Raw genomic sequence first — 144,179 nt, 5'->3', positions numbered from 1 at the left:
TGGGGCCTGCACTTTCTCTCCTCCAAGAGTATTTTAAGGGAGTGGAGCCTTTTGCAGATTGGCAGTGCAGAGCCACAGTCTCGCCCACCAGTTCCCCTCCCTCCACCCAGCACTTAGGCACAGACGGCTTCACTAAAATTACACAACAAATGGACAATTTCATGCTGCCATTTCCAGTCTGTTTCTTAAAAAACAGTACAGTTTAATAGCATCAGGATGAAATTGGAGGACCCATGTTGACTCTGGCTTTCATAAGAAGAATTCACACCATATAGATGGGTGACCAAAAGAAATGGAAGAGCTTATGATGGCAAGGCTAAAAACATTGGGCTTGAACCCAATGTTGTCCTGTTTTGACAAGGTGAAGGAGGATAGAAAATGGTAACAATTAAGGTGAGGTTGATTACGTGAGACGATACTTATGGTGAAAGTTGTTTCATCTACAACATTTCACACAGCTGAGTGTGCTCTTCTTGGTTTACACAACAGTGGAAGAAATCCAAAGGAATCCATCCATCCCTTCCTTCATGCAATTTCGTTACCACTCTGACTGTGAAAAACAACAGAAGCCGTTAGTTGTAATTATTGTGACTATATGAACCAAGCAGGCTCATATAGGTCTTGAGCAAATGAACAACAGAGACAAAGTTTCACATGCACAGTACTGTATCTTTTGTTAATCTAATTACAGGAAGTGATTAAGTTCATTGAAGTTGTATAGAGAAATGAAATGAAATCGATGCTCTGTTAACCTGTAGCTTTGACTGATCACCTAATAAAATGAAAAGTTGCTCTAAGAAAATTTTTAACTAATTCCAGATCAAAACTTCCCCTTTAAAACTGTATCTCTGATGGACCCTATATTCCATTCTTGTAGTTTTTTAACTGGGACAATTATTTGCTCAATCATGAAACATCTTTGTAAGAAGTTATTTAATACAGTATTCAGTCTTAAAATCATAATAAAGAAATCTGTCAGTGAGGTGACCCACTTCCGCCCAAGCTACTGCTGAAGCTCTTCAAACAAAATGAGTTGGACTAGAATCAAGTAAATTACTTTACTTCCCTGGATACTCTTACGACTGATTACAATGAAGACTGGTGAAATGCTACTTCGAAAAAACTGTAACCTTTTTTTTCAGTCTCTCATCAACTGCTTATTCTGTATCAGTTACAGTTTCAGAGAAAGCCGTCGTCCTTCAATTAATTCACTTAATCGCATTGGTCAAAACTGTGGCCACAGCTACCTCTATCAAGGCACCTGTCTCTCAGGTCTCATCAGCAGATGAAGCAAATTTCCTGTTTCATGTTTGTTTGCTCTGAAACAGTGAATGGTGGGAAACTGTTAAAAGGGTCTAAAATAGTAAAGGTGTAGTTTTGGGTGATGTGTTTTTATGATGTATTCTTCCGACGAATAACATTCATGTTCTCATACACCAGGGAAATTTTTCTGTATTTTAGATATAATGGGCTGAACACTAGTGCAAATTGCACAATTTGACCCAAAATTAGGGAGCAATTGCTCATTAAAATAATGTTTCTCTTACACAACAAAACCTGACTGATAAAAGTCTTTTATAACATCAGATGTTGAGAAAGCCATTATCTTCTCTGTTTTTGTGACCTTTAACAAAACTGAGCGCAACAAACCACTAATGAATAAAGAGTATGGAATCATTGTAGTAACTGTAGTACTCTCCAGAGATTAAACCATACCTGATAGTAGAAATTTTCTTTTGTGGCAAACTGCAAGTGTAATGCACACTTGATTTGACAAGGAAATGTTACATTCTTTGGTAGATTAGGTGTCCCAAAATATTAAAAGTAAATTGTGCAGCTGCTTTTTTCAATAAAACCAAACATCACATAGCTGTCAGGGTGGATGGCCATAAATAAAGGAATCAGGTGACATGTGTTAACCCCCAGATGCAACCAAATGCCCAGTCTTACCCAGTACCACCAGTGACACCCTATGCATGTCCACTCCAGGTGATTTCATCACTTTACATTGGTAGGTAGCACTATGAGCAGGTGACAGTGGAGAGATTGAGAGTGAAGCGTCACCCATTGAGGGGTCACGAGCAGCAAATCTGAGCCCTTTTGCCAGAGCGTTGTTACCATGGAGGTATTCAGTCCCGCTGGTATAGGACATTAGCTGATGGAAAATAAAGAAAAATAAGTAACAAAGAAGTCGGAATCACACTTTTAATTGCTTTTAGTAAATTAAACTGACATTAACATTGAATCAAATGACTAAATGTAATGGTAAAGGGGTGCCTCACAGTCACAAGTCCACCAAGAAATACCACCAACCCTGCAGCTCTATTGTTGTCTTTTAGCTCATTGTTTTGGTTCTACTGCACATTTACTGTGTAGTTCAGTCTGAACACTCTCTAGCTGTTTTCAGCGAACTAGCTCTGATAAATCCCCCTGTACGCTCGTTACTGAGCTCTCCTGCCCTCTAGTGGACAAAAAATGATTAGGGCACCTTTACATTTGCAGTGGATAAACATTTTAATTAATTTACAGGAAAAATCTGGAAAGGACAGTAGTGTTTGACTGCAGAACAATGTATTTAATTTGCAAAAGAATGAATAATCTGCACTGGTCACTTGTCTACAACAGCCCCTGGTCAACTCTTGTATTGACTGTGATCAAATGTCGGCTGCCTAAGGGCAGAGATGAGGAAAAAAACATCCTTTCATGTCTCAATCAATGTCTCAAAATAATCCACACTCCAGTCTCCTGGACTAAATTCTGATTTAGAGTAGTAGAGGCACAAGCCCAAGGCACAAGAGTTTGAAAAAGAGGTGTGAAATCTGAATAGATGAGATGTTTTAAAGATGCTGTTGTCATGAGACTAAGATTGTATTGTGGTTTGTAGCTGTTGTGTTGACGTAATTAAGTTCCGGATCCTTACTGGCTCAAATATGCTCTTCCATTTTCTCTCTTCCATAATTTCAAAATAACTTCCTAATATTTTCATATTTTTCCGGAAAGAACTTTGTAATTTGGTAGCAATCAATTAGTACATTTCTAATCAATCAATTCCAATTAATTGTTTACGGAGTCTTTTTAGTCAGTGCACAGCAGGTAAGGTGAAAATACAAAAACATAATGATACAATCTTCAGCATATATGAAGACTAAAGTTCCCAAGATTAAATGGATAGGGAATCAATACTTCTAGCTTGCACTGTATTTTTAGAACCTTTCTATTTTCTGTACATTTTGACCCATATTTAAATACATGTTCTTGGAAATTGACTGAAAATTATTCAGAAATCGTGGACCCAGAACATGATGCATCACCTTTCCATCGAGTCAGTGAATTCTGCTTTATAATCCCCATATATCAGACCCTAAATATACAGTTAGAGTATGTATTGCACCATCAACATTCAGCTTCTCACCATCTGATCTTTCCGCGTGGTGTCTGGACTGACCACAGACCATTCAATGTCAAGTTCTCCAGTGTCAAAGGGGCTCAGTGTGTAGCTGCAGCTCAAAGTCACGCTCTCCCCCTCAGCCTTCTGGATGGTCTGTGGGCCCATGGATGTCACCTGCATCCCTTGCATACATCTCAATTCTTCAGAAATTCAGACAAGTCTTAAAATTAATCACGGAAAATAATTAGCTGTTTCTAAATCCCTTCTTTAAATCCTCAGGGAGTAAGTGTTATTTTTTCACATTCACGGAGCCACAGTTCAGGGTTTCCATGCAGACAGTTTTGTGGATACATTTAATATTGATTCAGATTCTTTCCTCAAAGGATGTCTGACTAAGAAAGCAACAAAACACAAACATAGTAGCTGCAGTCAAATGCCACTCAGGAATATGAAAGGGTCTTAAAGGAATGACATTAAGAATTTTTAGGACTAATTTCATACAGTAGTTATAATTAAAAAGAGCTCAATAAGCAGCACGCCAGAAAAAATCAGGTCAAGTTTTTACAGTCCAGACGTAAAGTTTTTGGACAGTTGCACATTTTTTTGTCGCTGAGCATCAGCACATTCAATTTGAAATAAAAATGGATACAATGGATACTACATTAAAGTGCCAAGTTCCAGCTTTAATTTGATTTGGTTTACCTGAACACTGATAGAAATGTGTAGGGGATATAGCTCTTTTAACACGTAGGGTCCAAATTTCAAGGGTTCAAAAGCAATTGGACACATTGCTACTGTGTTTCTTGGGCAGCTCTGTGTGGTTTCAATGTTATTTCGTGCACTGATTGAGAGCTGAGCGTTGCCTTTTCCAGTAGACTGAGGTGGAGTTGTCTGTCAATAGGAGGAGTGAAGAGGTGACCATGCAAGTGAAGAAGACAATAATGTGGATAAAAAAGCAAAAATCTGTCAGAGAGATATCAAAGGTAGTTAGTTTGCCAAAATCAACAGCTGGGTAAATTCTAAAAAAGCTGGTGTGTACAGGAAAACTTGAAAATGGCAAACAAGTGGACAGACCGAGGAGCACAAGGAAAATCATTTGCATGGCGAAGAAAAACCCCTTCATGACTGCACAGCAAGTCCATAATGCTCTCCAGGGTGTAAGCGGACATGTTTCCTTGTCGATGATATAAAAAGAAGACTTCATGCCCACAACCTCAGATGATTAACCACAAGATGCAAACCCTTGGTAAAGCTCAAAACCAGAAAGACCAGGCTGCAGTTAAAAAAAACACACAAAAGGAAATCAGTAGAATACTAGAACAATGCACAGCTCATGAGCAAAAGCCAACACCTCATCTGTCAAACATGGTGGTGGTTCTGTTATGGCTTGGGCATGTAAGGCTGCCAATGGAACTGGGTCACTGGCATTTACTGGTGATTTCACTGCTGACAGAAACAACAGGATGAATTCAGAGGTACATAGGAGCATTCTGTGGTCACATTCAGCCAAATGCATCGAAACTCATTGGACGACATATTATCTTTCAGCAGGACAACACTGCAACAAAACAAAACGGAGCTTTTCCTGGTGAAAAGGTGGGATATCCTCAACTGGCCGACTCAGTCACCTGACCTAAGTCTTGACTGAGCAGCAGTCCAATTTGTGAAGACCAGACCAAGGTCAGGGAGACCCCACAACAAGCAAGACCTGAAGGAGGCTACAGTGAAGCTCTGGGAGAGCATCACTGGGAAGATATAAAGTATCTGCTGATGTTTGTGGGTCACAGACTTCAGGCAGTGATTGACTGCAAAGGATTTTCCACAAAATATGAGTATGATGATTTTGTTTGACTTCATGTGTATCTGTTCAAACTTTGAGCAATATGTGTTGACTATATCTCCCACACAGTTCTTTCTATACTGATATAAACCTGCTCAAATGAAAGCTGAGACTTGGCACTTTAATGTCATATCCATATTATTTTTATTTCAAATTGAATGCGCAGAAGCGAAAAGCCTGGTCTGGACTTTATATAACTCTTGACAAAACAAATTCTACACAGCTTTTTAATAGTTCCGCCACAAGGTGTTCCAGAGAATATTGTACAATAAAAGACAATTTGTGTAATATAACTGTGCAGTGCTTTTATTCAGGTTTGTATTAATGTACTTGAAAAGAAACTGTATATTCTAAATAATGTTCTTTGCTTATAGTACATAAAAATATACTTTTACCAACCTACATGCGCATTTGTATCAAGAGCCACACCTTCAAGACAAAAAAACAAACGCTCAAATCCCTGGAACATTAGGGACTCAACAGTCATCTGGAGGCTTAATCTGTGAGCACCTTGGTGACACATGGGAAATTTCACAGCACCGAGGCCTAAATCTCAGCAGTGTTCAGCAGAGACAAGACATGCAGCTAACAGGGATAATTTCTCAAAAGAAGCTTCATTCAATGCCATGTCATGAAATACAGTGTAGTAGTTAACATAGGGAACAGACGCTGTATCTGTGTTATCTATTATTTATGTGCTTACGTGTTTGTATTCTTACCTGTGCTCAAGAGAGTAGCAGTGCATAACAAGAAGCCAGAGATCCAGGGCAGACAGCCGGGGGAGGAAGCTGACCTCCAGTGACTGCAGCTTTGTCTGAACATAGTGGCCCTGTTTGAGATAAAATCATTGAGAGCCAGTGGTCAAAAACACAGATTATAGCAGAAAGACAGTACAGCATCTATTCACGTATAACATATGCTGGCATATGAAACTGGTCTTTTCAACTGGTAATAAAGGTATGCATATCAACAAATTTTAAGAGAATCAAAAAAAAAAAGCATGAATGCAAACCAAAAAGTTCCATATTTAAGCTGTGGAGGAAGGATATATTGATATTACCTGAATGCACATACTACATCCAAACGCCTGGCAATGGAATACAAAGTGCTGCTTGGTGCTCCTGCTTTACAGTGAGCCCCTCCCTTACATACTCCTCCTCCTTATCACAGAGCCTTTGGGATGGATGGCCGCTCCACCTGTATTACCTGTTTACCAGGAGGTCTCCTTGGTATTGCTTTACCAAATATTTGCACTCTGTTTTTTTGGGGGGTTTTTTTGACCGCAAACACCACATCTAAATGAAACAAAACGAAAACAAAACCGATGAAGATGTGTTTGAGGTAATCAGTGCCCTTCCAGCTGAACAAAAATGCAAAGCAATCTCTTGGTAGGCAAGTGAAACTGGAGGAGCTGATGATGATGAGCTTTGGAAACTTAAGGTGCTAATTAGAATGAAACTGAACTATACTAAAAGCAGAAAACACAATACTGCTTTGTCTATTGTCAATAATATTTACTTGCTTATTTGTTTATTTAGTTGTTTTTCTGTCTGGCTGTTCACATACATGTCCATTAGTCATTAACTTCATTTTTCATCTATTTGAATATTTTTTGACTTTATTGGTATCACTTTGATCCCAAAAAGGCTTCGTCATAAAAACCAACTCGCAAAGGCATACACCTCTACAGTACATGCCTTCTTATTGCATACACAATACACCACACACCACTTTAGCACCTCTCATTTCTCAGATGCCGGTGGTTTCATGATAATAAGGCAGACAAAGAGAGCACATGAGGTCTCAAGTGACAAGAAACTGATTATTCAGCCAAAAAACACAAGCCAGCGAGGTTTGTATACATTACCAGGATGTATGATAAAAACTACAAAGCTTATCTCTGTGCCAAGTCTGCAGGGAAGCAGCCTTTATAAATAAGAAACAGTGGGGTATCCTTCAACAGACACATGAAGAAATCAGATTAGTGATAAAGTCAAAAAAATCAAACACCTCTAAATCTTAATGTGAATTTTCTCTTGTAGTCGCTACATTCATATTAAAAGCTTTGGTCAGTGTTTTTGAAAAACATTTTTTTTATTTATATCCACCAGTTGATAAAGTAGGGATGCGAAAGACAGACTCGGATAAGTCTAACAACCAGCTAAACTCCTCTCGGACCTTGAACACTCACTCTTTTCAAAATTTGAGCAGCCTATGTATGGTATTCTGAGAAACTGCCTTAATGAAGCTACTATGGAAAGCAAAATTTCTTAGTTATGTGTTCTTGCAAGAAGAAAATATATGTAATTGGCTTAAAAGCATGAGATTGATTCTCCTCGCTTTTTCCAAATTTGTTGATTGTTGTTGAATGTTAACAAGAAAAAAAAAACCATTTGAATACCTATACATACACTTTTATACCTCCAATCAGTCTCTTTGTGGTATTCTATAATGAGTTCTAATAAAGACAAATTCACAATACTGTTGTTCATTCCCAGAGTGCTGCTTAGGCTATACTGGCGTTTAACATGAATGATCACAGAGGAAGTTAGAGGCGATCAAAGGTTATCTGTTTAACGGCACCACAGCCCTCGACCCAAAAAACTCCACTTACCAAAAACTGACACCAAAACAAAGCTAATGGGAACATGAATACTTAGAATCATGAGGTGGACAGAAACATGACTCAGCACGAATAAGACTGGAATAAGAATAATGTTGTTGTTTGCGGGATATTTTAAAGACTTGAAACCGAATCCTAAACAAAACAGCCATCAGAACCCATTTATACTCACTGCTGAAACTGATGAAACTGCATAAAAGTTACAATTGGCAGATTAATTTGCATGCTGTTTGTGATTACAGCGAGTACTGTATCAGAAGCTATTTACTAGCTACTGAGCTAGCGAGCTTAGCACCTGCAGACAGGTTTTCTTTTTGTCTTGTCTAAGTAGGTGGATACCATACACGCCTACAAGCCAAGTTTGGTTTCTCTGGGATTAATGTTTCTTGAGCTAGAAAACAGCTTTTGTGGAGAAAAACAAAGACACAAGAAAACAGGCAACCTAAGCCAATACAACAATGAGCTTCAGTGCTTGGACTAATACACAAATCCTAGAAAATTAAACATATGTCTTACTTTTTTCACCAACCCTTGTTGGCTTTTGATGCAACTGTGTTACACTATCTCATTTTTTTTTTAAAGAAATTCATCAGTTATTTGGGTACTGACTAGAAGCATCCTTGTCATTTTGTGAGCAACTGGGAGAAAATGAAGCAACCAAATGAAACTCAAGGTGGCAGCTCTTGTTTCATAGCATACACTGATGAATCTCTGACCTCACTGACATTACATTAGGTTCGACACATTATGTTCTGCTTTGGTTCCTATACAGATACTTTATTGAAGCTGAACTACTGACCACACTCTGGACAATTTGCAGTGCCAGTCATATCTCTTACCCCCATTGTGCTGAGAGTTTACTCTTTTCTTTTTTCAAGGTATTATTCATTTCTTTTAACTTTCTTGTAAAAGTTTCAAAAACAAAAGATCTTAGAAATGCAGCAGCAGAAGTGAGGCAAAAAACAAAAAAAGGCACAGCAAATAAAAATATGCAAAAAATAAAAACAGGGCAAAAAGAAAGAAAATCAATTTAAATAAACAAATAAAAGGTGATTAAATAAGAGTAGATGGAGCCCCAATAACAGAGTTGCATTATGACCCAGCAGTAACATTCACTTTTCTGTTTTGTTTTCCATTTTGATGGTTTTTTTGGCCTAAGAAATAATTTCTAATGAAAGGTACCATTTATTTTCAAATTTTTTAGTCCATAGTTTCTGTTTTTCTGTTTGTTTTTTTCATTTCATACACTCTTTTTAATCTGCTTGTCCATTTTCCTGTGGAAGGTGCACCCTTGTTGAGCCAATGTCCAGTAATACATTTCCTTGCCATCAGAATATTTAATACATGAAAGTCGACAATCTTCATGGAGGACTGCAGTCTTACTGCATACTGGCAATAGCTTGATTTACTATTAATTACTCCATTCTGTGTATCAATATTATATTTTTAAATGGATGATTTTTTTAAGTACTGTATGCCCCAGTTGGAGTTTTTCAATAAAAAATGTCTTAATTGTACATACTGAAAAAAAATCTGATGTTTCAAAAACAACACTGTGTAAACAGATTTGGAGTTAGAGATGGGTTATCAGGCACATCTTTCTTTAAGGGCGGTCTCGGAGCTGAAGTTGTTAAATAGACAGTGTGGTCTAATATGGCCTTCAGTTCAGTTTGACTCAAGTTCAAAGTCATGCACACATAAAAGAATAACTCAGTTACTGTATTCATAATAAATTAAAATTGAATTAAAATTAATATTTTGAACATTTACAATCTTTTTTTAAACACTGTGTTACGGATGCACAAAACTTTACTTCTGACAATGCCTCTACTGTTCAAAAATGAAAAATCTCTCCTGGCTTTTATTGCTGGAATTTACACAACTGATTCTCTGCCAAGTAGGTCACAAGCTCAGTTGTTCACAGTTCCAAAGTGCACTTTTATGAAAGCAGCCCAGAATTTGCAAGATAACCTAATTGACACGAGAAAGAACAGGGAGTACGAGTTGGATTTCTGTCTCTGACTCCACAGTTTACCAGCACATTTAAGTTGGCACAAAAAAACCTAGTCAATTGATCTTGACTATGACTGCGGAAATGTGGGACGTTGTAATTGTTGGCGCCGGACTATCTGGACTGAGTGCAGCTCATTTGCTAAGAAAAAGGGATGCCGAGTTGAGAATACTGATACTGGAAGGAAAAGGTTTGTAGAATTGTATCATGATCGAAAGCAACTGGTAACCTGAAATGAGTCAACTTCTGCTGGATTCTCTTAGTTTAGCAGTGGCTAAAAAGAGTCTGACTAAATCATGTCTGGTTTTTTTTTACCCTGCAGATCGGGTGGGAGGTCGCACATTGTCCACTGAAATACCAGCAGCCAACGGTGTTGAGCGTTGGGACTTTGGAGGGCAGTGGGTAGGAAGGTAATGTTGATCAGAAACTACAGGAATAACACAGGCAGGTATTCCCGACTATTCAAGCATGTAAAATTTTAAGAAGTCACTCAAATTGGGATCACAAAGATATTAGAAAAGAAAAAGAAGAACACTTTTCTCTTTACTGTACGTACGATTTTCAAGGAAATCATTGGGGCTTGTTAATGTCAAAACAGGCAGAAAATTGAGACCTCAGTTAAACAAGTGAGCTCCATCCATGTGGCCTGCTGGCAGAATGTGAGCTACGACTGGCTCCAGCCACGGATTACGCGGCTATATCACTTACCGACACACTATCTTGGAGACATAGGCTGAAGATTTTTGAGTTTTATGAATATATCACACAAACAGTTAAGGTGCCCATAAACTGCCCATTTAACAGAAAATCCTTGAGTAAGATTACTTAAAGAACAGCTGAAATGATCTCTAATGATTAAGATAGATTCAAGGCGATTATGACTGATACAGGGTTTAAATAATTTATTGTGTAAAGAACAGAGTGGGGAGGTGTATTGTTCTGTGTTGTGCTTGTAGGCTTTTGTTGCCAGAAGGCACTGATTGCATTGTGTATAATGCAGTATCACTCATTATATTACAAACTAGTAGTGTAAAAACTGCTTTTCCTAGCAGAAAGATTAGTTTTTGCAATGGTAACGTGGGGATCCGTATAAATAAACAAATAAACACTAAAGGGTATGTCAGCTAAGTATAGAATAAAACATGCCGTTTTTGTGTCTTTCCAAAACTTCACAAATTATCCAGCTTTGGGCTATCCTTTGAGGTTCCTTTCTTTATCACTCTTTGTAAAGTGTCTATTTTCAACAGTTTATGGACCATTGGCGTATCTCTGTGGTAGTCAAACATTTTTTAAAGAAACCCATCTTAGATCGCGGCTACCAGCCTATCTCAAAACTGCCCCGTCTCTCATAAGTTTTTGGAGGAATTATTGTACAGTAATTCAATTCAAGTCATGTTTGTGAAAGCTTATTGATGTGAAAATTCCGGCAGGATTTAGAATCCTTTACAGCAAAAAAATTTCACATATTCAACTATTATGCAGCAAAACAGCTCAAATGGAGAGCTTGTTAAGTGTATTGTTCAAGAGCACTTTGATGACAGTTTGATTAATACAGGACACACCCAGGTATTTCATGTTTACATTTTTCCAGTTGTTCAAGGACTCAATCAATCAATGTTGTATTCTCAGTCCCACTTTATCAGTATCCATCAGCTGTAAGTTTAATTACTCTACAGTAAATCCTGAAACACTGTAAACAATAGCATCATAAAGCTTGAAAAAACTGCCTCCTTTCTCTTTTAGCACTCAAAGACACATCTTGGAGCTTATAAAGGAGCTGGGCTTAGAAGTCTTTCCACAATTCAATATTGGCAAGAAGGTGTACCACATTGGTGGGCCAGATGCCAGAGTTCGCACCTACAGAACCAGTATCCCTACTCTATCCCTAGTAGTGCTAATTGACTTCATCCAGTTCCTGTGGAAGGTGAGGCAACAGACTAACACAGCAGTATCCTGTATTTAGGAATATGGTGAGTCAGGGCGATGCTTAGATACTTCTGATAAGCATTAGCTAAATACCCGCAACTCTCAGTGGACAAATATAATACTTAAAAAGCTGAGGAGTGGTTTAATTTATTTCTGGTTGACTGTTGTATGTGTACCAAGAGTAAGATAATACACAGCACAAACTAACCAAGCACTTTATTAGGAACACCATGCCAGTACTGGTTAGGGCCTCCCTTTGCTCTCAAAGCAGCCTCAGTTCTTCGTGGCATGGATTCCACAAGATGTGGGAAACTTTCCTTTATGTTTCTGGTCCATGTTGACATGACTGCGTCACATCATTTCTGCAGATTTGTCAGCTGCTCATTCATGCTGCAAATCTCCCGTTCTACCACACCCCAAAGGCGTTCTACTGGCTTCAGGTCTGGTGACTGTGGAGGCCACTGAAGTTCACTGACCTCACTGTCATGTTCATGAAACAAGTTTTAGATGACTTTGGTTTTGTGACATGGTGCATCATCATGCTGGAAGAAGCCATTAGAAGATAATAAATTGTGGCCTTTGAGGGTTGCACATGGTCAACAACAATACCCAGATAGGCTGTGGCATTCAAACAATTACTGATTGATATTAAGGGATCCAACAGGGAATTTGAGTCTTTGAATTCATGCTGTTAACACCAAATTCTGACCCTACCATCTGTGAGAATCAGCAGAAATCCAGATTCAGCAGACCAGGCTACATTTTTCCATTCTTCATCTGTCTTGTTTTGGTGAGCCTGTGCCCACTGCAGCCTCAGATATCTGTTCTTGGCTGACAGGAGTGGAACCCGACTTGACTTGTGCTGTTGTAGCTCATCCACCTCAAGGTTGGACGTGTTCTTCACTCTGAATTTCTTTCCTGCTCACCAAAGTTGTAAAAAGTTGTTAGCTGAGTTACCGTAGCCTTTCAGTCAGCTCCAACCAGTCTGGCTGTTCTCCTCTGACTGGATAATTGGATGAATAAGCAGGTGCACAGGTGTTCCTAATAAAGTCCTCGGTAAGCATATACAGTATAATTGGAGATATACGTTATTTTTTTAGAGACCAGACCGTATATTTTTAAAGTCAGCTTTATTGTTGAATATCCTTCCCATGCTAAGAACCAACAAGTCCCAAATGGATGCGGTAATGGTATTTTACATTTAAAATACAGTGTGCTTTTGGATTGATCGGACAAGAGTATATTTATCACAGAACAAAGTACCAAAACATTTCCTGTCCAGGAAAAATGGTTAGAGTAACAGTGGGAAGTAGAAAATAGGGAGGAAAATGCACCAACTTAATCATATTTGCCCTTCTCCAATTACTCTTTAGTTGTGATTTCTATCAATGGGATACTTTAGGTTCACAGTGGTAAATCATGTGTGGATGTATTGTGGTGATTGTGCTTTCCTCTCAGATTGACAGATTGTGTGCTACAGTATGTGTCCAGGATCCTTCAAAGACTCCAAACGCTGTGGAATTGGACAGTATGACCCTCCACTCGTACATTGAGCAACATAGTTGGACTGCTGGTCAGGGTTCAAAGTAGCTTTAAATATCATCTCCTCTATCTTGAATATTGTGTTCACTCTACTTGATTTTTTCATTTTATACCTTCTACTTTCTTTTAATTTTCCTAATGAAAAATGATTGCAGTAAAAAAAGTCTTTTCCATTGCAAATGAGATGGTTTTATTAAATTTGTTACTGTGCAAATTGAAAGGTAACCCAAAGTGCAGTTGTGGCTGATGGGAATATCATTAGTTTTGCAGTATTTGGTCATAAGTATCGGATACATTGAAAATATGACCTAAAGATGGCACTAGACAAAAATTCAGGTGATCAACTAGGTCATTAAGATTTATCCTATTGGAATCTTGAGTGTCGGTACCATATACCATCAACTTTCTGTTTAGATATTTTAGAATTATTTTCATCTGAAATTTTATCTTGTTTTGTTCCGCCTTAAAAGCTCTATAAAAATTTTAGAATATATTTTCATCTGAAATTTTATCTTGTTTTGTTCCGCCTTAAAAGCTCTATAAAAATTTTAGAATATATTTTCATCTGAAATTTTATCTTGTTTTGTTCCGCCTTAAAAGCTCTATAAAAATTTTAGAATATATTTTCATCTGAAATTTTATCTTGTTTTGTTCCGCCTTAAAAGCTCTATAAAAATTTTAGAATATATTTTCATCTGAAATTTTATCTTGTTTTGTTCCGCCTTAAAAGCTCTATAAAAATTTTAGAATATATTTTCATCTGAAATTTTATCTTGTTTTGTTCCGCCTTAAAAGCTCTATAAAAATTTTAGAATATATTTTCATCTGAAATTTTATCTTGTTTTGTTCCGCCTTAAAAGCTCTATAAAAATTTTAGAATATATTTTCATCTGAAATTTTATCTTGTTTTGTTCCGCCTTAAAAGCTCTATAAAAATTTTAGAATATATTTTCATCTGAAATTTTATCTTGTTTTGTTCCGCCTTAAAAGCTCTATAAAAATTTTAGAATATATTTTCATCTGAAATTTTATCTTGTTTTGTTCCGCCTTAAAAGCTCTATAAAAATTTTAGAATATATTTTCATCTGAAATTTTATCTTGTTTTGTTCCGCCTTAAAAGCTCTATAAAAATTTTAGAATATATTTTCATCTGAAATTTTATCTTGTTTTGTTCCGCCTTAAAAGCTCTATAAAAATTTTAGAATATATTTTCATCTGAAATTTTATCTTGTTTTGTTCCGCCTTAAAAGCTCTATAAAAATTTTAGAATATATTTTCATCTGAAATTTTATCTTGTTTTGTTCCGCCTTAAAAGCTCTATAAAAATTTTAGAATATATTTTCATCTGAAATTTTATCTTGTTTTGTTCCGCCTTAAAAGCTCTATAAAAATTTTAGAATATATTTTCATCTGAAATTTTATCTTGTTTTGTTCCGCCTTAAAAGCTCTATAAAAATTTTAGAATATATTTTCATCTGAAATTTTATCTTTGTTTTGTTCCGCTTCTTTAAAAGCCTCTATAAAAATTTTAGAATATATTTTCATCTGCGAAATTTTATCTTGTTTTTGTTCATGTAAAAGCTCTATAAAATTTTAGAATATATATCTGAAATTTTAAAATTTTATCTTGTTTTGTTCCGCCTTAAAAGCTCTATAAAAATTTTAGAATATATTTTCATCTGAAATTTTACATTCAATCAGTACTCCTTTAGTTGTGTGGTATTTCTCATTAATACTTTATACTTGTGCTTACATTCAGCTTTTATGTTGTACTTTTTCATGAGGCTTTTTTTTTAACATACTGGTCCCACGTGAATAATTAGTATTTTCTACCTTTTGGAAGGAAATAGTTTTCTCTGAAAATTGTTGGCAGCCAGTTTAGTGGCTCATGCAGAGGAGTTGCTGATGAGTTTGTAAATGTCATTTCTAACTGTTTGCGCACCACGGACAAAATGCTTTGTTGTACTGGGGTGTCAGCAGAAGTGTCAGAGGGAGATACATAAAAATCTTGGCAAATATGACCACTATCTGCATGGCTGGATAGACACCACCAGGGGCTTGTTGTTTTGTAATTTGGGTGAGGTGACCCTATAACTTGAAGCACTCTGGCCATGCAGGAATTGAGGGCATCTACGGGTTTTAAGCCCACCTTAAATTGTAATATCTGTCTCTCCACAGGGAGGCACCCAACAGCTTTCAGAGTGTCTGGCAGAACGCGTGGGGTGGAAGAATGTCCGGCTGGGTTCTGCTGTGACGGCCATATGGCAGGTAGAGTACAGTGACAGCTCTCTCAGGGATTCATGAGGCACGACACAGAGTTAACAGCTTCCTCACTGGGGAAACAGGCTGTCCCATGTGAAGACACTGTCTGTTCTGCTTGACTTTCTTCCCCAGCTGAGAGTCCAAGAAGGCTCTGTGCACCCTTAAGTGTAGAGCTTTCCTCGGTGTTCCTCATCAATATACTGCTTTATTCTACTGTTTATAGATTTAGTTGTGTTTATTTATTTATTTATTTATTGATTTATTGCTTTAGAATAATGAGTACTGGATAGTAAAATATTAACTGTGATTCTTGTTATAGACTATAGAATATTGAACTGAATACCGAATACCGTCAGTAAGGAGCCTATGTCTGCATTTCCTTCAAAGTAGAGCCAAAACGATTTGTCAATTGAGCAATTAGTTCATCAACAGAAAAATAACTGACAAAAATTTTGATAACCTCTTTGCCTTTCATGTCATTTGTTAAGGATAAAAGCCAAGAAAGAACTGGTTGCAGCTTCTTAAATGTGACGATTTGGCTTTTCTCGTTTATATCATGGTAAACTGAATATCTTTGGGTTTTACACTTTTGGTGGGAAAAAATGAACAATTATAATGTCTCTTATACTGCTCTCAATATGTTTTGACACTTGTGAAACAATTAGCCAATTAATCCATGAGTCAGTTGACAGAAAATGAAATATCAACTATATTTTTAATCATTTAATCATTTAAGTCATTTACCAAATAACATCAACAAAAAAAAAAAGGTCTACCCTTCATATGTGAATATCTGCTGGTACTTAGTTTTCTGTGAGAGTAAAGTTAATATCTTTGGACTGTTGTTTGGACAGAACAACAGGGAAATGTCTTTTCTATAGCAGCTTGTCATGTGCAGGGTCACAGAAGGCTATAGCCTATCCCAGCATGCAATGAGTGAGAGGCAGGTCACACCGTTGACATTTTGCCAGTCTGTTACAGAGATAAAACTTACATATTGACAGACAAACACATTCACACTCAGTCACAACAATTTAGAGTTATTACTTCACGTATGCTGAACCAGAGCAACCAGAGGACACCCCCACAGGAACGGAGTGAGCACGCAAACTTCACACAGACAGGCCCTATTCACCCAGGTCGGTTTCACACCCAGGCCCTTCTTGCATTGAGGCAAAAGTGGCATGCACCTACAAACCAAAAAATATGAAATCATTATTTTATGAAAGTACATGAAAATAATAAATTGCCTTCCTACCTTGAGGAATGCCTGTCCAAACTCGAGCAACTTGGACACCTTTAATTTTCAGCCTTGACCTTGAAAAAAAGAGTAGTTCTGCTCTAAAGAGCTGATTGGTGTCACAGTGGTGCTGGGAGCAATGAACTCCTCAGAACAGAGGGGCTTTACTGTGTTAATGCTTTGTGAATCAATATATATATATATATATTTCTTAATAATCCTAAAGTTACTGAGGAGCCAGTCTAGAGAACTGAAAATATATTAATTTCTAATTTTCAGCCTCCAAAAATATCTAGCTGTTTTACAGTCTTAGAAGACAAGAGCTATGTTGCACAGTGGCTGACTTTTAATTATCACCAGAGGCTTAAGTTTAGTGAAAATACATGTTAGAGAAAGGGACCTGCCACATAAGAGCTCTGCAATTATAAGAGCCAGACTGTCTGCAGTGAGTCAAAATGAATGACGTACAGTAGAACACTGAGCCATCACAATATCATTTGACCACCTTTTAAAGTTTATTTCACCATACCATTTTCATAAATGACTAAATTATCTCCTTCTCATACCAGCTCTTTAGAATCGACATTCATAAAATACAAAACATGATCTAATAGAGAGAAATCTGTTTAATTTATAAAACTGTGTATCATTTTTTAAATATCTCCTTAGAGGCTCTTTTTCCTTTACTGTTGAATACATGCTAAATAAACACAGAAGCATATCTGGGTATTTACAGTATGGTATTTGATGACACATGTCATAAACTGAGTATCAGAGGATCAAAGTTTATGTGTAAACATGACAACACATGTCTGCATAGCCCTAATATTATTACAAAGGGCAAAATGTGGCTCCAGAAATGCCAAAATAATGTCAAATATGCACAGCTGGATACGTAGGGAAGATTGGGTCAGCAACTGGAAAGTAGCAATGACTCCAGTAAAGTAAAGTTTAATACAGTCTGCGCATACTGTGTTTGAAGTAAATTGTGTCCAAAATCAGTCAGCGAAATTATACTCACAAATAGCTCCACCATACCACACAAGATACATGTTACTAACAAATCTGTGCAACTTGCTCATTAAATAGAGCTGTATTTGTGTTTACATGCCTCAACAGGATGCTGAGTGGGCCAGGGTGATGACCGCCACTGCCACGTTCTTGTGCAGAGCTGTGATTGTCACCTCTCCCCCTCATTTGGCAGGTCAGTGTGCATCTCCCACCTCTGTCGACTCGTTAAATGGAATTCTCACTGATGCAGAAGGCAAATATCCTCTTCTCTCACCACATCTGTCAAACGTTGCAAACTGTGCATGCTTGCAGATAAATTTGTGATTTTCCTAAATCTTTCTGGCTGTGGGGCGTGGCAGTCACTTTGGCTGAAGTTATTTCTGTCTGAGGTTGGGCCCTGGGCTGAGGAATTGCCTGGATTGGATTTTGAACCAGAGCAGGAGTTAAGGCCAAAACTTTAACTGGGGGCTAATGTCACATTCGTTACGGTAGGTGGTGGGAAGCTAGAAGTGTCAAACTCGTCATTACTGACCTCTCTGCAATTGAGCTACCAAGGAGGGAAAAATATGGACCCCTGCAGAAAAAAGTGTGTTTTTGGCTGTTCACAAGAGCCAGAAAGTTTTAATTGAACCAAGTGGCATAACATTTACTAGCATGCCATTTGAGAATCATAGTGTGAAGTCTGAGTTTGAGAAAACATTACCAACCCCTGAACAGAATCTACTTTTTATTTATCTGCTTTGTATTTTGTTTATATTGTTTTTCCCGGTCAGAAAATAGAAATCCTACATTTCAACTCATAATCAACTGCAGGGTAAAATAGTGTTGACTCTGAGTTGGGTCTGGATTTGATTATTGCCTTTCGTCCAGTGCTTTTCATGTGTAGGACACATACTAAGACTGGAGTTGGTGCTGGTTGATGTTGAAGCTGGAGTCGAGGCCACTTCTGCCAGGTTTGGAAGAGGCCAGAGCTGAATCTGAAGCTGGAGCTTACTCTGGGTCTGTTCCCATTTGTACTAAGCTGGCAACAGATCCGTCACTCAAAGCCTCATACTCAGAGCCATGGACCATGGCCAGGATCCTTAATGAGACAGGTTTGAGAGCGGTATTGAATTATGCAGCATGGATTGCTCTGGCTCCGATGCCACAGTGCCACGATTTGGCCTTAAATCAGTGTAGGGAGGTTGACAGGGACTTTCAAAAGCCAAAGTCAGGCCAGTGATTGAGACGTCACCTCTCCCAAAAGGAGTCAGGAATAAATTAAAGAGAGGATAGTTGCTTGAAGTAATCGGTGTGACATTTTTCATTTTAATTTTCTGAAAGTGGGTAAACCTGAGCAGCTTTCCAGTTAGTGGGAGAGCAAAGGGCAGAGATTAACACAGACAGTGGGAATGATGATAATGACTCCAGATGATTTCAAGCCTCTATTGGACAGTAGAAGTGTAAAGCGTTGTTCACAGTATCCATTGCCTCTCATGTTTGGCTCCTCTTTTCGAGATGTTTGTTTCTGTCATCCCTAATTAACTCTGAGTTCACTTGCTTTTGAATCAGTGAATGAGTAGATGGATGAATGAACAAGAAAATGAATACTTTCTGGGTCCACAAGGTGCTGGGCATCAAAAGACACCCGCCACTGAATTCACACACACCAACACAAATGCTGGATATGAGCTATGTGTTCCCTAATATATTATGTTTGGCCTGTTCTTGGCTCCTGGATTTATCTCCCCATTCAGCCATCCATCTTTTATAATGAGTTCCGTCAGGTTTTTTTTTTTTGTTAGTTTTTTGTTAGCACTTCTCTCACTCATCTCAATGATTTATGAACTATTTGTTTTTCAATACACATGAGATTGCTATGAAGAGGAAGGGCCTGGAAATGCTAATTCTGGCCATGTGTTGACTTTTGAAAACATGGTCGAAGTATGCATGTTTTAGTTGGTATGTAAGTAGGTTCCCATATATATTAATTCTGAGAAAAAAAAAAAAAACCAATTAGTCTCTCACAGGATGCAGTTCAAGTATAATGCAATTAGGCATTCAGTCTAATACTCAGCAACAGTTACAGAGACAGCTCTGCAGTTGCTAAATTAACATTTTGTTTCAATGTGTTTCCCTGTCTCTGTTTATTAATTAGGAAGTCCCTGGTTGAGCATGCTGACGGGCTGTGTGTGGGCATACAGTATGTGTCCGTGTGGGCATGCGTACGAACATGTATTATTGAGTGGGTGACACTAAAATTCTTGATGTCACTTGGAAAAGTTGTACCTGAATAAAGGTGTTTTTCATCTGATCACAACTGAACCTGACAAGCAGCCAAGCAGCTCTCTATCTGATGTTGCCATCTATCTTCTCACGGAGGAGGAGCTGCTGTAATGACAGCAGGCATGGGCAGTGGTGAGGAAACTACTACATCTGCCACTTGCAGTTAAGTCCAGAGCCTTGTGCACACTAGTAGAAAACAGGTAAACAGTGCATTAGCATTTATTTGCCAGCTGATATTGTGTGAGCCAGGAGTCCAGGCCAGTATCTGCTGTGCTGTGAATGAAACTAATGGAACCTAATTGAGGGATTAAACATGAAGTGGGAGCTGAAGTGATTGTGAAGATAACTAACGCAATGTGATTTTTATCTCACCGAGTTTAAACTCTGTGGAGATGAATTTAGCTGTGTGCATTTTGCATCTCTGCTGATGGGCAAAATAGCAAGTGTTGATGAGCAGGCAAATATAATAAATGTGGTTTTGCAAAGCTTTGTTCACCAACGGAAAATGTTCAAATCCCAAAAGGACAGACAATGGTCAATACTCTTTTCTAAAGCTCCTGTCATTTCTGTGTAGAGCCAGTCGATAATGAGATTTTAAGGCCAAAAAATGCTTTGGTATTATAGAGGTTTTTATAAGAAAATTCAAAATGACGTATTCAGCACAAGACCATCAAGAAGAGCTTTTTTTTTTTTTTTTTTTTAACCAAGCATCCTTTAAATCTGGTTATTAAAGAACTGTGATGAAAATACATCCTGAGTGGGACACTTTAGTTGAAAAATAAAGTGCTATATAGTGGGCAAACTTTGTAATGGTGTTACTGTTTCTAAAATGACCTCAAACATATTTCTTTGCTTTACTTTCTAGTCGACAAACAGATTGATATGCTGCACCTGTGACATGCTAAAATCAACCAATAAATCATGCTCTCTTTCTCTGTAACAGCTCTACTTATTTAAAGTAAGTTTAAAGAACTCTATATTATTAAATATCTCTGTCTAAATTAGCATCAATTAAAAAGAAAATTTGAAAACATTAAAACCTATCAAAACTGAATAGTAGTTAACATGCCTCATCAGGACTCTTTATTCCCAAGTATTTTTGGCTTTCTTGCCTTTATCAGGGAAAAAACATCTGTAAATGTTTGTGGAGTAAAGCATTGGGGAAGTGTTGTGCAATGTGTTTTCACTTTGATGGACTTACTGGAATTCACACTGGTCTAAGCAAACAACCAAAAACTGTCAGAATTTTAAATACTGATTAGTGCCAAAGAAAAAAAAAAAAAAAAACCAAACAAACATAAAAACTCGCATCTCATCACTTAGTAAGAAGCAAAATTAGAAAATAATTTATCGTGACATTTAAACCAGATTGAATATAAAATCTGGTTTTAGATATTAAACCAGAGTCAAATGAATTTCTAAACTACTGAGGGGCAATTTTAGCTAAAAAGGTCATTCTCCATGAGTCCGTTTTTGTCAAGACCAGAAGCAGAAATTATTAAGTAGATGTTGGAAACTACAGGGAGTGTAGGGAGAGAAGGGGGAAGCTGTCTGGTGCTACTACTGAGCCTTCAATTTCAATAAGTGTCAAGGGGTTTAGTCCGTAATTCAATAGAAGATCTGTGATGTTAACATGCACACAGATACAGGATTCTATGTATAAATCTTTAACATTTGATTAAGTGATTGCTGAATAGTGCTGCCTATCTCTGATGGTCTTACAGTTTTATGACAGTGAGAGTTGCTATTTTTTAAAATCCATCTGTTGCTTTTTGCCGTATTTATTATTATTTATTTTACATCAAAATGTCGACACACGGTGGTCATGGAACATTACAGTAAATCTAGCATGAAGGCTTTTTTTTTCTTTTCACATGGACATTATCCACAGACCAAGCAAAAGGTTGTGCATGTGATCACTTTTTCTTCCCCACAATAGGTTCTTACTTCACATTCTTTGCACTGCTCTGTTGGCTTGTAAGGATGAAAGAGATAATCCAGTTTCATCGAATACACTGGCACAGCTATGAAAAAAACTTTAGTTATAGCTAGCCTTAGCTATTTTCATACTTTTTAAAGTTTCTTTGCACTCTTCTGTATAAATTGCCATCTGGAAACTGCATTTCTGAATCATCGTCCCTTTGATGTTATGTCTTGATTTGAGTGGCTTTTCATGTTTCACTTTCCTCATCTTTCTGACAGTCAAAGACACTGAAAGTGCCTATGTGCTATGTTAAAAGTTCAGAGTGAGAAAGTAATGGAAATTTGAAGCCCCTCGCTGAGGGCTACCACAGATATGACTCACAGGTTAGTGACAGAGAAAATTGAGAAAGCAAGGTCAACGTTCTTCAGTAGTGCATTCAGAAAAATGAAGTGGATCAACTGTCACAGTACTTTAAAAGGAGAGAGTTAGATTAAGACAGACAGAAAGATGATGAAAAGACCGAAAGGAAACCACTCCGGGGGAAGCAGTGTCTTAGAAGTCATAATGTGTTAAGGGTCAGTTACCAGCAGTTGTGCAGACTGCTCTGGAGCCATAAAAGACTCTTGCACATGCATCTGTTTTCCAATGATGGCCGAGTGATACAAAAAGCAGTCTCATGAGCTGTCAAATTTGGTGTATTCTCCCATGTCTGGTCCAAGGAAAAGTGTTTTTTTTTTTTTTTTTTTTTTTGGCCTCTGCCTTTTATCCTCTGTTGTCAAACTACAAGGCAGGGGCTGTTTGACTCAAATGGTTCAGGATACTGATTAGCATCACAGAGATTGTTCTTATAATTCTAAATAAAATTGGCTACTTCTTCAATGTAACCGGGTCAAAATTTATCTAGTTCTGCATATTACAAGGGTTTAGATGGGGCCATATAAATTATACGTATATATTCATAAATAATTGAAGAGTTACACTTACAGATGGAAATATAAGTGTGCTGTGGTTTTTGTAACAGATGTATTGCTAGAAAATAATAACTTGGATCCAGCTGTTGTTCACTGTTAATTTGTGTATCAAAAATCAATTAGCGAGTGAGAGCAGCTTTATCGCCGGTGTTGTAATAAAGTGTAATGGATTTTTGCTAATTTAAATAAATATTAATAGTGATTAAAACACTAAGTATTCCTAAGTTTATATTACATGTCAATTTCTGATTATTAATGAGTGCACTTTTATCATTATACCACTTACCAAAGTCATTTTGGCATTGTGCTTTAACGAGACTAGGTCTACAGCCATGCTAGCAGCTCTGTCAGGCTGTCCTTCATCTGAGTGGAGCTTTGAGCTGAATGCTAACATCTCTGTGCTAACATGCTGACATTAAGCAGGTATACACTGTGTCCCAATACTCTGTCCCATACTACATACCAATTCTGTACAGTAGTATAGTACACTTGGTTACCAGTTAGCATACAAAAATATCAACATACTTGACCATTATATTAACAGGAAATAATACAGTAGGTGTGACTGCAGCTTAAACCTCACAGAGACATGAAAATGCTTCCAAGATTTTTTCCCAAGGTTTTTAACAGACACTCAAAAATTGACTGTATGTAGTATACACATTGAATGCTTTGACTATATTTTGTCCCTTTTCTAGTATGAACACGCTAATAAAACCTGCTTCCTGCTTCCGAATCCATATGTATAGATGAGTGGTAGAATAGATTTGGGACACAGCGATAATGTTTACCACATTCAGAATCTTAGTTTAACATGCTAACATTTGCTGATTAGCACAAAACATGTGCCATTCAGCTGAGACTGATGGGAATGTCATTAGTTTAGTAGGTATTTGTTAAAATGCCTTTGGTATAAACTAAAGCATTGAAAAAAATGAAATTTTTGAGCTGATGGCAGCACTAGAGGAAAAGTCAGAGGAACACGTCAATAGAATTTATCCTGAGGGGGACATGGATGTCTGCACCAAATTTCATTGCACACCATTCAGTACAGTATTTGAGACATTTCACAAAAACAAAACAAAACAAAAAAAAAAACAAAAAACTTCCCACTCACCTCATCATACCCTAAGTAAATAAAATAATAAAAAACTCTAATTTTGGAGAAATTTGCTAATTTCTTTAAATACCAGCATCAGACAAAGTAATGTGTGACTCTTTTTTGTGTCCTACTTCTTATGCTTGTGTGTGTAGTTTGAAGGTATACCAAACCAAAAGCAAATGAAATGAAATGCAGTGAAGTTTAAGATATTTTGTCCTTTTTCAAGAGGCTCCTTCAGTTCTATTGACAGAGAGGAAATCCTCATTATTTGTGCTGTGGGGGATAAGGTTTGTAATTTAGGCCACCTTTTCAGAAGGGGCCAAAAGTGAACGCTTTCAAAAGTACAATTCTGGAAATTGCTGGATGCCAGAAAGAATCTATAACAATAATATTATTTTGCTATTGCTTCAAAATGGCTGATGTCTGTTCGTGAGTAGTACTCTATTCCTATCCATCAGTGTGCCTTTTGAGCACACTTTCTGAGCACACAGTAGCAGATTTGTGTACTTCATCTTATGTTATTAAGGTACATAAACTACCATCGCATTGAGCCTGTTTATTTTCGTCATCTTGATTTAACTGTGATGATAAGTCGTGATGAAGTTCCCCAATAGTGTCACAGCACATTTGCGCACGCAAGAGACGATGACAGTGTTGTCACAGTAGAGCACTTTAGGGTTCAAACGAATAAGATGCCAGAATACGTCTCACTTAGGCATCAACAATTTAATATCTGACTGACAAATAATGACGTAGAAGGAATTTCCTGCTATCACATTAGCTGGCTTTGGTGTCAAAACAAGTGGCATTATAGATATGATAGTACTGGACAGGTCTTATGTCGTTTGTACAGTGCTGTCATTTGAACGTCTAAGTGACCATGTCAAATTAGTTTGGCGCCACTTATCATGTCGCTGTTTTTCAATTTTCCTGCACCAGGTTCATCAATTTTGTATCGCATCAAGGGCATTATTTTGAGCTTGTTGACAGGCTCTTGACAGTTTCTAAATGATGTTTCACATCTTGAGCTGGTTCATTCGTTAAAAGCCTGGCTTTTGGCCAGATGTCGCTTCAGTTGCCAGAGCAAGCACAGAAACAGTCTGGCTTCTCTGCATGCGTGACATACAGTACACTACCTCTAGACTGATGAAGTTACTTGACTGCTCTCACATAAGTGAGATGGAGCTTTTACAGATGTAAGAGCCGCGATTAGTACCCTGGAGCACAGCAAAAGCCAGAGAAGTATTAGGTCATGGGGATTTCTTTGCAAGGCCATTAATGATATTCAGTGATTCAAGATAATACCATCCTGATCAATAGCGGGATCAGCTCAAGTGCGCTCTCCGTCTTCACTTATTTGTATTTCCCTCTTTTTACTTTGTCTTCAATAAAGCATAGATTTGTCCTACATTACATATACCTGTGAATTACACCAGGTGAGACCAGGGAAGGGGGATTACTGGATCCAAAAAGTCAGTTATTGGGATTCATAGTGTACTGTTGTTTTCTCACCAGCAAAAATCCACTACGAGCCAGCCCTGCCCAGCCAGAGAGAATTCCTTACCCAGAACATGCCTGTGGGCCACATGATAAAATTCATTATTACCTACCAGACGGTGAGTAACAGAAAGATAAAACACAATTGAACAGATGGTTACATGAATAATGTTATGATGATACAAATGCACAAACATTAATTTCATACAATCACTCTGTCTTCTAAACCATTGCTCCAGCTTTTACATGTTTTTCTTCTCCTATGGGTCTATGCCTGCTCAAAACAATGTTAGAAATGTTGCATCAATATAGAAAAACATTGATTCAGTTTATGAAGTAGGTTGGCAGTGGCAGATTATTAAATTGGTCATACTTGCAAGGGTGTTATGTAAAGCTATCCTTACAAAATACAGCATTTGTAAGGATTTGAGTTCCCTAACTCAATATAACAAAAACTAATTTTCGGCAAAATTTGATTACAAATTATTCATGCTTGTCAAATTTTACATTTTCAAAGTCTTAATACAGGAGCCCATTTTACAAAAACAATTTTTACAATACTGTGTAAACGCAGATCACAAATGGTGGCAGCGTCAGGTTTCACATTTGATTGTTGCTTGCAAATAATGGATAAATTTGTGAGTCGGATGAGACTCGTGCATCCTCGTGCATGAGTTGCAACTATGGCGTTTGTTTTGTTTAGTGAAATTTGTTATAATTAGTAAGAGCAGAAATTATTTAATGTTGCAAATGGCAGCTTTCATATCCCAAATTTTATGAAAGGGGCCCTGAATTTGAATAATCAGCATACAAGACTGTATATAAAATTAGAAAAACTAGTCGTAGTTTTCAACCATTCCCAACAAAAAATACTTCTGAAATAATATTTTCAGTGAGCAGTGTTTTCTTTCCTGTAAAATGCAACAATAGTTCCCAGTAGTCTCATCAGCAGAGGTAAGGGGAAATTTTTATCAAATTTATATTTGTTTACCTATTTTATGACAGAAAGGCTGTAGCAGGCAGCCACTGACTCATTCGGCACAAGTTTTTTATAGATCTCAACACTTCGTACTAAAGAGCTTCTAGCACATGAAATTTGACTTGTTTAATCTTCTTCATTTTGCACTTTGCAGCCAGACAATTAATTAACAAAATGCTTGTGCACCTTGTTAGTAGATTAAATTTGTCTACTGTAATGAACACGAAATCATCAGTGCTCATGGAAACGTTTATTTGATCTGTGCCTTGGTGTGTGGCCAAGATGCATGTGGATTCTGATGAACATATGAAAATATAAGTCGCTGATCTAGAATATGCTTTATTTTTCATTTTTTTATTTTTTATTTGATACTCGTTATTGATACTTCTCATGCGTTAGCAGTCTTATGTGGCGACTGATTGGAGAGCTTAGTTTTCTTACTACAGTTGTAAATATAACATGTTTTTCTGCCAAGTGTAAAACAGGAGGCCGTTCTCACGTGACTGAAACATGCAGTTCTTTCACACGAGAACAGAAAGGTTAAACTTAAGAAAGTGACGGTTAGCTGTGTGGATACATTTCCGTGACATATGGCAGGCAATGACGGAAGGAAATTCAGTAAATACACATATAACAGACTGAACGGCGAACACAGATTTGAGGGTCAGAAACACCATATTACAACTGAAGAGTGCACAGATAACTGTTTAGGTAAAATGAAATGAAGACTGACAGCAAAGAGCTGAAATATTGATCCAAACAGGTGGAAGCAGAGTACCACAGTGGCCTAATGGTTGGAGTGCATACCACATAACTGCAGCAACCACGATTTGGTTCCCAGCCTGGGGGACTATTCAGACTTTTTTCAATAGCTTTATCATTTTTAACAGACATTACTAACTAACTAACTTCGTTTAAGATGGACATCCTCCCATTCCATGCACAACCTCCTTTATCCAAAAAAGCTGCAATTAGGCCTCATGGGCTATTATGGCCCAATTTTTGTCAATGGCCATCTCATTATCATCATAGACACATCAGACCAACTCTACATTAATCTTGAGGTCCTTCCATCGTAGATGCAGCCTCCAGTTTTTGAAGAAATTCATTGCCTAATATTAGAATGGCACTCAGGGACTCAAAGATAACAGACCTCCACCAAGGACAATGTCAAACAACATACACCAGACTTCAGAGAAAAAAATTCAAATTCATAGTAAATGAGTCTGATCTGCCCCAGAAATTAATGGGTTCTTCCCTCCACCAAGTTCAGTGCTAATTGGTTCAGTACTATTTGCATAACACAGCTGACAAACCAACAAACAAACCAAAAAATAGACATAAGTGAAACATAACCTCCTTGGCAAAGGTAACTATCTAATACAGATACAAATACAGGTATTTTTGTGACATAAACAGATACAGAAATAAATAGTAGCTTTCCTTTCCCTAACTTTAACCCTCTGTCATTTCTTTTAAGGGTTTGAATTCTGAGAATAAGATTTATGCACAATATAGAGCCTTCAAAAATTTCCACAATGGAATGGAAAAAATAGTGCCTGTGGTTGCTCAGTCCAACAGTACACTGCGTTGCATTTTGAAAACGTCAAAAAGTATACATGCACGACATTACAGCCATCAGTGATGACACAAAATGATGATGATTGATCAGTGTCCGACAGTGACTTAGGCTCAGTCCAAATATCTGGACTTCCCCAAACTTGCACACTCACAGACTTTACAAGCATACCCTCGTAAATTCTGGAGCGCCAGTCTAAATCCTTAATTTATCAAGTCTGCAAGGGGTCTTGACAGTGGACCTCCAGAGAATCTGCAGACCTCACCATTTTTCAATATTGCTCATCAAATCATCAATAGGTTAGACACTAGTTAGATAAAAGGCATAAATAAATATTGGAAGATACCTGAATCTGTGTTTTATCTTGATGTACACGTTTGATTGTCTTCATTGGGCTTGATAATGAACACAATTTGCCAATGTGAAGAAAAAGCATAGGTGAAACTAATTTTGTTAAGGATGGCTCTGTTCCATCAAACGTTCCAGTGCGCCATGCTCAGTGAGCCAACATGCACAATACTAGCATCCTGGAACTATTGTGGCTCAACATAATGGAATGCAGTCATTTCTAATGTTATCAATGAAGGCTGTGCTTTCCCTGTGATGAAAATCCAAAATGTCTTTTTTTTAACTAAAAAGAGGTAAAAATAATTAGGGCTATCTGTTTGAATAACAACCAGAGCAATTTCCATCTGAATGAATCTGAATCCTTCCCCATGTATACTTTTGAAACCTTGGCCCCTACCATCAATTGAAATGTATATTGGGTAAAGAAGTGCATTGGCAATGGTAAATAGCAACTTGTAAAAACGTTACTGAGCAGAACAAAGTTCACTGATCTGCAGGCCTCTTACCTTTGTTAAGGTCCCTTGAGATGCACTTTCAGGACCAGGGAAAAGCTGTTCATGCTTGAAAACCCACAAATGTCATTGAGAGAAAGCTGTTCTGCATGAAAGAGTGGGCCAAATGCCTCCACAGTGTGGTGAGAGACCGATCAGTTTCTACAGGAACATCTGGTTATAGTTATTGCCGTTTATTGGGCCTAAGTGTTTTTGGGGTTTTTTTTGCACATTGTGACTGGAAGGTGTTTTCTTCAGTAACTAACACTGATTTATTCTGACATGCTAATTTCAATAATAAACTGAAGTTATTTAAAAGGCCTGTCTATTCCTTGAGGCTCTCTTACCCCAAGACAATCTTTAGCTAGAAATATGGAAACACTAAAGTCCAAGGTTACTTTTGTTTTGTTTTTTGAGAATCTTTTTTTTTTGTTTTTGTTTTTTTTTTCACGCCATTTTCTTGTAAAACTTTGAGACTAACACCCCAGTAAAGCCCTAGTTACAGTCGCAATTACAAACTGTTTTTCTTTGAACTTGCTGGTCCTCCTGTAATTTAAATCCAATCCTGAATTATACTCTTGTATTTTTAAGTGGATGTCTAAGTTATTTTCCACATGAAGAGCTGCTTATCTACTGTTCTTTTTTTTTTCAGCTCAGTGAGAAATGGAGAAAATGGAATAAAGCAAAAATGTTTTTGCCAGTCTGATAAATGGAAACATGCTGACATCAACATATGGCCCTATTTGGGAGCCAATATGATGACAGAAAAAATTAAATTCATTAGGAGAGCAAAAGTTCATCAAATATGCTATTGTAATATCAGATAGAGGTAGGTACTGGTATTGTCTGATATTACTGTTTTTAGCCCATATTTTTTTACATTTTGGTAAATTGGCACCATTAAAACTACACTGAATTAGCTATAAGCAGTTCCTGTTTGCAATGTACCCATGGATGTACAGACAACTCTCACTTGCTCACTTAAAACTTACATGGAAAACTTAAAAGTAAGAAAATTCTCAGGCAATCTCTGAAACATCTTTTTTTGTATGATTTCTAAGTGGATTTATGTACATGTATTTGCAATGGACATCTGAGATAACGTTATCCTCACAAAGTGACACCGAGCGATACCTATATATGTTTCATGTTTGTATCTTAAGATTTGACTGCGTTATGACTGAGTTTTACACTACACAAAATCTGCCTCACATATCTCCCTCCACCCCTCCCTTCACCTGTCCTGCATCCCTTGGGGAGGCTTTTGGGTTTCTATTTTGTCTTTGTCCATTGGAATGTCCATGTCTATTACAGACCATATCCTCTAATTTCCCAATGGTTAAAATGGTGTCTGGAACGATGAGTTTAATTACCAAGGAGCATAGTAAATATTTAATTTCCCACTTCCCCCTATAATGTTAATCCCTTATGAATGGGGTTAAAGACGCATTTAAAGCTAAGCACCCAATAAATGAAAGGACAGCTGAAATAGCTATCCCAGACAAGTCAGAATCTGAATGTCGACAAGGTCACATCGCTGTCCCTCTTTTAACTGCTCTCCCTTGTTTATTAATGAGGTTGGTGATCTAGTGTGGGTGGATGAAAAATCCACACACGACATACAAACAGCTCCTTTAAGAAGGACCTCAAGAGCCACCAGCAATCCTAACTGAAGGGAGGATAAAAAGATGACACTGCCATCTTACTTCATTTCGGAAACATTGCAGAGGAGCGTGGTTAAAAACCAACCTCTTGCTAAAACCCTTAACCAGAGGAAATCACTGAGACACTCTGATAGCAGATGGCAGCAGACATCTGTCTAAGAAATAAAATAAAAAAAACAGAGAGAGAGAACACTGAGCTGACTGAGCAGTTCGCTGGAACACTCTTGTCGTATCATTTGTGCAAGGCCAACGATTTTACACTTTAAACATAAATAGTTGAATCTGTATTTCTACTTTGGATTATCTGCTCCCTGGCCCTGTGATAGACTGGCGACCTGTACAGGGTGTACCCCGCCTCTCACCCAGTGTCAGTTGGGAAAGGCTCCAGCCCCCCGTGACCCTCAAAGGATAAGCAGTATAGCTAATGGACGGATGGATGGATGGATTATATGCTCCACAGTGGGGGGCAATCCTAGAAGCACCAGCTTGTCCCTCTCAAGATCCAAGCCCTCGGAGGCAGCCTCAGGCTGGGAGTCACTATGTCTTCACTTACCTGTGACAATGCTCCCCAGTGTTGGGTAATTTGCCAGGGCAACGCTTACAGTGACTGAATCATCTCCGCATTATATGGAGATTATGGGAAGTCTGGATCTAAAAGAAATAACATCAGCAAATTCTGAAGCTTGAGGCGGCCTGTTTGTGTAGACAAATCCCAAGAGTGCACTGATGTTGGGTGAAGGGTCAGGCCACAAATGGCAGCAGGTAACTTGCCTCTAGGTAAAAAAGATCCATGTCGGCCTACCTGAACATGCTCCAACAATGTCGCAATTATGACCAGGGAGGTAGCTGAGGCAGCTGAGATAAAGGTAGGATCTTCACTGTTGGCGTTACTTTTCAGAACTTCAAACCTGTCCAGCATGCTTTGCAACTTTATTGCCGGGAGCCGCCTCTTCCCCACAGAGTGTCTCGTGAGGTATAGGATTGGATGAAGCAATGCCGCATACTTCGCACTTGTTAATCACTCAAATGAGCCTCCCCTGACAGTGCTCTTTGGCAAAACAGCTTAGCTGTCCTTGGGAGACAGATGATGGGCCTGGCCTTGGAGGAGTCAAGAGTCCTACATCTCATGTAATTTAGAATGTTTTTGCCAATTCAAATTATTTTTTTAAGCGTAGAGTAAAATTATAATGCAAGAATAATGTGTCTTCATTATTCTTAAAGCAATACTCAGGAGAGTGAAAGCACAGTTAAATATAAATAAAGTTTTTTACCCTGTTTGGTTAGTGCAAGTTTAGTTTTCTTCCATTTTCAGCAAATTTTTTTCAAGCTAATAACCAGGCAAGATAATACAAGACAACTGAAATACTGAATTAATTTCTTCAGTGATCATTTATTAAATCAAGTCAGCATTTATTCAGGGTAAATAAAAAATGAGCAAAGCAAGAAATGAAAGCCACATGCATAAATAAATATGTAATAATTAGGGTTCCAGACTTACAGTTACCCTGATCTCAGTGTCATGAAGATACAGATTAAATCTGCATCAATAGAATAATGAACACATATTAATATACATATATGTCCAGATGTAGGCGAACATATATATATGCAAAACGTAACTGCATCAAAATATGCACATAGACACAAAATAGTTAGCAGAAGTGATCCAAAAATTGCTGATGTAGTTTTCCCACTGTTTTAACATCTCTTTAAGTCACAAAATGAATATATGCATGAATAAAAAAATGTCAAAGTGAAGTGTCATTTGGTGCACACTCAAAACAGTCTGTTCCGTCCAAAAGCCTTGGTTGCAGGTACATTGGAGTGACTTATTATTATATGAGACTGCAAGGTTGCCAACAGGCAACACATAGTATGTGCAAGTGAGCCAAAGGATTATTAATTTTTATGAGACATCTGTGTTACATTTTTCATTCCATCTAAGGAAGCACCATAGAATGGTCTTGATATTAGATGAAATGTATTCAAATCAACTATGTTGTAAAATATTTTAAAAATATATACTCTTCATATGAACATGCAATGTTTGTCTACATCATTGTATCTAAGTTTGGCCCCTTTAATAAAGATCTCATACAAGATTGTACTATACTATACCTGTTTATATTCTGTTTTAACAAACAACCTCCATACACTAACATTGTTCTACAGTGATGCTTTTCTCTTCAGATGGGAAGCCAACTTACACTATTGCCTTTAAAACTTGCATGCAGTCACTGCATAGCAATAATCACAGCAAATCAACTACACGGCATTCAGTTTGCATATTACTCATCCATAAACTGTACACACTCTTCAATGTAAGAAATAGGATAGTTGCATATGCTGACATTGTGGCCTTACAAAGAAAATAATGGCCCAGGTGTTTTGACACACATAAAATGCTGCCTGTGTTTGCTCCGCTTTATGGGTAAGTTTTTCGGAAACTTAGTAAGTAAGACTTCACAGTAAATATGATTTTTTTTGTATTATACATTGTGACAGAGTTACTCATGAATTGAATCTAATATCAAGTTACTCAAAATATTGTTGATCCTTGTAGAATCAATTCTGTCGACCTGTTTTAAAGGTAGTTTTGTGCATGCTTGAGGATAGTGGCAGAGTAAGACACTTCAAGAAAGTGACTTGCCTTTGCCTTAAATTGACTTTTGACAATCTTGCAGCATATGGGTTTAGCGCTAGGGGTTTCTTATACAGTATATTATCCAGACAGCTATACAAAGTTCATACAAATGAAATAAGCAATTGAGTGGAAGAGGTTGTGCTGTCACAAATGTACATGTATGTTACATGTATGCCAGTAAGGTTCTATTTAGCTTGCAAGTGCAGTTCGTTCTCTTCTGGCAGAAGCACAGACTAAAAGAAAATTCACTAGGTATTACAGTAAATATGCCACTGCTACCAACGCTATCCTCAAAAATGTCAAAGGTTGTCAGTGCTGTTTGCTTAATATGTGTATTTGATAATTAGCAGGATATCTCAAAGATGTATTAAGGGATTTTAGTGACAGATTTGCCCATTTATGATAAAAAAAACAAGCATTATTTAATATCACCATTTATAAAGTACAACATTCTATCTCTTAACACCTGAACCATGAGGTACACTTATATGAGGTGCAAATTTTTTACATTGGCTTACTTTGCTTTAGCCCACGTCTGTTTCTTCTTTAATAGAGATTCTTATTTTTGACTAAAGTATTTTTCACAAATTAAATACAATCCTCACCAAGTTCTATACATTTTTGGATTAATTCAATCATTAATTCTACATGTGATAGCACAACTGCACAAGTGATTACTAGTTTGGTTTCGTGTTGAACTGCTGTAATCGATGAAATACGATGAAGCTCTGAATTGCCTCTGTTTCTCTGCAGGCTTTTTGGAAGGAGAAGGGCTTCTCTGGAGAAATAGTGACAGGATCCTCCACTGACTGTCCATTCTGTGTCACCTTTGACGCCACCAGCCCCAGTGGTAATGCTGCTTTGGTTGGCTTCATTGCCGGCCAGCTGGCTTCTCAGTGGAGCTCCAAGGAGGTAATGGGTTATCAATGTGGCGACAATTAGTATTTTTTTTTAAATATTTATTTATAATTGAAACGCGTCAGTTCTCAACGTATAAATTAGCTGGTGAGATGTCACGGTTTGCAGTAAGTAAAATATGGAGTCTTGGAGACAATGTGTTTAAATTTATATTTTTGTATATATGATAAGCATTACAAATGGCTTCATCTGTTTCTCAAGCATGTTTAGGATTAAGCCTGGTCAGTGTTACATGTGGAGACTAGAGCAACATAACCTGCATTGTCAAAATGATTGCATGATGTGCATGACAGATTGTGCACCACCTGAGCTCTGAGACAGCACAGCGTATAGGCTAAGAACAGTGGGTTACTTTGGTAAATATTGGACATAATGGGGTTAAGGCTCCTTCAATTTTTTGCAGTACTATTTGCACCAGGCATTGAGTTACCTTTTGCTTATCTCTAATTTGAAATGTCAGTCAGTTGGTGTGAAACAAAAGCAAGCTTCATAATTGCACATGGTGGAAGGTGGGGGAGGAAAGACCACTTATCATTAACTGGAGAATTGTTTAATTGAAATTGATGGAGCCACTTGATTGTTAATGTTTATCCACTTGGTAAACAATTAATCCCATACGCAGTGGTTTTAAAAATACCTGACTGGATTATTCTAGATTATAGAATCAACACAATATCAAGTGTAAAGTCAAGACCCTTCTAAAATGCAAGGGTGGTCTTTATATTTTCACCGTACTATTGAATTATTTTCTGCAACACTTTTGGTAGATGCTGCCTTAATCTCCCTTTGTGCCTAGCTTGCTGCTTGATAAGGTTACATGTCATATTTTGTCAGTAACTGAATATTGCTATTGACAGCTGTAATCCTCTTGCCCTCCCATACACACTTTGCATACACTCCGCCTACATACTCCCCTCTTTTTTTCCTCATTTTCCTTCTTTTTTGACATTTTCATTTAGTCCCAGTGCTTTTCCTTTACCCAAAAAAATTAATAAAACCACTTTATCGCTGGTGTTGTTTTGGCATTTCAGTCATTATCCTGGCTTGTTACAAAGCTTGAGACTAGCTAACTCCCTGCTGTGTCAGGCTAGACAGGGTGCTGAATAATTAACCTCCACTTGCTACTCCACTGTTAAACGGAGGAAAATGGCGTTGGTGTATGTGAGGCAAATGGACAACAAGGCTACAATTACACACTCTTTTTGCTGTTTGATTTAGTCATTAATATTATCTAATGATGTGCTTTTTTTTTTTAATTCTTCATTGAAAGTAATTTTTTGTGCAAATTATTGCACAAGGGTGTGCTGCGAGCAAAGGTAAAGTGACATGCAGATGAGGATCTGTCATCATGCTTTATGGTGATCTGTCTTTTTGGTCCCCAGGCCTCAGCTGCTCTGTGTATAACTCACTGTGTGGGCTCATACAACCAGGGGCATGTGCTGACTATGCTTGGGTTATTCAAATGGCCTGCTGCTTCCTGTGACTGGCTTGGACTGGTTTCTAGACTATGCATTGATATTTCAGCAGCATGCTGTTATACTGTATTTCTGAGTGATAAGCGAGCGTAATTTAAATACCATGTTGGGACGGGTACTTGCTTCTGTTCGCAGGCTGGGGAGAGAAGAAAAGCTGTGCTTTCCAGTCTGGTCAAATACCTGGGTCCCGAGGCTGCATCTTTCATCCACTATGAAGAGAAAGTAAGAACTTGAGTAGCCGATGTTTGATGTAATTAAACAATGACATTTTGGTTTGAACCAGAATTCTTTAGTGCCAAAATTATTATTTTCATTTTTACCCTGGATTCCAGAGAGGGAAGCTCTCTGGAATCTAGGGAAGAGTAGTTCAGTGCATACTGAGCAAACCAGTTGATAAAAAGTGGTTACTAATTTGCTTTAGCCTGATAACACTTACAGTCTTATCAGTCCACCATTACAACAGGGGGCCTACCATGGGTAAAGATAATCACATTTTTATTACCCTTAATTTTGTGTTCCAGCAATTCATTGCAATTGTTAATCCAAATTCATAAAATGTGGACCAGAGATTCCTACTACATCTGTGGTAAGCATCTCTGGTCCACATAATCCATACTCAAAATGATCCACTATGGACACATAGAGTTTTTAAATGGCTCTGGGACAATTGAAAAGACAATTTCTTTTCATGGATGATAGGGGAGGCCATCTGTAGAGATAAAAAAAAGGGGACTGGTCTTTGTTCCTCACTGTCCCCCTTATTGGCAGCTGCAACATTGGACCTAAATGCTTGCTAATAGCAGCTCTCCACAAATAGAAGCTAATTTTTTGAAACAATTTCTTATCAAAACATACTAACCAATGAAATACATTAAAATAAATCCATTGGATTAGGGAGTAGTAACAGCAAACCTGCTGAAGATGAACGGAGCCATGTGCTTCCAAAGGGCAAGCAACCACCATTATGGACAGACATGAGCCACTGCCAAACTACTGGGAAAGAACATTTTGCAGTAGATATCCTACTTTCCTAAATCATACTGTGCCACATACCTACAAAATAGCAACTTAGGTCCATTACATGATGTACAGCAGGCACAGCACCAGGATTTCAATTTTGGATGGGGCACTGTAATTTTGGCTGGGCTTTTTAATTACAGAAGTTAATACTGTTTCCCTTCCTTTGATGGTTTCCAGCTGGTAGTCTTGCTAAAAGAGGAATGACTGATATCAGGCTGTGGAAGGCGACTTGCGCGTCTGCTCGATAATGACACTTTTTGAATCTTTTTCTAAAAAATTTTCATTGCGGAGATGGCTTATTATTCACGCATATAGTGTATTTATTACAAGCAGCACACGCGGACACAATGCTCAATTCATGCGAAAATTAGCCATAGTATCCTATCTATCATGTATATTTTTCAATGTATATAGTCCACATACATACATCCATTCATTTAGAACACTGATATTTTAATTGTATTTTTTAATAGAGTTCAAATTTAATTCTATTTAATTCTGTTTAAGGAAATACCATCTTGTTGGATGATCTGGCTGGATTATTATTTATTTAAGTTGATTGCAGGGAGAGAGTGAGTGAGCTAGACTGACTTTTAGCAAGAGAGAGAGTGGCACACTGTGCTGTCAATTCATAAGCAAGTCAGGCAGGAATTTTCAGGCCTACCTCCTGTCTTGCCTACATTGTTTTCTAGGTTCTTCTAGTCGCAACAGGCCAACGTAAAGTGGCCGGTTGTGATTGGTCCAAACTTCACACATGATAGTAGCCTAATAAATGTTGTCTTTTACTTTTTCAGAGAGGGAAACATTTTTCAAGTCTTAATTGTGTAGTCAAATGTTAATTTTGATAATTAAAAATAAAAATTAAGAAGATATCAGCTATGTTCTGCTAGTGATTTAGGATGGGCCGGTTGTACAAGTGGGGGGGCCCAGGCCCGTTAGAGCCCACCCGCAACGCTGCTACTGATGTACAGCACAACCTGGTAGCCTGTGAAACAGCAAATTTGTCATGCAGATGTATGATTTTAGTCCCTGGGCAGCTTTTGCTATTCACTGTTGAAAGGCAAGATGGAAAGAAAAATTGCGCTGAGGGAACTTGAGGCAATAATGTTAAGGGAGACATCAGGATTTTACTTTGTTGACTAAGAGACTCAAGGGGAACATAATTTTATAGAATACAATAACAACAACTCAGAGCTTAGTGAAGAGAAAAAAAGATGATAAACTGATGGAACAGTGTTGAGACATATTTGACCTGATTTTATAGCAGCCCACTGGGTATCAGAGTTGCTTGATATTTTATACTAATTATACTTATACTTTGTTATTTATTTAAATTAAAAATATACAGATGCGCCAATACACACGTAATTTTCATTTCTGTTGTGTATCCTACTGTACTTCCTTCCACATGATAGGCTGAAGGTCTTCATTCCACCAATCTGTGTCTCTACTATAGAAGAAAAGTATTGAGTGGTGGATACTTATTTAACATTAAGTAACTACATTTTTTACAACATAATTAAGTCATGTGATAGAATTCTACAATACTATAGAATATATAGTATTCTATAGTATAGTATAGCATATATATGGCTATACTTTGTGATAGTTTTATATTCTACTGACTCCAGGTAATGGTATATCTTAGATAGCAACTAACCATGAGCATTATCATGTATTCATACGTGATGTCATGTTTACAAATGTCTAATTCTACAATTAAAGTCAATTTCTGATGAACATGCACTTGTGGTTTGTTAGTTGATGGGGGGAGCGCAGAGCGAGAGATATGAGGCAAAGAAACTATTTGGGATGAAAGGGACAGCTGCAACAAAACACAGGATGTTTGTTAGTTTGCAGTTTGGCCCGTTGATTTGGATGGCGTGTCAGCACGGTCAGCAGTTGCAGGTGTGGCTGTGACACACAGCTCATGGAGGTAATCAAAGTACTTTACAACCTACCAACCAATTGCAGCAATTTGCGTTAAAATTCATGCTCCTTCTTGAGTCATAAACATATTTTCTGATTCAGTTTGACTTACATTTCTGGAGGATATCGTTATCTCCAATGTCCATCATGAATAAACATCCAGAAATCCGCTTAGAAAATCACATAAATGAGACGCTCTTATAGCTCTAGAACTTGGCTGAAAATCATTACAATTTTTAAGTTTTCTTCAGTATCAAAGTAATCCATTGATAGTTGTCTGTACATCCATGGGTAAATTACAAAGAGGAATTGGTAATAGCTAATTCAGCATACTAGACCGGATGTGTTGAGGGGATGCAATTGTCTCAAATTTGTCTGACGGGAGAATCAATGTGTCAGACTTTAAAACCCTCCGGTCCACGGTATATTTTGTGTGTTGAGTCGCCTAAAACTAGACAAGATTAGAGTTGGGAAGTGCCATCAAGTGTCATTTTGGTGAAACAAAACCATGCTTTTGTAGTTTGCCATGAAATAATACAAGGATACTGTCATGTAGCTTTTGTGTTTTACAGGATTGGGCTAAGGAAGACTACAGCGGGGGCTGCCCTGTTAATGTCATGGCACCGGGTCTGCTAACATATTACCACCCTAGCCTGAGGCAGCCCTGTGGCAGGTATCAAACCACTGATGACAAATACACCTACGGCATCACACCTCTCCTTCTCCCTATACTCAAAAGACTCATCTTCCTTTGTGTTCTCACCGAAACAGATTGTTATGCAGAGGAATGTAGTGGAGTAAACCAGATTTATATCAAAGATTTATATCTTTGATATTAATGTTTTAAAGAGCTAAATGTAGAGTTTATAGTATAGTAAATTGTACCATTGTACAGTAGATGACAGTATTAGAGATATTGACTATGGCTGCTGGATGTCTTTGCTATTTTTATACCACAAAGACAACGTCTGCAGTTCACCCTGCGAGCCAGGTATTACTCACTAGCGCCAAATGCCTACAGATCATTGACATGAGTCATGGGAGTGATTACGCTTTCACTGATACATAATTATTCCATTTCTAACGAAATGGCAAGCAGTCATCAGGATTGGTTTTCGCTTAGGAAGACGTCCCATAATCCATTTCTAATGGTCTGTTTGGAGATGCACAAAGCTAAACGAATGAGAGCGAAATGTGGGGAGGGGGGATCCAGGTAATTCATTTCCATAATGACATTAGGTCCATGGGGAGCAGAGGAAGCTCATTACATAACATGACTCAAACAGCAGCAAGGGGCGGTAGCCCTTATCCACATTCCACATACCCCATATAGGAAATGGATCCTCAAGGACATGCTGTGACCTTGACACTAATCCAGCCCATGTAATGAAGCCAAGCCCATGTTTGCTTGACAAAAATGCAGCAGGTGCTTCAAACATACTGTACTTAACAGCACGGCGAATTCTAGTAGTGTCTGGTGGATTATGGGATTTCATTTGAGTATGAATCTCAGTGCTGACCACAGTATGGTTTTTATAATTAGAGTAATTATCCTAGGTGGATGCCATGCCTGAGTGGGCAGTATGTGAGATTTTTACTCAATTCTAGATTGGTGAGAGAGAGTAAAGAAGACAGTGAGTAAGAAGAAAGAAAAGCTGCCAAGAACTATGAATAAATTGACCCCAGTGGGTTCGTGCTTTACTAAGTTAACAGCTCCAACTGCATGTGGAATGAAACCTCCAGTGACAAGACTTGCTTAGAAGAATGTTGAAACTTTTCAAGAAAAAAAAAGTTTCTTTGAGCTGTTCCTCACATTGTTTGGATTATTACTGCCAACTGAGAAGGATTAGATAATTCAACCTATGACACACAGAATAAATGAAACAGAATAAATTTAAATCTTTTAAAACTATGTCATAGTTTTAAATGCACTGGAATTAATATTTTGTATAATAATATATCACAGGTTTATACTTTACCATTTTACATATGAGAATGGTAATTATGTGCCATAACTCTAGTTATAGCACCTTACTCTAATAGACTTAGGTGCTATAAGTTAACTGTCTGCACAATGAAGTTTCCACCCATTCAGCCATTTCAGGATTAGGCTATCAGTCCTTTTCTGTTCTCTCTTTTTAAGGGCAGCAGCAACACCACTCCTCACCCTGAAACACCAGAATGACTCTTCAGGGAGTCCCACATGTGTTCAGAGAAGTAGAGTTACAGTTTTTACACTGGCTTCTTCCTCTTACAGCAGAAGCCAGTGCCAGTCCTAATATGTACACAAACCTGACAGTAGACGAACATCTCAGCAAGAGATGATCCTCACTAACACCTGTCTTCCCTGATAAGCATAAGGTCACAGCACAATGCTCCTTGCACTAAAAACGTGAGCCCCAAAAGGGCTCCAAAACAATTGCAGGTCGTCATAGTGCTTCAACAATGCTTGAGCTGTACACGCCTATGATCAACGCTGATATGTCTTCATACAGTTTATGATTTTATATGTATCCTTAAAAACAATCAATACAAAATTTGTTTTTACATTAGATTTGTTCTTTCTGTTCAAGCCTCTTTGTCAGCTTGGTCAGGACAGTGTTTAAACTTTTAAAAGTTCAATGGTGTAAAAGCTTAAAGTTCATTAAAGTTGAACACAAGGCCTTTGCCCCAGAGCCCTCAGAACTACACCTAGATACATCCAACCGGTCATATCTGATGAGCAGGCACTACCCACAGAATTGCTGCACAAACCTCCTCCACTGAAAAAGACTCAGTGCTGCAATACTGCTTGTAGAATTTATATGAATGAGCCTTGGGGTGATCTCATCCTGGCCACATGTACAGTGGCTGCATTTACATGCAAAAAGATTTTCATTCTGATTGAAATCATTCTGATTGAAGATTTCGGGTCAACTGTTTCACGGGATGTGATTTAATATGGTCTGGTGTTTACTTGTTCTGACACATTTAATCGGAACAGCTCTCTGACATGTGCAAAAGTCCCCTTTATTTCTCAACACATATCTTATCTCTTTGGCACGTGTTTGATCAGCTCCCTGAAGATGGATATCAATTGTCTGTTCATCAGAGTAGATGCCGTTTAAGCAACAGCCTGATAACAATGCATGCTTACTCTTCCTGGAGGCAATGAAGGGGGAGAGGGCGAGCAGAAGAAGGCCTTTTAGCTGATGGTACTTTTTCGATGCGTAACCTTACTGCCTCTGCCTCCTCCTAAGACCAGAAATAAGCTGCCATTTTCTGGAAGTGGAGAAATGTACGTCTCCACACATTTATGTCCAGAAAGAGGGCATGTGCAGAAAGAATGCCGCCAGGAAATAATCAGGTTAAATCGTTTACATGGTACAAATTTTCTTTTGATCGGTTTATGTAAAGGTTTAAACTATCCCCTTGAAACCGATTGAAATTTCAGTTTGGGGCTGTTTATTCTGATTGAGGTGTTTATATGGAGCATTTTTATTCTGTTTGGGCCCTAAAACCAATCATAATTGGAGTATTGGCTCCATGTGAAGGTACCTGGTGTGATTGCGAAATGCTCTCACAAAGTAAAAAGCAAAGCATCTGTTTATACAAGGTCAATCCAATAAAACAAATTTGCCTCCTCCCTTTTCTCAACCAAAGGCATCACAAAGACAAAGTGATGGAAACGAAAGCAAGAAGCGAATGGTAAGATTCCTCTTGCTTCTAGTGCCAAAGGGCAAGTAGATAAAAGAAAATGTCTCTTTTCTCTTCTATTATAACTCACTCTTGCTATATCCCACAACACAGGGGAAAAGGACCCTTACTTCACCCAGTATGTACCAAAACAACACTATCCTGCCAGCGGGTAGGTGGAGATGCAGTGTTTTTGACTATGAAAAACACCAACTTGAAATGTAGAAGCGATCCCACTAGTGCACACAACACAGAAAGGTGAACGGATTTCTCTGTTATAAGGAAAACATAAAGTTATAAATTGCAGGCTGTCCTACAACTCATACCCCGGGGAATTCTACAGCCATCCAAATACACAAAGATTATGATGTGAGGAAGTGTCAGAGGAATTCATTCAGTCACACTGGATATCTACATATACGTTTACTTACACCATGAATTGCCAACACTACCCGCCACACAGACACGTCAAGGGACTTTGTCAGCACAGTTCAGAGAAATATACTTAGAAAAGGCAAGATGATTGTGTCATATATCGATTAGGTCATCATATATACACACCACAAATATATATATATATTATTTTTTAGCACCGAGTGTCAGATACACTTCACTACTGTACAGACTATACAAGATGTATCAAATGCATCCGAGTGTCTTTCTAGCTCTAACTGCAATTCAATCTGTCAGTTTCCTATTTCCGTATATACACGTAAGGAATTTCATTATATTTTATAACAAGTAATGCCAATTTGTTCCAGAGAATGCTCGGATCGGATGCTCAGGAAAGGTCAGTGACAGAATAGAAAGGAAGCTTTATTCTTCCTACAGTCTGTTGTGGTTAATGTGACAATCTGGACCAGTTTCTTTCTAAATCCATGTTGTTCATCTGCTGCTATATTAGTTGAGTCAGCCCACTGGGAAATGTGATTAAATTGAACACAGCAGAAGAGTTTGTATACAGCAGAGGTCAAAATGATGTCCCACTAGTTCAGAGGGATTCTTTTATCTTTATTCCCAGTTCTAGAGATTGGATTAATCTCACACTTCTGCATTTCTGGAATCACCCATGTTGCAAGTTTTAAATGGTAGTCCACCATACTCACATTCTTTAAAAATACAGCATTGCATTAATTTTAACAGAGTAATGGATGTTGTCAGTTGATCAGTTTCAGTTAACTCTTATATTATGAACACCTATTTAAACAAGATGCCAATCATGTTCAATCAAGGCCACAAGGTGGTCTTCTTAATCTGACAAGCTCCTCTCATCATAATGCCGCTGCTCATTATACTGTTTAACACCACCTGTTATGCATGCTGCTGTAATGTGTGTGTTGACTGATTTCTCCCTCCACCACTCCTGCCTGTTTTATTTTTTATTATCATACTTGGTGAATGCATTCCTTTCCTTTTTCATCATCATTTGTATATCCTATATCTGAGGGTTTATCGCACTATAAACCCATTACAGAGCTTTCTCATACAAAATTGTATAACAATTCGCTGCAGTAAATGCTCCTGTAACCTATGATGTTATACTCTTCAGAGTCATAATATATAGATTTGGGATTATGTCAAGCAACTGTAGAAAACATACTAGCATAATTTTTCAAGTACCTTAAAACACCAGTGAATTAACACAGATGTAGACTAGTTATTCTGACACAAATTATTTTTCATGAGCTTCCAAATACTGAAGATCCAAATACTGAGGGTCATGGTTCAAAAACATAAAGTTTATAAGCGTAACTTGTTGATATGATATGAATGAAAGCTCAATTGGGAGAATGCCACCCCTGACAGTGACGTGACATGTTATTCTAGAAAGAAGACGTCTCACTCTGTTGGATTTTTTGGAACTAAAGAACCACTCCATTAATTTGTTGTTATACAGTTGTGTTACAGAGTGGAGGTTCCCCTTCAAAAACTATCTTTGACAAGCACTGACAGTAGTATCTTCAAGGATACCGGCCAAATTAAAGGTGCTTCGAAAGAAAGAAAGAGCCTTGATATATGCAAATATGATGGGCTAGTGAATACATGAGCAGTAACGTTTTATACTGTAAATGTATATGGTCTCATGAACGGTAAATTAGTGGAACATCCTTTGTTTTAGCTGTACAGAGATGTAAAAGTAAGAATCAACTGGGTCAGTGATGTTTATTGATGATGTGACTTCTGATAGAAGTAGCAGGATGAATTCTGAAGTGTAGAGGTCTATACTGTCTGCTCAGATTCAGCCATATACTGCAAAACCTATATTATGGTGATTCAAAGTAAAGATGGATGATGACCCAAAACATACCGCGAAAGCAACCCAATTGCTTCTCAAGGCAAAAAAAATTATATATTCTTCAATGGCCAAGTAAGTCACCTGACCTCAACCCAACTGATCATGCTTTTCACTTACTGAAGACAAAATTGAGGGCAGAAAGAAAAGACCCACAAACAAGCAGCAACTGAAGGCAGCTGCAGTAAAGGCCTGGCAAAGCATCTCAAGGGAGGAAACTCAGCATTTGGTGATGTCCGTGGGTTCCAGACTTCAGGCAGTCATTGACTGCAAAAGATTTTCAACCAATTAATAAAAATAATACTTTTATTTATAATTATTTTGGTTTATACAATTACTTTTGAATCCGTGAGAATGAGGGACTATTGATAAAAATTGGTGTAATTCCTAAACAGTTAATGCAATATTTTTGTTAATCACACTGAATTAAAACTGAGAGAGAACACCTCAATCACATCTTAATGGCTTTGTTTCAAATCTATTGTGGTGGTGTGCAGAGGCAAAATACAAAAATTGTGTCACTGTCAGAATACTTATGCACCTAACTCTATATGTAATACATATTGTGTAATCACATATAACATGGCTTGTATGTGTAATTTTAGGTTGCGGGGGCTCACAGGTGAGCCAACACGCACACCTCCCAGACCTCAAAAACATGTTGTGTGGACCTAAGTGTCAAGTCAGCTGGCTGGTTGATACAGCTCCTTTTGGGACGTGGGTTCATAACAAAAAAAACACATAAATGTTATGTTCAAAATCTGAAAAAGAATAAAGTTGCATATTCACCTACGTACAGCCTGGGCTAGCATGTTCCCTTCTTAAGTCATGCAGAATAATTAGCAATCAAGGAGCGCAGATCATTCACCTTTTTTTTTGTTTTGTTTTTTTTGCCGGTGGCAGAAAATAATTGCACTACAATTACTAAATAAAAGACTTAACGAAATTGCTACTTTCTGTAGAGCCCTTTAATCTCTTGGAAGAGGGCATCTCTATTATCTGGAGAGGCTCTGAGTGACTCCTTCAACTCACCTCACAGGAAACAGAAGAGCATAGAATAACCCAAGTGGCCATCCACTCCATTAGAACATGCCATCACATTTGATAATTCTCTCAGTGGCTGCAGGGCTGCCAGCTGTGGAGCAGAAGCTATGAATCTCTCATACAGTATGGTACTTTTGTTCTCACCTCTGCTGCTCTGTCCTCAACAGGTGGATTAGACCATGGCAGGCTACAATTGTAAGGGTGAATCGTTCATGTTGGGCTTTGTCTAAGCCCCACCTGTCCAATCAATGGGGCCACAGAAGCAAGAGAACCAGCCACTCCACCTGTATCCAAGAACAGTGGCCTTTACTTTGTATTGAACTGACAGTACAGAAAGATCATTGAGTTTAATCCTGTCTCCACCACCTTATACATACACCGATAAGCCACAACATTAAAACCAGTTACCAGTTTTAATGTTGTGGCTGATCAGTGCAGTGCTGTAGCCCTTTCCAAGAGATGGAAAGGGCTGGATATTATCTTGTGTTTATCCATTCGGCTCACATTTGGTTCCTTCCAGCTAACTAGAAAGGTTATAGTATGCTCCACAAAAAGCTCTGTACCACTCTTCTCACTGAGAAAAATAGATAACCTGCTGCTAAGGTGACTCCATTGGAAAGTAGATAGTGGTATGTTTTCACAATGCCACTTGTGAAAAGGGACGGTAATACGTCATCTTTAGTTCTACACAGCCATTGTCCTCAACCTCATGGGAGAGTAGCAAATGGCAGTTGCAGCATCCACATTCTACCTCCCAAGCATTGACCCCAATGTTCTTCCAATTTTGTCGTAGGACTAGACTGATGACTAGACATGTCTGTTATACAATCATACCCACAATTCTACCATTTTGCCAATGACAATGCCCTGCTGTGTGCATACTACAACTGAAGTATAACTGTGACAGCAGTATGTTCAACTGAAAGGCATATGATGTGGACTGATATTGACAATAAACCTGGTCACCATGGGTAGTAATTTATATGGTTTATAACACATCCTTGACTGTGTTGCAATTACATGGAGCAAAGGAAAGGTGAATGAGGAGTAGCATCGTGGAAACCCATACTCACTAGAATTAGGCTCAACCTAATTTGCTGAGCATGTACAAATTAAAGGGCACAGAGACATGGAGTGTCTAAACCAACAAGGACTTGTTAAATGGCAAAACTGTGTCATTTTTTCAGACAGAAAATCTTGTCAGTCAATAGCATCACATGTACTCTGTAAAACTGATACAAATGAATGTTGGCTTAATGCTGAAAGGAATGTAATTACTCCAATGGAGAATAAAATAAATGCATTTTCAAAGAGCGACATAAAGCTTAGTGTTCAGTACAAAGCTCACTGATTATCTTGATTTACAGGATCCATTGGGCAGGCACTGAGACAGGCACCCAGTGGTGTGGGTACATGAGTGGTGCAGTGCAAGCTGGTCAGCGAGCAGCTCTAGAAGTACTCGCTGAACTCTGCCCCATGACCCTGACCCAGGAGGAGCAGGAGGCAGTGTGGCACAGTCAAACTGTCGAGGCTGCTGCGCAGCAAACAGCAACATCCAAACTCCTGTACCTGTCTGCAAGTAAGGTTGTGGTTATTGCAACACTGACAATAAGTGCTGCTGTCTTCTTGTCTCGGCATCAAAATGCTTTGCTTAAGGTGAAAATGTACCTGACAAATGTATTTTCAACAACCAAGTGTAATATATTCTTACGGTAATAGCAACCTGTAAAATAGGTGCATATCATCTGACTGGTTTTGATTTAGACAGAGAGAACAGGTACAGTTTTTGCTGGTGCTGTGGAAAGATGGCTCTTTCTACTGTTAATTGATTTAAATTTTTGTGTTTTTAGTGTTTATTTCACAACAAATTCAATTCAATTAATTTGTATTGTACTGTATTGCATAGTATTATAATATTGGCACATTGTTGTATTACCTAATATATTGAAATAAATATACATTGATGTAAAATGTGCAGATTAAATACAATGTGCTTTTTAATCACTGAGTTGAGGTGTGTTCACTGCCATGTTGTTTCCTTTATACAATTCTTGGCAAAATGAGAATAAAACATCTGGAAGAAAGTGAGTTAATGACTCCGGGACCTTTACTTGCATTTTTTTGCTTGTTGCAAATAATAAGAAAAAGCAAGACAATTTTTTGTAACAATACCTAGAGAAATTCAATTGGAGATATTTGAACTCTAAGCAGCATCTTATCCAATTTGCCTTTTTAACATTTAAAATTGATACCATGAATTTAGGTTATGCTTGTAAGCTTAGGGCTTCAGAGTGATCATGTTGTGTTTAATCCGGTTTGCTAAGAGAAAATGGAGCTTTCATACTGTATGCCTTGCATTGTTTCCCAGGGAGCTATAAAACCTGCTTGAGAGGCTTGGCGCAGAGCCACACATGTGTTTGTGTACCCACAAAACCATCGACAGACATTCGAATGAGCGTAAGATGGATGAAGCAGTCACACAATGATAACGTCCCAGAGAAAGTGATTTAATCGTTATCACTTGATTGTGCAGTTGATTGAAAGGATTTTTGTCTATCCCCATGTCTCTCCTAGAGAGTATCTCAAATGCCCACTGATCATTGGATGGTAGTCTCTGACTCCATTGGCGCCATGGCTTGCTATTTGTCTTTGTTATCACTAGCTTGCAGTGAATCAACTGCCTGTTCTCCCTGGTTTCATTTAAGCCAGCCCAGGCTGAATCAAGGCCAACAACCCGTCTCTTAACATGTGAATTTTTCTGCACCATTTGGTCACTGATTTCGTCATTTTGGTTGCCAGTCAAAAGAGAAATAGTTCTCATGTGACTATGAGTTTCTGAACTAATTTCGTGCAATATACTGTATTGAAGACATACTGTATTCTTCCCTTTTTTCTGAGTTGACCCCATTGAGAATAAAGCAGATGGGTGTGCTATTTCAGGGACTCCACAGAGCTGAGGTTTCGTCTTATGGTATATGTCATCACCAGCTTAAGGCATGCTTGTGGTAATGTACCATCTGGGGGACTGGCAGCTTGCCTCGTCACTGTTGCTGTGTTGTTATCTTTTAATGCAATTCAGTTGTTGGATTGTATGGTGAATGCATGATCATTGTGAAAGGATGAGCATTTACTTCATTCTGCTGAACTGTTGCGTGAATTAATCATAATACTAAATGAAAAAACTATCCTCACAAATGGCTCAGCTTTTGAAGTCCAGCATTTCTCCTGTACCCTTACTCCTGTGCAAGGGTACAGGAGAAATGTGAGAAATTTAAAGCACTGGTCATCTTTGTTAAAATGGCCAGGTCAGACTTCATCACCATGACCCTGATTAAATTATCAATTGTTATAGTCAGAAAATATTTTTATAACCTCTACAATTTTTGTAATTTCACTGTAAAAAGAAGCATGTTGATATAGTTTTTCATATAGGGCTGGATATTGACACCAATATCCCAATTTGACTCTATTTCAATTCACAGAATCCAGAATCGATTGATTTTGATTCAGTTCAATTCTTGATTCAGTTACATCAGATAAACATCAATGTTGCATAAGGTGCTTCTCATAATTTTTCCTGGGAACATCAATTTCTTTTACATTCGGAAAGTGAGCAACACTGTTGTTTCCTTGAATATAAAATTGTGTAAAGTGCACATTATAATTGTAACACCTTTCCCAGTTATAAAGCTGTGGATGAAGCGAATGCAAAACAAATAAAACATGACACACACATAAATATTTTCAGGCCTAAATGTGCAAAACAGTTGGATAATAAAAACCTGCATCACTTACAAGATCATCATCATTATGCATATTTTAAAAAAGAAATGCTGTCCCATACCAGTACACCTGTACTGTCAGTCGCAGATGCTCCATTTCAGTACAGACATCCACTTTAATGATCACTTTGAGCACAGACAGGAGAGAAACTGAAACTCTGCTCACTAATTCATCTGCACTGTTTGTGATGACAAAATGTCAGCCTGATATCTGCAGAAGGCTGGCTAGCTAGTGTTAGCTCCCCAGGAGGGACTGACTGAATAAAGTAGAATCAACACACTCATACTCAACTTCCACGGCCTCACCAGAGATAATATCTCCTTGGCAAACACAAAGAAAGGGTTCAGATCAGTGTGCAGAGCCTTTTTTCAGTCTGTCCCTCTTGTAGATACAATCTCTAGATTTGTTATAAGATAGCCAGAGTCAGCTAACCGTCCTGAGTTACAGCAGTCCTGTAAACTGCGGAAGGTCATTTTAGATGGTAACTATGTATGTAACAGATTACGGAACTGTTGTGACTGAAGACAGGAGACACAGCCAGCTATCATCTCTGTCACTTTTTAACTTTTAATAACCTTTTTGTAAACTTTGTTATAGCTCGGTTTCATCAAAGTAGACATGACTAGTCTTCCAATTTAAACAACCATATTTATTGCTTCTGCCTGCTCTTGGATACAACCCACAGCAGTGTACAAGCAGGCGTATCGGAACTTTGTCATCATTGTAACAATAATAAGTAACAGCTAAGGTTGTCGAACAGTCACGGTTTGGTTAGTTTTAGACACAAAACCAACTTGGTTAGGTTTAGAAACAAACCTTGCTCAGGAAAAGATCTAAACCCAAAGTGGTCTGGGTTTAAATAAGTACTTCCCTAACGTTAGAGGACCTTTGTCGTCATGGTAACAATGATAATCACGTATTTAAGGTTGTGGAACGGTCATGGATGAAAGTTTCACGCAGGAAAAACGATTTATGAACGATGTCCTGTTTGAAGTCCTATTTTTTGTTGACCCATCCATCCACCCAAACCTCTTCATAATGCAGACTTTTTGCTCTTTATACTACATAACCTGACTTCCTCCTTTGTTCCTGTCATAATTACTCCAGCTGCTGGAGGTCGCCTAACAATAAAACGCAATTGAAGGGTGTAATGAGCTGCTTGCACAGATGACTGATGGGGTCGTTTTTTAAAGGGGGGGCTCCATGCAGCCCTGACTGAACCACTTACAACATTTTGCGCAGATGTACATGTTTACTGAGAAAAGGCATAATGGCAAAGACCGACCATTGGATTTTAAGATTAGACATTGGATAATTCACATAAAAATTGTGAATAATTGAAAAATGAATTTTTTTTTAACAAGCCCTAGTCTTAAATACACACTACACATCCTCCAATACACAGCCATATCCTATTGTTGGGGAACATTGTGTTTTAAACATATCAAACCAAAATATAGTAACTAAATTAAAAACAGAAAAGACTGTTCTGAATCTTTCACCATCATGCTTTACCCTGCACAGTGGACCATGTGTTTTTGTTTGTTATAGCGCAATTTTTGCCTTCTTTTTAACCTATCTAAAAAAAGAAATTCAGTAAAGGCTCTACGTAATGTTGTTGTAATTACTGTAGCATCCATCAACATCTGTTGTAGTAATCGCCGTAGTGTTTTTTCCATTTAAAAATTCATACATTGCATTGCAGTGTAATCAGTATTTGTAATCTTAAATTATTCTCTCTGATCTAAGACCAGAGCCTTCTTATTTACGCAGATGTACTTACTATGTATAATACTTTATGTTATCCTGACTTATATCCAGACACATAGGTGCTTGTGATGACAAAAATGCCATTATAATTCATTTCAGCAACCATGGAATAAATACTGCCTTTGCAAAGCTTATAATGTTCAATTATTTTAAATTATGTCAGCAAGGGGTTGATTCAACTCTGGTAATTATGTTTAGACTGAATTTTGTACTATTGTTATGCAAATATCCCATCAAGTGCCTTTCAGTTTTTGTTGGCAAGGGCTTGCTTATGGCCTCTGCTCCTCTTTGCCACAGCAGCTTTCCTGTATTTAACATACATTGGGATTTTTGAGGCTGTTTTAAAAACTTGATGAGTAGTTTGTGCAGCTGCCTTTGCAGCTGTGATTTAGTTACTTCAAAGTTAAAGGCCAGTTTTCTTTGGAATTATGTAAATTCTGAATGATTCTGCAAACAGTGTGGAAGTCAGGGGGATGAGAGGCATTTAACACATCTCACATTTGCACTGGTATTTAGGTCCCATCTCAGAGCAACAGTTAATGCTGGCTTTTTTTTTTTTTTTTAACAATTTACCAAACCCTTCCTTAATCTTAAACAGGCATTTAAGATGTCTGCCCTCATTCCTTAACAATACTCTAATTGCAATGCACAATTATTGTCCATACATCGTTTGGGATTTAACAATCAAAAAGTCATTTTATGTAATCTGGGGATTTGCAAAGCTGTCCAATATCAACATTAAAATTGGAAATGTTGACTTTCTGTCATAAATTATTTTATTTTAAGTCAGCTGTACAATTATTTTTTTAGCTCATAATTTTAATGATTGCATTTTGAACAGAATATTGGACAACTCTTAGGGGAACAACAAGACAACATAGCCAGGACTGTAGACAGTGCTCACCTCTGTAGATTTAAATGCATGAACCAATCATAGAACGAGGTGATCCCAGAGAAAGTGATTTAGTCGTTATCACTTGATTGCACCGTTGAAAGGATTTTTGTCAGTCCCCATTTCTTTCCTGGAGAGTATTCCCAGCACCCACTGATTGTTGAACAGTAGTCTGGTGCCATGGCTTACGATTTGTCTTTGTTATCACTAGTTATCACTGGATCAGCTGCCTGTTCCCCTTGATTTCATTTAAGCCAGTCCAAGTTTATTAATCATGGCCAGCAATCCAACATCTCTATATACAGTGCGGCTTCACTGCCAGAACAAAACTGACGGGCAGATCTCAACTGAGTACACAACGAAACTGAGCAGCAACACACCACAGAAATAAAAAGCACACAGTGCCTGTGTATTCACAACACACCACTACCTTTTACAACCACAATTCAGCACCAAGGATGGTGACAATGATTACTGAAAACAGGAAAGCAGACAAATGCGTTTCTGAGCTATGTACACACTAATCTACAGCAGAAACAAAGGCCCAACAATGTGTAGTGTTGTTGAAAATAACCTTCACTCGCCATTACAATAGCCGAAGGCCGTGAACTCTGTAGGGATAACATCTTTCAGTCATTAGTGGTGTTTGTGGTAAGTTCTCTAACTGGTCCTTCTATGCGAGAAACATGGCTTGATGATGTTCGGTGAGAAGGGTAAACAACTATTTTTTTTAATTTTTTTTTTCACATGGCAGTCGAGGAAAGCAGTGCATACTTGGATGCAGTGAAAAATGTACCTGCCCCCAGGGTGCTACGATACCTGCTGGGAGAACAATATGTGTTAGCATCTGTCCTGATAGTAAATTCCAGCAGTCTCAGTCCTTAAAACCATAATCTTACATATGAGCTGATTATGTTTGAATGCTGTTCGGTTTGCTTATCCCAAGACCGTCACTGCACCAGTGACAGCAATCCAGGTAGAGGCAGCCGGTGGGAGCATTAACAAGCTGCATCTGTATACTGCTATAGCCCCCGAGGTGTTAGCTAGCTTCACTGGAACTGATGTTATCGCTAAAATTGCCTGGTTTTCTTCACTTACTGCACTAGTCTGGGTCCCAAATGTTCCCTCAAGTGCTGCAGCATCTGCTTATACAGCTGGTGTAGACTTTGAGTCACGAAAACTACATTTTCCAATCTCCATTTTCAGTGCTAGCCTGCTAGCATGCTCAATTAAGCCACATTACCTGCTTTGTGCCACATTATCTCCTGTGCAGACAAAATCCCACAACCTGACGTTCAGTTCTGAAGTTGCAACCTCATCAACCTGGACAAACGGGAGATTTTAGCATACTCATTGATTCATTACGCATCTAAAATGTGTATTAATTACTATAAATTGGGAGAGGACATGTAGTAAAAGACAGAGATCACTGATTTTATCACTGAGGCTGACAACTCGCAAAATGTTTTTTTATGGATCTGATGTTCATAATGCAGTTTATGTAGTTTGTTTCTTTGTTTGGTCGTTTTTTTTTTTTTTGTCGACAAATACATAGACCTATTGAGGCTTGGTAATCTTTTTCATGAGAAATGATTTAAGGCAACAACAAAATCTAGAGGAGTTCAACAGGAGCCGACATTTGCTGCTTGAATCTCTGGTGTATCATTCCTTTTGATTGTAGTGCAGCAGGAGGAAAACTCTCAAAAAGCATTAGGGAATATTCCAAACACAATCAAACTGAATTGGTCAGGAGGGGCAAAAACAAGTGGAAGCTCATAAAATAGACTAATGGACAAACACACACAAAATAAAACCCTGCAGCCTCAAATATAACCTTGAAATCTCAACAAAAATGAACGCTATACACTCTGAGAGGGTTGTTTTTTGTTTTTTTAGACCACATTTTAGACCACATTTTAAGGGTATGCGTTATCCTGTTCCTCCTGCATGATATGCCAAGAGCATGTTGATGAGGACTGATTAAAAAGGCCAATAAACTGGGACAAGATTATTGAGGAAGGACAAGAGCAGATTGTCATATTGTGGATTTTTATATGGATCATCATTCTCTTTGAGAAGGCATCTTATTACCAGATGCCCATAGAAGACCACATGGGTAATGACAAATCACACAACACAATTAGTGTACGTATCACAGATTTGGAAATGTGAACTGTAAAATATTGGGATTGAGCTTCATCTTGTCTTGACTACATTATAGTCCTTTCAACACCTAAATATTTAGGTCTTGAAATGTCATGCACCAAGTAAAAGAAAAAAGGCATTATAGACACTTTGATTTCATGTTCATCCTCAAAGGTTTTATAGCCCTATATCCTGTACAGCTGTAGGATATTTTTGCATATCTTTATTAACCTGAATACATGACTGGAGAAACATCACAAACGCAGATGCTTCCATACAGGTCTACTGCATGACACATAGTATAAGCAATTAACACATTATCACACTCATGCTGACCAAGTCTAGTTGAGCTCGAACAAAGTGGATGGCTTTGAAAGACCAAGGTGTCACTGATTGGTTTGAGAAGTATGAAAATGAATGCAATTGTCACCCATCTATGTATATACATATACTGTAATGTGTATATTATATAGGAGGTGTTGGAAGCATATTGAGGGGATGATCTCAAGCTGCTCTGTGAATGTGTGAACAGGATGTGAGGCAAGAACACTCCCAATTCTTCACTCATGCATGTATTCTTAGTCATATCTCATATTTATGGCTTGTGAGAACAGTGACCTCTTAACTTTGCGTCTCTCGCAGCGTGTGCTGGGTTAGGCGCTGGCCCCCTGCAGCCTTGAACAGAAGTACCCTATGTAGAGGATGGAAGGATATTCATTTCTTTTTATTTAATGGCATGAACCGCAGGAATACTAAGAGATGATATAAACTTTTGAACAGAAAAATGATGATACTTCAGAAGTAAGCAATAACCAAACCAGTCAATTATTATATATTCATTTACAACACAACCTAATTAGCATTGATGATTTTTGCTGCTTTGAACCCACTGCTGAGGAGTAGGTGACTACTATAGCTACTTTAATAATCATTATGGCTTGAGTGGTTGGAATTTTAAAAACACAAGCACAAGGAAGAGAGAGAATAACACATATGGTTACAACATTTATTGCTTTTAGTGCTTTTTCAATCAGTGTAATTTAAAAGTAATTTTGCCAGATTTTCTTGTTCAATCTATAAGTAAAACAGATGATAGTATTTTGGCTGGAAAACACAGTTAATTCCCACAGAAAAAAGCCATTTTGAAGGTTAAACGGGACCTATAATTTGTCTTAGCCCTAATTTCCAACACTTCTTTATAGTTTTGAGCTTTTAAGTTCATTCTCAACCTTGGTAACAATATGTGTGAAAAAATGATCCTAATTTTAAGGTCCACTTATCTTTTGTCTGAGCTTTCAACAACATGTCACACTGTCTTCATCGTCGATGAGTGGGGGTCAGGGGTCATCTTTTGGCCCTAAGAATGGAACTTTACAAGATAACAAGTGGTCATATACTGAATGGGGGTGAAATAGAGATTTAACCCCTCTAGGAGGGATGTTCTTTGTTGCTGGATGTGAATGGACTCCTTGATTTTTCTCCAACTGTCCACTGATTCCTGGTCGATGACTTTGGCCTCCTTTCAGTTGATGCTGTGACCTGGTCTGGCTGAAGCTGTCTTCTTCCTAAGTTCATTCATTATTAAAGCTCCTTAACAGCTGAATTGAAGTACAGTAAAAACATTTTTGTTATACGCATTAGAATTCTTATCTTAACATAGGATTTAGGAACACCTCTACATTGTTTCTGCTCAAGTAGGGTATTATATCTTATGGGCTACCCCAGTTGTTCAATCACATGATTCAATCTTCGGTCTATTTTATCCTTAATATACCTGCCTTAGGAGACAAAGCGCACTGATTTCATTATGCTTGGTAACTTATCATTGCTATGTGGAAAATACCCAGCTCTCTGTCTCCTTAAACCTTTTGGACCTTAGCAGATAATCAATTGTATGAAATTCTCTAGTTAACATTACACAGTGCTGCTCGGGGAGATGGCATAACCTCAACATGCGCTTCATTCCTCTGACTGGTTCCCAGTCGCCTCTGTGTTGACTGTAGAGTTTCTGCTGCTTGTTTTGAAGCATTAAAGTAGACTGGATGGCCTAGCCCTTTTAGGTCAGCTAATGGAAAGATCTTAGTGAGGCAACAGAGAGCTCAAGCTTTTGAGGTTGCAAGACTGTGGATAAGCCCTCAGTGAAATCTGCAAAACTCATTTCATGCTTAAGCATTCTTACGCCTGTTGGCATGGCTGGGAATGTATTAATGTTTGTGTTGTGCAAGTATGATGAGTTGTTTTGCAATTCTGGAGTATCAAATGTATTTAGCTTATTATTTTTACAGAGTTTTGATTGCCTATGGTTGTTTTCAACTTTGATTTATTGATAAAATTGACTTTATTTCGACCTAGCCACCAACGGTATACTTTTGTTTTCATCTATGGGGCATAAATAATACAGTATGTGGTGTGTTTATGAAAAGTTTCCATGTGTTTTTCATGCATATTTAAATAATTCTAGTCTCATCTCAAACATCCTAGTCTCCCTCAAGAAATTCAGCTCCTAAGTTAATTGAGTCCACATTTAAATCACTTTGTAAAGGAGAAATGCAGACAATCTAATCAATTATTATTATGGAGAGCAGCAAGAATGTCACAGGACAAATAACAGCCCTCCCACACACTGTCACACAAAACTGTCCAGAGGCACCGCTTATCAAAACGTACTTCCGATGTACACGCTAAACTCAACCACACTTGCCAAAGGTAAGTCAGCAACAAACATTCCAGACATCTGCTAATATCAGAAAGATGGTGGACACTAGGACAGTTCAGTTCATTAAGTCAGTACAGGCTCAAAAAAAGATCTAAACTCATTGGTAGCCATTATAATATCTGTCAAGGTAACATCATGAGGTGATATTAAAGTATCTGTCTGCCTGTATCTGCCTTCTTAATGAATACATTTAATATTTCAGCTATGAATTAGAGGATTCAGGGACTAAGAAAGAAAACTGTCAGCCAAGTTTTAAATTCATTCCATAATATTTTTGAACTGTACCTTGAAGTGATTAGTCTTTGAATAATCCACTAAGTCTGTAATAAAGAAAACCCATACCCAAACAAGTATAGTTTTTGACAAAGCTATGTGATTAAAGACTTGTGAAAGTTTACATCTTTCCATATAGTCAAAGGGCTAGGCTTTAACTGAACTCCTTTTTGTCTGACAACACTGCAATCACAGAAGACTCCTTGTAGGTGAGTCTTCTGTGGGTGGTTGGTCATATCAGCCGTTGGCCTAACAAAAGACAGAAGCTGAGCCAAAAAATTCAAGATAAAATGGCGTGATTCATCTTTGTTCATTCTGAATTTATATCGGGATATTTTGGTTCTTTGAATGCAAATGCAGGATTGATTAGATGAACCTGGATTTATTTATCCATGATTACTGCGTGCACTCACCTTGACCTAAAGGACATACAGCATAAGTAGAGAGAAAAAACCATGACCATTAATCTCACAGAACTGTAAAAATGTCTGAAGAAAGAGTCCAATTCTTCACTGCAGCAGAGCAGCAGCTCTTAATGGAGGGTTATGAGTAGTTCAAAAGCTTAACTACAACCACAGGCAGTATGTCAAAAGCACTGAAAAGGAGAGAAGGCTTGCAAAAAATTGTCAATAAAGTAAACGAGCAAGTAATCTGTAAATTTAATTATTTAATGTTTTTCAATGCCTATGCCATCATTATTTTGGCTTTTAAAGAGCAATTATATGGTTTGCCTTCTGAGCCAGTGGCCAAAACAGGACATGGGATCAAGTTAAAATAAAAGATAAAAATATACTACAGAATGGTACATATTGGCCTGCCTCTGCTTTTTTTTCTCCTACTTGCATACTGATAATTATTTTGTGACAGTGTATTTGTAAAATAACAAACGGGAAAAAGGCAGAGCTAGAAAAAAACAAACATAAAAAACAAGGCTGAGGTCTAGCAGCGCCTGACTTTACACCTGCAGAGGAGCTGACAATCAAAAAAACAACCGACCAGTGTTGGAGGGCATAGCAGGTGGAACATCCTCACAGCCAGTGTCAGGATACAGCAACAGTTACATCAGTAAATAGAGTACATTTCACGTTGTGCAATATTACAGCCATATTCTCACAGACCTAATTTTATTTTCAATTTTTTCTGAAGTTATAGGACATATGGTGAAGCTGCTGCCAGTACCTCAGAGAGTAATTGGGGAGCCATCTGTAAGTTTTTAAGTTAATTAGAATATAAGGAATTGTTTTTCTGTTGAATATTCATCTGTATCTACAGATGGTTGAGCATGTAGATTCTATTTTCCTTTGCTCTGGTCAGGGTGAAGTACGTCCTTGTCGGTCTTACATGTTGGAAAGATGAGTTTGCCCGGGGCATTGCTACAAACGTGATTGTGGCAGGAATCCACTCCCTTAGACAGTCCTTCAGCTGCTGGCCCATCCAGTCAGAAACGGGAGAGAGAGGTGAGTTGATTGTAAAACTTGCTTGTCTGTAATGTACTCAATAATTTGCTGTTCTGTAGGATCTTGAAGACGTACACTTCCTGTACAAGAAACACCTACGGATTGAGGTAAAAAAATTGGGAGCAAGAAATGCAGTATTGAGCTGTAATGATAATTAAACTGGCAAAAGAAATTGAGTTGCCTGATAGAAAGCTTGTTGGTAGCAACACTGCTAAATTTTAATTTCACCTAATTGAAACTTCACTACATGTTTTTTTTATTTCTCTTATTTGCAGGGCCAACTCCAGCAAAATGCCAAATATGAAAATAAACTTAATATGTGGTCAATGTTTTCTATTCATTCAACAAATAATACTTTACATTCATGTATATAAATCAGTTTCTTATGACTTGGATGAATGGAATACAGTTGGGTTTGATACAGATCTTTTTGATATAATTTCTTTCCAGATTCCTGGTATTTTAACTTTGGAAGTGCTCTTTAACAACATTGTAGACGGAGGTATTGCTTTATGTTATCATAAATCAAAAAGTAAACAGTTGTTGGGCTCTGGAAGCGGATGCAGATATGTACTTTGAGAGGGGTAGGACATGCATTCTCAGAATCAAACATTTCCTTAGTTTCCATTACACTGTTTGCTCATCCTCATTGAAAAAAAAAAAAAGAGGCGGAATCAGGAAAAAGCTTCAGACCAGCAGTTGGTGATGATGGTATCAGAGATGATCTCAACGAGAACCCTACAGTCCCCTAGTAAGGAGCAGACGGCTGAGGCACATGATCTGTAGAACACCGCTTCCAGTGTGGGTTGCGAGCGACGTGATTTGACTGCTTTGAAAGAACTGGTGCTTACATAAAAAGTCACCATTCGTTCAGTGATGGAGTTTGGTATTTTAGTTTCTAACCCCCTTCTCCTAAGCAGTCGCTGACTAATTGCTTCAAAAGCCATAATCAAAGTGAAGGCCACCTGGTGAGCTGCACTTCAAGTTGGAGATTATATGAGGTTGAGGTTATGAAACTTAACATTGGAGTGTCAAATCCAATTAAGATGCCATACATAAAGGAAAAATTCATTTGTGAGTGTGTCACCAAGGCAAAGTTATTAGTGGCATGTTTGTTTGAAGCGAAGACCAGGAGAAAGAGGAGGAAAGTCAGAAAAAATCTTCTAAGGGATAAAACACCATACATCAAGGCTCAGAAGGGCTGCTGATTATGTTTGCCATTTCTTTTTGCTCCAACATGCTGTCTGGTTTTCCTTTCTCCTGAAAGTTGTTCCTCTGTATACTGTCTCAGTTTTGTTACAGGTTTGAAATTTTCCTCTGCTGCATTTACTGTGAGCTTCATTGTAATGTGCCACCAAATCGGAGCATCTCTCACCATGAAGTTCTAAAATTCTTTCTTATCAAATCTTTATCTGAATTTGAGCTTTTCTCAAGTCTCTATATTGTAATCCATTGTCTTGCTCGGCCTGTATGTGCATGTCTTTGCTTCAAAGGTTTTCACATGCTTTAAACTGTCCCTTTATCATCCACTTTGAGATGGTAGCTAGACATGATGTCTTAAAGTTATGATGTTTTCAATGTCAGGGGAGCGGCTTGATAAATCTTACATCAGTGGATTTTGCTTATAGTTTAACATCATCTTCCCGGGGCCATTGTGTGGAAGTGTCATAGAGTGCCAACTCTTTGGAGTTGGGTCAACAGGGAGCCCGAGCTGCGTGAATTATGCATGGTGTTTGCTCTCCGGCATGCAGCCCTGTCTGTGCTGCCACTGGACAGAGACACAGATGGAGTTATAGAGATCATAGAGAACAGCCGCGGATAAGACATATATACACCAAGGAGAGAGAGGGATACAGAGAAATACAGCAGATAATACAGAGCACAGAGATGTACAATATGGATGAAAAGAAAAAAAGAACACAAGATATTGAAAGGATCAGTTCACTCAAATTACAAAAAAATATTTCTTATGCACCACTACTAGGGCTACAACTTATTTTCATTATTTATTAATCTGTTAATTTCTTCTTCAATGCATTTAATGTAATTTAAAAAATGGACCCTCAAAATTACCCAGAGCTTATGTTGATATCAGAACATATATTGTTTTTTCTAACCAACAGTCTAAAACCCAAGGCTGGAACCCGCAAATGTTTGGAATTTTTGCTTGATAAGCGAATTAAGTGATTAAGCGATTATGAAAATGCTTGATTTATGTTGATTGGGGCATCTTCGTTGCCAAATGTTGGTCAAGATAATCATAAGTCCTTGGTTGTTTCAGCTGGGGAACTTTGCTGCAGAGCTACTATGATTAGTTAGTTAATCGATTGCTTGGTCCGAATTGCTCTTTAATTTAAATGATAATGTAAATTAAATTTCTTTGTGTTTTGGACTCTTAGTCAGACAAAACAACTTGAAAATGTCACCTAGGACTCTGAGAAATTGGAAGGGACAAATGATTAATTGAGAGAATAATAGTCAGATTAATGGATAATGAAAATAATCATTAGTTGCAGCCCTACTGGTGAATGAAACTGCCAATCGAGTGTAAAATTGAAACTATCTGCAGGGACCTATAACACTAGGGATAAAAGGAAAATTCTGTTTCTGTAGCTTGGGTGAACTGACCCTTTGGAGAGATGGGGAGGAAGGTGGGAACAGGGTGAGACAGAAATGCAGACAACTGACCGAAAACGTCATAAATAATGGGAAGAAACTGAAAGTGAATGTGATGTGGGAACCTGATAGAGAGGAAGGCAAGATTAGTGGGGGAGAGATGTATTAGCAGGGGGAGATAGGTATAAAGGTGTGAAAATACCACAGGGAGCGCCATCTGGACCTCTGAGCTGACAGCTCGACGTGTTCAAAGTGCAGCGAACATGGAGCAAATTTACAAGGGAGGGACCCCTCTCGAGATATGCAACACATTACACAAGAAGCGTAATTAAGAGGCTGGTGGGGCCCGCAGTGAGCGTCACTGTGAACAGAACTGTCGAACAGAGATCAATGTTCTGCTCTCTAAATTAATGAGGTTAATGTTGATGTGACAGCCTCGTCACCGCAGATCTGCAGGGAATAGATTTCCACGAGTATGAATGGAGACATGAATAAAAAGCTTCTTAAATTACAGTCTACAGCACAAACACAATAAGAAAATGTTTCATACGCACACAGAGCTTGAACTCAAAAAATGATTAATGAATATTTTAATTTGACCAATTCATATTGCTCACCAATAAAGTCATTATTTTCATTATAAAACATACTGTTGAAAGTGAACAAATAGTACAGCTGCTTACTAAATATCAACAAATTCGAGGGGGGGAAAGCAGAAATTTACAATAGAAAATTACCATTTTCCGGCATAGAAAGATTATGTTTGCAGGTTGAAACAAACAATTCACAACTAAATGTGTCTCAAATATAATTAAGAACTTATAATAAATGAAACACAAGCACACGTTGAACCGTGCACAGCAACATGTGCAGTCTCTTTGAGGGGAGAGACGGGCTGAGTTTTTTAAGGAAAGTGAAGCATGTATTAAACATAAGTCATAAAATGTAAAGCAGTGCTCAAAATTATCTTTCAGACAGGAGCTTCCCAATGAAGACTGTCGTTGCAAGATTTGTTCACAAAGACGTACACACTACACACATGGAAAAAGCCGATTCGGTCACAGAGCATTGCTGGACGTGAGAGGAGTTGAGGCTTCTTTTGATTTTTCGTGGATTTATATTATGACAACAAATCCTGCATCTGTTACACCCAATGGTTGGGAGAACCAAGAGCCAAAAAATGCTCCATTTGGCTCTTTGGTATTTGGTGTTGAAAATGGCAGAAACACATATTCATAAAGTACAACATTAACAACATTACAACTGCAGAAAAGTATATTTTACCTTTTTTCTTTTTCCCCTCTTTTGCTTCTGATTACCCTTTCTGTCCTCCAAATCAAGGTTTTAATTGCAATTAGAAACAACCTAGAAAAAACTTTTTTTTAAAAAAGTAAACAAACAAAAAAACCTCACCAAAAGTCATTGGCTGGGGGATAGTTTGCTTTCCTCTGGTAACTTTTCACACACTTCAAACAATCTTCCAGCTGCTGACTTGATTTCCACCTGATGGAGCAGATTTCTCTTTACTGACAAATGCAGAGAAAATTAGTGATTCGTTTCATAATGTTTCTGCTCCAGTTAGGCACATTTACATCATCCTAACCTTTCATCAGTCTTTCTTAAAAAAAAAAAAAATGATATGATAAGATACGATGCTTCATATGGAATCAAAATATGCAAACCCACTTTAAGTTATACACAGCTGTGTTAGCAGAGCGGTCAGAGCTACTTGTTCAGTGCATTTTCATTAATGATTCATTGCTCAGTTTACACTCTTTAAAGCCTCTTGAATTTGTACAGTTGTTTACCTTTGTTTTTAAAACAATGCCACGTTGTCCTCACGGAGACAATAAGCTATTATGGGCTAAACAGTGAGCTCCCATGTTGCTTATAACCATCCATTAGCGCTCATGAGTCTTCTTCTGAAGCTCTGCTGTTCACCATAGGACTGCATTTCCACAACCATGGATGTCAGTATTTGTGTAGTGAAAGCTTGATGAAATGCAACAAAGCTGATGACCAGTGACCAGAGGCCAAAAAAAGACATTATAAAACCTTAAGAAAAAGAAAAAGACAGTATTATCTCCTCTTTGCCTTGGTCCAGGGCTGTCCTTGTTAGCATGGAGAAGCATTTTAAATGTATTTTTGAATGTGAATAATAGGAGTAGGATCCTGTTAGGTTCTCTTCATCTGTATCTCTCCTGTATCCCTGTTTCGTTGTGGTTTGCTGCATCATCCAAAGCAGTTACTTTTGGGGGTTAATGAATGGTAGGCATATCTCCCAGCCAGGCACCAGGTAGGGGGCGTGGACACGTATATTCATTCTGCAAGGAAGGAAAAACAAAGACAATAAAGTTAAAACCATTTAACAGCTGGTCTGTGATAGTTACAGAGGTGGTGGTGACAATTTTGAGTTAATTACAGTGCCCAGTGATTTGATAACAGTACAGTGGGGCTGTGACAGAGCCAACAAAGCAAATTAGGGTAAGCAATTAAGCAGATGATGAAATCTCTTGCTTAGATAGCTTAGAAGGCTGAGGTGGACTGACTTCCCCAATGTCTCACACAGATTAAATGAAAGCCCCAGACACAGAAAGTGTTCATTATGAAAATGGTAATTAAAGCTGACATAATGAAATAAAAATGTTTGATTGAACTTGCCTACCTTCAAATTTTGTCACTTTATGTCATGTATTGTTTGCTCCAATTGAAATTTCAATAACTCTCTAGTCAAGCATTGATCTGCCTCTCAGCAATTTCTGGAATTATATGGAATTGTTATGGAATGTTGTATTTTACAACAGGAATATATTTCCTCCATACCATATTTACAGATATTTAATGTAAAAAGCCTTTTCTTCATTCAAACAATAGGCATGTTGACAAACTGTGGGTAGGAAGAGTGGCCACTAAGGCCCAAATACTGTAAAAGGATGCAGAAGCAAATAATCATGGGACCAACCTTTGCATTTTCAGACTATGTAGCCATATCTAAATATAAAGCAATAAACAAAACATAATATTATGTTATTTAGTACATTTTCAGTAATGAAGAATCAGAGTGCCAGAACATGTGCTTACTTATTGCCTTTATTCCCAATGCAATGTACAGTTACACTTCTGTACACAGTAGAAAGTACATTTAGGTGGTGTCACATAGCATATTTGGATCGATAGAAAAAGAAAATTAGAAATCATGACAAGTGAATAATTCATGACCTTTAAATGTCTGCGACATTCTACTCTCATGTAAGAACCAAAAGCTTTGGATTGATTTCCACACTCAAAGAGGCAGAGGCACAGTCATCCCACTTATCCAAGTTTGCCTCTAACCATTTGTGCTCTAAAACCCTCTATGACTTAACCTTTAAGAGAGCCTATTTGCGACTTGGCTACAGGTAAATCCACATTGCCTTAATAACACAAATGCTGTGAGTTTTGCCAGGCTAAGCAATTTTTAAAGCTTTCAGAATTTGCTCGAAATTATCCCGGCTCAACTTTTTGCTGCTCAAGCAGAGATTGTTGTCAGTGTGAAGCAGATCTCTGTAACATAGGGCTCAGACGAGTATGCCCTGAGCAGAACTATGATTTGAACGTTATCAAACCGGCTGACAAATCTTCACTCAACCCTTTTATCTACCTCTCAGGTGGTTGTGAGTGAAGTGAAGACAGCTGCACAAATTGTTATACCTTAAACAATTTTTAGCAGAACACAAAAACAGAAACAACTCAGGAAAAGCTCAGGCTGTGCTGTGAACACAAGCACATTAACATAAGCTCTGATGCAAGCAACAGAGAGACACAAAAGCTGAGGTATACAACCCTCTGCAGAGGTAGACACACACACTTAAACACAAACACATCATCCTATCAGGGGGTGGAAAAAAGCCAGGATAAATGTTGGAATTAGTAGATCATCTACCCACTTCATTTTTGTCATTGCACATTATTATATGACTATACTGTATATATTGTTTATATTTCTTTATATAGTCTTAGCATTTGGTCTCACTCTCTGACATGTTTTTTTTTTTTTCTTTTTCTTGGTTGATCAGCCTAATATGTTTGTTTTAACACTGTGCCTTGTTGAACCTGAATCAATCCAGTGTGCAGTCGAATGGAGTGACATGGCAGCAATTTGAAAGTATCAGTATATTGCAGTATCGTCTCTTCCGTCTAAATTCAAGAGATGTTCTTCATATACAGTATCTCGCTGAGTGACTGCAGGAGTGCAATGTTTGATAATGTAAGATAATGGTCACACGGCCAACTGTTGTGTGGCTCATTATGCTTCATTTTATGGTAAAAGCCCAAATTTTTCAGACCAAGAGCAAACTGGTAATCGATCATTTCATTGCATTGTGTTTTTTCTGTAGTTTTGTGGCTGTCATAATGAATAATGAAGTTATTTTAGCACAGTTCAAATGTTTGATTCACAGATATCTGAGCTGTTGTTTGCAAAAACTCATTATGCTCCTTCGACATGATTTTCCTCAAGTGCTTGGCTGGAAGAGGAGTATTATAATTCACTCTGTTGCTCACGCCTCTTCACTTGCATTGTGAGCAACCATTAGTTGTCTGATGGCTTTCAGCCATAAGTTGGAAACAGCGTTTTATACATCACTTTGCATGAAAGGACTGGATAGTTAAGGATGTTTTCCTCAACACACTACACCAATCCTCATCACTTCTGCTGCCGGCAGTCAAGACCGACCGCTGATTCTCTTCTGCCCTATCTCAGAACTGGAATTTTCCAGTTATAGAAAGGTAATAAAAAATCTCTGCTGCTGTTTCCCCAGTATTGTTTTATGGGACAAATGGACAACACTAGTGGCCTTTCGCGACAAGAGCAACATTGCAACATGTATCTGAAGGAACAGTTGTCACTTCCATGAAAAGAGCAGAAAAGATGTTCCTTTCTAATAGCAAGGCCAAGTTAGCTTCCTCGGCTTTAGCCATAGTGAGATTTATGACGAGCTGACAATGGCCCAGGATAAACTTGGCGAACATTCTGGTCAGGTGTCCTACCTCCCCACCAATACAAGGATGGCAATGTGTGGTAGAAGTGTAGCTGTTGGTTATTAACACTGTTCGAGATCAAAGAGAACCTCTGTCACTGCCTCCGAGCACAGCAGAGTCCAGGTGTATGAATTGCCAGGGCTAATGTGATGTCCAGTGACAAGCCAGTAGCCGGCAAGATACATCTCTAAAATATGAGTCTGATTTAGAATTTTGGAGAGCAAAAAATGTTGTTTACCTGAAGGATAAACACCCACTGTCCTTCGTGGCTCTCATCATCCCATACTAATCTACCCTCGGGAGTGTTGTGGTTGAACGCGCACTATAGCAACAAAGGCATTTCTATGCCTTCCTTCCCAACACATAAGCTTTTATTTATTGGAAAAAGAAGATTCGAGAAGCTGGCAGGGATGTACGTGATACTCAGAGATGACTTGGCTGATGTAGCGTCCACCCTGGTTAGTCCCCTACCACGCTGTCACAGGGGCAGCCCTTCAAGGAGTGAAACCCTGAGAGGATCTGGCCTGTGGGTCTAGGATGGTCCCCTGTAGTGCTGTACATTGCTTTGGAACCACAAACCACATGGACCTTGAAAGTCCATGATACTTTATGAAGGCTACAAGGATTTGATCAAATTACATGGTAGGCCCTCATACATCCCATACACAGCTGTATGATGATAATATTCGTCAGCATGCCCACTAGTCTAACCCTTTATAGATAATATTATATAAGAGAAAAAAATCCAATCTAAATGGGGTTTATGTGATTTTTTGAGGGATCTATCCAGAGGGAATTACAGGTGGAATTCTGGATGCAGTACCGCAGGTGAATATGAATCTTTTCTACTGCAGATGAGTCAAGAAAAATACCATTCTGGCAGCGTCTGTGCCACCACTGCATCAGTACTCCTGCATGAAAACTGAACAAAGGCGAAATAAAGGCCCCACCCTTATTCTCAGAATTAGGTTTACAATGTGTAACCATTAATTCTGATAAAGGGTATCAGATAGCACGGCAGGCAAACGTTGTAACATGTCACCATCCAAATGTAGCACAAATTTTAACCAAATTTTCGGACAGAAAAGGCATGTGAATGTGCATTTGCCTCCACTGCTCTTATGCAAATATTAGAAGATGAGAAGATCAAGATAAACAGCTGGTGGCACTAAATCTACAGAAGAAGAAGAGAGTATGGTAATGTAATTAAAAGAGAGTTATTCAAGCCTCAAACAGTAGAAAAATGTGATGGAAATATATCAATTCTATTTGATTTATGCATGAACTTGAGAATGTTACACTCTTTTCATTGCTCTACACAAACCTGATGTTTTTATTTGCCGGCATTTTTTATCTCTATTGGAGAGTTGATGTATAAGTCACATGCTTCCTGTATGTCATGATTTATCTGCCAGGTCTGTTTCCATTGCACTAAGCAAAGTACTTTTTTTGGCAATATTTAAATTAATTAATTATTTTTTAATTTACACATAAAAATGAGTGGACGGAAACACACTTAATTACTAGTAGTAGTTTTGCTCAGTATCTGTGAAAACTGAAAACAGTTAACCTTATACATATGACAGACCCACACAACTGAGTCCATACTTACCCGGCTTTGATATTGTTGCATACACAACCAAACAACGCTAATAATCATAATTGAAAGGCACACAATTATAAATGCTGGTCCCCTGCTAAGTAGGCATGCCGAAGGGAAAACCACTTCTAAGACTAAGTTCTGGTCTTTTCAAGAACACAGGTTACATGTCCAGAGCTGCCCCTAGTTTCATCCACCCCCTCCAATGCCTTTATGTGTTTTTAATTAGGATACTAATTAGCAGGATACAAACATGATGTAATTAGTTTGCTCTCAGTCAGGACAGCTGGAAGTAGCACAGACATATGGCAGCCACTCTCAAAGGGATCACAAGCCTCTTACTCCACTCAGGGCTCCAATTACCCTGTTCTATCTCCCCACCCCGTTCGTGTGAAGTTGCATGTTCCCTTATTTCCCTGAAGACCAGGAAAAGAGGCAGACAATAGAAACTAGACTGAATATGTCAAGTCAATTCTTTGTGGAAAGTTAAGTTAATGAGACAAGTGAAATACTGTCTGCACTGCAACTTTGGTCTTGAAATTCTTATCATAACAAGGTCTGTGTATGAACACAGCTGCTCTTTTGTGTTCATGTATGTGCATATGTAGAGTCTGTAGTTACATGTCCATGTTAGAGTCAAACACTTCATCAAACAAGATCGTGACAGACACGGATCAGCTTTAATCTCCACATAGGATACAGACAAAGGACAGATTAAAGCACCTCAAGTGGGCTTATTTCTGCTTAAAGAAAAACAACAATTATACAAGGAAAGCCTTCCTGGGGAGCTGATGCCTGTATAATCTCTTGATCTCTGCAACACTGATACTTACACTTTCTCTTAAGCTCTCCTTCTCTCTCGCACTCAAACACACACTCGGTCCTGTGATCATCACGACCAAGTGATATTGCTTAGTTAAAAATTGCAGTATTGATTTATTTTTGTTTGATGTTTCAGCGGCTGGCAAAAGAATGTAGAAGTACAAAAGCCAGTGTCAACAAAGAAGTCGAGAAACCTGCAGAAGTTGGTTTGAAGTAATTGGGATTCTCTCTTTGATAACAAGACAGTGGAAATAAAAGGTAAAATACTGGAGTTCCAACTAATGGTCTGATAAAAAGTCATTTATTTAAGGCTTGTAATTTTGTTTTCAGGAAGGTCACAGCAGTAAATGACACCACAGTTAATAACACAACATATTAATGATGCAATGCATGTATCATGAGAAAATTCAATTATTTTAATTGCCTTTTTTTGTGTATGTTTGTTCATCATTTTAATGTGACTTGCGGCTCTCAGTGATTATTTCCACAAACATAGCTGGGAGGATATGTCAGGTCTAATATAAATTAAAAGGTAGAGATCAATATACAGTATAGTCCACATAATATTATTCTTGTTTGGTCATATTATTTCCATTATTTCCATTGTGTCTTGTCATCCCCATCTCTTTTCAAATACATAAATATATATGCCCAGATTAATGTTAGTGCTAAGAGCATGGATGTATGAATATATAAAGCAAATGCAACACTTTGCCTCCAGCCATGCTTTATGACTTAGAGAGAAAATGCAAAGTTTAAAATGACAACGAAATTTGTAGGATAAATAAATAAATACACGAAAATATAAAGGAAAACAGACGGTAAGTGAACTGTACTGATACAATACCACGAATACATCATTACAATCTGCATGTAATCACTGGATGTACAGCAAACAGAGGCTGAACACTGGTCACTAGAAAGAGTGGATTTTTCTTTCACATCCGGATTGATTTGCATGTAAAAAGGTGAGCACTTCATTGTAATGACCTTATCACATAATTCAAACTGTAAGAACAACTGCAGCAGTACCAGCCAGCCATGATTGAGACGTAGCAAATGTTACTTTACAAATGAATACATTTTTGTTTACCTCAAATTACTCGTTATTTTTAATTGCTAGTATGAAGACGTCAGTGTGTTGGGTAACTATATCTGAGAGAAAAGAACTATGTATAAGTGCCTTTGCCCTCTACACTATCCTTGTCTCTAAAAACACAAACTGTATTTCATTAGAAGCGAGGGTATACTGACCCACATCTAAGTGGGCCAGTGAGAGTAAGCTGCTGTAAAAGAACATCATCATTTGAAGTTAAACAGAGTGTGATTTTCTGCATATATGCAAAAAGCATAATATACAAACCATGGTCTAAAGGTAGAATTCAAAGATTTCCCCGAGGAAATCTGATCCACTGAGTTGTGGCTTGGAGCAAACCGAGCATTTCCCTACTGAGATGTCTCAGTGTGTGTGCATATTTATATAAGTGCATGCACATGCATGTTTATCTGTGCTTGAGGGATATGATTTATGATGATTTCGATTTATGCAGGTGATGGATGGTCACATTAGGGACAGCAGGTCCCTCCCCTCCCAAGTCTCTCTTGCTATATATCATGTGTTGCGCAACAAGTTCTATTTCACATGTCCGGAGCAAAAAGTACATAAATAAATAAAGCAAGCAATAATTTCTCCCCCTTGTTAGGATACATTTATCATTTGAGGGATAATAGTCAAAGAGCTCTGCTAGTGTAATGGAGGATGTGGCTGCCATTATGACCTCCATCCATTACTTGTGTTCTAACAGTAACTACCACACACTAGCCAACAAACTGCCATGTCAATTAAAAAAAATCTTTTTTTTTTTAGTGTTTTTTAGGTGTAGAAGTAAGCTTTGATAGTGATGTTTTGTTGTACAAATCGTCAAAATAAAAGTTCCTGTGCCTTAGAATTTCCGCTGCTGCGTTACTAGGCAAGATATAGCCTCGCTAAACATCAGTGGGTTGATATCAGCTTGACAAATATATGACTGCGCCCGGAATTCAGGTTTTCTAAAGTCTTAACCAATTATGAAATTTTCATCACACAAAGTTTAGTGATTATCTGCTCTGAAATCATGAATACACGCTATCTACAGGAATACAGAATAGTGTTGCATCACAGACAACAGGATATTAAGAGGATCTTTCAAACTGAGATATGCATCACCTAACCGTCTCTCTCTTACAACCTTCACTCCCTTTCACCACATCTTTTTCATTATGCTATTTCCATTATGCGCTCTCTCTCTCTCTCTCTCTCTCTGTGTCTTGCTCTCTCTTTCTGTCTCACACTCGAACTTGTGAACTCTCCCCATCTCTTCATTATCTGTGCAGGTAAAGACATGTTAGCTCAGCAGTTTTGGCCACATTTTCCTTTACCGTTCCCCTACAGCTGTCCTTCAAACTTGCAGGACACCTGTGCAAATTAATAATAATTTACGTAGTTAATAAGTTAATGAATTGAAAATCAAAGTAGTCTTCACTTTTTTGGCTGATACATGGTCAGGAACAGCTCCAACTCCATCATTAAGTTTGCTATGGTGTATTTCAACTGGACATAATTCCCATCAGTGTGGCAATTGTGACTCTATGGGTCATGCTAACTTTGCCTTCACCACCTCCGTTGTAGAGATTTGGGAAAACTAGGACAGAACAATGTATATCGGGGTAAGCTGCAGAAGGCTCCTTCAGCTTTCCAAATAAACATGATTTACACATTAATAATTTCAGATGCTTGTCTAACAGTCTGATGTGAAAATAAAAACAGAAAGTAGCATAAGGTTCTACTTGAGCAACTTGCCCACTGACTTATGTACCCTGACATATTTATTTGCATCGGTTTGTTTGCATGTGTGAAGCAGACTTTCACTGTGGTTACACTCTCCTCAAGGGAAGGTCAAAAAGCTAAATGCAAGCGTGGATTGTCCCGTGTACTATTATGAGGATGATCTCAAGTCATTTCACTTTGATGGCAGACCGTATTTATTTGAGTTGTAGTGCAAAGACAAGGGGCTAAATCAAATGGAAGAGGAAAGACAAACAATGGAGGCAAAGGCAGAAAGGCAATGTGTGTGACCCACCAGCAATAAACCCTAAAAATAAATTTCCTTCACCCATTATGACCCACCAGTTTTGAAAGAAGCTGGAATTTCCTCTTCAGGGGTCTATCCTGGTACCGTATATTTCTCCTATAAGTTTTTTCTTTATAGTTCTTTTTCCTAATTCTTATTTTCACTAAAGTCTTTTAGCACAGGCTTAAGATCATGTCACATTGCGTTTGACTACTCAGGTTGTTTGTGTATGTCAGAACTAAACCTTTGAGTAGTCAAATTCAAAAGTTGATGTAGTAACTTTTCTGGAAGTTCAATTGAGAAACTGTTTACAGATAAAATAACTGGGCTGGAATGTCTGTGTTTTGCTAATCCAGTGAATTGTATACCTGAAAAAATCAAGGTGCTAGATTATGATACAAGAAAAATCTTCTAAATCTGATACTCCACTAAAGTCCACTTTGATTTTCAATGCCCACAAAGGCTTAATACATCCAGACGTACTACGATAGAAGGATAGCTCATTTGCTAGAAAAACTACAGACAAATCTCTGACAGCTGAGTACTTTCCACCTTCTCTTTGCGTATATCATCATATCAGCCCTACTGTGCACTGTACTAGTACTAAGACTGCATCGATGTTTCAATCAAAATCCTCTCTCTTCTCACACGTCTTCCAGGGCCCCAATGGAAATCGAACGTCACAGGAGCTCTGCTTTGGTCATGTCTGCTTCCTGTAGATCCTCTTATCTCAGCTCAGGACATTACATCAGCTCTCCTCTGCAACTAACAATCAGTTTCTACAACTAGGTTTCTGTACTTGTTTGAATAAAAAATAAGTTTGTCCATCACAAAGGCCATCTGACTTATATTTGGGAATGGGTCATATCTAAGTAACAGTAAAAAAGCATCACTATGCTGGGTGTACTCATAGCTACAAATGAGCCACAAAACTGAAGGCGGTTTTTCTAATATTCTGTTATTGACTTATATTTTTTACATGAGAAATTGAATGGATAAGTGTTAGACAGACCGTAATGACATGCTGTATGCAATAACTCAATAATAGCTAATCAAGGGAAGGAAAAGTTACCCTAAATTAGAGTTTCAGTGTATTATTTCTGTGGTCCAAGGCAGTTCAATTAATCAACATTTTATAAGCATGAATAACTCATTACGAAGGTTACACAAGGGAACCAAGAGAACATAGTGCAAAACTGTCCAGCCTCAAGTCAGTCTTATAAAATATTTGTGTCGAATGATGTGAGAAAATGTCCCTGTCACTGTATCTTTACTTCTAACACTGGCTCAGTAAACATCTTCATATGAATCAAAATATGTACTTGGTGACCTACAGATATTCAATTCAGGCCTGTCCTGATGCAATACAATGTATTTTAATATGATAAAGTATGATAGAATTGTTGTAAACACTTTTATTATTCCATTATTTCAACTGGACAGCATTTTGGCCACTGGTTGCAGGAGGGGATTGTTGGCATCAGTTAGAGAGAAAGATGTAAATTAAAATGGACTCCTTCGCATTGTAATAATCATAATAAAAACCTTTTTAGATGATTAATTACATTCTGTTTGGACAGATGTTGGTACAATCTTATTTTATTAGAAGTAAAATAGAAATCAGTTAACTCAAATTAATCCTTTCAAACAGGCCATTGTTTATTACCTCCACCAAGGAGGTTATGTTTTCACCCGTGTCTGTTTGTTTGTTTGTTTGTCAGTAGGATTATATAAAATGTACTCAAGCGATTTGCACCGAATTAGGTGGAGGGATGTGGCATGGGTCAGGAAAGAACCCATTAAATTCTGGGGCAGATCCAGATCATTCACCATGATTTTGAATTTTTTTCTCTGAAGTCTGGTCTATATTTGGGGACATTTCCCTTTGCGGAGGTCTACGCTCTTTGATTGCCCTTCTAGTTCATAATGCTGTGCTGCTTTAATTTATATACTGTATGGATACTGTCTTCAGTAATTGATTTTGACCATGCAGAGCTGTTGATGAGTTGAGAATACTGATGGCTTTTTGATTGCAGTGTTGACTGTACGTAAAGTGAACCATACACAAAAAGGGAGACTTCAAAGAAATCATACGCAGCTAAGAGCCACTTTTAAAATTACATGGTGAACTGAAACCTAACGAATGTCAAATAACATTATCTTTACTACAGTTGTGATAACAATTCCTGATTTTATTTTTATTATGTATAGCTGGTATATAACTGTGTGGTACAATTAGACCAAAGCCATTTAGTTTTAATCACCCTATTCTTTTGAGTCCTTTAGTACATGTCCGCTTTAAAGATTTAACAGCTTAACTGGAAAACTGTCAAGTTTGTATTTCAAAGAAGAAAGTGGGGTTTTCCTACTCACTTCAGCATATTCAGCAATTTTTGTGAGTTAGCAACTAGCAGCCATTTAAAAAACTTCTAATTTGGATTCATTACTCAACAATAGAAAAGGATGCTTGTGTTGGCTATTTTTTAGCTTCGCTACAGCCTCTTCCAATTGAGACAAAGTATACAATTTAGTAATCTACTGGACACACCACTTCCCTGTTTGCTGTGTAAAAAGTAGACTAACAAGTACTTTTAAGCAGGTTACACAATTAGAACAATTAATCAATTAGTTGATCGGAGGAAAAATAAGCGATTATTGATAATCAAAAAATCGCTTTGGCTTTTTTTTTAAGCAAAAATACCTAATATTTGCTGGTTTCTGCTTAACAAATTGGACGTTCTGATGCATTTATGTGTTTTACATAATAATAAACTGAATAGTTTGGGGTTTTGAACTGTTGGCTGGAAAAAATGATGAGATGATATGAATGAGAGCCGCTGAAGATGATAAAACTTTTGTTTCACTCGTACATTATAAATGGACCGCATTTATAAAGGGCTATCTACCTTAACAGACAAAGCACTTTACAAGGTACCTCTCATTCACCCATTTCACACAAACACTCATGCCATGAGCCATATAACTGTGTGGTACAATTAGACCAAAGCCATTGGCAACTCATCGGTGTGCAAGGCACTGGCCTACCCATTGGGAGGAACTTGGGATTTAATGTCTTGCTCAGGACGTGTGGAAAGGAGGGGCTGGGGCTCAAACTGCCAACCCTGTGATTAATGGACGACCCAGTCCACCCCCCTACTCACAATTCAGCCGTGTGTTTGTGTTAGTTCATGGATAACCGCTAGCTAGCAATTCCTAGTTAAACTGTTATTGTTGTATTCAAACTGCTAAAGTGCACAAGTTATTCTTCTTTGGGCAGTTTTGTTGGTTACCAAACAGCTTAAGGTGCATTACCGTCACCTATGGACTGGAGTAGAGCTGAGAGAAATTCAAGACTGACTGCATTGCCTTGACAAGATTTGCGATCTGGTCATCAGGGACTCATATGGCTCAGTGAAAATGAAAGTGTATTAAATCTCATCTGTATTTTATCTCCGAGACAGCTGAAATGACTAATGTAATGGGGCCTTAATGTCATATTTATTCACTTTCACACCATTATTTCAGTTCCAGACAACAACATGTATCTTGTACTTATATCTTTCATGTAATCCTTGCACCCTGGAAAAACGATATTCTCACTTTAGTGTGCACAGGGCATTTGTATTTGAAGACAACGGTGCAAGATTATATGAAATCACAGGAGACCAGGCTAGGAATGAATGGTGCTTGATTCAGTTACATTTTTGGTATTTGTTGAAAGAGGAGAAAAGAGTTACTCACACACTTTCCCATCTCCAAAACTGAAAAGGCTTTGACCTTTTGATCAAAAGGCTGCTTGTCAAAAGATGTCTATTACTCTGATAAGGTTCATGGTTGGATTGTATCAATTATTTCATGAAACTGTCTCCCACTATGATAATGTACCTCAGTATTGGAAAAAAATATATGTGTCAGTTTTAATGTTTTTATGTAGCTCGGACGGCCAAAATGTTCATGATCCCTTCATCAGTCGCTTGGTTTGAATAAGAGTAGATAAAACATGACATCCTAAAGCTCACATTATACATAAGAAGAGGTCTCTGGAGATGGAGGCATGCTATGCAAATTTAAATACATCCAAATATAAAAAGACTCTGGTTGAGCACTCCAATTAATCCAGCAAAACACAAATACAGTTTTGTCTTTTTACTACTGGGCCTCTAGTGTCTTGTTTTCTGGCCAAAAGGAAAATCATGTTTAATTAAGTTTTATTTTTTTCCATTTTGTTTAGCTTAATTCATCAGCTTAATTTCTGACGGTACCCCGCCATGCTGAAGTGGTGCCAGTAACAAAAATTTGTTTTTTGTTTAATGTCTTTGTTCATCAGTGGAAACTACAAGGCATGTTTGTTGTCTTTTTATCCTTTGTTAAAAGTTATTCATGCAGATCCTGTCCACATATTCCAAATCCTTTTTGACTTTCTGACATAACAGGACTTGATCCTGAAGAACTGCCAGATGGCTGCAGGAGACATCTTTTTCATTTCCCTCGCTTTGTCACTGAAGTAGCTGTTGACACATGCCAGAGGGTGCAATAGTGCAATTAGCACTCCTACTGCAACTACTAGTGACAGTGTCACACTAAATAGCAGGCGTAATGTGACATTTAACAGAAAATAGAATGCAAATGATATCATGATCCCAAACATGATACCTTGAACTTTTCAAGCACCCTGGTATAAAAAGAAAAGAATTTCAATCAATTCCAGTTTAGTACAATGGAAAAGCCTACAACTTGAAAAGTTGTTTATCTGATGAGTAGAACTGTTAACCAGGAAATGTACCCATATTACATACAAGTAAAAATGACCAAAAGTATAAGTGTAGGCCTTCTTGCAGGGCTGTTGTACAAGGTTCTTTTTGATTGTGAGGGTTTTTCTTTTTTTTGGTTACACTCTGATTGAATCATATTGTTGTTGCATCTTTCCAGACCTAATTTTTAAATTCAGGTGGATGAAATTTTATTTGAAAGCAGTTTGCCGGGGTTCGACTAAAATGTTCATTCTTGGTCATGACTAAAACTACACTAAAATGTTTATGTTTTTCTTTGACTAAGACCAGACTAAAATGTCCAGAGTTTTTGTCAACTAAAACTGGACTAAAATTAAAAAGGGTGAGGTTGACTAAATATGACTAAACAAACATAGACTTTTTATCTCAAGACTGAGACTAAGACTAAATCTAGTAATAGCTGACAAAATTAACACTATGTAGAATTATCCAAATAAAGTGTGACAATACATGTAATTACACATTGCAATTTACATACCTGAACACAGTAATTAAATGTACATCTGCCATACTATGACTTGACTCAGTGATACAATGTGTAGTATGATAATATAAACCGATCAGCCACAAAATTAAAGCCAGTGACCAGTTTTCAATGCTGTGGCTGATTAGCGGACACTGATGAGCCAAGACAATGTGACCACCATTGCCTCATGTGATGTTGGTCCTTCACGTGCCACCGACTGTTCAATTACCATCAAATGTAGCCGAGATCTTGACATGTGCGATTGTGGCAAGAGTGATCATAATGTTTTGGCTCATAATGTGTATATGACAATGTGGTGATTTGATCTAGTGCTGCGACAATTATTTTCATTGTTGACTGATCTGGAGATTTCTTTCTGATTAAATAATTGTTTAGTCTATGAGATATAAAAGTAAAAAATGTCCGTGTCACAAGGTGATGTCTTCAAATTGCTTGTTTTTTTAATTTAGTTTACAATGATACAAAACAGAGAAAAGCAGCAATCTTCACATTGGTAAAGCTGGGACAGGTGAAAGTTTGACGTTTTATCTTAAGAAATGACTTATATGATTAGTAAACAAATATTTTAACAATAAATAAATTGATTATTTGACTAATCTTATTTACACTACACTTTTAAGCGGTGTAGACTGAATTGCTTTTGCTTGACACAATCGCATCTGCACAACTTTTGTGGCAATTTATTTCTGTTGTTGCTGTTTCCATTTTTCTCGAAAGGTCCTCATACTAATGCTGCCTGCCTTTTTCCAACCAAGGACAAAGCTGTCAATGAGCAGCTTAGTATTGTAATTTTTGATGTGTCATTGAAGGATGTATTACAGGCTGTAATCATGCAGCATTAGAGTACATATAAACTATGTAATACAATCAAACTGTTGTGGAAGATTTTGTAAGAGTTCATCAGTCTACGGGTGATAATCAGACCGTTTCCAATTACACTAAATACAGAATAACAAAAACCAAGAGATGGTTAGAACTTTAGAAGCGGAAACACGGCTTTCTCTCAACATTTTTTCGCTCCATGACAAAAGCATAAAATGTAAACATTTCAAACTAACCAGGGTCCCTGTAAGTAGAAAAGCAACTTTAGGCAAAAAGGAGTGGCCTCTGTGGGTGGCTGTGGCTACTGCCTGATTCCAGCAATTGAACATTATGCCTATAGGGCACCATTAAAAAATATGTGATCTCCATAAATGCGTCTGCTCCTGTCTCAAAATCACACTTTAATAATTCAAACATTTGCAGAGAAAAGAGTCAGATCCTTGTGAAATTAAAATTAATATGACAAGAGGAAAACAGACATACTGTCTGTAAATACATTATAAGAAACAGCTTACAGCAAAATGATCAAGGCAAGACAAGGCCATAAAGTATAAATCGAGTTGAAGAATAGTTGCAAAAATATATGATTCTGGCAGTATTGGCAATTTAGGATGAAGAACTCCAGAAAACTAGAATTACTGCCTCACAGTTATATGCTTTCACCAACCAGTGAAGTTGCAGTTTGAAGCCATGTCCGTCCAGACTCATATAATGTAGGTAGTGAAGACTTTGAAGGAATTTAATAAAAGGTATTAAGTGTATTTTATCATAACTAAGATATGAATTCTTGAGGTATGGCCAAAAATGTGTTTTGTGAGGTCAGAGTGACCTTGACCTTTGACCTTTGACCACCAAAACTTAATCAGTTGCTTAATCAGTTGCCAGCGGAGACATAAAAATATTTTATTATGTTGCACAACCAGTTTTTAAATAACCAAGGATAAGCAAAATATTGTCCGTCCTTCATGGAAGTACGCACTTAGTCTGAACATCCTAGACATCAGAAAAAGAGAGTATTTTCTAACTTGTATTGAATAGACATGTTTTCCCCTAATAGGCTTGGAGCATGGAACAATGACCTGTCCCAAATTACTGTGTAAACCTCTAGCAAAGGGCTGTTCTTGTCAAAGTTATGAAATCACATATACTCAGACACTAAATTATTCATAAAAGCCCTGTCTCTCGTGAAGAAATTAAGGAGCATGCAAGGCCTTTCATGTGTACCTCCGCACAGTTTCAAGACTCATGGAGCACTGTGTGTCTGGCAAAGATGGCCTTGCCTTAGTCCTTCATAAGGGTGGACTTGTCATTAGTGGAAGCTTCCTGCAGTCATGCCTCTCTGCATACAGGTGATTTCATGCCACTTCTTGCCTTAGTAGTAAATAAACCGTTCCGGTATTGTTCAGCAGTTCAGTAGAAGGCATTGTGAGGCCAGGTGGTATCTTCATCCAGGTTTCTGTGTGTAGGTTTATTGCCGGTGTTTTGTCCAGCAAAGCAAATAACTGGATGTACTGTATATCTCCACTATGAGGAAAGAAAGGAAACACTACACAAGAGGGGAATTTTCTCCTCAAGAGAGTGTAAAACTGGAAGATCCTGACTGGAAGGTGGATGTTGTCCCCCATGTACAGTTTAGTCGCAAAACAAAGGAACTGATTCATGACCAGTATGAACAGGAGTTGGTCTGCAGCTAACTGTTATGTTTTTTCTCAGTGAATTGCTTGGTCTATAAACTCTCGGAAAATGGTGAAAGATGTCAATTACAATTTCTCAGAGCCCAATTTGACTTCTCCACATCGCTCGTTTTTGTCCGAGCAACAGTCCAGAACTAGAAGATTACAGAGACATTACAGAGACAAAGAAGAGCAGCAATTCCTTACAGTTTAGAAACTGGATCTAGGTAATATTAGGTCATTTCTGATGATTGAAACTGTTGCTCGATTATCAAAATAGCTGCAGATTCATTTTTTGTCAATCATCGAATTGTTTTAGGACTACACAGGAGGGCTGATTACAGCGACTGATAACTCTTTCAACATACATTTGGCATCTAAGTCTTATATTGAGATAGATTTGAAAAGATTTGAACCGAGCCTCTTCTTCTTTCATTATGAAATACTGGAAAGTTTTACCTCTGCAGACTAAATTGTTGATTGTGAGTTTAACAATCAGCAAATCCAGCTTGCAACTGGACTGAAATATGCAACATGTGTTGAGGGATTGCAAGTTATCAGTTATCAAAACGGTTGGTGATTATTTTCCTATCCATTAATTCATCTGCTCCGGCCCTATATTACATGTTCACTGCTTCCAGTGTGTAAAGCTGTAGGAACGCACTTTGTGAAGACCCTGTGTGTACTCGTGTAGGCAAGTGTGTTGTTCATTTTAATTCCACTTATCTGTGTAGTGTAGCCATCTCATTATACTACTAGTTACACTTCTTTCCATTCAGTATCTGCACATTTTAGGATGTGTATGTATTTGTGGCAGCTTTGCTGTTATAAAGACTGTGGCAGAATAAGATTTTTGTGTGTTTTCGACAGAACAAGTGAAGGTGGGTGGGTTGATGCTACTGTTATCTGAGGATGAAGTGTACAGCTGCTGCCAAAGCCCACGGTAAAGGGAAAAGGGGGGGCAGGTAGGAGATTATAAAATTCAATTTAGGGCAATAGAGGGGGTGGATCTTTTATATAAGGTGCCACTGAGCTGTTTTCCCCTTTTCAGTCTGAGACACAAGCACACATGCATAAACACACTTTTAAAAAATCAGCTGCAGAATCTTCTTTCTCTGTGTTTTGTTGTAATATCCAGTAAAACGGAAGATCCCTATTTGTCTTAGCTGCAGGGCCAAGCCAGGCTGCAGATGCTGCTAATAATACACTGCTCATTGGGGTTTGTATTGTGTATGCATGATTGTATTGCTGCAACTACAATAGGGAGGAATGCCTCGGGTAAAGAACCACGTTTACAACATCTTAGTACATGCATCATCATTCAGCATAGCCTCTGTAGGGAAGAGTTCTTTAGAGGTTGACCTAGCAATCGAGGAAGAGGGCATGAAATTGCACCTCTGAGATAGTTAAGAGGTTGTTGCACTGAGTAAGAGGAAATACTTCTTACCAAGGGGTTTGCTGGCGTTGTCGTCTGAGCAGCACCTCTCATCGGCCGCATTTTTAAAATGATGAAAAACAAAGATGTTTTCAGGTTTTCTTGTTTTGTCGGCCAGAAAAAGACTTGAGCCACGCAATGAAAAACATGTATCTTCCCCCCATCAGCCCCCTGCTGTCATTAATAGCAGTTCATTTATTGGCCTACAGTAGCAGCATGATCTTGCTCCCACTCCAGTGTAACACACTGGGAGTTTAGAAACAGCATTGAACAGTAACAGAAAGCTTTCTATTAACCATAAAAACCTCTTAATAATTCAGTCTTTTAAAACTCTATCTTGCTTGATCACAGAAATGATGAATTTAATAATTTACGACCACAGAGGATTTCATCACACACACATTTAAAGCTGCTGTTTCAGTGCCTGGAGGGAAGAATTTGAGGAAAAAAGTTGGGAGAGTGAATGACTTTACTAAAATCTGGAATATCAGACCTACTGTATATTCATTGAGATCACTCTCCAATTTGTACGCCTGCTTGCACTTAAGCTCTTAATGGTTCCTTAAAACTGATGAGGTAAAGGGGAGAGGGAGCGGAAAATGAAAGTGTTCTTCTAAATGGTTTTTGGAGGAATGCCTGTCAAGTGGAACGGGACTGGAGGGGAAATTAGCCAGGGGACATGCAAAGTGAGCGTGGCTGGCTGTGTGACATCCTTCTCTCTTCAAAGCTGTCTGAGGGGAAGAAGGGGGAGGGGGGTACCGGCACAGTATCTCTGAGATGCAGGGAGTGCTTGAGGAAAAGACCAGAGACAGACAGTGCACTGGCAAATCTGTTTTTTTGTTCTGTCCCTCACAAGAGACAATCATTACCTCAGTTACCCGGTGCTGATTTCCAAGACTGTTTTTCTGATTGTTTTTGCCATGAAATTATTTCAATCTGTTTATTACTTCTTTCAAACTTGTACATGCTGCTGTTGGACTTCAACCATCTATCATACTGACTAACGATGGAAGTGGTCTGTGGACTGGGGCCTTTATAAAAGCCTGCTAAAAGCCATAAACATATTACACAACATTAAAAAAATGTATTTCCAATTGCCTTTGTTTTTTTCTCATAGGAGGTATAGTATAATCTTAACTAACTTTTATCCATATCTACAAGTATCATTGTCCTTATGGGGCCACACATGCAAAATGTGACAATATAAAGCAACACTGTCTCCTTAGAATTTGCATTCATATACAACTAAACCTTTTCCCCAATGACACTGGTTGGATTAAGTACAGAGACATTTTTGGGTTTTTTTTGTTAAGGAATGAATTGAAGTAGAATCGCCAGGATTTGGTTGGGGTGGATAGCAGGTGTATAAAACCCATATGTGTCGCACCAGAGACCACAGTTCACATCCAAAGTCCAGTATTTGGTTAGGTTTAGGCAACAGAAGCACTTTGGTTAAGGTTAGGGAAAGACCGTGTTTTTTTGTGAAACGTAAATAAACACGTTGTGTATGAAGTCATTGTGAACTTTTTCTTTATTAAACCAGAACATGATCTTTCGCTAACCTTGACCAAGTTTTGTGAGTGCCTAAACGTAACCATACAAAAGGTTTAATCAGCCTTTTTTTCTGTGCTACAAGCAGATGTTATATTGCTAGATGGAATATATATATATTATATGATAGAAAACAAATGAAATATGCCGTCAGAAAATGTTTTGCCGACACATTCTATATCAACATATTTGTGACTTGCCAAATACCTAAATTAACAACATATCTTCATTACATTAATAGGAAACATAATTTGGTCACAATTATATTTTCAGCCAAGATGGCGTCATGCAAGACTCATATACTGATTGCTTTATTTCCATGTTCACTTTTGGCAACTATTTTTTATACCAAAGAACCCCAGAGCTACATGTTTAATTCACCTGATTAGCCACACTGTTTCTTTATCAAAAAGAGTTCCTACACAGTGTATTTGACGCATCAAGATTTGAGCTGTGGTGGAAAAATCTTTTAGGTTTATGTGCATCACCGTCTACAACAGCATAATTTCCTACATTTGGACAAACAGGTGACATAAGAACAAAGGCAACATCAATATCGAGTGGAGAAGTGATCTCATTATTACTTTATTGTGTCTCAATTCCTCGGTCCTGGATTAGGCCTATTAAGACGTAGCTTGATGACTCTATTCGCTAACCAAAAATTGAAAACTAAAACTATACAGTGATCTAAAGAGGCCTTATTGTCCTACAGGTCAAAATGATTTTTGCCCGCTGCTAGTAGAAACATGCAGTAACTGTAACAACTGTTCTTTGTTTGAACAGGGACTTTTTTAAGACGAAGTGTGGTGTGTAGAAAACCTTAAGCATTCTTGTGATTCGTATGGCCTTCATCAGTTGATAAATAAACCCACCAGGGTTAAATAGAAGTGTCAGCGAATGTAGTCTTAGTGATCGTTTTTACACAATAAAGTAAGAACTTCATCTCTTAAAAAGATGACCTAAGCATTACAGTAAAGCTATTCTCATCAAGCATTTGAGCAAAGTAAAATAGTCTAATGTAATGTCACATGATGTAGATAAAGAGTAGGAAATTTTAAAATTTAATTTTCTGAGAGTTTTGAACAGGTTTGCTCCTTTTAAATCAATTAGAATTCAACAAAAACCTGAACCCTGGCTCAGCAATGATATTTTACAGGCAAAGAAGATGAGAAATTCCAGTTTTGGACATTTTAATAGATCTAGAGTTGAGAACCATTTTGCACAGTATGAGAGATTAAGAAATAACATTCATAAAATGGCCACAGTGGCGAAAGAGTTGTTCTTTAATGAAAAAAAAATCTGAGCATAAAAAGGATCCACAAAGGCTTTTGAAGTCATCGAAGGATTTAGGATTTAGCAGGTGTTTTCACAGCAAACCCAGTAGTATTAACTAAAGATAAGAACCTTGTTAAAAAAAAAGTGAAGTGAAATGAAAATCTGAATGTCTATTTTACATAGGTGTGCGTAATCTTGTTGAGCAGCTTCTTGTCATTCTGGCTTGTATAATAAAAGTCAGTTGCAGAGTTATTACTCCCCATGTGGGGTTCAGCCCAGCTCTATTTCTTTTAGCAGAGTAAATGAAAACACTGTTTCAAAACGACTAAGCGAGCTAAGCTATAATAAAGCCACTGGTTTGCACAACATTACTGCCAGGTTTGTTAGAGACTCAGCAGAAATCATTGCTCCATATACAGCTCATACAATTAATCTGTCTATTGAGCAAGGGAGAGTTCCACTGACTTTAAGAGTGCTTGAGTTATTCCACTCTATAAAAAAGGCAATAAATTGGAGAAAGGAAACTCAAGGAGGCCTCAATTCTTTGGTTCACAGAAGTCATGGAAAGGATCATTCATGAACAGACTGAACAATATATAGCAAGTCAAAATATATTGTATGAGTTACAGTCAGGATTTAGTAAAACTCATCCAACTGAAACCTGTATTTTGCATTTAACTGAAAACATTAGGAAGGAGGTAGACGCAGGCAAGCTCTGGGGCATGGTCCTGCTTGATCTCGAAAAAGCCTTCGATTCTGTCGACTATGGGATCCGTTGTATAAATTCAGAGCTATAACAGCCATCAAATGGGTTCAGTCCCCTCTTACAGGTAGATATCAAAAGGTGGATGTAAATGGGACTCTTTCTGGTTCAAAGCCCATAAAGTTTGTGGTCCCTCAGGGGAGTTATCCTGGGGCAATTATCCTTTTTTTCATGGCATAAAATTTTCCTCTTCATGGAACCTCGTTCTTTATGTGGATGATGCTATTTTGATCAAATTTCCGTAGAAGATTTGTTGAGTGCTGAGGTGGGGAAGATTGTTGTTCAGCTCTCCAATTATAAGCTTTCCCTTCATTTAGAGAAAACTGAGACCATTCTATTTAGATCACAAGTCAAACCAAGACAGTTCCCGAATCCAGTTAAGGTAGGTCAGACAGTACTAGCAGCTAAAACTCCTGTCAATTATTTAGGTTGTACCTGTTATAATCCGCTCTCAGGAGAAGCCATGGCACTAAAACCACTGTGAAAAAGTTGTCAAAAGAACACATTTTTATCCAGGAAAACAGCCCTGGGGCTTTAGTTCAATGTCACTTTCATTATGCTGTCACCGTCTGGTACAGCAGTTGTCCCCGACTAATTGAAAACAAGCTGCAGACTTTCCAAAATAAGCTTATTAAGGTTATATCCAAACTCTCTCCTTAAACATATCTAGATCTGGCACATTTTTAAAATCTCAATATTCTTAAAGTGGAGAGAGGAATTATGTAAATCAGTTTTGGTCTCACTTTCAAAACTGTAAAGAATAAAGCTCCTGGTTACTTAACTAACTATTTTAGTCTCATCACAGATCATTATAAATATGCAACGAGGTAGTTTAACTAATGTTGCTCCTTTTAGTTCAAAAGTACCATTGGCAAAAATACATTTTTATACACTGCTCTGCTGCTGCTTAGATCTCTGGGATATCTGACACAACAGCCTGGTTGATGACTAGTCACTCATCAAGTTTTGTTTGTTTCTCTGTCTTGACAGTTATCAGTTCGTAAAGCACACCCCACTGGGTTTTATCAGCTAATGGAAGAAGAATCCAGAGTATATGAATAGATTTGCTTGGATAGAAAAATAGAGTAAAGCATTATAGAAATACCATCACTTGAACCTCAAAACTGGCTAGTGACACGTTATAGTCATTGAATAGAAAACTGAGTATCAGTAGTGGACTACAAAGTGGTGTGACCTACCATGTTCATATTGAAACCATACTATATACTGCACCAGTGATTGTGTATTTGGCATATTTTAAAGCTAAATGTGGTTCACCTACATCAGATAACACTTCTTGCAATGACTGCGTGGGCTCGTAGAGACCATGCTTGATTGACATTTTTCTGACTCAGGAAAAGGTGGGACAAGTTACACATTTATGAATATACTGCACTTACACTGTGACAGCTGAATCGGGAAATAATGCACGTTTGTTAAAGCTCTCATTCCTGTTGCTAGGCACTATAGCCACAGCAGATAAATGAAAGTGTAGCCTAAATGACCTGTTTTTACATATTTGTAGCTGTATCTTATCAAGTTAAACCAGATATTAGGGATAAAAGATTTGAGGGAAAAACTGGAATTGTGATTTTCCTTTTGCAATAGCCATTTAATTTGGGATTATTTTGAGTTAAACTCCCGTATTTGTTTTAGATGTATAGAATGCGATAAACGGATGTAGTTCTTTGTTGTTAAAGTCCTCCAAGGTTTTTTTTTTTTCAAACCAGTCATTTGTATAGTAATCAACTTCTAGATAAAAGCATTTTTTTAATTATGGGCATAACTAACATTACTCAATGATACTCAAGAATAATGTGGCATAAGATGTATTTATAATAGCTACATGGTATGTAAAACTGCTGGTAAACCACATCTGACAATGTTTTGATATTGAACTGACTACCATATGATACAGTTGACAGCTTTGCACTGTACTGTAGCTGAGATAACGTTCACATTATAGACTGACAGATGTAGCTGCTTCACAGCTCTAAATCCTGGAGATCCCAACTCAGAGCTGGAGAAAAGCAAGATAATATGCTTATGTGTTCACAAGCTTTCAGTCATTTACTATGCACAACTTCAGTGCAACCTACTAGATGGCTTATTTAGAAATCTTTGTAAATTTCACTGTTCAACTGGACTCCGATTCTTGGTGTCACAATTCAATTCTGAAGAAGTTCTCAATTAAATATCGATTCTCAATTCAATAAATAGAGAAGGTGGAAGGTTACTTCGGTGCCCTGTGTACCAAACCATTCAGTCATATTTTAAGTCCACTAAAATTCAAATTGAAATCAGGTCACTGTCACTGTCTGTCCTAACAAAGGGAAGCAGAGAATAGCATGTGGGAGTAGAAAGCTTTGTATTCAAAGTTAACTGCAATAAAGAGATTAAATGTAACAGTAATTTACTGGCTGCGACCATAGGCTAAATGCCTTTTTGTAAAACTAGTTGGTCTATGTGCTCTGGAGTAAGAGGTGGGGGAATAAGTGTTCGCCTACGTTTTTATATCTCCAGGAGTGAAGAATACCCTCAGTGCTGCAAAGCTAGTGCCGGGGAAATCCATAGTTATCCACAATTTTGTTTGGACGCAAGTCTATTAACATGAAACAGACTGTGGACTGAGTTATTTTCTTTGCCTAATCAGAGTTCGCTCAAACTCTTGCCATCTTTGAAGATGAACTATTGATGATATGAATCAATTATTTCCCTCGCTCCCAATTTTTAAAGGCATTGCTGTAAGTTGCAATTACAATTGTGGCTCTGGTGATTTGAAAATTGCACTCTTTTAAGTCACAATTTTGATTTTAAAATAATTAATCAGTCCGACCTACCAAATATAAACAATATAGCTGATTGTAGTGGTGTTAGCATTGGATTAGCCAGAGCTGATGGCTTTGTAGTTATTTTGTTTTTTGTTCATACTTCTTTTGTTCTTTTCTCCAAGTGAGAGATATTGTAGCTGTCAGAAAATCCCAATAACCTCTACTGAAGACAGCCTGAACTGTATTTCCCATTCAACTGCTCACATTTACATTCTGTACAATATGATGTGAATGCAGCATTAGTGAATGGATTTTGGTGATCTCAGCAAACTTCCAGCATAGCTGCAACCTGAACAGAATGATAACACGTGTCTGGGTTTGCAGGGTCTTTTAAAGTTTCCAGCCTTTAAACCTTTAAAAGCCAAAGTGAAACAGACAGTGAAATGTTCAAACTGTTTTCCTGCTGGGCTCTGACACCATTCTGTGCCAGTCTTGACAATACCTCACTGAATCCTAGCCACAGCAGAGCAAATGAGTTGTGCTGGCTTTTGTTCTTCTACATTGCCATCCACCGGGACTGCTGCCACTGCACAGAGCCAAAATGAAAGCGAGCAAGCCAGCAAGATGGCACTTTCATCAAAATAAAGCAGGCCGATGCCACTTTGTCGATTATTAAACGCCCGAAATAAGCAACAGAGTAGAACCCCACCCCCTCTAAACAAACTACTGTAGACACTCGTCAGCGATGTCGAAAAAAAGATATTGTTTTTGACACGATGAGATTTGGATTATTATTATTATTGTTATGTAGCAAGTGACAATACTCTGACGCTGATTGCTACAGAAATATTTGTAGTGCCTTGAGAATATCAGAACAATGCTTTTGCTGTGGAGCAAACTACAGTCAAGCTGTGTATTGGTGCCAGATGTATGACTAACATAGCAGGCACAGGATTGTTCATACCAATGCCTAAACCTGGGTCTCTCAGCCTTTTATGAGCCTGTTTTGAGGTTCCAAAATAAATCGCGATGTCATAATGTGAGTTTGTTTATGACATACTATATTATATTTGGTATAGAGCATGGAAGCAGCCACAAATTGATTATACATTAATGAAAGGATTAGAAAATAATTATTTATTTTTCTTAAAAAAAAAAAAAACATCAAACACATCATTAATATGTTTGTAACTCATCCAAGAAAGCAGCTAACTTGGATGCTATAAAGTACTTTGGAATGTAAATAATCACAATATCAAATTTCCGTCATGGTTCAGTTTTTTACCCAATTCCCACTCTTTGAATTCAGAGAGGCACAAAATTAACTTCTTACATTCTTCTACAGTGACACTGACCCGTCATAACTTCTGCCTCCTGTTAATGCCACATTTTTGGCAAGTCGGTCACTGTACTAGGGGTCAAAATTAAACTTAACCGAACTTCGATTGCAAAACTGCTAAAATCAGAACATAGATAATGGCTGCTTTTTCGATCTCTGGAGAGTAGTTCAGAACTGGGCAAATGTCACTGAATGTGCTCAGGAACCTGGTTCTGTGTTTTAAAAAAGCAAATTTATCATTCTTTTTGTTTGCAATATTTTTTGGAATTTTTCGGGAAAATTAAAATCTAAACTTCCTTGCCCTGCTTCGAGTCGAAATTGAAATTGAAGAAATAAACTAAGTGGAATTGCTGAATATCTGAAGGAACCAAAACTTTCCGCGTTAACGGCATTCTTATTGGCTTTAGATTTAACACGGGTTGCTCCTTAACCACCACTGGACTACCTTTGAAGTTGATTGCTTGTTTAGCTGCCACCAAACTGAGGCATATGCATACAGATTGCGAGCACAAATTACAGTTTCATGTGTGGAAATCTGTCAGTGAGGCAGGATAAAGCATACAATTTCTTTCAGCATTGTGAAGCCTCGGAAATCAATTTGGTCTCACAATACTGTTCTTCACCATTGCCTTTTAAAATTGTTTATATGTAAGTTACCCATATAATTGTAATCTTCACAATCCCAGCAATTTCTGCTATAGCTCTAAATGGTAGGACTTATCATGTAAGTAAACCAGTTTTATTGTAACTGTCAAGCTTTCCTTGTGAACATGGAACATGAAGAAAGATGTAGTAAACAAATGGCAGCAACTGCAAATAGAAGCTTGAGAACAATTTTGCAGTCAGATGTAAAAAAGTAAAAGCTAGAAGTGCTCCAACAGAATAAAAAAATGCTGCGCTTTACCTTATCAATCATTCTTGCTGTATACTTTTACTTTTAATACATTTTTGGTAAAGGAGGTCAACGAGGTACAGTAACATTGATCATTTGTACTGCACAATACATAAGATTTACAAAAAGGATATCAATTTTCATTTCAAATGTTTATGTAAGTGGCAAATCTTTTTGTTATTGCCATTTGTGTAATATGCTGCAACTTCACAAGAATGAAATAATGAAATACTGTTACTGTAACTAGAAGATGCGGTTCAAGGTAGTATCATGTCTTTTGGTGTCAGATATTTTGCTACCTTTTTGTATAGTATTTTTGACATCTTTTTACAGGTACAGTATGCATTGTTTTACAAGGCATGCTTCCTGAGATGAAATATAGACGTCCTGCCATTCTGAGTTTTCAGGCAGGTGATTACGCTTGTTTGTAAATATAGTCCTTATCACAGCAAAGGGATCCACGTTTCTGAATTGCCTTGCCTCTGTACAGATTACCATAAATCACCCCGCACAACTAAGGAGCTGTGATCTGTTTCAGAGAAACGCTGAAGGGCAGTTACGCTGCATGTCCATACTCGAGACCGTGCAGATCACAAACCTTACTCTCCTATAACGGATGTTCAACCTTTTAATGAACAAGTTAATGTGTTCCAATTTTTGGTTTAATTAAAGAGCTTTCAAGCAATGCAATACGCAATATGATCAAAACTGTCAAATTTTGATCAATACCAGTGCACTTCATTAACCCTTGCTGTGAATGTTACACAAATTGGTAATGTTGTGTCTTACAACAAGCTTAATAGCTTTATGGCAGTTTTAAAGTTTGAATTAATAATATAAAAATAAACATTCCCAGCAAAATAAGTTCTGTACATACACATTAAAGTAGCACAGCACACACCCCTCCCCCAAACATATATACGACCACAAATGCCAAAAAATTCCTTAAACATGTGTGAGCCATGCCATGCTGATGTGGATTGGTGTCTGTGAAATAGTTAGACAGTGTCCAATTAGTCATGGTCCCCAAGTGGATGTACCATGAGGAACATTTTCAGAAGTGTAAGAATTTAATTAGCAGATAATACAGAGATAAATAATGTGTCACAGAATAGTAATTCAAGCAACACTCAGATTAGATTAGTTGTTTTGTAGTTTCCACTTTAGGGTTCAATTTAAGAGTAAAACCTGAATAATTGGAGACGTCTAACATTTAAAATCAAGCATGTTATGAACAAAGACTCAAGGGTGCTTAACTGTCTTTTTAAAGTGTATACTTGATAAAGGATTTACCTCTCTGTCGAGCCTTTATATTTTGATTTTGAGTTTTTATTTTTAGGCTGATGCGATGAATCATACCTCACACTCCCTGGAGCCAGAAATTGTGCAAGTGCAGGAACCAGTGCCATTGCCTAGCACCTCCAATGCTTCTGGTGTGGCAGCAGGGTTGTAGCTCATGTAATAGTCTTCGAGCTGGGAGCTCAGGTTCTGCTCTGGCTCTGGACTCTTTTTGCGACGCTTCCGCCCCACCATGGATCGCTGCTGCAGTAACTTGGTTGCACCTGGGTAGCACCGCCACAACACATAGATAATTGTCAAGATTAGGGACATGGTGAAGAAGAGTGCCACACTGCCCACCACCACTTTGTGTAGAGTCATGTGCTCCATCTCTGGGGGTGGTATGTGAGTGGGTCGAGTGCGAACGACTGAGTCTCTAGGGTCTTTGCTCATATGCCCTGGAAAGGTAGGATGAGGAATAGGTTGAGGTCTCAATGGTGGGAGAGGACCAAAGGTGCTGCTTGGGGGCATAGTTGGAGAGCCGCTAGTAGGAGCAAAGGTTGGTTCAGCAGTGGCTTCAGAAATGAGCTCTGACATTGGTGAGGGTGTTTCAGTCAGAACATAATCAGTTTCCTCACAAATACCATGGTTCCTTGTGGCTTCCATAATTTTTTCTCCCTGGAGATACTTTGGGCTGCTGCATATCATGGTGGTGTCTTTACTGCCCCTAAAATTCCTCAACCAAGCCACAAGGGGGCATATACCAGTTCCACAATCCCACATATTCCCAGCAAGGCTGATGGAGGTCAGTGAGATCCATGCTGACACTGCCTCCTGAGACACATTGGACAGTTTGTTGGATTCCAGGTTGAGTACTTGAAGGTTGGGCAAGCAGTGAAACACAGCTGGGTCCAGGGTCTGGATTTCATTTCCTGACAGATCAAGTTTCTGCAGTGTATACCATGTCCATGGAAGGCCCTGGTTAACCACCCTAATGCGGTTCCACTGCAGATACAGTGATCTCAGGTTGGCTAAGCGTGGAAACAGAAAAAAGTTGATCCGCGAGAACTGGTTATGCTCCAAATGCAACTCCATCAGCTTCTGTAGGCCCAAAAACGTGGTGCGGGTAAGAGCTTTGATTCGATTGTAGCCCAAATCAAGAAACTCCAAACTTCGGCACTCTAGGAATGCTCGAATTGGGATGTTGGAGAGACCATTTGAGCGTAGGTGTAGGTTTTGCAGTTTTCTTAAGCCGTGGAATTGACCTGGCTGCAGGTTTTCCAATTTGTTGTAGGACAAATCCAGACTACGAAGATTGGGAATTCCATGAAATGTTGAATTGTGAAGTGATGTGATCCTGTTGGAGCTCAGTATTAGCTCTTTAAGCCTGCGGACCCCCTGGAATGCTCTACTGTCAACAGCTGAAATCTGATTGTGGTCCAAGTATATCCAGAGAAGCTGACTGAGGTGAGCAAATTGGTATGGTAGCAGAGTGTGCAGTTCATTGTAGCGCAGGGAGAGGCCCTGGCAGCCTATTGAGATGTTTTCTGGTACATCTAAGAAGCCAGATGAATCACAATGGACAGTTTTCCCCTCACATCGGCAGCTATTGGGGCAGGTTCGCTCGCCAAAGCTGAACAACAGCGGAGCCCGCAAAAGGAGGAGGAGAGGAAAGAGGAGGTGTGTCAGTCGTCCATCACACAGCATTGGACCTATAAGAGAATATAAGATAGAGAGAGACGGAGAGAGTAGAGAGGAATTACTGACAAATTTACCAACAATCATATCACATTTTGAGGTATTATTTGCAAATAGGCCACAGAAAAAACAAAAATTCATCATCCTCTGTCAAACAAAATGATTCACAAATTCTGAGAAATCATTTAAAGTTCTTTGTTAAATAGTTACAAAAAGAGCTGAATCTTATGAATGGAAAAACTGGATGAAAAACTCTCAGGTGATTTAAAAGAGAATAATGTACGGGAAAACATCTTGAAAGCTTAGTGCATTTGAAAAAGACCTAAGTATGAAATTTGCTATATATATTAAAAGATACAGATCTCATAGATAAAGTTCTTTCTCCCTTTTATACTCAATGCAGAATTACATTACATGTCAGAATCATCTCACAAGTAACAATGCCACTCTCTCTCTTCTTATTATTATCAGTGATAATGGTGGGGAAAATACAGTTAGGTATGTGCGTTTTTGGACAGTGACACAATTTTCACAATTTTGCCTCTGTACACCGCAACAATGGATTTAGAATGAAGCCATTAAGATGTGATTGAAGTGAAGACTTTCATCTTTAATTCAAGGGGTTTAATAAAAATATCACATTAACCGTTCACAAATTACAGCAATTTTTATGCATAGTTCTTCATTTTCAGAGTCTCAAGAGTAATTGGACAAACCAAAATAATTATAAATATAAGGATTATTTTTAATTCTTGTATGAAAATCCTTTGCAGTCCATGCCCGAAGTCTGGAACCCACGGACATCACCAAATGCTGAGTTTCCTCCCTTGAGATGCTGACTTCAGTTGCTGCGTGTTTGTGGGTCTTTCTGCCCTCAGTTTTGTCTTCAGTAAGTGAAAAGCATGCTCAACTGCTCGGAGGTCAGGTGACTTACTTGGCCATTGAAGAGTATTCCTTTTCTCTGCCTTGAGAAGCTCTTGTTTTGCTTTCGCAGTATGTTTTGGGCCATTACCCATCTTTACTTTGAAGCACCATACTATAGGTTTTGCAGCATTTGGCTTCTTCTGAGCAGACAGTGTAGCCCTATACACTTCAGAATTCCTCCTGCTACTTCTATCAGCAGTCACATCATCAGTAAACACCAGTGACCCAGTTCCATTGGCAGCCATTCATGCCCATGCCATAACACTGCCTCCACCATGACTGACAGATGATGTGGTTTGCTTTGGATCATGAGCCATTCCTTTCCTTCTCCATACTCTTCTCTTCCCATCATTCTGGTACAAGTTAATATAGTTTTCATCTGTCCAAACTGTGTTGTTCCATAACTAAGCTGGGCTTTTTAAGAGGTTTTTCTGGCAAAGTTTTCTGGCTGCCTCCTCGAGACTGTTCTTGACCTAGCTAGATGTAGCTAGACCAGGCCTTTTGGTGTTGCTGAGCCAAATTGTTTATTTGGCCACTCCTAAAGTTTCTGCTATCTGTCTAATAGGTTTGTTTTTTTTTCAGCCTAATGGTGGCCTCCTTCAATTGCATCGACACCTCCTTGGACCGCATATCAAGAGTTCTCATGAACAGCTACAAAATGCAAATTCAGCACTTGGCATCAACTCCAGACCTTTTATCTGCTTAATTTGTCATTAAATAATGTGGGAACAGGCCACACCTGGCCATGAAACTAGTTGTCAGCAAATTCTCCAATTACTTTTGAGCCTCTGAAAAAGAGGGATTATGTATAATAATGGCTGTAATTCCTAAACAGGTAATGTATTATTTTGTTGAACCCGTTGAATTAAAGCTGAGGGTCTACACTTCAATCACGTCTTTGTTTCAAATCCATCATGGTGGTGTACAGAAGCAAAATAATGAAAATTATGTAACTGTCAAAATACTTATGTACCTAAAAGTATGTTCACAGTCCAAATTAGGGTAACATCATGTTGTAAAATACTTTTTGGAAAACAACTAATGCACTAATGCAAATTGAATAATGGCTACAGCTAAGAATTGCTTTCTGGATCCTTCCGTACTGTTACTCATCCTTAAAGCTGCTATAGCAAGAATCACAATCTAAACTTTGCATACTTTGCATGCTTTTTATTTGTCTGTATATGATCACAGGCCACAACACTGGTTTCTCTGAAAGTGCACTCATTGAGATGTTGCTCTCCACAAACTTTATATACTTTATAAAATATTCTTAACATAGACTTCTCAAGGATGATGAACATCTGGACAAATATTCCATACATCTGTTACGGGTTAAGATACCAATAGACTCACTGCTTAATTGTTAAAAAAAAAACTAATATCTCCAAGAAGCTGAGAAGTTTCAGAAGATCATGTGAATGTACTGTTTTTTCAGAAGATCATGTGAATGTACTGTTTTTTCAGGATTAGCACAAGCCCTCCACATTCAGTTTTGACAAGATTCCTTTGAGACCTATTGTTGGTTTTAAAAGGGAAATTGGATGCATTTTTCACTTTATCAAAGAAAAATCTGGGATATTTTCTTCCTCAAAGTGAGACATGATCTGATATTTCTTACTCTCCTTGCAGAGTTATCCGTGAGTAACAACCGTCCCAAACTCCATTAAGGGTCAAAAGTCCAGGGCCTTTATGTTAATATATGTATATATATATATATATGTATATTTATATAGTGCCACCCTCATGAATGAATTTATGTCACATTCAAGTACTGGTAGTACCCATCGCTATGCGGATGACACAGATCCTTAGCCTGTCAACCTGGCAATTGAACATATGCAACTTGCTGCTAACAATCTCCAAAGAACAATTTAAAACTAAAACTTCAATGTCTATGAATATAAATATCTTTTCATCTGGATCAATGTCAACGTTAACCTTTACAATCCATGTAAATGCAAGGACTGACAAATTTAACGTTCTGCGTTAAGGGTGTTTGAGGTACTCATGGCTCTTCTTTATATGCGTAGTCCTTCAATTTAAGGACAACGGAGAGGGTCAATGATTTTAGCCATACAGACAAGGCAATCAAGGTTTTTTTTGATAAGGCTGAAGAGTGGAATGTTCTTGACTGTTGAAGTCAGTCACTTAATGTAAAATACCCTGAAATTAAGGTGGTCAGTCAGCCCTTTAACATCCTTGACCGAGGGCTTTCTTCTGGTCTCACTCTGAGTAATGCTCAGACTATGGATATTCATATTTCACACCAATGCTGCTTTCAAATGTACTTTTGCCTCCCCTCAGGCAGCTGACCGCGTTCATGTTCAGTTTTGCAGCAGCTGCTTTGCTTTTAACAGCTGCAGATCTGACAGTTAACAATAAAGAGCTAGTCCACAAAGGCACAAAGAGAAGGAGGGTGTTAATTTTTTCTTGGACAGACTGAAATGGCAGTTTTTCTGAGTAGGAAGTGGGTAAAGGCAGGGATGAAAAGCAGTATTGTGGAGCTGTAAAAAGCAATAGCTGCAACAGGGATCTAATTAGGTTTTTCAGGGTAATTTAAGGTCAAGTGGTTTTTAATAATAAATGCTGCCACAGGTATGGAGTTTGTAATTTGAGTGGTAGGACAACTAACATTTGTTGAATTGCTGAGATTATAATTGTGTGTTAATGTGTGTGTGTGTGTGTGTGTGTGTGTGTGTGTGTGTGTGTGTGTGTGTGTGTGTGTGTGTGTGTGTGTGTGTGTGTAAGAGAGAAAGAGATCAATAGGTATATATTTTTTTATGGCATTATTTAAATGGTGGTTAATTTATCTGCTCAAGCCTTTGTGTCTTCATAGTTAATAATGTTTTTTATCCTTTATTTTTTCACTCTACACTGCATTTAACTTCAAGTTACAAGTCTCTAGAAATTTTATATATGTATAAGGAACACCTTCACCTATTTCTTCTCTTACACATGGGTTGCCAGTGACAGAAAAAAGCAATCAGATTCCTCGTGATTAAACATTAGCATTGATTCATGCATACTTAAATATAAGTTTTGAACAGTTGACTTGATGTTAGATGCCCAAGGAACTGTACCTAGACGGAGTTGACTACATGTACAACACACACATTTGTACTACTGCTCTTGTGAGGATGCTCTCTGACACAATGCATTCCCAATCTCCTAACTGTAGCCACCTCTGCTGTATATGTATCCCCAAAACCTTTATCTTAACCGAAACGTAATTCAACCCTCAGCCATTAAAACAAGTCTTAACCCCAAAACAGCCTTTTGAAGAAGTCAGTTTTGAACAAAATGTCCTTAGATCCCAAAAACATCCTCAACATCAACTTCTAAAATTACAAAGTACAAGAACACACACCCCAAATTTTCTGATTTGGTTTGTATATGCATAATAAGGTACTGTTTGACTTTAGACAAGGTTTATTAAAACACAGCATGTGAATGACATGAACACAAACAGAAATGCATCATATTGTAGTTTGTACAAACTGTAGTTTGTATGTGTACGTGACTTTTAGAGAGACATATAGCTTTCCAGAACAGTCTTGACAGACAGAGGGACATCAGTAAAGATAAACAGACAGAGAGAGACTATAATGATGGTAGAAAATTGCATGAAATGACTTTGCTCATTCTAATCAGAACACACAGCATGTATTCAATTTGACAAGTACTAAGAAAGCTCTAAATAAACACCAAACTGTATAGAGTATTTTGTAATGCTTATTTTAAAGCTTCAATATGTAGCTTTGATATATTGCAGAGCTCCAAGACTTTTCGGAAAACCATATCATTTCTGCCTGCTAACCAGCTGTGGCATATGGTATGCAGAGGCCATTATAATGCATCATAATACCACAACTTGGGGGGTGTCACACAACACTGTGACAACTTAATGCTAAAGTGGCTAGCAAACATGCATTGTTCCACATGATCTGCATTAATAACAAGCTATATCATTATGCTACACCTCTGTGCAGGCAGGTTTGTTTTGGGCCTTGAACTAGCCAAACAAGAACAAGCAAAAGAAATACTCTTCCACTTGTTGAAAATGACATTGTACAAGCAATTCAATTTCCTCTTGTTATAGAGTTTCCGAGCTGAATGTTTTGTTTAGCAGGTCTTGCCATTTAAATTTCTTCCTTGCAATTAGAATTAATTAGACAATAGCAGGTGTAGAAAAATATGTCAAATTCAAAGTTTGATATATAACTTGCCTTGGGGGATACAGTTCCTGGCTCCTGTGTAACATTAATTAGCATCTGTGTGCTTGTGCTTACCATTGCATAATCTTAGTTATTTTCTGATGACAATTACCATGTGACTGCTAAAAAGTACTCAGACAGCACAGTGCTCCGCCAAGGCTGCACAACCTTCTAAATTTGTTAGTTTAACAGTAAAAAATGCCAAAAAATTATTCAAGTGTATCTGGATCAGCGTCAAACAAAGTGATAGACAGCCATGGGATAAATCCAGATGATTTTCTTTCAAGTAAGTGTAGTAGTTCACTTGTTAAAATGGCGTATAAGATCAAAAGTACAAAAAACTGTCTCTGTTAATAGCTGGGAGATTTCCTGCTTACTAACAACCACACTGGCAATCAAATGTTACACTAAACTTTATGTTTAATAATACTGTAAAAATAATAAATGGAAGTAAAAAGAGACATAATGCAAAATAATGGAAGATTTTCATGAATATGGCAGAATGCAAGCAAAAAGTAGAGCAACAGAAGGAAGTAAGGCTATAGAGGAGCTAAATGAGGTCTAGGGATGATGGGTATGAGAATGAGTTAAGATACACACTATGTGAAAATGCATGCTATAAATAAATCCCTAGAGTCTTCCAAGCAAGAGATTCACGGCGACTTCCATCACCTCCATTAGGTACTCCGTGATCTGGCCAAGCATCCACAGTACTATACACGCCATCAGTTTTCCCTAAATGGCAATCTCATTGGAGCATTTAGAAGGGTCTGTTGTGAATCCGCAGGGAAAGCTCGCTATGTCATATCACTAAACTACATTCGGAATATAGCGTGCATGTGCCCCTTAAAAACAGTGTGGCGTATTCAGGCATATTTTATGTGTTAAAAAACTCCAGGCTGTACAATGTTATAGAAAGCCACAATATTCAGCCACTGGCTCACTGACGCCTCCGCATGACAGCATCCTTAATTAGCAAGCATTGGTTCAGCATGGATTTCTGCATAGACAGAAGAGTAATAAAAATCAACTGGACATGTGTAGATCGGGCTCCCATGGGAGGCTTTACAGCGCAGAATGGAGAGAGACTTTCACTTTAGTACAGATTGATTATCCAATTATTAAATGTGATGCACTGGTTTGTGATGCAGAGGTTTTCCTCTGGTTTCATGCGTCAGATGTTGTACATACAGGTACACTGTGTGAAAATATCCCCCTTTCTTCAGTCCAAATTATTATGAGAAGCCCATGGTGTATTAGAAATTACAAGATGTTTGTCTTTGTATCATCATTAATGGAAAAATGGCAGAATTAGGATTAGGCAAAAAGGGATATTTGAAGGGAAGACATGAATTTAGAACTTAAAACATGAATAAAATACTGCCGTCACAGTTCATGCAGGCACTGCTATGAAATCTGTTTCCCCTCAGAAGAGATTTGATCTCATGTGGTAAGTCCCTCACATCTGTCTACCTGGCTCTCTCTTCGTAGTAGAGCATGACCAATCAGAGCCAGAGGGTTTTGAAGATTTCATATCTTGGTGAAGTTAAATCTTGGAAATTTGAACAACTTGTAGTAGAGCAACACTCCTAAACTTCAATGTAATTATCATAAAGGTAAATCTGCTCTGAAGAAACTTTCAAGTCTCATGTGTGTTTTTCCCACTTATTTTACACTTAAGCATGAATGGCAGTGGATGGGGTTCATTTTGTACACTGTGCTGTGACTTTTATGATCCTCCTGCAGAGATTCATTTTTGTCAGTAGTGGACTGAGCCTCTCTCTAATTTTTCTGCAAGAAATCTAACTATGTCACTCAGCCAACAAGATTTCCTGTCATCTTCTAAAATCTTTATCCCTGGTTAGTCCTTGACTAAATATGCATGTGGAATGTTGGTGAATTGAACGTGAAGTTAAAACTATATATATAGCTAGATAAATATATAATGCTAAATAAAATCCTATATTAAAAGAGTCCTCCGCCAATTTAACATTGCATGCCTCTAACGCCGTTGGACACATGGTGTACAGATTTAAAAAATACATCAAAAATGATGAAGCAGAACCTGACATGTCTTCTTTTTCTCCATGGATTCTTCTTCCTTATGATAACCTGGCGCTCACATTACAAAAAATGCAAAGTAGAACTTGGCTGCCAACAGTTTTTTATCTGAGATTCGGGTGTGTTATGCTAGTAGCCGCTAATGAAGCCTCAAGCTTATACAGTAGCCTCTAGCAGAGATGAGGAGCAGGCTACAGAGGTCTGGTAAGTTCACTTCTTTTTAACTCTACACCACCAGATTGTTTTAATTTTTTTAATTTTTTAAACTTTCAGTCTTCAGATAGAACCAATGCTGACTCAAGGGACATCACTTGAGACAATTTATCAGTAGGTCCCTCTGAAGCCACAAAAAGCTTTTTACAACTTTTATTCCCATTGCAGTAGTACTCCCCAAGACCTTTAAACAGACTTTGAAGTGTAAAATTGGTGCTCTTCCCCTTTAACTGTTCGGGTTTAGATTTGTTAATTAACTTTGATTTGAAGCCAATTTAAGTTGTAATTCTTGTTGATAAAGCCCAATGTATTGCATTAAAGTCAGTTGATCAGTACTCTTAGAGAAAGACAAGATCTGTAGTTATCTCCAGAAGCAAAATTGAGCACATTGCTTTTTCTTTTACTGTGCGCACCGAATAACACATCAACACAATTTGCGTCTGATGAAGATGCAATTGCAGCCAAAAAATATCAATTAAAGAACAGGCTATGTGCTCCAGTATCCCCTTAGGTTCCACTACTCCCTGACTTGAAGAAGGTTGCTGAAGTTAGACTCAAATGTTCACATTAAACGTAGACTAAAATGGTCTTTCAAATGTGGAGAACAGCAAAAGTTAAATTATTATATAACTCCTAAAGTATATCTTTTCCCCAATTACCTCAGCTAAGGTCAGATTCCAATGGCAACCTCTCTGAAATCCGATAAAGTGAGACTGCTTCCCCCCTGAGGACAGAGTGGATTCTGGCAGGCCCAGCAGAGTCAGCTGTCGTCTTCCTTGGCGGTGCGACAAGTTGATATTTCATTTGAATGCATGGTGCCCTGAGGCACTGATGCAAAGGCTATTATCCAGAGTGCCCAAGTGGGTTGGCCAACAGCGCTAAGGCCGCACGCTGGGGCACTTCAAAGAAATGAAAAGTGTGCAAGAAAACAAAATATATCTACTATTTCTTATTAAATGGTCCACTGTACCACAGGTTATACACATTAAAAGGAAGGATGTGTGTTTCTGTGTGGCAGCTTTTCAAGGTTATTGACTGGCGGGGAAGTAAAACTTTTTTCCATATGAACTCATTGTATACATGTATATGACCCCCCCCCCTTTTCCCCCAATTTTCACTTCTTTCCACTGTATAAAAGTGTATACATTGTGCATTCTGATGATCTAATTAACTTGAATACGTATTTAAATGTATGTATTAAACAGTAGAATTTTCATAGATGAGATATGGTTTAGGGAAAGACTGATCGCCAAAGAAATGGGAGGCTTTAGCCTGAAAATAAATAACAGTATTATGTATGATGTAATGTATTTTTATATACCTTAAAGCATCAGATATACACTTTCCTCCAACCCCAGCTCCTGCCGTCAGTTCTTCAACCGACTGTCTTCCTCTCTGACACAGGAGCCAAGGGCTTTAAAGTGTGTGACGTGTGACTAAGCTTAGGCAAGCAAAATTCTAGGGCACAGCAGCATGCGTGATATATTACATTATTGAATGTGTTCACTCAGATTTAAACCACATAAAATTAAAAATATTTTCAGGGCACAGAAGTATGTGACATATTGCCAGTCACAGGGCCCATCATGCAACAGTGATTAATGGGACACACTGGCATTACAATATTGAAATGAAGTACCTTTTACACACTTAAAACCCATTATTTTATGCCCGTTAATTTGAAAATTGGAGTCAGCTGTAATTTTAACTCATAGTAAAAGCATGAAGCAGTATAAAATGGCTGATTTATGATAAAAGCTTATTTTACTACTACCGGAACTGCACATACATGCTGAGATAGGAGGAGCAGCTAGTCCTAAATACACAGTATACTGTACAACAGGATGAAGATATATGGAAAATTGAGCTTAGCTGGTTAGTATCACACCATTAACGACAAAATACAGCTTAAATGGGGCAGTATCCATTAAAAATTGATAAATTGAAATGAGCAGTCAATTTTGTTAGCTCAGTTATTCTGTCTGGATTTGTGAGGGATGTAGTAACTGAGGTGTAGTGAGCCCATGACCTGCTCAAGCATTACAGTGAGAGAGGGGAATGAAGATGGACAGCTTGCTCTCGCTTTGACTGCGGGCCACTTTATAGGAAAAAGAGAAAGGGCCAAAATTATTACCACTTAAAGACCTAATGACATGATTAGGTGTATAGATTTGCTAAGTCTAAGCATCAAGATTCCAAATCAATGGGATGACCAACATATGGTATATGGTTATTTATCCACAAGAGAAACTGCCTGTAATGTACATCAGCTTCTCACTGTAAGTGCAGTGCAGAAGTGCAGGCCGCCCTGTCAACTGATTGAAATGGCTATCACTCTTAGTTATACCGCTGCCACTAAGAAAGCTGAATCTGATTGGCTGGCAGGTGTAGATTATCTTAAGGAACCACACAGTATAACCAAACACCGCCGATGCAGGTGTTTGTTGGCACTTCTGATTTAATGTGCCAGTATTAAACTTTAGGTGAAGATAGCAACAGGGACTTAGCTCAGCAAAAGAGCTTCGAGCTATTGAAAAATATCTAAATGAAATAGATAAATACCTTCTAAGTGAAAGCTACACAAATTTATTGTCAAGTGTTGATGTTTGAATGATGCCTGAATCTAGATGTCCATATCAACTCCGAGTAGGAGGAAGAAAGAGAGGACTCTTATAATTAGCTATGTTAGCTACAGTTAAGCTGACAGCCAGTGGGGTCTGAGGGACTGCTGCGGGGAAAGGGGAGAAAGAGAGAGGAAATGTTACCAACAGAAAACAAAGGAAATTGGAGAAGCTGCAGGTTAGATTGTGACAGGGAAATAGAGGGTGCAATAGAACGCATACAATCCTGAAAGTGTGTGTGACAGATAGATGGAGGGAGAGAAAAATGCAGCTTGTGTGTATTTGTGTAAGAGAGTGCAATAACTTTATCTTTGCTGGAAGGACAATTTTTATAATAGCAGCTGGATTCTGCACTATTCTGTATTCTCGAAATCTGAGTATGTTTGACACTTACAAGCAATCACAGAAATTTTCTTCCGATATCAAAATTTGTTGGGTTTTTAAAACTCCAGGCCCAGCCTAGTGAAACACGCTCCTTCCTGTGTAAATGTAGATGTTGCTTTGCGATTTAAGCAGCAGGAATTTGCTTAGGCTCAGGAACTATATTTCATGAAATTTAAAACAGAAAAATTATATTAAAAATGACTTTACATAAGTAAATGAACAAGGTAAGTTTAATTTGAGTACATCTGGCATTTTGTTGGGAAGTGGCCATGGTATAGGGAGAATAATACCTTCCAAGTTAATTGATAACATGGAGGCTGACGGTAGTATCACCTATGTAGTTTAGTATTTTAACTGTAAACTCCGTTTAATATTCTCGGTCAAGCACATTTCTGATTATAATTCAAGTTAAACGGTTGGCTACAGCTGATCATTATTTTCATAATTAATTAAAATTGCTTGTTTCGTCTGACCAACAGTTTCCTCATATCAGATTAGCTGGAACCAGATCATATTTAGTATTTTTGCTTAATACTAATTAGTTGATTAATTTTAATTGATTGTCAAATTATCTGTTATTGTTTGTTATTTGTTTTGACATTTTTAGAGCCAATTCAGATGACCGCTCTAACTGCTGTCTCACAGGCTTCAAATGAGACACCATTTAAAGCCTGTTTGTGTTTGACTGAACTCAAAAACAGCAATAGAAGCCACTACCTTTTACCGCTGATTTTTGGAAACCACATACTCGACTTGTCAAAAGTGTAAAATATAATTTGCAAGGAGCAAGACCTTTCAAAAACGTAACTGGTTATTTTAAATGTCAACGTTTTCACACTAGCAGGTTTTGTGTGGCCACGAAAGCCACCGGCTATGAAAAAAGGAAACCTTAATGAGAGGTGTTGGGTGGAAGTCCACTTGGAAAAGTGACGTTTTAGTCACTTTTTTTTTTGTTAAAACATTCTGGTCTGGTGCCTTCAGCTCGTTCTCAGCCATTGCACTGCCTGATACTGGAGTGACTTTGGGCCTTATAAATATCCAATATGCATACATGAAAAGCATGTTTGTGTACCCTACTATTTGAAACATGTATACACGACATTTTAGAATACACAACCACAAAAACAACATATGCATTGTTTGAAATCTAGCCCAAAATCTAGGGAACTTAAGAGATGTCAGGGCAAGGTTTTATATTTCCATTAATGATATTCATGCCTGATGAAGATCCATGAAATATAGAAAAAGCAACAGATAATTTAAGTTATGAAACAGTAAGCAGATTTCCTTTTTTACTTGATATCTGCTGTTTTATCTAGCTACTGTACACCTTATCTTTCTTAGACATTGGCAGAAGCTTAATTCTTTAGCTATAAAGATAGCACAATAGAAACTATTTAATCTGATGAGATTTAAGAACTACAGTCTGGTTGAAGGGAGGTCTGCCTTTTAGTTGTTTTATTTTTGACAGTAAACTTTTATAGGAAAATGTCGATTGTCTTACGTCTTTCAGCCCACTGCCTCATGCAGCAGATAGTTTGCCTCTCTAATAGTTGCACCCAATAAATCAGCCATATCACTAAGTCGTCAGCCTTAACACCCACCCTGCTTAACATCCAGACGCAGCCTGTCACAAAGTGACAGTTGAAACTCTTCACAGGCCCATAATATCACATATATCCGATAACTTCACTGACGCTGGCTTTCCCCCAAACACACAGACATGAGAGATTGGCTTCTGTGCAGGGAGGTAGAGAGCTGCGTTGATCGATATGATTGCTAATGTCAAAAGATCAGCACAAACGGAGACGTTCAAGATGGCCACTGGGAGGCAAAAGCCTGCTGTAAAGGCTGAGGAGTTGATATCGTGGATGATGAGTGTTTTTGTGCTTGTGTGTGTTAGGTATGCTAATAATCAGTAAAGGTCAGAAGTATCATAGGTTATGTCCACCCATTCAGGATTGTGAAAAGCAATATTCATGGAATCAGTATTCAGCTCTTTATGCCAGTGATTAGTCAGTTCCAATGTGCACCAGCGTGAATTTAATTTTTTCTGTTTTATATACTGTAACTGGCTCGTTTTACCTTGAGAAATCAGCTGTAGTAGATTAGTTAACTGGCTATCCCTGTGGAGCCCCTGGATGGGATGTAGAGGAAAATATTATAGATGGGAGAGAATAAAGGAGAAATTCCTTGCATTCTTCTGCAAAACAGTTGCTTTCCACTTGCAGCCACAACAATAAGACTTCTATCACTTCTCGGCAGTGCTTTTAATCCTTCAGAATAAAAGCACTGTCTCCATAAATGGTAACTGAATAAAACATAAACTTGGCACAAAATTTGCACAAATTGGTCTGGAAGAATACAAACCTGTTTGTTTAAACTTTTGTGAGAAAATGCAAAAGTAGATTTTTTCTTTTTAATTTCCCTCTCCCATCTATTTTTTTTCTCCATGTCCCTTCTAGGGCTACATACTTTAAACAAAGAGGCTGTCCTCATCCGAAGAAAATGACAGCACTGGTTATTTGTTAGAGGCCCTGAAGACCTAACCTCTAAATCAGCTTCTTACTACGAGCTGTGGGTTCCCACATGAACTCACATTCTTCCCTGCCAAAGTTAGAACAGTCTCATCATTTCCCATAAGAGATTTCTGTATTTGTCTTTTTGTCTAACCTCTCTTACGGGTATGAAGGTTCTGCTGGAAAAAGGAGATGTCATGTACTTTCGTTAATCAATCAGGATTTAGCAGTACTTGAAACAATATATGATGGAAGTTAAGGGATTGTGGGTTTACTGTCAATCAAATGTAATAAAACCATACCCATACAGTCCTAATTAAGCAGAGGGGCTGAATTTTTGAGTGTTCAACTCTTAATAAATAATTCCTAAGGATGTTGTTGTCTGAACTTTAACTTTGATGGTTGTAAATATTTAATGTTAAAGAGAAATACTTAAGCTATGAAACCCATTTGTAAGAGGGTTTAAACATTTAAAATGGCCTTTTTCCATTTTCCTGACAAGTTACCTCTTGTGCCCTTGCAAATAATGACTGTTGTCACTGAGGAATAAAGATGGAAGTAGTGTTACATAGATATTGTCACTTTGACACCAGAAGCAATAGTTCTTATCTTGTCTCCTAAAAACATTGGTTTATTGTAACCCTGTCCGTGGTCTTTCCCTAAGCTTGGCTGAGTAATTTTAGCTGCCTAAACTGAAACACGGAGGTGGCAGACGTATATGACAGATGGGACATATACGGCACGTCGCTTTGGAGGGCACTTTTTTGTCGTTTCGGCTGGAAGACTTGTATGCAAATAAAGCCAAAATAATAAAAAACCAACATTATCAAATGTATAAAATCATGACAACCAAACGTAAGCTGTGGTGTGCCTCAGTAACATACAAAATGCACAACAAATGATCATATTCAGGGACATTCTTGTTTGTGCAAGCACAGCTCCCAGTGCCTACTGCCCGACCTATGTCCTCACATTTGTGTCTCTGCCCATATTTCACTGCACGAGTTCAATGTGCAGGACACATTGTTAGGGGAAGTTCTTCACAGTTATTTCAGAATTTCAAGGAAAATCCAAAATGGAAAAGAACAGAAATACAAACTTGGAAGAAGTGATGCCATTCAAGAAAGTCCAACACTGCAAAACAGCAGGGACAAAAACTCAAACGAATGACATAGAGGTACCCGTAGACGGTTTAATGTGATATGCTGTGTTATGACGGTTTGATAGCGTGTGTGGGTAGTGGTGAAATGAATATTACTAAACTGCTGCAAAACGTGTGCGATGGGGACTTTCAGTCAGACTCAGAATAAGGAAACGTGCCTCACGCTGACCGAAGAATCCTTATTGATGGCTTCAGCTGTTTGAAAATCAGCTGCAGCTGCTGCACTTTGGATTGTTCAAGCTTTTTCAGTTTTCCTTTTTTTCTCTATCATAGGCATGGCTTTGGAAGAGGCATGAATATCAATTTAACTGCTCGGGCCACAAATAGGTGAGAAAAATGTGTTAGTGGTGGGCTTGTTAGTCATAAGTATGCTCCTCCTTACCTGTTTTTCAATAAAAAAATAATAATATTATTACATCACTTGATACTAGTTTTGAATGTAGTCGATGGAATAATTGCTCATCCAACATTTTTGATGGCAATCATTCACACTTAGACTAATTTGGACATAACTGTTAGTTAGATGCTTCCCCCGAACAGCTGTTTCTTGTTTGCTACTCTCAAACACTGCCAGAACTGACCTTGCCCTGCTGTGTGGGGGATTGGGATAACCAAATCCTGTCGATGTCAAGTTCTGTTGTCAAAGTCCGTGAGGAAACTACAGCCCTGAGGACAGCGCACACTTTTCTTTCGCATTTCAAATGATACGGTGAGAGAGCATCCCTCGGAAAGTGTTGATATTCTAACAAATGCAGCCACTTCGTTTGGCTGATACTAATTGTGATGACGTAATTAGAATTGTAATAGTATGTGCTCATTAGCTTCACTAAGCTGCTCATTAGAGAAAATGCCACAATTGTGCACAGATGTGTGGGCAGCATGCATCCCTCCAACCTGTGTCAGCTTTTCACTAAATTTGGGAATAAAAAGAGTAAAAAATCAAACAAAACAGCAGCATAAATTCAACAAGTGAGAAGTCAAGACAAACAGAGTGAATCACAAGGGTGCAGTTTAAAAACAACTGAAACGGCTCTCTCTGCCCCTAACCTCCTCCTGTCAAACATACCCTGTGTACTTGCTGTGTGCGCATGAATAATACTCCTGCACGGCGAGATTCAACAACAGAAGTTGCACTGAAACATCGTGAGGCGCTCAGTTAAAACAGCTGCAGACTGCTTCAAAGTGACAGCGTCATTTCATCGCATATTCAGGAACCACTCTGAACACCCACCGTTTGTTTCAGCCCCATCAAAAATATGCAACAACAAAACAAAAGGAAGAAGAAGAAGAAAAAGAACTGACTGGGGCCGCGGAACGCAGAGCCCCTGAAACGCTGAGGAGAAGTGTGGGTTTGTGAGGCAGAGCGGTGACTTAAGCTTTGGAGCACTCCCAGTCACTAAAATGGAGGAGGTGGTAGGCAGTGTGGGACGAGATTGTAGGTGCCCAGAGCTGTCAGGAGAAGCGGGGAGGCAGAGGAAACGGGACGGAGTCGAAACGTCTCAGAGGTCTGGAGCGGAGGAGGAGGGGAGGCCACAGAAAACCGACACATCTCACCAGGGTTCGGCCATTACAGGTCAGGTTGGGGTTTGTGGGAAGAAACTTGTAAGTGCGGCTTCAACAGCAAAGGCGTTATCTGACAAACAATCAGCTATTATCTGGCCTCAACTCATTGCTCAGTACCACACAGATCCGCGTCGTCGGATTCAGATTTTGGGGCTACATCACTTACACAACACAAAGGTGAGAGTATCATTGTCTCTCTCCTCCCTCCCTTGATATTCATGGGCATGAACACTCCCGCCTGCGGTATTTGTTTTTTTGTTGTTGTTTTTTTTTCTTCAATTCATGAACGAAGAGGGGACACCTCTCAGTGTCGGTGATGCGTTGAACTACGAATAATCCAGAACCCTGAGAGGACACTGGCAGAGAATGGGGCAAAAGTGCCGCTCTGAAATACTGCAGATGTCAGCATGCTGCGCAGGAATAAGCCGCGAAAGATTTTGGGGGAAAATTTTCTGAACATCCACACAGTCACAGATGCGCCAGAGCAGGAAAAAAAAACAACCCATTTTGTTACTGTAGCGACCACAAGTGCTCTCAACTAATGACAGTGGTGATTCGCAGACTCCCGGGGCTCTCCGTCCTCCCGCGGCAATCGATTCTAAATGAGACAGTCCTCCACTTACTTACCCATGTTGTCTCATCGGTCCCTTCCCTCCGTCCTCCGTAGCGCAATCCGTCGCACAGATCACGACTTCCTCCGTGTCGCCTTTTCTTTTTCCCGTACCTGGAGAGCTGGAGCCCTGCGCGCCGCTCAGGCGACGGGTGACTCACCTGCCTTCATTCTAAAAGCTGTCACTGGATTCTAAAAAGCTTCCAAAGTTTGCGCCCATGCTCCCTGACGCAGCGCAACTTTCCAGACCGGTCACAAATGACTGTGCCATCAAGTCCCAAGTTGGAAGTCGAACAGCGCCTGGCCCTAGAGGGGTCTTTCACCTGACAGGAACGTGGTCTCGGAAAAGGTGCCCCGCAACAAAGCAGTCACACGTTGCAGAAGTTCCGATGTGGAGATGAGCTGGAATGTGCCGCGGAGATCGGTGCAGTCACCGGCGGAGGCAAATGTCCTCTGCGCAAACATCCAGTGGAGCGGCGGAGGCGCCAGGCAGCGATCACAGGCGGGCACGGGCACTGTCAGGGGCTCCTGTGCCGTGCGCTGGCGAGCAGGTTCCCGTGTGCGCGCACGGCTGCGTGGGGGAGCGTGTGCGCGCGTGTGCAGGCGCGCACATGTGGGAGAAAGGAAAGGAGAGAGAGAGAGAGAGAAGGCATTCAACGTAGTGTTTAACAGCTGCAAGCAGATTTGGTCAAATATTCAAATACGAGATTTGCTTTTGTTTTCTTGTTGATGCGCTTCTTCCATCTTCATCACCACCATCACAAACAAACCGGCGCTAGAGCCGTCTCTCCCTTTACCCTGCTCTTCTTCCAGAAGTCCATTATGCAGGTGTGGTGGAGGATATGCTGTGAGCTATATGTGGTTATCATTATAGCATGAGTGGGAAGCCTGCCTGATCCCACCTCATGTTGCATAATTGTTGCCGACGGGAAGGCTAAATGCAAGCGTTTTATTGGAGCATGGATGCTGTTGGATAGGCTTTACCTCATTTTTACAAAGGGAACATGTCATTGTCAAAACAAGAAAGCAAACGGTTGTTTTAAGCCCTAATATGTTTTTGTTTTATATGATCATAAATAGCTGTAATTAAGCCTTTTTGGCAATAACAAAAGGCCTGGTGCAAAAACAGTTTGGTCTAATTTGAAATGCTCACTTGAAGTTATATCCTACAAGCCAGACAGCTCAGGCCACATACCACGGGGCAGATTGTTTAAAATTTAAACCCTCTTTTAAACAGCTTCATGTACTCTCAGAAGAAAACACAGTCTCCAGGAGATTCATTTCTTTTATATTGTAATTTCCTTAATTCAATCACAGTGTACATGTTTAAAAGGAAGCGATATACCAACAAGAACCTAAAAGATCTTAATACAAACTGTGCACCAGAGATACAGAGCAGCTTGTTTTCCAACCTAACTAGTTGTTTGTTTCTGCTGTGGGCAGTTACGGTACCCGGCATGTTGAGGTCAAACTGACCGTATCAAAATAATCCTTTATGGGTCGGCGCCCCCCTGAATGTCAGACCTATTCATTTTCTTTGAGTCAGTCACATACTAAGAACAGCAATTCTTTATTTTGGGAAGGATTTCGCCAAACAAGCTGACAATGTAAACCCGTCCAGGTTCGACATTTTACATCTTGATATACCATACAGTGCTATTACAGAGGACTCAGCTTCTGCTGCGTTTTCGAGATTTTTTTCCCCACATTTCTTAAAATTGAATGCGGTTATGACATTTTGTGAAGCGTAGCTCAGTCGGGAAAAACACTTGAGACTAGGAGTGACAAGGGCCATAAAATTAATTTCACAAGCACAGGGAGCAGCCTGATAGGAGGTTTGACGGTGGGCCCCCTCGCCTGGGGCCACTGTCACAAGGAGGCCATGAATAGCCAAGGCTATGGACATCACCAGCAAGCAGAGGCAGGTGAGGCTGGAGTCTTTGTGTTTGAAATTCAGCTTCATTAGTTAATGTTATAAAACAAAAAATATCTGATGTTCTCACTTATGTTAGCGGTATGTAGCCATGCAATACTGTCCTCCCAAGAAAAATGACTTCAACAATCACTTCAGCAAAATCGTGAAAATGACCTATCCTTAAGTTCGGGTGACAAAGCCCTTTTAGATCAGTTGTCTATTTTCAGTCTGTTTAGTCTGTTTTGTTGACCTCTTTCATGGGTCCCAAACGTTATTGTGCATTTTGAAAAATCCCACTGTGACTCCTCTTGCTGCCAGCTCAGTCCTTAAGAGGCAGTATCAACATTTTGACACTTTGCAGATACTTATATTAGCAGTATTTCTTCATTATGTTAATAGAAAACATAATCTGTTCTGCCTTACTCCAAACATATTTGCTGAGTTGTATTCAGTATATATAATATTATACAATATAAATATTATCAAAGTAGATTAAGAAAGAAAAACAAAATTAAATATGTGGGACTTGTTTAAAAATACATAATAATAAACAATCATTCCTTAATCACCTGGCATAAATTTAAATAAAATAACACACAGCGAGGACCAAAGGCTTCAAAAGTAAGGGGCATATATCAACACAACAAAAAACAACACTTTTGTGCTGCTGGATGTGTGCTTTGGTCGCTGTCCTGCTGAGAGACCCAAGACCTTTGCCTCAAACCTAGTTTTCTGACACTGGGTATCACATTTCTCTCTAAAATGCCTTGGTAATCTTCTGATTTCATCATTCCTTTGATAAATTCATTGCCTCCAGTACCAGAGACAGCAAGCAGCCCCATAGCTTGATAGAGCCCCCACCATGTTTTACCATAGGTAGGGTGTTCTTTTCCTTATTGGCTTCATTTTGTCGCCTGTAAACAGTGGCACTGCATTCCCAAAGAGCTTTACTTTGTTTTCATCTGTCCATAGAACATTATCCCAAAAAAGATTGTGGCTTGTCTATGAAAGTTTTTGCAAACATTAGTCTTGCCTTTTTGCACCTTTCTTTCAATAGCAGCGTCCTCCTTGGCCTTTGCCCATGGAGCCCTACTTGGTTTAGTGTGTGGTGTATGGAACGGGCTGAAACCACCACTACAGATTGCTCCATGTCAGCCCGAAGCTCTTTAGATGTCTTGCGTGATGTTTTTTCCACAATCCACATCAAGCTTCGCAGAATTCTCTCCTTGGGTTTCTTCTTAACACCATGTCCTGGAAACATCTTGACAGTTTTAGGACTCTAAAACTTCTTTATAGCATTACACACTGTTGAAACAGAGATTTCAAGATCTTCGGCGATTGCCTTGTAGCCTTTGGAATTGTTTTGTTTTATGATAATAGCATTTCTGATGCTCTCAGACAGCTCTCTTGTCTCGAAACTGGGAAAAAAAACAGCCCCTTTAGTAAAACTATCATTCATTGGTTAATTCAGGTCATGTCATGATGAAAATTAAGGAACTAATCATCTAAAAATAAAATTCATCAAAGGTGCCCATAACTATGTCAAGCTTAAATTTTATGTCTGTGTTTTTTATTTCACTATACGAAAGCACTTTTTTGTTGTTGTTCATTAACCTTGGACATTTTATTAAAATATTTTGATTATACAAAATTAGATAATTTTCACTTATTTATGAAGACATTCGAAATTCTGTACCTAAAATTCAGGGGTGCCAATAATTTCAGCCAGGACTGTATGTACCCAGAAGACTGATTATATTAATCATGACAGAAATAGTTGAAATTAAATTATCCATATAAGGAAAAATATCAGAACTGTCAAAAGACAGAATGTCATTTACCTTAAGTGATATCCAATTTTTATATCTAAACCTAATCTTTGGGCATGAGAAAAACATACAGTATGTTTTAAAGTTTCATCTGTCACATTATAAAAGGTAAAAGGGAAATCTTCAAATCTGACCCCTTTTGTATGAAATTCTGCAACCAGGTAAACCTTATGAATTATTTTGAGATGAGTTTCTATGACCATTGGAGAAATAGGCCATTAAATAAATTTAGAATGAGCTTTATCCAGAATACACAAAGTTTCCATATCAGAAACCTGTGCATACAGTCCTTCATTATAATCATGAAACACCTTGGATTTCAGAACAGCACTAAGATACTTGTTATTGCATCTGTTATCATTAAAAATCATTTACACATTTTACTATTCTCTCTATAAGTACAATTTAAATATATATAAATTTAGAAAGCCCATATAGTCCAAAAGGTTGCCATTGCGATCTAATAAATCATTTGTAAACAAAATGCTTTCCTCGTACCACTCTAAAATATTGATCTACCATTAATTGAAATCACTCTGTTGTTCCATAAGGTCGATCCCTGAGCAGAAAATGTATGAGTAAATACCTTTTTCCGAAAATGAAGAATCCGTATATGGAAATTTGCCAACTTAGTAGGAATCTTGCTCACCGCAAAAGTATAAGAAACTCAAGCCGTCCTAATTTTTTAAACAAGGACCTTGCTATATGAAACCACATAGAATTTCGCTGTGACAAAATATGCTTTTAACCATTTCATTTTAAAACTCCAACCACTGATTTAAAAGCTTTGATACCACCTTAATAATACTCTTTAACTAGCTGTGACCTTGGAATCTCCTGCATGTGTGTAGGATGAAATCATCCTATTGCATATGGCTACAGGTTGGACTCTGGACCTCGGCATGACAGTTGCTGCACATATAAATGTATCTTCTCTGAGGAAGTGTTGGTGAGTTTGTGGTGTTGCTAAACGTAACTATGAATATTCTGCATGATACAGACCCTCAGGTTGTTACTTTAAAAGTTCAAAAAAGCTCATTGGCTATGAGAGAAATGGCAAGAACAAGGGCTTTCTGTCATGACGTATATGCGTTTATTTCTTTGAGGATTAAAGTTGGCATCATTTTCTCTGAATTTTTCAGTGCTTTGTAGTTTTGATGTGATTAGGATAAGGATCTGCGTGTGATTCTGTTGTTGAATCGGTTGCAAGTTGAAGTCAGTGATGAAAACTTTCTGTCATATCTAGGGCAACAAAACCTTGTACTGTGAATAACAAATGTTAAATGTCTCAACTAGGCAGCCATCTTTCTTTATCACATCACTCCTGCTGTTGTAAGCCATTACTGTCTGTAAATTATCATCGGAGATTCACCACTTTGAAGAAGAGAAAAATGAGAGACATTTGATTTTTAATAGAGAATGCAGACTTGAAACACCTTTTCCATTGTTAAATTTGTGTTAAAATTGATTGGTGATGTAAAGTGCAATTCTAGGCTCTGGTTAGTTGTGTATTTTTTTTTTGTTTTCAACAAATAATGCAAAAAATTTGAGTTTGAGAAGTTACCATTTCCAGCTTTCTGAAACATCAAACATTAGCTTTTAGGTGTCAGTCCCTCACAACCAAGGACCAAAGGCTTGTTTCTAGACTCACCATTTTCCACCAACATTCAACAGGAAGAGACTCTTTGTTCAAGAGGCAGAGATAAGAGCATCTCCACCAGGAGCTCACAATGCTGTTAAGCCATCAGACATGGCCTGATCACTGACATGCCCCCGTCTGTGTTCATCTACCAGATAACTTGGTGGTTGTAGTTATATTCCCACTCCCTCACCTTTTGATTGAACAGAAGTGGTCAATTTCAGCTTCCTGCAGAATTGTAGGGAATCAATAACTGAAGTGGAAGTGGAAAACAGAAGCTGTGGAGGAAAGCCTGTGGTAAAACAGTAAATTAAAACAATTCACCGGAGTGAATTGAACAGAAATACTCAGTTCATTACAGTTCAGCTCATTGCACTTGAGAAAAAGTGTCCACTTGCGAGTAGCCTATGTGTAATGTCAAGTAGTTTTATACAAGACATTGCAACAAAACTGTAGCAGTTGTTAACGGTAAAAAGGTCAGCTAGCCCGAGCTACAAAAAGACCATTTTCAACCAGCCGACCCTTTTTAATGAATGTCAATGGAATTCCATCAATGGTGCATTTATTTGGCTGCAACTAACAATTATACTCGTTATCACTTAATCTGCCAATTATTTTCCAGATTAATCAATTAACTGTTCATAATTTGCCCAGAGCCTATAAGGAGATGCCATCAGATTTCTTGTTTTTTTTTCTTACCAACTATCTGAAACCCAAAGATAAGCAATTACAGTGGTTTGGAACTGACTAAAGCAGCCACCCCTTATTTTAGAGAAGCTGAACCCAGTAAAAGTTTGGCATTGTTGCTAGATAAATGGCTTGTACAAATAATCGATTATTGAAATTTGTATGTATTCATTTTCAGTCATTCATTTCCAATCAATCAATTGTTTCAGCACTACTTTACATGTGACCCGAGCACATGTGCTGCAACATGTGAGCTATCTGGTCTTTGTCATATTTCTTATATTATGTGAGATGGCTGAAGTCTGTGTGGCGTGCTGCTACATTAGATCTGCATATCAGTGGTTTTCAATTACAGTCCTTGAGATGCAGAATCCTGCTGGGTTCCTATCATACTAGGTCGAAAATTATATTTGTCTGGTTTCCAAAGTCTAAAAATTTCTCCCTTATTACGTGGCTGAAATTAAAGGCAGCAGTGGGGATCCATGGCCTATGAACACCACTGTCTACAAATTTCCATATCATTATTTTAGGATATTAATTTCTTCAGTCTCCAAGGGTAAATTTTAAGTTGCTAAAGTCACTAATTTTCTGACTTTCTTCAGCCACATTAAACAACTCAAATCAGAGGAAAAAGCTGCGCATACATCTAACATTACTGTGCCTGCATTGTGTACGTATATAAATAACTGGAATTAGTTCTTCAGTATACTTCACCTAATTTCTGCACTTACCACAAAGTGCTATAGTGTTTAACTCATATTAAAAGGCCATAGGTTGCACCTTTTAAAAGCACTTCTAATCAACTCCTGAAAATGTTACGAACCATGACATCAGTTGTTCAAACAACTCAAACTGCAGCAAAAAACAACAGTAGCTCATATCAAAGCTTATTGGAGCTCTGCAGGAGAAATCACATAGCATATTAGCGATAGCTGGGTGTTGCTCATCCAACATGTTGTGCTATGACAGGATTTAGGGATAGTTCCATTAACTCATACTGTCCCAAAAGGAGAAGAGATGACTAAGCTGTCCTCACAGCGACTAGGTATTTATTAGCTATTTTGGACAAGCTTACAAATTCAGGATGCATCACATTTTAAAAAAAAAATTAGATTTCTGTAATTTACCCTGTCATTCATTAATTTTTAGTTTGTTTACGTCCTAATGAACAGTGTGTGCTGAATAGAATAAAGAATATAAAACTCCGCACAGATGATGGTTAGAAACTACAGTGGGCAGTTAATACAGTAACATAATTCTGCTGGATTCAATATAATAATAAAGGAATATTGATGGTGTTGCACAAAACAGAGAGAAGGTGGATAGAAAAATATCCAGATGAATCATTTACTAATTAAATTATTGGATGTGTTCATCATTTGGTCGTGTTTTTAAATAGTAAAATGATACTAAGAATAACACTTTCTCCCAGTCAGAATATACAGGGGGTTAGAAAAATCCCACAGGGAGTACTTTGAATTGGTATAAAGCACAAATTTGGGATTAGAACTACAAGTATATTATATGTGGTTCTGAGCAGATTTACTGGCCTATATTAGCTCATCACAGATACGTCTGTATCAACAAATATGTCAGGTAATAAATAACAATAAATGTCCGTACAGACGTGCAAAGGCATATTTTAGGTAGTTTTCGAAACTATGTTACCTGTGTAGTCCATTAGAGAGCCCTGATAAGTTTTTCTTTTATTTTTCACCTGACACCTATCAAAACTTTGGCTAGCATTTCACACGCACTTGTGAACCTCCTGCTGCCATATTACAACTGAGGCAAACACAGTATAGGGTATACAGCACTTGCAATGAATTGGAAAACAACACTTATTTAAAGGGAGCAACAAATACAGCATGATGACGAGACGGAAATATTTAAAAAACTATAATTCCTAATAAACAAATTGAATACAACATTAAAAAATAGAGTTTAATAAAAAAAAGTTTGAAAATAAAATGAAAATCGTAGTTGCATAATCTTGGGTCTGAGTTTATTGTCATTTTTGTAAATCAATTTAAAAATACAAGTTGAGGATTCAGGGCTAATGTCTTTCTTATCTAGACCAAATGGAGCAAGTTAGATTTGACATAAATTGTGAACATTCATGTCAGTTATTCAACAGTATAAGCAGAGGTCAGTCAAGCAGATAAGGTCACATTATCATAATAAGCCACCACTCATCCACAACACTGAAGTTTTATCAATACACATCACAGACAGCCGAAAAGAATTTCAGTGTACGTTCTCAAATTACTGTGTATAATGTAATTTCTCAAAGCAAACATATGGATACAAATGTTGTGTTATATATGTTGTGGTTCTGTGAATTTTGGATCAATACCAAAATTGCACGTGGATATCGCATCATATGACCATGCAGGGTAAATATCTGAATCATAAATTACTATTATGAATCACATGTGATCCCGAATGGGAAAGTGGTCTGATTTGGACCCTACTGTATATGCCACAAGCCCATCTGTAAAAGACCTGAAAACCCAGGTGGCATTTCTTTGGAAACTTTGAATCAGAAGGCAAGCGCATCTCTAACAGAAGAATCCAAAGTGACTGAGGGTCCAGTGGAACCAGAGAGGAGTGAGCCATGAACATGCCCAGTCGATTCAGCAAGGACCTGTAAACTAGACACTGATAATTTATTTATTTATTTATAATTCAGTAAGACGTAAAAGAATGTTGTCCACGTGGGGAAGAATCAAAAGGACTGCAAATGAACACTGTCTGCTGGATACTGACGCCAGGCTGGGTAGAGTGGATTATCAGGAACACAGATGCTCTGTGTCCCCGATTGCCTGTGTCCTTGCCCACAACAATCAGTCATCTACATATGGAAGAATTCACATTTCACTTGCCTGCCACAGGCAGGCTGCGATGTATATTGTGAATATATAGGGGGCTATAAAAATCCCAGGTGGGAGTACTTTGAATTGGTATGTCTTTCACATAAAAAAATACATATTTGGGATTAAAACTACAAGTATAATATATGTGGTTCTGAGCAGATATACTGGCTGATATTAGCTCATCACAGATACGTCTGTATCAACAAATATGTCAGGTAATAAATAACAATAAATGTCCTTACAGACATGCCGAAGGCATACTTGAGTTACCTGTGTAGTCCATTAGAGAGCCCTGACAAGTTTTTCTTTTATTTTTCACCTGTGAAATTTCCACACAATACATATCTTGGTCAGAAATAAAAAATAAAAAAAAGATTTAAAGAGATCCTCATCAAAAATGTTTATGTTTGTGCATGTATGTGAATAATATATAGTGGCTCATACATTTTTATAATATTTTTTAAACTCTAAAATATCACTTTGGGTATCAACCTCAACAATCTATCATCTGCTAAGTACAGTGTGGTAAACGGTAGCACTTTCAGACAGTGACATCTCAAATCCAGAATGTCAGCTTATTAAGCACTTATTTTGGAGGATTTTAAAGAGAATGCTGAGCTGTGATGCAGAATGTAGCTGCTCGATAAAGAACATACAACTCCTGTCTCAATGCCAAGGTCTTTTTAGGCTGCTTAACTATTGTAATTTTGTCATCCACAATGGACATGAAGCCTGCAAGTGGGTTAATCGGTCAAGGGACCGATGTAAGCCCTTTCCATTAGCTGAGTTGCTGCGTGTTGGAGTGGCTGTCCACGAGCGGTCTCATTTTGTTTTCTGAACTTGCAGGCTCTTTGGATGGCACCTGCCCAGTATCTGGGCATCAGGTCACAGAAGAAGCTGTGAGACTTCTTGGCTTCGGCCAGCGAACCACATGCTCACTCGGTTGATCTGGACACAGCCTCTCAAAGGCTTGCTATGTAGCATGACCAAACATATGACCTGAAATCAATGGAAACTGTGCTAGCCATATGTTGTGCAGGACCAGAGTCAGTGTTTGAGTTTGCCTGCCAGGCTCCCTTATCATTTAAATATAGTAAATGCATGCAATGAGGCATCACTAAGGCCCCTGGTGCCTGCATGTCTGGGAGGGGTCTTAAATGAAATTGTGATAGCTTCCAATATGACCCATTGGAGTCGCTGTTTTATAGCTTTGTTATGTAATCATCAGGGGAAACTATCAAAAAGGCAAAGACAGACTCTATATTTTGCATATGGGCCAGACCATAGCATCCTACCAGCAATGAAGCAAGGAACCTCATAAACCAGGAACCAGGGCAGCAGGAGGAGCTGCAGGAGCCCTGGAATCATGTTGGAAGTGGAGAGACCTAGGGTCTGACCAATGTCGGATCTGGCCTCAACAAAAGGACATGAGGAACATTAAAAACAAAGGCCTAAGGAACTATTTAAAACTAATCACTGGTCTTGGACAGCCATTATCGCTGTAAAGTCCTGGTCCAAAAATGGCTGTTTTGGATAGTTGTTTTTACAGACATGATACTGGTCTGCGAACAATCTAAGGAACCACAACTGGTTCCAAGAATTACTTTTAGAGATTTAAGAGGTGTTCTTAACATCCTCCTCCTCTTCCTCCACAATTGGGGAAAGAGCATTCTCCTGTGCACTGTGCCTCACAATATCCAAATGTTGGTTTCCATCCAAATGTAGCGCAAATTTTAACTGAATTTTGAGAAATTCAGCAAAAGATCTTTTCCAGCCACTACTGTTATGCGAATAGTAGGAGTTAGTTCATCAAGATAAACCGCTGGTGGTGTAATAAGATGATGTTATCAAAAGAGCTCCAAATAAAGCTCTAAACGATGGAAACCCATGTGGAAAACATGATGAAAATATGGCATTTGTTTGTTTCGTGTATTAATTTAAGGAATGTAACAGTATTCTTATCGCAGATCTGAGTCTCAGTCTCTTCAGTTGAGCAGAAGCTTCAGTGGATGTTTAGGTTACATGCTTCATGTATGTCATTATTTATGCGCTAAGTCTGTTTCCATTGCACTTTGTGGCATTTTGCTTTTATCAGTACACCAACTTTTACACCTCTGCCAAGCGCAAAAACTCTTTTGCAATATCTCAAGATTTTTTTTGAATTTGCAGCATTTCCACACTGATTTTTTATTTAAAAATTGAAAATATACATTAAAAACAGGTGGATGGAAACACCAATAAATAGGCTAAGGTAGCTGAAACCAAGGCATTGGGGAAGTCTGCAGGAGATGGCCACAAGTTAAAAAGATTCTTAATCTTGTCAAAATGTGAGACTACTCTGCCAGTGAGTGGGTCCTGCCTCTTTCTTGGGACATTTTCAGGTCTGCCTCATGTTGCTTCTGGATCCTGGGTGAGTTTGCTGCAGTGACTCCAGATGGCAACAGCTTGTCAGCATACAGACATGCTCTACTCAAGATCTGCCAACCTGTAGCAAGACGCAAATTCAATTCATTTATGCATCCTCAGTCCCTGTCTGAGGTGATCAAATACCAAGGCAAGAGTATCTTCCATCATGACTATCTTCAGGTTAAAGAGAGGCAAGGAAAACTGTGCACACCGTGCTGGGGGAAAATTAAAAGTAAACCAGTCACAACCACCTGAAATCACACTCAAAACTCACTGGTTTTGATTCTTCTTCCTCACTGATATTGCAAACAAATGCGTACCCTTCAAAATCTCCTAAATTGTGGACCACAAGCACTATCAAAGCCAAAAAAGACGCAGTGAAAACACCTTAAATCTTTACTGGTGCAGTGAAACACACAGACCATGAACACTTTAACTGCTTCAGCTTTTCAAAGAGAAAAATACACAAGCCAATAATTAAGGTGCTGTGACTGATATTACGCAGGGAGTTTAACATTACAGCTGGTGGGCAAAAGATCTTGGGCTATTGCTTCAGTATACTTTATTAATGGAATTAACACACAACAAAGAAATCAAGTGGAAAATGCTCCTCTGTTACAATACCATGTTACAAATAAAACATTGAAAATTGTAATTGCTCCTAAGGATATCAAGGTTTCGCAAATAATTATAGGTAGCTAATGTAATCTCTTAAACATGATAAATAAAGGATTTATGTAGGCTTACGTAGTGTATATAAAATAGGCAGCAAAGCAGCCTTTTCCCTAGGGGTTATTTCAGCTGGGTTTAATGAACAGTCACAGTAGCCAGTCGCAATGAACAGAAAACAAATCTGACTGGTATCTGCTGCTGTGTAGACTTTTAGCTAATGTTATTTCACAGATAAAACCAGCATCCACAGTTCATAGATTCGATCTGAAAACTTTTAATTTAGGTGAGGACAACTGCAGCTATGAAGTGGCTCAATAAGAATTTGGTTGCCATAGCAACCACATCCTGCTAGCGTTCGTTTGATAGCTCGTGTGAACAGAGCCTTCCGACTGTGAATGCCACAGTTTGAGACTATTTTCTAAAGATCAGACTGCATTTTTGTTGCATATTTTTTTAGGGCTGCTCCTGGCTGATCCATGCCAGTCAGGCAGTTGTGATTTCAGCATTTGGCTAGTTAGTTCTCTGCCAAAAGTCGTGTACTGCCGGGAGTCATCTTAGACTTAGATAAGGAAAGGGAGGTACAGAGGATCAGACAGATTAAATGTGCATTTAAGAGCAGATGGAAGCTACTGCTCAGGACTTCTAACCTTTTCTCTCCTATTCCCTCCACAACACCCACAGCCACCGGTGGACTTGGTTAAAAAGTCGGCCTGGCTAAGGATCTGGCAGACAAATGGCATGGAACAAATGGATTTAGGTAATTATAGACACTTAAACTTATCAGTGCCAATTTGCAATCAGTCTTAACTTATAGTTTCAGTGCAGGAAGGAGTGTGATGTGCAGCAAAGAAAAATTACCCATCGCTTGCTGATATTTAATGCTTTCACAAATGCACTGCAACCCTGAACTTACACAGAAATTATCCAGAGGAGCTCTTATCTGAGAATGCAGATGGTCATATCAGTTGTACCGGACATTAAACAGACTTTAACCTGCCAGCTCTCTAGTAAAGAGACAGTTTAATGTTTGATTGAGCCGATGTGAGAGCAGAGCAGATCATTGTCCGAAGAATTCGGGCAAGCGAGTGGGAGTGTTGATGAAGTTTCCATCATGCGACTGGCACAAAATCAGAATAATACAAACATCTCAGGGTAAAGAAGAAGGGTCATTGCCAAGGCTTAATTTGTGGACCTCCCAGATTTGGGATCTGGCACCTCCTTTGTCATTATCAAAATCTGTAGATAAATTTTGCGTAATATTTAATGTAATCCGTCCTGTGGTTTTTTTTTAAATTTCCCATTTAAGTTACTCGTAAATCCCGTTTTCCTATTTTGGATGCATTTTAAATGTGTTTTTAAAAAAAGAGAAAGACAGAAAGAGACGTCAATCACTCAGGTCATGCAGTGACACCTACTGCGCTGTGGCTGTGATAGCAGCCCTACTGAAATGGAGCGGAGGAGATCAATGGACAGACAGAGCCCATTATTTAGTTCGGTTTCTCAGCCTGCCTGCTTTTTGTGGTTGTAAATGGAATTTTGCCCCTAATTCCCTTTCCCCCTGTTGTATCAATTCACAGACAAAAGAGCAACGACAGGGAACTGGAGGGAATGTCAACGAGAGAGAGACAGAGAGAGAGAGTGGGCTGCAAGCTATAAACAGCTGTTCCCATGTCCCTCCCCTGCTGATTTTGAGTGATTAGTGTGAATGTTCCAATTGTTAAAAGTAACTAAACAATGTTTTGTTTTTGATTACAGTGCGGCCCTGGCTCAGGAGTTAGAGTGGGTCATCCCTTAACCGGAAGGTCAGTGGTTGGATCCCTGGCTCCTCCAGTCCACATGTCACAGTGTCTTTTACCATTTACAGTTTTATTTTGTTTTAACGGCTGGTACCTAGCTGCTGTCCAATGAGCTCCAGGCACTGTGGATGTTCTGATGCGTTCCACGTTTGGTCGGACCAGCCATCAGGCATACTTGGACACATCCCAGCGGGCCACCGCATCGCTGGGCTGGTGGACCGTCAAAAAATCCTTTACCAAGAATAGCAATCTTTGAAATGGACTTGTTTAGCCTATGTTCCATACTCATTAAATGGTAAGTATTACGGTTATAAAATACTCTACTTAAGAATACATTCACCAATGACATCTACATCATATTTAGTTGGCAAGTATTCAGAGATTGCTGGGTTGTTTTTCTTTTCTTTTTCTTTTTTTCTTCTGGGGATAGAGAATCAAGGACTTCCTTTTCAGCAAACTGATGAAAGGAGAACCTCTAGCATAGTGTACTTTATTTGGAGCTAAAGATGAAGTTTCGCTTTTTCAATTTGTACAGTTTCATACAGGTTAATCTTAATAGAATCTTCAGTGTATGTGTGTGTGTATTTGAAAGAGCCGAGACAGAGAGAAATGCAGGGAGGGACAGAGAGAAAAGAAGCTACTTCTCATCAGTGTAGCACACAATCATCAATGTTCATTTGTATGGCTCTCCTGTGGCAGATGGTCTCTGTATAGTAACACAGCTGAACTTGCTGTTTTTATGAAGGTCAGTGAAATCTATTTATTTTGGGCTGCATCAAAAATAAAAACTTTTTGTTGAGAAACATTTGGCAAAAACATAACTGAGCAGCTGAAAATATCAAAGTTTAAAACATTATTAACCAGATACATAATAAAATTCACACTGACTGCTACACATCACAGTGCATACACGCAAAGGGAGGCTAACTGAGGTCAGTTTCCCATTTTGCTCAGTTTAGTCTGCCTCTAAGTGGGTGTCCAACTCATGATATAAAGGCATAGGCTGCAGATTTGGTTGCTAGGTTGCAGAGTCATAAATGTGTATGATGCTAGTCACAGAAGGGAACCAGCGAGTGAGAAGCAGCACCAGCAGAAGCAGCAGAGATTCATTTAAGCAGTGTTTTCCTTGGTCCACACACTGACACCTTCAACCTTTAGTACGGAGGCCAATTGTCTGCACTTTGTTTTTTTGGTCCACAGTGTGCTTTACCTCGACTATCCTATTACCATTCTTAAAGGGGAATTTCACAGCTGCATAAGGGGCCGTTTCACTGTTGGAGGTTGAAAATGTGAGAAGGTACGACAGTAAAAGTAGCCAATGTAAAGAAAATAAAGTTTGACTGCGAAAACTGCATTTAATGATGTGTGTTTATCTGTAAACTATTTAAAGCACAGAAACATTTATTTTGCTTACAGAGTGAAACAGGAGGAGACACTGGTTCTGGATGTTTTTCTCCATTCTGCATTCCAATTCAAATTTTTTCTAGAAGAAAAAAAGAGTGTTGCATTTGGGTTATTCATAACTTTGAGTGTTTGAGTCCGTCTATAGTGAGTCTTTCAGAGTTAACCAGCCTTAAAAGTGTTTTGTCAGCCCAGTTTAACCTGCAGGAGTTTCTGAAGGCTGGTGTAACGTGTTCTGCTTCCTCGGAGGAAATAAACTCATGGCGAGTGAAAACGAGTTGTTAGCATCTCCCATCGTCTTTAATGCAGAAATGAACCAGGAAGAAAATCTGTCAAACTACAAAAGAATTACTGTTTTCAGAGATGATGAGCTCAAAAAGACTGAAGTCTGAAAAATGCTTTCAGAGAAAATAATTATGCGAGAAGAGTGAGAGTGAGAGAGGCCTGGACTCGCTACGGTAACTCAGTCAGCTGAATAGTGAGCACTGGGAAGGTGAGCTGTCCAGACGTCCAACCAAAGAAAACTTTTGGTAAGCAGCCAAATCCTGTTACAATGTCAAATGTCAATGGGAAGATGAGAAAATTGCAGTTCAAATCCATTCACTCCATTCAAGTCTTTTTTTTACCAGTGTTATTCTGTGTGGCGAACAGTGCGACCACTCACAAAAATGTGAAGGATTATTTCAGGACACAGTGCTCACCTCCTCAGTGAGCACATTTGTTTTTTGCTTTTCTTCTTGATAATATCTTTATAAAGATTTGATTGACAATGGTCCAAAATCTTGTGAAAATGCATATTTTCCGATGCACAATGACCAGTTGACACGACCAACAAAGGAAGAAAAAAAGGAAAAGGCAGACGGACAGCATGGTGCAGCATTCTAGAACATTACAGGCTGAAAGGGTGAAGTTTTGCCACAAAGTGCACAATAATAAACTGAAAATAAGCAGGCTTGAGGAGCTTTTAGAGATCAGGGGAAAAGCAGTCCAAGGATGAATACACAAGGTGCTACGACACCATCACAATGAATGAGTTGAAAGTTACCAAACCTTCAGCAACATCTCCAATTCAAGGAGGAGCTGAGTGAGTTCACAGAGCACAAGAACCAGCAGAAGGTGAATGAGGTGATGGAGCAGCTCCATCAGAGGGAAAATAAAATCCTGCAGCTCAAGGAGAAAGAGAATCTCTCTGATTGGCTCACACAGACCACAAAGCAGCTGAGGAGCAAAGGAGCTGAAAACCTCCTGAACGAGGAAGCTTGTCAGACAAAGTAAAACACTCTGGAGGAGAAGTTCAGAGCAGAGCTCACCGAGAGAGAGGAGAGCTGGGAGACGAAATTAAAACACATGGTGGAGGAGAAGAAAGAACTGGAAGCACACGGATTACGAATCCATGCGCATGGATTTGTAAACCGAGGGTACAGATTTACACATGGCTCCTTTTTTTTCCTCAGCTGACTCCAGGGGGGCGCTTGCCCCCAAATAAATAAATTTAAAAAAAACAACTTAATTAAAAAATTCTAATAAACAAGGTAGAACAGCAGAGACACAGTCAGCTGACAAGACATGCACTTCAAAGAAAGCAGTCGTCATGGTTCACGGTTTCCCTGTTCAATAAAACATAACTTTAACAAGGTACAGCAGCTTCAAGACAATGCATGGAAACAGAACTCCCCCTATAACCACAAACTTTACATCATTGAAATAAAGAGGTGATGAATTCATCGGTTGATTGAAATAAATTTAATCGACAACTTTTTTTGATAATCAATTGATTGTTCAGCCATTTTTTTTCCCGCAGAAATGCCCAAAATTCTCTGTTACCTGAATTGTTGGGTTTGCCGCTTTTCTCTGTTTAACATCGCTGCAAACTAATTACCTTTGGGTTTTGGACTGTTGTTCCACAATACGAGACATGACACGTCCGCAACTTGGGCTATGAGAAATTATTTTTCACTAAGTTCGGAAATTTTACATATAAAACAAATAATGGAGAAAATAATCAGCAGATTTATGGATAATAAAAATATTCATTTAGCTCACTAACTATTAGAATGAACTTTATTGTGATTTGTTGGAAAGAAGCCATCACTTGTTATTATGGTTTTGTCCTCTGAGACTGTATGTATGCAGTGCAGAGTTAAATTGTACTTACAAAATCAAAGAGTCAAGCATGAGATGGAGCCAGGCTGATTTTAAATTAGTGAGAATTTAGCGGTTCAGTGTTTTGCTCAGAGGCTCCTTTAGCAGGAGAGAGTTTGTCATTGGGAGAACCTGGCTGGTGGATTCCCTGGTATCTCTGAGTGACTGTAAGTGTCCACCTCCTCCGCCGCATCTTTACTGTTCTACACCGGCCACGGAAAGCTACCTACCGCTCAGAGCCTACACATACGTTCAACACAGAGCCTTAAAGCAGCTCACCCCAAATAAAACTTAATTATTGAATTAAAAACTAAATGACAGTGTCAGGTTATTATGTTTCAGAAACAGGCAGAAAATGCGCAGCAGTTTCCTCTACATACATGCACCTCAAAGACAAGAGTTCATGTCAGATAATATGGCTACATTTTCAAAACCAATTAAACCACAGTTTGGATAAAAATTCTGTCAGTGAGTAGTTTGTGTTTTCTCTCATGTTTCCAATCCTACCTCATTAACCCTGTTGACCTCCCCATTACACAGAAACAACACTGACTCACTCTCCTCGTTTTATCGTTATGTTTTCTGGTCACGTTTACAAAAGAAAATTGTTTAGCATATATATATATATATATATATATATATATATATATATATATATATATATATATATATATGCTTGGAGTTTTCACCTCAATTAACTGGAAAACCAGTAACTGGTTTTAATGTTGTGCAATTTTGAACAAAACTGTCAAAATGAATTATACAAAAAGATAAGGCAGTGGAATCAGCATTTTCACAAACAAACACCTTTACATTCATGTCTCCACCTGGCAATCACACCTTCTGTGCTATTGCACTATTCCCAGAAATGTGTTTTTTTTGTAGAAGTTCTTTTAATCCACTCTGGACCCTCGACCCTAGGACTTCTGTTTAAGTAGCCTTGCTCTAAACCACAGTATGTGAACATTGCTCTAATTACTCTACTGAATGTTGCCACTGAAATTAAATCTTATAGATATGCTGCATTTAAACATATCTCCTAAGAGGCAGCTTTGCAGTCATTCATCTGAGACCTGACAGCTGCCTGCTGGGAGCTCATGTTCCGAAACTCTGACAGATGTGGCCAAACGTGGGCACATGTGGAGTCTGAAAACACTGCATTTATTTTCACATCCCACTTATACAGTAGCTTCTCCAGAAGCAGAAGCTACTGTATGTTTGTTTTAATAACTACCTTTGCTAAATACTTGAAAATAAATAGTTTTCTTTAATAAGAAAAATGGTTAAAAAAAAAAAAGTAAAAAGTTAGACCTCTCCGGGTATTCTGCCCAACTCTGACAAAGCTGTGGTGCTGACATGCAGTAGGGGGCTGAGGTGTGATGCTGGCCTGGTGGAACAGCGTGATTCCTGCCTGCAGACAGCTCTTGGACCTGATTGTTTATTGCAGACAGACTTAAGTTGGAAAAATTCTTAGTGCTGCCAAAACCACTCATGTTACAGAGTATGTGAAAAGTATCTGTTGAATTTGCCTCCTGGTTTCTGTCATGGTCTCTCTACTTACTGAATGTCAGGTGAAAAAAACAACTGAACATTGATTGAAAATAGAAGCTTAGGGTCATCCACTAACCTTGTTTTCATAGATCCTCCAGTAAAGCTAATGCACCTTAAAGGGCAACTTCACCGATTCTCAACTTGATTCCAAAGGCTCTAGTTTGGGGAGTACATGTATATGAATGACATTAAACTTCCCTGTGCCTTCCCTATATTAAAATATCTCTCTGTGTCACCGGTTGTGTCTAGCGTTGTGTTTGGTGAATGAGGCCCAGACCAGGATATCTTTTGAGGCTATCTCAATCAATTCTGACAAAAGAGGTACATAACAAAATCCTCCGCTCAGTCGTGATCATGTAACTTGAGCTAGACCAATTAAATGACACAGTAATGCATCACTGTACTACACATGAAGTTTAAGCTAGCGAGTAAACTTATGAACATAATTTAAAAGAAAGGTTAAAGCACGGAAATGTCTTTTTCCACAATACACTGATTTTGTGTAATTATAATACTACACATTACTTATGTATATCTGACTCTGTTACACATAAAGTTTTACCGCTGTATGATTGACTCTGTTACATCTGCCTCTGGCTGCAAAAAGATGACATCATCTTTAGGAGTTTTGCAATCTGCTTAGACTACAAGCTGTAAAACCTTACTCTCTGTAGGCCTGCCTCCAAGGACATTCCTAGGGCATGTCCAAACTCAGGAACTAAGACATCCCCTCTGCCATGCTGTTCTCTGGCTAGCAACAGGGAAGAAACTGACACTAAAATACTAGTATATTTGAAAGAAAAGTAGTTTCATGATATAAGGTTAGACGCTACTCTAATGAGGCCGGATATAGAGCTGTGGAATCAGACACAACAGCATATAGAAGAGGAGGTGGCCGCCAGTGCTTCATTACAACTGCAGCAGAAAGAGAGGCCCTGCTGCCAGGGTAGCTTGGTTCTCTGCACCTGCCGGTGCTCAGTGATGGCTGGTGTGATGGTGCGATGTCTGCGTGACAGATGCACAGCCATGGAGAGGGAAGTTGAATCGCCTCTTTGCAACAAAAACTTCACTGTGCTCAGTTTTTTCTTTCTTTCCTGTCTTTCCTTTATTTATTATTCTATTTTATTTTATTTTTAATTTACTTTTGGGATGAAGTCGCTGGTTCCATTGAGGATGAAGGAGCACAACACAAAGTTTTGAGCCTCGATTGACAGAAAAGCTGATAATAAAATTAAAATACCAGTGTATTCAGAAGAAAACTAGCTTCCTGGTATAATGTTAGAATCAGATATTCGGCAATGCTGTGCACGAGGCGAAGTATAGAGTTGTAGAATTTGATCCAGCAGCAAATGGAGAAGGAAGCTGCCACCGCAGCTTGATTACAGCTCACTCGATAGCAAAAGGTCATGTCTGCTGGGATGTCAGCTGGGGAGATGCTGACAGATGGACAGCTGAAAATATATTTAAAATAGTTTTAACTTAAAACAAACTGGAAAAAAACAAAGCCAGCGGTACTAGATGGACAGATGAGGTAAGTAAGAGCAATAACATAAGTCATGAACACTTTAGAATAAAGTTATATGATTTGAAGGACTTGATGGCATAGCTACGTTTTTTTTTCAATGAGGAAAAATACTAGGGCGAGACGATATATTTCACACCAAAGTTTTTCTTCTGTGATACACAACATGTGACAAGCGATCGTCTCACTGCCAGACTCTAGTTTGTACTGTTTCGGCAGAGAAGAGAGCACAAAAAGTGAAGTTGTACCAATAAATCTTGGTCCAGAGTACCTTCACAATAATCTGTTGGGTTTCTTAGCTCTTTAAAATCACAGTTTTAATTATTTATTTATTTATTTTAACAGGGCTTTGGCTATAATTACATTCATTCGTGAGAACCTAACATAAAGTTTAAAGTTCTCGCTGGTGTCTGTCATAGTTGATCTGAGAGAGTCATGTACTTATGGCATTAATAATTCAAAAGGCATACTGATGTGCTGGAGTTGAATATATCTGTTTCCCTGCCACCTCTGGTTATAGTAAGACAGTCACAAAGATCAGTAGAAAACATAAGAAATATATACTGCGTAGTCCACTCCAAGTCTTTCGGCTTCGGAAGCATAACTTGCTTACGATGGTTGTGGTACAGGTGCACTCTGGGCTTGTTCTTGCCTCAGTCTTCTCCATTTTCCTCCATTAATGTGCGAGTCAGCTGCAGCACGTAACCCTCACCAGAAGGATTTTCCCCAGGTAACATGAACATGAGGTGGGCTATCAAAATCAAGATAACTGAGACTAAAACAACACAATGATTCACACCCACATTTTCTAAACAAGTACCAAAGGAAGCCTTGATATGCACAATATCTTGAAAATAGACTATAATATACTATAGTGCATAGAACTATAGTGTTACTATTATAAACAAGATTGCACAGGGTAACTGAAAATGTGTATAATGATCAAAAAGCAATTAGCTTTGAATTATATAATAAAAGAGATAATCAGTAGAGCCTTAGGTAACATTTACTTGGTTATTTAGCTTATTCACAATTGTCTTGCGTACCTCTCCACTTTTACTTTGTACTTCTGGGGTCTGGGTGAAAAGGGTACCGGTTCTTCAACTTGCCAGGAGCGGGGAAGTGGAAGGTATTTTGGCCCTGAGCTTGACTTTCTTACTTGACGACATGTGACAAGATATGATAGTGATGCGTCACCTCCAAGTAGTCTGTGTCATTTTTTTTCAGGCCCAGATTAAAATGTAAACTGGACCTGAAAACTGAAAACCTTTGGTTGCAAATGTTTTGCACATACTGGATGTGTAATGTGAGCATTCTGAGGGACAGTTAATAAGTCCACAAAGAGGAGCTAAATTTTGAGTTCCCACAATTTTTCAATTCTGCAGCCAGTTCATCAGATTTGCATGAAGTTCAGCTAAGTAGGATCTGATTGTTTTGACATGTGCTGCACATTTCTGGAGAGTAATAAAGCACGAGGGAAAGCGTTTTCTGCTGCTGAACTTGAAATATTGGATGAACGGAAGATATTCTGCTGCGAAGGTGCATTCATCCTGCAATGCAAAAGATACGGTATTTGTGGAATTATAAAATAGTCTGATGTTGACTAATGAAAATGTGGTAATGTTTCAGTGCTCCTTTGTCTAGATTATTTATGTAATTTTTTAATTTTTAAAAATAACAGCCTCCTTAATATTACTGGCTGTCTGATCCTTTAAAAAATATACCGTAGTCCAGGCAGCATTGTTTTTCCAGCAAAGCACATTTGTTGAGGGGAAGTAGTTGCCAATTTACATAATCTGTAGGAGATAATGTCGATTGTGGTGCCTTGTATGAAAACCTCTCAACTTCCTTTTGTTGTTCTTTGTGGACATCTCTCTAACATGTTGTGGGTCAACTCGTAACAAAATAAATTGTTCTTATCACCCATATTGTTGATCAAACATGTTTAAACCTTTATATTTCCTTTGCTGCCTTTGTTGTGTTCTCTTTTCAGCAGAGCCATTGATCTCATTGCTATTCTCTGATTTTTCTGTTCTTCTCTATTTTCCGTTTCCCCAGGTTCCAGTTAGTATTAATCTGCATGTGCTCCACTGGCATATAGAGTATTAGAGCTGCAGTGAGTATACTATAAGCACATTTATATGCGGTGCTGTTTCTGGCTGTGCTTCTATTTCGGGCGATTTCAACTTCATTGTTTTCAGTGTTGTTGCAAGATCAGATATTGTGGAGACCCCCAAAGGATATCAGCTATGCCATGTAAAAACATAAACATAGCATTCTTAGCATATCAACTAGAAAATGGAAAGGAACGTAAATGGAAGAATACGCTATACGATTTTTTAATTCTTTGCAAGCAGGCCAGCAAGCCGGGTGTGGACACCTTATTAAAGCATCTGCCAAGGTGTACTGATAGTTATTTCTGTTAATGGTGTGACACTTGTTTAGAAAAGTAGCCGTATGTTACCATGTTGAACTTGATGCCCCCATTCTTGGCCGAAATGATGGTGAATATAGAAATGTGTGAACTCGTGACTGTTTTCACTCCTGTCATTTTGTGTCTTACAAACAGAGCCCCACCCCCCTCCCACACACACACAGACAAACACACACACACACACACACACAGCCTATGTTGGTGTCCATTAACACATTTTATTACTATGCTGTGAACAGCGACCTTTGAAGAAGCACTCACAGATGGACCAATAGAGTTTTTCTTTTTTCTTTTTCTTTTTTTTTTTTACTGTTACTGCATACTCTCCAGACAAACATGGAAATCCACTTACGAGGTGCAAAGATATGACTTCTCTTTGACTATGGAATCCCTCGCCCTCTTTTCTTGCCTGATCATCTATCTCAGTGTTCACCTGGTCTGATCCATAATGTTTGCATTGACTCATCTTTTTTTTTCTCTTTTTTTTTTTTTTTGCCCCACCTCAATTACAAGTATGTACTCTCAGTCAGTGAGTGTGTACATCAAGTGAATCAGTTGGGGAGTAAATGAATAAGTTAGTAAAACATTGGTAAATTGTTTAGACAATGGTAATGAAATTCCCGAAACCGAAACTATACTTGTTGTTACTTATCTCCTAGCATATCAGCTGAGACTGAAACACTGGTACCACAAAACAACAGGACTCAACAACACAACTCAGGACAAGGTACAGGTTTTCACAAAAATCTGCATCTTTACTTGAGAGTAGGTCAGTACACAGGAAGGCAGATAGAACAGGCGCACGATTCCAAAAGGGCTGGGTAAAAGACGTGGTCGAGACTAGGCAAACTAACAAACCAGACACACTAACACGATGAGACTGCCAGATCGCTTGTCACAAGGAACAAAGACAAAGTGGCACAGAGGGAAGGGAACACAGGTTCTAAATACACTGTGGGGGGGGTTGGACACAGGTGCAACATATTAGGCTGGGCAGACAATCACAAAAGCGGGAAACACAGGGGGTCAAGAAGTGTGAATCTGAAACGAGAGGGAGAGTTAATTATATCAAAATAAACAGGAAATATTACACAAGGCAAAATCCAACGGGAAAAACATGACCTAATTGGCAGAATGAGACATGACAAAGACGAAGAAATTCAGTTCTGAATTGCCAGTTAGAAAGTGTCTCCATTACAGTGTGTTCACCACAGAGCCCTGACAAGTTCATTTTTCAACTGTAAAATGTCCTGTTTAGTACTTATCATTCTCACATTATTAAGTTAGTAACCAAATTTGAAGGATCTTTACCCAAAATATTTGTATAAGTTATGTGTTTATTTAAAAGAAAGAAGAAGAAAGAGTAGAATATTCAATGATCAAAAATATTGATATCAGCCTCTAACATACTCGGTCAAGCTCTAGCACTAAAATAAGTAAAGATGTTTAGAGTTTATGATATGAGGATATAAACTGTAAGGTTACACTTTTTTCAACCAGTAGACAGTTAACTATACTAACAGTATCCCTAGGAATTGTGTTTAATATGGATAATTTCACACCTCATGATTTAGATTCAGTGCCAATGTTCAGTGCCAAAGTAGTAAGTGGTTTTCCTTTCATGTAATGAGGCAAAAAGTAGAGTTGTGGTGGTCAGGATGGTGGAAAAAGTAGCCCATCTGATTTTCACACAAGAGACCGGAGTTCATGTTCTGGCACATACCTGCAATCAGAGATTGATAGATTTGCCAAAACCTGCACTAAAGAATTACAAGTACTGTTATAGTGCTTTATAATAACAAGTATTGAAAAGTCATCATCAAAATAGTTTCTTGAGTGAGAGTATAAAACAGAAAAAACTAGAGAAGTGAGTGACTACCTGACTAAAAATATAGGAAAAATACTGGCACACTGCTGTCTTTTTTCAACCTCATTCATTATATATTCACTGAGCACTTTACTACATGTGGCAGCAATGTAATGCATAAAACCATGAAGATACAGGTCAGGAACTTCAGTTAATGTTTGCATTAAACATCAGATTGGGGAAAGAATGTAATCTCAATGACTCTGACTGTGGCATAATTGTTAGTGCCAGACAGGCTAGTTTGAGTATTTAAACTCAAAATTAATGTTCAGTTGGCGTGTACATATGCCAAGACAATGTCGGACCCCTTACTTTTTCTCTGGTCCCCAGCCAAATCTGGTCAGTGATGACATGTACAGCCGCATGTCATCATTCAACCACTGGCTGTCAAGGTGGTGTCCAGAAAATGCCATGGGCTTTGTAGATAATTGGCGGACCTTCTGGGGAAGACCTGGTCTGATTAGGAGCGTCAGCATACATCCCACGGTGGATGGAGCAGCTGTCCTATCTTAGAATCTGACTGAGTTTATTAGTAGACCAAAATCATGACAATCCAGAGCTGAGACCAGGAGGCAGAGTTGTAGTCCTACACACTTTTCTGCATTTCCATTAGAGCAGTCACCCACCCAAAACCCCATAGAGACTGTGTTTGGCCCCCAACCACTTAAATTAATTAAATCAAAAAGCAAACAAGAAGAGGAGTTATTTTCATAAAAACCTAATAAAAAATAAGATCACCACTGCCATGGTACGACAGAATAGGAGAATTAAATGTGGACTCTTAAAATTAGATCACTTCCTTCCAAAGCTGTATCAGTAAATGATCTAATATCAGATCATCATATTGATTTATTTAGTATTACTGAAACCTGGCTGTGTCATGATGAATATATTAACTTAAATGAATCCACTCCCCCCAGTCATATTAATTCTCACATTCCCTGAGGCACCGGCCAAGGAAGTGGAGTTGCAGCCATTTTAGACTCAAGACTATTAATCAACCCTAAACCTAAACTCAGTTATGACTCATTCGAAAGTCACACTCAACCTCGAAAACATTACAGCCTATTCTATTTTTTATAGTGTACTGCGCTCCTGGACCGTACTCTGAATTCTTATCTGAATCCTCAGAGTTTTTATCAAGTTTAATCCTTAGTATAGTAAAAAAATTATTATAGCACGTGATTTTATATTCATCTGGATCTTGACGCTATTTCCCCTCTAAAAAAGAAAATAATAAAACAGAAGAGGTTAGCTCCATGGTCTAACTCCCAAACCTGCAAATAACAGCAAATATTGCAAAAAGTTGAAAAGATATGGCTTCCCATCAAACTGGAAGAATCTTGCTTAATCTGGCAAGAAAGTCTTAAAACATATAGGAAGACTCTCTGTAATGTCAGAGTAGCCTATTACTCATCTTTGATAGAAGAAAATCAAACAACCCTAGGTTTCTTTTCAGCACTATAGCCAGGCTGACAGAGAGTCATAGCTCTATGATTGATGTATTCCTGTAGCTCTCAGTAGTGATGACCTCATGATCTTCTTTAATGATAAAATTCTTACTATTAGAGACAAAAATTCAACACCTCTTGCCCTCAACCAGCACCAATTTATCTTCAAACACAGGAACCTTAGAAACAGCTGTAATATCTTTTATTTATTTATACTGTTTTTCTCCCATTGACCTCCGATCTCCGATCAAACTTACTTCAATGATTTCTCTTCTAAATCATCAACCTGTCTTCTAAACCCCATCCCAACTAGGCTACTTAAGGAAGTTTTACCCTTTGTTAGCATTTCATTACTAGATCTGATCGATCTGTTTTATTAACAGGCTATGTACCATAGTCCCTTAAAGTAGCTGTAATTAAACTTCTTTTTCTCCAGGTGTTTTAGCCAACTATAGACCGATATCTAACCTTCCCTTTCTCTCTAAGATCCTTGAGAAAGCAGTTGACAATCAGTTATGTGACCTTGTACGTAACAGTTGTTTATTTGAGGATCTTCAGTCAGGATTTAGAATGCATCATTGCACTTTGACAGCACTGGTGAAAGTTACAAATGACATTTGTGTCTCTACTTGTCTTGTTAGATCTTAGTGCTGCATTTGCTACCATTTACCACCATATCCTGATAAAGAGCATTAAAAGAACCGCACTAAGATGCTTTAAGTCCTATTTATCACATTAATTTTGGTTTGTACAGGTTAACAATGAATCGTCCATGTACTCACAAGTTAGTCTGACAAGGTTCTGTGCTTGGACAAATTCTATTCACCTTATATATGCTTCCTTTAGGCAATATTATTCGGAAACACTCCATAAACTTCTATTGTTATGCAGATGACATCCAATTGTACTTGTCAATTAAGCCTGATAAAACCAATCAGTGGGCTAAACTTCAAGCATACCATAAGGACATAAAGACCTGGATGACCTGCAATTTTATGCTATTAAACTTGGGCCCAAGCACCTCAGAAACACATTATCCAACGAAATAGTTACTCTAGATGGCATCGCCCTGGCCTCCAGCACCACATTTAGGAATCTGTGAGTTATCTTTTATCAGAATATGTCCCACATAACTCCCACATAAAACAAACTTAAAGGACTGCCTTTTTTCACCTGTTTAACATAAGAACAATCAGGAACATCCTATCTAAAAAAGATGCAGAAAAACTAGTACATGCTTTTGTTACTGATTACTGCAGTTCTTGCAGGCTGCCCCAACAACTCCCTAAAGACTCTTCAGCTGATCCCAAAAGCTGCAGTATTCACAGAAACCAGAAAAAGAGATTATATTTCTCCTGTGTTAGTTTATTTGCACTGGCTCCCTGTAAAATCCAGAATAGAATTTAAAATCCTCTTCCTCACCTAAGCCCTTAATAGTCAGACACCATCAAATCTTAAAGATTTCATAGTATCCTATTTCCCCAGTAAAACACTGTGCTCCCACAATGCAGGCTTCAGTTATCAGGCTCCTATACTGTGGAACCTTCTTCCTGTTTGGGTCCAGGAGGCAGACACCCTCTCCACATTTAAGAGTAGGCTTTTTAATAAAGCTTATAGTTAGGGCTGGCTCAGGCTTGCCCAAACCATCCCCTAGTTATGCTTCTATAGGCCTACACTGCCGGGGGACTTCCCGTGATGCACTGAGCTCCTCTTTCCTCCTCTCCCTCTCCATCTGTATGAATTCATATCCCATTAATGCATGTTACTGACTTGTCCTCTTCTCTCTCCCATATTTTGGTACTTTCTTGTCTTTCTCTTCTTTCCTCGTCTTTCTCTCTGCAGGTATTTCTGCCTCCAGAGCTGTTGAGTCTGGATCTGTGATTACAAGCAACCTACTGCCCCTGATCCTGCTCAGCACCCACTGCTACACTTATTATTACTATTATTATTATTATTATTATTATTATTAATTTCTATGTAGAATAGAGTTTAGTCAGAATTATGTGATAGCAGAAAACAGTGAGTGAGCGGACAGAAATTTGATAAGAGAGTTAAGAGGAGAATGGCCAAGCACACAGATGGTAGTGTCAGAATCTGGCATCAACATCAAGAATCTATGACCCAACCTACCTTGTGTCAACAGTCAAGGCCTCCCCAGTCACCAGATCTGAATCCAGTAGAACACCTTTGGGATGTGGTAGAAGAGAAGATTGGCAGCATGTCAACATGGACCAGAGTCTCAAAGGAAAGTTTCCAACATCTTGTGGAATCCATGCTGCGAAGAACTGAGGCTATTTTGGGAAGAAAGGAAATTGTGGTTAAATTTCACAGCATTATCTCCTGATTAGATAATTAGTTAGAAATGGATAATCATTAATAATCACATTTATGCCAACAGGCAATTTAGAGTTTCCAGTTAACCTAAACTTTTGGACAGAGCACCTGGAAGAAACCCAAGCACAAGGTGAACATGTGACAATGACATACAATGTACAGTATTATCATATATTGTTACTTATAATTATACGGGCTAAAACTGTTATAGTTTTGCATAACCATAACTGTCTGTAATATATATGTATGTATTATAAACAGCACACACACACACACACACACACACACACACACACACATACACACAACCATACATACATAATTATCTAAGTTACAATTATGAACAAACACAATCTCTTTTAACTAATAGCACACAGATCAGTTTTTGTCCATGTTGAATACACCATTCCAACATTCACCTTTTTGGTTGGAAAAAGTATGTGAAGCACTAATGACATCAATAAAAGCTAACTGGAGTCAGGAGTTAAAAAACCTTGAGTCCATTCAATGAAACCAGATTGGAGGTGAGGGTTAGACCTACTGATTTATAAAAACACTCGACATTTTGAGCTTGTTGTTCACAAGAAGCATCTGCTGAATTTTGATTTGCACAAAGCTGGAAAGGGTTATGAACTAGTCTCAAAGAGTTTAGATATTCATCATTCCTCAATTTGTTTATATATAAATTGAGGCAATTTAGTACTGTGGCTGCTCTCCCCAGAAGTGGGTGCCCAGAAGGGCTTAATTTGTGCCAGATCCTGCTGGAACAGGATCCAGGACCTCCCAGATTTGGGACCGGTATCTATTTGATTGGATCCAGCACCTCCTTTGTCACTATCAAAATCTGTAAATAAATTTGGTGTAATATGTAATGTTGTCTGTTCTGTCATTGAAGTTACTCGCCCGTAAATCGCCTGTTTGCCTATTTTGGATGCATTTTAAATTTGATTAAAAGAAAAAAGAGAAAGAGAGAGACCAGTCTTTCAGGTCATGCAGTGACGCCGGAAGTGAGACACATGTGAGTATGGCATATTTGTTGTTTCATAATCATGGACAGCGCTGTTTGTTGTGTATAGGTGCCGCAATGTAATAGTACTTACAGTAAGTGGAGCAGAGGAGATCAATAGACAGACAGACAGAACATGTCACCTAGTTAATAGCTTGCTTGCTTTTCGTGGTTGTGAATAGAAACTTCAGCCTTAATTCCATTTCCCCCTATTGTAGCAATCCACAGACAGAGGAGCAGGAAATGAAGGGACAGTCAACGAGAGAGACACAGAGAGAGAGAGAGAGAGAGAGAGAGCTGCAAGCTGTAAACAGCTGTTTTTACACACCTCCCCCTGCTGATTCTGAGTCATTATTTTTTTATTTGTTATTTTTATTTCCATTCTGATTATTAAATGTAAATAAATGATGGGTTTTTGTGATGACAGTTTAGTTTTTTTTAGTTTTAACAGTTTGCGCCTAGGCATTTTTCAGTGTGCCGCAGGCACTGTGGATTTTTTGATGCGTTCCGTGACTTTTTCTCTCCCCTGACACATCGGAAAAGCACCCTCTTACAAATTAAGCACTGGCGCTCAGCTAAGATGACGCAGAATGTTCAGTGAGTGTAACAGCTAAAGGCCTGAAGGACACATCTCTGTCCATGAGTCTACCATATGCAAATCATGGTACATAGTTGCATGGAGTCCATGGCAGGAAAACAGAGGAATCCCCTGCTCTGCAAAAAAAAAAAAAACATCAATGTGTGCCTGAAGTTTGCCAAAGAGAATCTTGACAGTCCATAACTACTAATGGGAAAATTTCTTGTGGATTGGTGAAACTAAGGTTGAATTGTTTGGGAAGAACATTTAGCACTATCTAAGGCGGAAAAAAGAGCATTGCATATCAATCAAAACTGTCATCCCAACTGTCAAGTACACTGGAGGGAGCCTCGTGAAATGGGGCTGGTTTGCTGCCTTTGGGCCTGGACAGCTCGCTGCCATCGAGGGGAAAATGAATTCCCAAGTTTATCAAGGTATCTTACAGGATAATGTCAGGGTGGCTGTCTGCCAGCTGAAGCTCAGTAGAAGTTGGGTGATGCAGCAGCACATTCAGTTATTGCCTAGACAGCTTCTCATACATTTCAAAGGGTTCACATATCGCAAAACCAAGAGTAAGCCTGACATTTGACTTGAAGATAATGGTGTGAAATGTCATCATGAATTGTCCATTAAATACATTTCTACTAATTTCTTAACCCTTGAAACATTGTCAATCATGTCCACATTATATCCACATTTTTCGGATGCGTAATTTGCTCTGTACTTCTTTCTCTGTCTCTCTCTTTCATCAGGCTACATAATTGTCTGATGCCTCTGATGTTTCATATAGTTGCGCAGATAAACATCACATGAGCTGTATAACCTGGATATTTAGATTATGAGAGAAAACTGTACTAATTTTGATGCTAATTTTGAAGTACTGCGATAGAAGGATTTTTCCCCATCACCCACCTCTAATTAATGGATGACTGCTTATTATCAGTTCTAATGTGCAGTGTTGCCTTGCAGACCATATGGACATTTTCCCATTTCATAGTTTAGTTCAGTTGAGTCAAATTATATAACTATATAGTAGCCATGACACTTCATGCCTGCTTGACCCCATCAATGCCACTGGACATACATGATGCATTTAAGTATGCATTGATTGCCTGAGTCATGCTGGAGCTTCACCTCAGCAACGGAGTGGGATTCCTGTTGGCTTCACGTGATTGGCACTCAGTGGAGCCTGTTAATGGTTGTGCTGGGCAGAACCCCCTGCAGATCCTATCAAACACACTTCACTCTGCATCAATAGGCCACTGATTAGGTTTTCATCACTTGTTCAATGTCTACAACTCAAGTCACTGCTTGAAAGAAGGGCGTAAATGATTAAAAAGCAGCGAGTGAGCCAGAAGTTTTGGCTCTGAAGCTAATTTGCACCTAGATGTTGTCATTAAGTGAATCACTGGAAATCAGACCAAAAGGTTTGTTTGGGGTGGTTAAGCTGAGGGTTGCACACCAATAAAAAGTCGGTTTCAAGTCTTTGTTGCTGCTTAAATATAAGAGTCTGAGATTAAATACATGTCTCCTTGCAGCACAGTTGTTAAATACTGATACTCATTGGTCTAAAAAATATGTGATTTGTCATCACTTCAAGCAACAATAATGTGACTAAATATTTAAAGTAGGTTCTTAAGAGCTAAGAAATACCTTGAATAGTTTCTGCTGAAGCCTTCGACATCACTGACAATGATTTTTTTTTTTCCACTTTTCCATGACTTTTCATTGGCTGCAACTGTAGATGTGACTTCTTTGAACATAGTTTGGGAAAATACTCTTCATCTTTGTCTGCTTTGAAAACAACTCCTCTTCAGATCTTGAAGCGGTATAACCACAAAAAAAAACCAAAAAAAAAACCAACTAACTCTTTATTGAGCAAATACACAGCACTGCCAGATGATACACATTACATAAATATGAAATCTATTGTGCAGAGGTTAGACAGATGTTTTCCGGATTCCACTGATGGTAACTGTTTGTCTGGTCTAAAAAACTGTGTGAGATGATAGTGCACTGAGATCACACTCTGTGTAGGAGGAAGCACAACTGAGTTTCTGATTATATCCAGAGGGAAGACAGCTTGCATAGATGATGCTCATTATTCTAAATATCCCCATTTTTGTGTGAGTGGCTGGTGGATGGTACGCCAGGGAAATGGCAATTAATTGTCAAGTTGTGAACCCCCTGCGGGTATACTTCCAAGTCAGCACATTGCCCACAACATTTCAATCGTCACCCCAACCTGGACTGCCTTTTCTAGCCCCCCCCCCAGCGTGATTCATTCATGTTTGCCTGACAGCGATGACTCCTCCTTTTGTGTCTCTGAGAACGAGCAGGAATGACAGCGTTGCTTCTGGCTCATGAGTGTAAACCATTAATGCCCTCCCATGCCACAGGGGTAAGCAAATCTGTTGACCAGACTCCCAGCAGCATAAAACTCCCAGCCTGCCCATATATCAGTGTCTGTGTGGAAACGCACACTCTTCTCTTAACTGCTGTTCCAGTCATGTGACAGAAGACAAGATAAGCAGGCATTGATTTTTCGCTCCTTGACATTGGCTGAAAGGAGAATCCTACCCTGATATAATTGCATTGGGTCTTTGCTTTTGAGCTGTTGAATAGGATATGAGCCAGCAGATGGGTGTAAGCAGTGAATGACTCATATGACATACACTACACAGACTGAACTGACCCTGTAAACTGTCTCCACGCTTGTTTGCCAGCACTTCAAGGCAATTCATCTCCACACTGAAATCCCTTACAGAGGTGAGCTTCAGTTTATAGCGTTCACTGCAGACTGAACTGGGATTTGAGCACAATGGACCAGAGCTACTATACATATACATCATTCATTCTTCAAAAGAAAACTTTTCCTTTCAGTCCGCATCACAGATTTTAGGATTTCCTTGAAATGTTTTGATATTCTTCATAAATCATACAGTAAATGCACACACTGTGCCGAGAACAAGCGTGCTATAATCTATATTGTTAATCTGGATAAACATATTTTTACATACAGTGCACTTTTGAGGGATACTTAACATTCAATTCATTTACTTCTATTTCTGAGAGGATGAAAATCCCAGGAGTGAAGCAGCTCACACACATGGCAATTTCATGGAATACATTAATTTATTCATAGACCTGCTATAGTGGTTTATGTTTTGTTTTTATGCATACCAGAAAATAGAAACACACACACATACACTACATTTGGTGATTTGTCTCAAAGAGACTGTAATATTTTCACCACATCTGAAAAGCAGCCCGTGGCAGTGACTTTATAGCCAGGCTTATGAACCATAACTTAGTCCCTTAAGGATTTCACAGAGGTTTTCTTTTGCAGCTTATGGCAGGAATGGTGATGCAATTTGCAGAGATTTAGCCATAATTGTTGTTTTTCTTTTCAGCAAAAGCATAAGACAAACTGTTTGGAACCTACAAAAATATATTAAAAAAAAAAAGCTTTCTGGAGTCAGCAGCTGTATTCAGTCAGTGCACAATATAAAAGATATAGGACATGTTTGCATAACCCCTTCCTGAAATTTGTTGTTTTTGAACATATACCTGTACAGAATCTCAAGATCTTCACATTAACATTATTTCACTATGTTCCCATGACAATGAAACTATTTAACAAGTACTCCTTTATTTTTAGGTAGACTTTGTGTCGTGGTGTCATTTGCCTTGGGAAATCAGTGACCCATGAGTGGAATTGAAACTATGTTGATCAGTTAAGGATTAAACAGCACTCAAATTCCTCCATCTGTGTGGTTAAATAAAACTCAGTAATACAAGTAAAATTCAGTGTGGTCTGAATTATTCATCAAACTCCACCTCTGTGAAGCATCACTACATAAAAGCTTCACATATTTAAGTTTTTGTCGAGGTTTTGGCGTGGTTGTTTACATTAGATATGGGCATTGACCCCACTCAGAGCAAACATAGATTCAGGGGAATTATAAATCAAAATCAAAGCGTGATATAACCTCTCAACTCAGTCATTGTCACAGTGATGTTGGATGGATGCTGGACGTGGTGAGGGGGATGGTGGTCGGATGTTGGCATCAACGCAGGATGCTTGAGGCAGCGAGCTATGTGAGCAGCTGATTGGGTTAATAAAGACCACGCTAATTAGTGATAGGCTCCCATGTTTGTAAGCGGTAAAGAAAAAAAAGGAGCGCTTGAGGCTTCACTGCATGATGTGAACCAAAATGGAGTTGGAGTGTTCACAAATTGGAGCGGGACTAGGAGGATTTGCATTATTATGGGTCCTGTTGTGGCTGTTTTTCAGTAAAACTCACATTGGAAGTTTGTCTTAATTTTTGTCTTTCTGACTTCCTTAGCCTGATTACCCAATGGATTGAAAACCTGACTTTTCATATAGATGGTTTTGGATGTGCCCTTTTTGGGGAGCTTAAATTCTCCTACAACCCATGTTAGCACTTTTGTTTAGTTTCCTAAAAACAAAAAATCTGAACACAAACTATCTTGCTTATTTTGGAGGGGAGAGGGGGTTGGGGGTGGATGTGCTTCCCATTTTTAATTGATTACATCCAGAACTTGTTCTATGGAGTTAGTAACTAGTAACGTGTTGATTAGATGCACTGGATGCATATCAGCACCAATACTGACCTTATTAAACAGACTAAGTACTGTCCAGATGGTATTAAATGTGTAACTAGCACACATTTAATAACTTTTATTATTTCCTTTTGTTAGAAAATGGTCACACAATTTTATAAACACTCGCAAGCATTATAATGGAAACGCTATAGGTGCTAAAGGCTATATTGGAAAGGCTAAAGGTGTTGTATGAACAACCCCACTTATATATAAGTGATGTGTAAGTGTTTCTGGTAGGTATTCAGATTTTAAATTAAAAAAGACAAAATGATACTGATATTGGATTTGTACACAGTATCAGTCAATACCCCTGAATGTAATTACTGTATCAGATTCAGGCAAGTAAGATATGAGGTGCATCTTTATGAGAGCTTTCAGACTGAAAAAATTAAACAAAATTCCACCAAGGCAAGGGCCTGAATTTAGCTGTTTAGATTGTTTAGCTGTTTAGTTTGGATGATTTTTGGATGAGTTTTTTACTTTACATTTGTGACTTTCTATTGCTGTTGACTCTGTTGGTTTAGTAGCTTCAA

At 38.4% G+C, this 144,179-nt stretch overlaps 3 protein-coding genes and 1 long non-coding RNA gene across 4 annotated transcripts in view; 2 read left to right on the top strand and 2 right to left on the bottom strand.

Moving 5' to 3' along the window:
• Positions 1-6,050, bottom strand: part of LOC120806677 (coxsackievirus and adenovirus receptor homolog) — a 15,841-nt gene extending 9,791 nt beyond the window's left edge. Inside the window, exons 1-4 of the mRNA XM_040158052.1 lie at positions 5,948-6,050; positions 3,413-3,588; positions 1,951-2,155; positions 1-132 (exon numbers count right to left, since the gene is read on the bottom strand). The exon at positions 1-132 is cut by the window's left edge and continues 21 nt beyond it. Coding sequence (XP_040013986.1) covers positions 1-132; positions 1,951-2,155; positions 3,413-3,588; positions 5,948-6,050 — 616 coding nt within the window. The remainder of the gene's footprint in view (positions 133-1,950; positions 2,156-3,412; positions 3,589-5,947) is intronic.
• A 3,768-nt stretch (positions 6,051-9,818) lies between these two features.
• Positions 9,819-47,672, top strand: si:ch211-127i16.2 (probable flavin-containing monoamine oxidase A). The gene is made up of 12 exons (XM_040158051.1): positions 9,819-10,052; positions 10,185-10,272; positions 11,606-11,786; positions 13,247-13,377; positions 15,090-15,099; positions 15,509-15,598; positions 17,952-18,036; positions 25,621-25,721; positions 34,061-34,219; positions 35,836-35,922; positions 39,222-39,322; positions 47,029-47,672. The coding sequence occupies exons 1-12, from the start codon at positions 9,935-9,937 to the stop codon at positions 47,375-47,377; spliced, it is 1,500 nt and encodes a 499-aa protein (XP_040013985.1). The 5' UTR covers positions 9,819-9,934; the 3' UTR covers positions 47,378-47,672.
• Positions 47,673-58,527: 10,855 nt separating this feature from the next.
• Positions 58,528-72,673, top strand: LOC120806519. The gene is made up of 3 exons (XR_005709709.1): positions 58,528-58,697; positions 68,891-69,012; positions 72,524-72,673. It is a non-coding gene; the product is annotated as an uncharacterized LOC120806519 (long non-coding RNA).
• On the bottom strand, positions 62,535-109,358 carry lrrtm4l1 (leucine rich repeat transmembrane neuronal 4 like 1). Its single transcript, XM_040157775.1, has 3 exons — positions 108,930-109,358; positions 91,022-92,652; positions 62,535-63,637 (listed from the first exon to the last, which is right to left on the bottom strand). Exons 1-3 carry the CDS (start codon positions 108,931-108,933, stop codon positions 63,572-63,574), a joined length of 1,701 nt encoding a protein of 566 aa, XP_040013709.1. The 5' UTR covers positions 108,934-109,358; the 3' UTR covers positions 62,535-63,571.
• Positions 109,359-144,179: the final 34,821 nt, after the last annotated feature.

Source organism: Xiphias gladius, chromosome 20 (assembly GCF_016859285.1).
Source record: "Xiphias gladius isolate SHS-SW01 ecotype Sanya breed wild chromosome 20, ASM1685928v1, whole genome shotgun sequence".
In the NCBI taxonomy this organism is placed as follows: Eukaryota; Metazoa; Chordata; class Actinopteri; order Istiophoriformes; family Xiphiidae; genus Xiphias; species Xiphias gladius.
This window is presented reverse-complemented; position numbering and strand designations above follow the sequence as displayed.

Excerpts from the sequence above, each read along its gene's own strand:
- lrrtm4l1 (XM_040157775.1), bottom strand. Across the intron at positions 63,638-91,021 it reads CTGGCTCCAGGGAGTGTGAG|AATGAATATACGTGTCCACG; the intron begins GTATGATTCATC and ends CCTTCCTTGCAG.
- si:ch211-127i16.2 (XM_040158051.1), top strand. The coding sequence starts at position 9,935 with ATGACTGCGGAAATGTGGGACGTTGTAATTGTTGGCGCCGGACTATCT. Across the intron at positions 35,923-39,221 it reads TCATCCACTATGAAGAGAAA|GATTGGGCTAAGGAAGACTA; the intron begins GTAAGAACTTGA and ends TGTGTTTTACAG. Across the intron at positions 39,323-47,028 it reads CTGAGGCAGCCCTGTGGCAG|GATCCATTGGGCAGGCACTG; the intron begins GTATCAAACCAC and ends CTTGATTTACAG.